A 117,438-nucleotide genomic window follows, 5' to 3' on the forward strand; every position below is an offset into this window, starting at 1 on the left:
GAGATAAATACTTTTTCAAAATAAATCAAAAATATTTTTTCTAGTTAAATTTAGAAATCAAATTCATTTCTTGATAACAATCAAATCTGATCAAATTAGTAGAACTGATATCAAATCATATGAATTACAGATAATTTCTTGAAACAAATCAAATGGATAAAACTACATAAATGCTCAAATATGTCAAGATAAACAAAATCATTTTTTTAAGTTCAAAAATGATTTTGATCACAACAAGCAAGGTTCAAATATTTATCAATGATCTCTATTCTAAGATTAATAATAATTTATCCCATTAAATTTTTAAGATGATTTTTTAAATAAAATTTTCATTCTCTATTTTTCATAATTAGTGCTCGAAAGCTTGATTTACTTAATTCCAACCCCCGAGTTTAATAGTTAATGCCATAAGATTCATTTATCTTAGTTCTCCCCCTTTTTCTTCCAAATCATATATTTTTATTTAATTTGATCAACTATTCATTTAAATTTAATATTATTTTATATATATTTTTCTTCCTTAATTTTATAAATAAAATAAATATTCAATTAAGCAAACAAGGATAATCATTAGACACATCAAACATATTACATTTAATAAAAAGTTATATTTTCATTGATTAGCTAAAACATGATTACAAAAGTGATCTAAATTTTTATTATTTTAAATATAAAAAACAAACAAGATATATGAGAGTTATATTCTAAGGATTCTAAAAATGGATTGCTGGGGCCACTAAAGTTCTAAGAAATAAATCCTATCATCCTAAGTGAGAATAGGTTGGTATACCTTTAAGAAGAAAGTTTAGGTTAACTAGATGGAGAGGTAGTCTAATATCTCCAAATAACTAGCCTCAGTCACACACATATTTTCTTACTAAAGTGATAGCCTGAATCAATCATATTAACTCTTTCTGATCAATAATTGCACCTCCATCAGATCTTATCTTACCTGTTGTGCCTATGAAGTATACCTTTGAATCTTTGCACGAACAAAAGAAATGATTCTAGTGGAAATCCTATTGATAAATGTATTTTCATCCAGTCTGTCAAATAGTTGATCTGTATCTTTTGGATAACTGGTCAGTAAAGATGGAGCTATCTCTATCTGCTCTATCTGTACTACTGGCTCCTCAGTCTAAATAACTACTATAGCATGGATGCTGGTATGTAAAGTGAAATCTTCTGAAGAATGTGATGTGCAACGAATATGAAAAAGATCCTGCTGGTCATAGTAGTCATATTTTTACACTCAGCTGACTGGCACTGATATCCTCAATACCCTTGACATCATCTTAAACAAATATGAATTTCAAATATATCACCGCTTGAGACAATCCAAGGTACTCTTAGCAAGCATCCAATATTATCAATATCCATCACAATCTGTATGCCTTTTACTTTGAAAACTAGACTTTCAACTTTCACTTTTATGCAATCATAAAATTCTCTCATTGATTTAGGGTAAGTGAGCAAATCCAAGGAGCAGATAAATTTTCAGCCCATCAGTAGATATCCTTAATATCTGATCTAATCTTATATCATCCAACACAATACGGATACTTCAAACTTCTGAGTTTAAATTTTCAACCCTAAGTTTTATATTTTCAAAGAATTCTTGAACTGAGTTTGGATAAGTCAAAAGAACATAGAATTTCTTAGCTCAGTCTCTTAATTTTCTATCCAATTAAAATTCTTTCTTGCTCTAGAAACTCAAAGATTATTTTTATGCTTGGTCTTTCTTACTTGCATGGGAGTTTCTCTTTCTTTGTGCCAATTACTTTCGAGGTACCATTGGAGAACAAGGATCACAAGAATAGGGTGGAAATGAAAAGAAAGGTCCAATTTTGATGGGAGAGGAGTTTAAAAAGGATTATGGCTCGAGAAAATAAAAATAGAATGATAGAACTTTGAAATATTTTCAATCAAGAAACTCATCTTAGACACAAAGGTCGACTCCTATTAAACTTAAGTCGACTCTGATGAGGGGTCGACTTTAGTAACACTGGGTCGACTCCTCACAAAACTTTTTATTTTTCTACAAGTCCATGAGTCGACTTCTCAGACTCAAGAGCCGACTCCTCGAAATAAAAAATAATTCAAAGAGTTTCAAAAAAATAGAGACTTAATTAAATTGAGTAATAAATCAATTGAAAATCAAAACAAAGGTTGAGACTGATATTCAAATCAAATTAGAATTGATCAATTGGGGGTCTAATAATCAAATCAAGTGAATTCAAGGAGAAAACTAGATAAAGGCTCTATAATTAAGTTTTAACTAGCAGAATATTCAATCTTTAAGAGTTAAACTAAAATACAGTGCAAATCATCAAGTATGTAATCTTTTATGATTTGATAATTTATCTTGATGTTCTTTGAATCATGATTAAATATTTTATGAGAATGTCAAAGATTTAGTTGAGAGTTTTACACCCAAATATTTTACATACAATCAAACTTATTTAAATTTAAGTTTCACAAGTAATAGTATGTTATGAGCAATTGACAACATGCAGAAAATAAAATCTATGCTTACAACGATCAATATGATGCTAGAATTAAGAGAATAAATTTATCAATATATTCAAACAAGCAATGAGAAATCATAATATCATGTATATGTACGAAGCATCAAAATCAATCATTCAAGCAAAATAATATCAGAAATTAGTGATGGCATGATGTAAGAAATATTTAGCTTTTATCAAGCAATATCATTGCCCATCCAATTTTATTTTCAAGGCATCCATCCAAAAGAATTTTTTCTTTTTACTCCATTGGATCCTTGGTATACCTGCAAAATCATTTTATAACTTTTGGTATCCAAACTTTCTTGAATCCATGGGAGTTAGTGCTCAAAGTTTCTTTTGGAACCCAAATTTATTTAACGAATATATGGCCAATTCTTTTCAAGTTACATTCAGAAATTTTAGGGCCAGTTTGATTGCATTTAAAGCACTTGGGCCAATTTGATTGCATTTAAAGCACATGATAGAATGATTTTTAAATGAAGCTTTTGTGATCATAATTTTAGCATGTTGTTATTTTCTTGAAGAATTAAAATCAATTTTTGCCTTATTGAAAGTAGCCTTACTATTATTTACCATTGATTGAAGATTTTGAAAACTAAGAGTAAACTTTTCTGCTATTGGTTTCAAAATCTCAATCTCCTTTCTTAACTTTTTATTTTCTTCCACAATATCTTTCTTTTCTTTTTGAAGATTTTCATTCTCTTTAAGGATAGATTTCAGATTTGCATATTTCTCCTTCATTTCAATATTTTCTTTAGCCAATGATTTTTTAGATTTTAAACGTTCTTCTTTTCATTAGCTAAAGTATTCTTTTCTTCCATTAAAAGAAGATTTGCCTTTTTGAGCTCTTTATTTTTCAACCTCAATTTATTAAATTCATCCGTTAATTCATTGAAGGCTTCAAATAGTTTATCAAAAGTAAATTCGAAAGAGTTTTCAAGTATTACCTCATCGTTGATAGCCATGAGGCAAGGATTTGAAATACACTCCTCCTCTTTCTCATCTTTCCTTTCTTTTTTTTGCTCCCCCTTAATTGATGTTTTCTTTCTTCTTTGCTTCTTCTTCTTTTTCTTTCCATCCTCATGAGCCATAAGGCAAATATTGGGGTGAGTTTTCTTCTCTTCTTGAGAGCTTGATGTTTCTCTTTATTTACTCCCTCGAAAGTTATTTCCAAGTTCTCCCAAATTTATTTAGCTTAAACACATGAAGAAATTGTATTAAACCCATTTATATCTAGTGAACAATAAAGTAAATCCATGGCCTTAGCATTTAGCTCAATTTTTTTCATATCATGCGCATCCCAATCCACTTCGGGTTTAGGAAAATGAATACCACCTACTTTAATTGTGGGAGTATATGAGCCATTGATTATAACTTTTTACAGTTGATAATCTAATGCTTAAATATAAATATGTATGCATGCTTTCCAATAGGTGTATTTTGTGCCATTAAATAGTGGTGGTCTATTTATAGAATGGTCTTCATTAAACAAAGAATCCATTTTGGGTTGCAAGATCTTTGCCTCTTGATAGCTAAGTCAACAACTAATATTAGAGCACCTGCTCTGATACTATTTGTTGCCTAGAGGTAGCAACCCAAAAACAGGGGTAAATTGGGTTCTTTAAAATTTTTAGCCAAATTGAATGTTAAGGCAAGTATGTGCTTCAAAATAAATTAACTTGAGTATTTATGGTGAATATGCAATATGAGCAGCAACAGAATCAAGATATATAAATGACTATGCAAGATTTAAACTATGCAAAGCTGAAATTCAAAGCACGCAAAATAAGTAATAGAATAAGAGAAAACATGACATAAATACAAAAAATTTTATAGTGGTTCGGTGCAATCTGCACCTACATCCACTCTCCAAGATTTTTTTGGGATTTCCACTATAATCCTTCCTTGATTACAGTATATTTATTTTTTGGGCTCACAAACAAACCCAATTGATTTTAACTTAGGTCAATCAATCAAAACCTTTACATCATTAATTTTTCGAGCGTACTAACAACTCAGTTAGTGTTTTGAGATCACCAATCAAAATCTTTACAACATCCAATTACGAGCTTGGACCAGCCTATCCCCAGGTTTCTTTCCTCCAAAAAAGCTTGTAAAGAAAATAAAAATACAAGAAGATAGAATTTCAGCATAAATAAAAATATAAAAATAAACTCTTTAAGCTCGAAGAAGTTGCTGATGGTTTGCTTGATTGAAGCTTGAACTTCCCTTGTTTGAAGTTTGAGAGGATGTAGAAGAAGTTGGAGTAGATTTTTCTTGAAAGTGCACTCACAATTCTGCACTTAATTTCTTTCTTTTCTTTCCCTCAAAAATATTCAATGGTCCTCATATAAACTGATGTGTTTCTCTTTTTAATCTATTTTTTTTAGCTCTTCATTAAGTTTGGAAGCTTTTAAATCTTTTGTAGAAGCCAAACTAACTGTTTCTAGCTGTTAAAAAGTAAAAACTAACTGTTAAAAATAATTCTATATATTTCTAAAATTTTATAGAACTAGTCATTGGAACTTGAGTCGACTTGAATTGAGCTTGAGTCGACTCGACTTGAGCCTCGATTCGACTCAACTATGCCTCGAGTCGACTCGACTAGCCTGCGAGTCTGCTTCGAATTTTTATCCCAAAAATTATACTCTCTATTATTTCCTAAGACCTCAACTCGACTAATTCGAGTCAACTCAAGTATCTGCTCGACCTGATATATTTTTTTATTTCAAAAATTTACTTTTTTATCATTCTACATTTGAGTAGACTCGAATAATCCATGAGTCGACTCAAAGGCATGCCAGCTAAAATTTTTGCATGCCAAAACTATTTTTTTCATTGTTTCAGCTCGAGTCGATTCAGATAAAATTTGACTAGACTTGGATGATAGTCTACTAAAAATTTCAGCACATTTTTCTGCATAAATGATTTTTTGACTTCAATTTTTGAGGGATTCTTCCGTCTTGATGTCTAAGGTCTTTCATAGCATTTAGGCTTCCAAAAACTTGTTATTTGAGTCTTATTTGACTATTAATTATCATTCTTTCAAGAAGATTTCTTCTATAAATAATATCTTCATTTTAAGCACCTAAAGAATTCGACATTCACTCATAAATACATGATTAGTACCATAATCACTCAATATTTTGTAATTATCAAAATCAATCATTAAGTCAATACTCTTTCTAATTTATTTTTCTACTTCATTACAGAATCATTTGAATATTTTAAATGATTCAAACTTATTCTTCATAAGATAGATGTACCCATACCTAGATAGATTATCAATAAAAATAATGAAGTAGCTATACCCTCCTTTGACACTCGTGTTCATGGGTCCACATATATCAATATGTACTGGACTCAGAACATCACTGGCTCGTTCATCCTTTCCAATAAAAGGAGGCTTAGTTATTTTTTCAAGAAGATAGGACTCATAAATTAGTAATGATTCAGACTTTGAAGATTCCCTCTTTACTTAACCTATTCATCTTATTCTTATTTATATGATTGAGTCTATAATGCCAAAGGTAGGCATCGATGATATTATCTATTTTAGGATGTTTGTTTAATATGTACATTACACTAACAGACTGTGATAGAATATAAATATCATTTCTCAATTATCTATGCATGATTGTGACACCATTCATAATGATATCACAAAGATCATTCTTTATTGAAAAAATAAATTCATCTTTGGTCAAAAAACCTATAAAAATTACATTCATCAAAAAGAAGGACAATAGTGACAATCAATTAAAATGACATTATTTGGATCGAAAACAAGCTCGATACTTCCTAAAGCTAGGACTGAACATGACTTCCATCTCCAACGTTCAAAAATCTCTTGCTGTTTCTAAACTTTCTACTTACCTAAGTCCTTGCAATGAATTGCAAATATGAATCAGACTTCTGATATCCAATATTCAAGTAGTAGTATCGTAAATAAAAAAATTACAGGTGTTATCATATAAGCACCTTGATCAGCAATCAATTACTTTTTTCTCTTTTTTGGCCTGTTTAGGTCAAAAAAACCAAGATATAGAGGATAATTCTCTTCAAATTATCCAGCTTCCTACAAAAGAAGCACTCTACTTAGCTCTAGTCTGTTTTAGGCTTTTTGGCCAGATCGAGCTCAAGAACAGTGTTCAACTTCTGATACTGACTATCAAAATTGGATCCCATAAGCTTGTCACTATCTAACAGTAAGTAGAGCGACACTTTACTAGCCATTTTTGAAATGAAAAAAAAATATAAGACCTATTAGTATATGAATTATTGAAGCCTAAAGATTTAGACTTTAATCTAAAGGTTCTTTCACTATTTTATACGAATTGATAGTCTCTACCTCCAATTTGAAAATTATCTTAATTCTTTAGTAGGTACTTGAATCCACACAGACTGCATACAGACCTGAGGAAGGCTCGATCAATCCATATGCATCTATGGATAATTCTTAACCAATTATTTTTTTAAATAATTTTTAGTAATAGTTTTGCCCCAGGTGCATATTCAGTAGACGAAAGCCTCTACTGAAAATTCTGATTAGGTCCAACCATTAACATGAACTAGTCAGTGAATCAACCAATGAATGATAGGCCTGAGAAAAGCTCGACCAATGCAACCATTCATCAAATAGTTTAACAAAGTCATCATATAATGAATGATAATTCCAATATCTAGATAAACACTAGGTGGAAGGCACCTCCAATGTTTACCTAGACTATTGGACTCATTACCACTTACCTTAATGGGAGGCTATAATCTAGTTATCCTCATAACTATTTCATTTTAAGGATCTAATAATTTAAAAAATTTATTTATAAGTTTTAGAATGAAGAGAAGAGATTAACCAATAATTAACAATCCTCCCACTGACTTCACTAAGTCATTAAGGAGGACTAAAACTAAGCTGGTTAAAAGGCACCTAAATTAGTCATACTAATTAACTTAAAATCCTCCCATTGACTTCACCAAGTCATGAGAGGACAAAGTTGGTTTAGGTCACACCTTAATTAGTCAGCACAATCATATGACTGACTAATCTAAGTGGCATGGGTTAGCTCGAATCAATGAGCAACCTATCAAAAGCTGATTGACCACATTGGTCAGGTCAGTGAGATCAGTGGAAGAATCTATCGAAGCTCGTCTTAGACACCATCGAAATGATCAGGTAAGTAGGCTGTCAATTAAAAACCATCGATCAAAATATCAAACTTACCTTAGACATCAATTGGTTTATCAGATTCAATTTGATCTGCCTAAAGACTCGAGCTCAACCACTGAGCCACAATCAGATCCATTTGGTATAATCAAAATCATGGACTTTGATCAACTATAATTATTGAGTTTGATCTAGAGAAATCTTCACCTAATCTAATTCAACTCTTGGTTAGATTTAGTCAATTTCTTAATTTAGTCCATATTTGATTCTAATCCTAGGTCTAATCCAGTTAAATGATCTGATTCTAAGCTAACCCATAGCCCCATATTTTATGCAATATCTTTAGATCTTAAATTTATAATTCTAGATCTAAAGTTTCAACTCTTAATTCTTAATTAAGTGTATAAAGATGAAATAATTTTAAATATAAACTCTTTTACATTAAAATTTATGCAAAATAATTTTATTTAAAAATTTGAGTCGACTCACCCTTGATTCAAGTTGGCTTAATATAGAAACTAATTTTTCGATCTGTAAAATTGAGTCGGCTCATCAATAAACTGAGCTGGCTTGAAAGGGTCTCAAGTCGACTCTAATCAAAATTGAATCGACTCAAAAGGCAAATCAACAACTCATTACTGAATTTTAGATCAGGATATTCTGCATAAATAGTTTCAATGGTTCAGATCAGATCCTAGGATTTTGAATTTAGGATTTTGTAGAAATTAAGTTTTAGATCTAAATTCTACAAAAACATATATATCACATATATAAATTCTAGATCTAAAACAAATCAAAACCACATATCTAATATATGTATCATAGGATCAAAATCTAAAACATAAAATACAAATAATTTCTATTCGTGATTCTTCTTTATGGGATATAATCATGAGCGGCACCTCTACACGTCATAAGAGAACCCATCAAAGGGACAAGAGAGGAATTTTGATCCCTACTTTCTCTTATGATCGGATGGCCATGATGATCAACCCAATTTGAGTACTAGACTACTAAGATAAATCTAATCTAACATATCGTATATATAACAGATTAAATTTCAGATTTGGTCACTACTTTAGATCATATCTAAATCAGATCAAAAATATCTCATGCTTCACTAAAATTAGATTATAAATCATAAATCTCTTTAGATCTCATCTAAACATATTCATCATTTTAATTTTTTAGATCAAAAATTAGATAATAAATCATAAATCTCTTTAGATCTCATCTAAACTTATTTATGATTGAAATTTTTAGATCAACACGTACTAGGATAACCTTTTTACTGTAACCCCTTACAGCAGGACAACCTTATAAATAGTACGTACGATCTTAAATAAATTATTTTTAGATCTTTTTGCATACATGATCATGTCAAAAAAATAATCTATGCTCTGATACCAATTCAAAGAAAGCTAAGACAGTTTATGCATGATTTTCAAAAAAAAAATTGCAACAGAAGGAAACTAGATTAAATTATTTAATCTAGCATGCACTAGATCTAATCTACAACTGCCTAAGTATGGATCTTATGATATAAAATATGCCTACATAATCTGAAAATAATATCTAAAATAATAGATCTAATCCAAAAGATGATAAAGATCTGATCTCTATACCTTTGCATGGGTCGTTATTCACCACAGCTGAAATCTGAGAGGTTGTATGTTACTCTTAGCCACACATGCATCCGGTCTCTATAAAAATCCACATGAAGCCTGATCCAATCAACCTCTCTAGAGTGCTAGCTCCTTGCAGAGACCCTTGAAGGCTAATGTATGGAAGAAAAAAGAGTTTGTATAAGAAAGCAAGGGAGAACTCTTTCCCTCTTATTTTTCCTCTCACCCAAACCCTAAAGTTAATAGGGAGGAACCCACGCCCAATAGGAGATGCCTCTCCTTAAAATCTCTCATGCCAAACAATAGGGAGAAAAACCTAGAACTCACACCCCTAGAGACCCCTCTCTAGTTTCTCACATGCCAAAGAGAATCGTCGCCCCCTCCTTTTGGTGCTTAATTGATTCCTAACCAATTTAGAAATTGCTGACACCCAAGGATAAAAAAAAATTTAATCTAATTAGAAATAATTGAATCCAAATCCTGATCAAATCAGGAACTAATCTTCCTTAGTGATTAGGTTATCTAATAACCTAATTGGATCGAACCTAATTGAATTCAATTCATTTAAATCTAATCCAAAACTCTTTACTCAATCAAATTGAGCCAATTAATGATCTAGTTATTAATTAATCCTTCTATAATTCACTAACCCTTAGTAAATTATAAATTACAATATCTACACAAAGTTAATCATCAATCATATTGATGATTATACCCTTCAATAATTCATAATCATCGATCAGTCATTAGATCAGATCGAAATTTCTATTGTGTGTAACCCCATAGGTTCAAATACTAAGTCGGTAGCACAGGAATAAATTTTTATACTAATCGAAGTGACCATCTAGCAATGATATCTAACATCCAAATAGTGTCAAATAATTATAAAGCAATATTTAAGAACCTGAGATATGATTAATGCATAATTTATCCTTTTGACCCCAATATTCAGATGACTTAGGATTAAACTATCAACTCTGAATCTGTTCATCCATATTATGTTTCAACCTCATAAATCTTGTGACTCCTCATAAGGATTATCCTGACCAAAGTTTTACTCAATTGAAATATAGTGATGCATTAACTCCTCTAATTCGAAGGAGGTCAATCCCATCTTGACTTACATACGACTTCACAAGTACTTGACTATATCCAGTAACCTTCCATCACTATATTAGAAATATGGATAGTCCGATATCAAAGTACAGTAAGTTGCTTACAAGTCACCATGGTGATCTCAAGTCTGAGGAATACCTATACACATATTTTTCGTGAGCTACTCTTGACAGTAGAGTACTCCATAGTTTGATCACTGTTCAGTGATAATGTACTTCTGCATCTCACCTGTATGTCATACTAATATCTCTACACTTTGATTACGAGAACAACCAATGCATATGGCACACAATGACCTATACTTGATAAACATTATCGTCCTAGTAATAACGTATCGTTTAGTCACGAACAAGTTTAAAAACTATACGATAAATCTTCTTTTATCGATTGTAAGTAGTTTTAAAAACTTCATCATAACAGAGGAGTTCAATTAAGAAGATGCATGATTTATGATGAAAATATCAAATAATTTTTATCAATTAATAATTTATATATAATTATAAGAAGCACAATCATCCAGACGATTGGCTTTAGGATATATTTTTAATAGTATGCATCTGATACTATCAACATCCATCTTAATCAGCATGCCTTTTATATTGAAAACTAGACTTCTAATCATTTCAATGCTTGATCCTTTCTTGCATGGGAGAACGACTTGGAGAAGTCCTAAATTCTTGAATTTCTACATGGAACTTCATCTTCCTTTGGATGTATTGCTTTCGAGGTGCCATTGGAGAACAAGAACCACAAGAATTAGATGGAAATGGAGAGGGGAGATTCAATTTTGATGGGAGAGGGGTTTGAAAAAAGTTTCAGCTTGAAAGAAATGAGAAGGATGAATGGACTCCTCATAGAACTATTTTTCTTCAAGAACCCATGAGTCGACTCCTCAATTTCAAGAGTTGACTCCTCGATATAGAAAATAGTTCAAGAAGTTTCAAATCAAGAAAAGTTTGTTCAAATGAAATAGAGACCAATGGGTAATCAAATCAAAGATCAAGGATGATATGTAAATTAATTAGGAGGATCCAAAATTAATCAATTGGGGGGTTTATAATCAATCAAATTAAATAAGATCAAATCAAGGAGAATCTAGATGAAAGCTCTAAGGATAAGATTCACTAGGGGATTATCAAATCCTTAAGGATCAAACTAAGATACAATCATGTAAGATAAGCATATCAAGCATAAGATCTTTTATGAATAATTGTCTTATCTTGATGTTCTTAGGTCATGCAATTTTTTCAAATGTTTCACTTATTGAATAACTTATGAGAATGTCAAAGTTTTCTTTGTAAGATGCACACATGATTTCATATTATTTGCATACAAGTATTTTCTTATGTAGCTAAGTTTATTTTAATTTAGGTTTCTTAAATGATAGCATGATATGAGGGTTTAAGGGACCATACTGAATTTAAAATGAAACTTATGCTTATAACAATTAAGATGGTACTTAGAATTGAGAGAGTTTATTTATCAAAATATTCAAGCATTCAAGTCATAGAGTGAGATTATTGCAAGCACTGAAAAATCATCAAAATCAATTAGTCAAGCAATATAAATTCAACAAACAATAATGGTATAATGTGAGAAAGATTTAGTTTTTACCAAATATCATCATTCATCTACTTTAAGTCCTAAGCATCCATTTTCAAGATTTTACTCTTTTCATGCCCTTGGATGCTTGGTACACTTGCAAAATTATTTTTTAATTTTTGGTACCCAAGCCATCTTGGGTCCATTGGAGCTAGTGCACAAGATTTCCTTTGGAATCCAAATTTGTTTGAACAAAGTATGACCAATTCTTTCAAACTGTAATCTAAAATTTTATAGCCTACTTTGTTACACTTAAAATATGTAATAGAATGATTTTCTAGTGAAGCTCTACTACACATATTTTTAACAAATTTTTATTTTTTATTGAGTTATAACCAATTTTTGCTTTATCGAAAATAGTCTTTTGATTATTCAAAATTAATTAAAGCTTTTGTGAACCATTTATAAATTTTTCAAGCATATGCTTCAATGTTTCAATTTTTTTCTAAGATTATTATTTTTTTGCATAAAAGATTCTTCAGATTTAAAAAAAAAAAATTCTTAACTAATACTTTTTTTTCCTTCAAAAGTTCTTTATTTTTCAACCTTAACTTTTTAAATTCATCCATTAAATCATTAAAAGCTTCAAATAATTCTTCAAAAGTAAATTCAGAAGAAGTTTAAATATTTATCTCATCATTATGAGCCATGAGGTAAGGATTTGCTATACTTTCTTCTTCTTTTTCTTTATGTTTTTCTTTAACTTACTCCTCCTTAATCATTGCTTTCTTTCTCCTTTGTTTCTTCTTCTTATCATCCTCATAAGCCATGAGGCATATGTTGGGGATAATATTCTTATCTTCTTGGAAGCTTGATTCTTTTTTCTGATTTGATCCCTCATAAATTAATTTTAATTTCTCCCAAATATATTTTGCTGAAATGCAAGAAGAAATTAGATGGAATTAATTTATATCCAATGAACAATAAAGTATATTCATGGCCTTAGCATTTAGCTGGACCATTTCTTTGTCATTCATCAATGCATTGAGTGTGTGTAGGCCATTGACTATAATCTTCTATAAATTATAATCATATGCTTGTATGAAGATTTTCATTCTAGATTTTTAATAAGTATAATTTGATTTATTAAATAGCGAGAGATGATTTATAGAATATCCTTTATTAAACAAAAATTTATTTGGATTGTCATAATATTTAAGTCAAGACCGCTAGGTCAACAAATACTATTAGAGCACTTGCTCTAATACCAATTATTGCCCAAAAGATAGCAATCCAAGAGGGGGGATGAATTGGATTTTTAAAACTTTTTAGCCAAATTAAACTTTAAACAAATATGTACATCAATTTAGGCTAAGTTGTGTATTTGAGATGTGTATAATGCAAGCAACAACAGAATCAAGATATAATTAAGGCTATGCAAGAATTAAACAAGCTAAGTAAAGATTGAAAGCATATAAGATAAGAGAGAAAAGGCATAATATAATACAAAATAATTTATAGTGGTTCGATCCAACCTCGCATCTATATCCATTCCTCAAGAATCTCTTGAAAATTTCACTATAATCAATCGGATAACAGTGTATTTATTTTATCTGAGCTCACAAACAAACTCAGTTGATTTTTTAGGATCATCAATCAAAACTTACACAATTATCTTTCAGGATCACAATTAAATTCAGTCGGTTATGTGGGCTCACCAACCAAAACCTACAATATCCAATTCCAGACTTGGATGAACCTTTACACTAAGTTTTTTTTCTAAAAAAGGTTGTAAAGAAAATAAATATAAGATATAATTTTCAATACAAATGAAAAATAGAAAAGATGAACTCTTTTAAGCCCGAAGAAGTTGCTGATGAATTATACAAAAGATGCTTCAACTTCTCTTGAATGATGCTTGAGAGGACATGGAAGATAATGGATGATGCATGTTGTAGCACATCAAAATTAATCCTACTCACTACTATGTAGATAGGGTGAGTCAGAGTTGTATCCATAGGAATCTTAGGCTGATTATTTTAAAAATATAAATGAAAAAAAAATAATAGATTGCAAGAAATTAGGAATGAAATATAGAGATTATAATAAAAATATTTTCATTGATCAAATAAAGAAGCATACATATTGAAAAAGAAATAAAAATTTGATTTAAGACAACTAAACCAAGTTGAACTTTTCGCTGCATCCGATGGTAGATGCATCCCCTTGAATCTTTTGTCATCCTCCGTACAGACAGCGGTAGGATGGCTGGAAGGCTTAGTCTAGAAACTCCAAAAAAAAAATAGATGGAAGAGGATATGGGAATATGAAAAGGATAGCTGTATTAGGATTAAGACCTCTCCTAGATTTGATGGAAGGTATGCTAGGGTTAGAACTCTCCTAGACTTCTTGAAATGTGGAGAATGGATCTATGGAAGAATATGATATCGTGCTAGGGTTAGTACCTCTCCTAAACTTATGAAAAAAAAAGAAAGAGAGATAGGGACACAGCTTAGAGAGAAACTTAGACATTGACTTGATGGATAGAGAGAAAGAGAAGAGCTTTGATAGAAGAGAGGAGGAAGAGAGGGGAGAAGATGAAGGCATGGAGATGATCCCCACAAAGGGGCTGATGTATTGAGAAAAGAGGATGGGGTGTATTTGTAGAGAGGAGGCTAGGGTTTCATGAAAAGAAAAAAGGGAGCATGAATAAGGATCTTGGATCTTCATATTGCTTCACTTCCATTGATCAATAAGTCGCATTCACACCTGAATCTTCATGAAGAGTGATCTTTTAATCTGAGCCTTTGAGATTTAAGTCGTGTTCATACTTGATTCTATTTATCTTCTAATTTGGATCCTTGATTAGAGAGGTTGCTTTTTGACCCTTGATTTTTAAGTTGCGTTCACACTGAAATAGGAGCTAGTTACCTGGTTCACTTAAATCTGATCTGATTTGAGTCCAATTTGAATTGTATGAATCCAAACTCTCAATTACCTGAAAAATAGACTAGAGAGTATCAAATTTTTAATAAATAAAATATAATTAAATAGAATTATGTATCTCTAGTAACTTAATTCAAGTGTTCATCAATAGAAAAGATTGATCTTGAAAACTTGCTGAAATCTGTGCACAAAAATTTTTTCTTTTCTCTCTTTTCAATGATATTCAATGTTCCTCGCTCAAACTGATGATTTTCACTTTTTAATCCTCTTGGCTTCCTTTTCAATTGATTTTCTAGCTTTTAATAGACTTAGAGGTTGCTGGAGAATGAGTTTTGGCTATTGGAGCCCCTGGAATAACCGTTAGGAATAAAAACTAATCGTTAAAGAAGTATAGAAAAACTAGCCATTATACCTGTTCCATATCACGAGTCGGCTCGTTTTTCTCGTGAGTATATGTATATAACATATTATACATTCATACATATATACATACATGCATAGATCTATACATACATACATACACACACACACACACACACACACACACACACATATGTATGTATGTATGTATTTATGTATGTGTGTGTGTGTGTAATTCTTGGAAAAACTTTTTATATGACAAAGCATAAGAAAATTTTTGCTCTTGTAATTCATTTTTCCACATCCTTTTAACCATCTAATAATCATTCAAGGATTTTTTTTCTCCTAAAATCATCTATGCATATTCTTCTTTTTTTAATCATTCTCCAATATATAATTCTTGGAAAAACTTTTTATATGACGAAGCATCTAATAATCATTCAAAGATTTTTTCTCTTAAAATCATCTATGCATATTCTTCTTTTTTTAATCATTCTCCAACATTCTTTTTGTTTTTTCTTAATCATCTACACACATTTTGTTTTTGCTTTTCAAATTGATTTTTCATGTTTTATTTTTTTCTTAATCACTTAATAAGAGACATGCATACACACGTATATATAATATTATATATACATAAATACATACATATAGTTTCTATTATCCTCTCCACTCTCTCCCATCAGGTACCAAAACCCTTCCACCACTATTTCCCATAAACTTCGCTCTCAACCTTTCTACACCCCTTGGCTCTCAACCTTTTAGAAACCCCTTCTCTTTGTTCCAATCTCCTTCTTCCCATCAAAACGATGGTGGGGCCTTGATCTAACCCTCTCTTCCCTTCCCCCCACCGTATATCCATTGACTTCACCCTTGGCCTCTTAGAACCCCCTCCCAATAAAAAGGGCAAAGCTCACTAATCTCCTCTTTGACCTCCAACACTGATGAAAAAATCCATCCAGCCTCCACACCTCCCTTACTGTTGCATAACTGAACCCCTCCGCAACCTCTACCATCCTTGCTGATCATGGTTTATCCTTTTTTCTTTTTGAACTAATATGGCACATGCAAGTACCAAAATATAGATATGTCACAGTGTTTGGTATCCTACAACATATTTTCTTTTAATGACCTTCTAATCCCAAATAGGCAAATAGGGATCCTATTCCTCTCCATCAATTACTGCACTCCCTTTACTCTCTTTCTCTTTTTTTTTCTTTTTTTTCTTTTTTTCCTTCTCAATAGTGTGTCGAAGCTCTGCTATTCAATTAGACAATCGAATCATATACATGCTGCAACCAATCATTGCATACATGCAGTAGAAACACTTATCGATCAATAGCTACACATATATAGATGACACGTGATGAACACTTGGTGGCCACATAATGCTAACCACAGTGCATGTCGCAACTAACTGATAAAAAAATTATTGGTTAGAACCATTCGACCATATGTGCCTTGCACCATCCAATAAAAAGTGACCACATCAATCTAAAAAAGTTAACTTTTTTCACCTAAACTAACAAAAGTTATCGGCCAGTGCTTAAAGTAAACTTTTTCTCTCCAAAACATTCATTTTTTAGAATAGTATGATCACTTTTTATTGGATAGTGTAAGGTACACATGGTAGAAAGATTCTAACCAATAATTTCTCCTAACCGGTGAGAGAACAGGAGGATAACACATGGCACAAAGGAAACCCGTGGACTACCCTTTAGTGTAGTGCACAGATTTTCAATCTTCACCCATGCTTCTCGTTTCAAAGAGCATTGCTAAAACCAAAAATAACCCCAGTACAAACACTTCAACATCTTGAGATTTCTAACAGCAGCAGTATGTGATGCGATCGCGGTGCTGTCGTTAGGACATCGTGATTATCAATCAAATTTCAACATCAATAAAAATTAAAAATATGTAGAAAGTAGTTAGTTGGGTCGAATCCACAGAAAAGGTAGGATTTTGATTTAAAATCTTTGATTTTATAAAAATAAAATAAAATTTTGAAGAAAGTAATTTAAGTCAAAAAATAAAAATTAAAAGTGTAAAAAATAAATCGGATACTAAGATCTACTAACTAGATCCTAGCATCTACTTGCAATAAAAATAAATAACAAAAATTTAAAAAGTATAAAAATAAATTGGTACTAAGATCTACTAATTAGATCCTAGCATCTATGTGCAAAAAATAAAAGATAAAAATTTAAAGTATAGAAAAATAAATTTTATATTAATTAAAATTAAATTCAAGTACAAAAAATTAAAAAAAATAATAAAATAAAATAAAAATAAAATTATAACAAAGATCTGAAGTTGATCAGTCAAGCCTTATCGAGAAGATGGTTGATGACCTCTCCGTCTTCCGTCATACTCTGTAGAGCGAACCAGCTTTTCTCCTTCTTTTTCTTGGGTTCTTAAAGCTATTTAATTTTTTTCTATTTTTTTTATACTTTCTACTCAATTTTTCTACTCTCAAAGCTTATTTTCGGACTCCCTATTTATAGATAATTTTTTATAATTTTTTGATAGAAAAAGAAGTCCTAAAACTCTTAGAAATCATATTAATCCTCTTAAGAATATTTCTGACCGTCGGATAGAGCTTGAACAGATCTGATCAAAAATCATAGTTTTAATCTTTATCAAAGTCGGATCGAATGTCAGCCATTGGATCTGGGTTCTGATGAAGTTCTGACTATCGGATCACGTAATTTAAATCCTTAACATAGTCGGAAGCATCCTCAGCCATTCGATCGCATGATGGATCACTTTTGGACCGTCGGATCATGCAAAAATCCTCTTTATAAACCGACAATGGATGCTGACCATCGGATCTAGGTCGAGATGAATTTCAGTCATTGGATCATACCCAGAATCCTTCTCTCACTGTGAGCCGCGCCTGTGGACCGCGTGAAGTTTTCTGTGGACCGCGCCCTAGCTCTGTGGACCGACCGACCGGTCCACCGTACATCGAAGGCTATTTTCTTTATTTTTTAAGATATTTTAGCTCTATTTTTGCTTCAATTTTCACCTGAAAATTGAAAAAAAAAATATGCATTAAATTCTTCAAAAATTTCTCTTCATTTTAATGCTTAAATTACTTAATTAAATTAACATCTATTTTTTTATAAATATATCTAATTTTATTTTTTTTTAAATCACTTATTTTTAAAAAAATTCAATAAATTCATGAAATTAGATTTTTAAGAAGATGTTAGCACCATAAATTATCAAAAATATCTTCAATAAATGTAAAAATATATCACTTATCATACTTCCAATTTGAACTTTGCTCGTTCTCGAGTAAAGAAAGAATTTAGAATTAAGTACGTTTAACCTAAAGTTTCAAATTTTACCAAATAATTTTCAAAAGGACCACTGATGTTCAGTAGAGTGTGAATGAGGTATGTCATTGGGTATTAATATAGTCAATATGAGAATTAAACTAAGAACACTAAACTTTTTTTAAACTTTTCTAAATTATCCCTACCTTTATCTCCAAATCATTCACCTTCATATGGACAAGTATATTGTTACTTCCATCCTTCATTTATTGATTAATTTTTTTTTTTTAACATTGTACTGCTATTGAGTGTCTTAACCCCTTAAGCTTTCTGTTTGACCCATGTAGCGAGTTTTCAGTCAATGACTCCCAAACTATATGCTTTAGGGCACTAGATATAAAATATCCCTCGAACCTACTTACTCGAATCAAACAAGCTACGAGTTAAAACTAGCTTTACAACAAAGCTTCTTTGCCCTTCATACCTTTTAACGCGAAACTCAATGCTTGCTTAGGCAAAAAGGCCCGGTTACTCAACATGAAGTACTTGGAAACTTTTTTTTTTAAGAATATATGAAGAAATGTATAGTTACTTTACATAAGCCCATAAGAAGTAAACTCTTCTTTGATGCTGGTAGAAAGATTTAGAAATGCTCAAAAAAAATAATTTAAGTTCTAAACTTAACTCTTTATTGAGTTTTCTTAATACTTGATCCCTCAATATCTCACAAACTCTCTGATCTGTACATCAATTTTTTTTAAAAATGCTTGATTTAACTTGATTCTTAAGTATAATTAGATGCTTAAATACTAAATACTAATTTACTTGAGGACTTAAAAAAAATTTATTCTCTCCCCTAACTTAATCGACATTGTCCTCAATGGAGTAGAAAAAATGAAGGGTGCATGTAAAGAGAAAGAAAAGGAGAGATATCACCTGATCCATAAGTTTTTTCAAAACTGATTCTCCCCCCAACTTAGCCAAGATTATTTTCAGATCCTACATAAGACACAAAACAAAACTGATTATCCTTAACAAAATGCAAAAGAAAGCAAAGGCAAAAGCAAAAATTGAAAACTTGAAAACTGGATTACCTCCAGGAAGCGCTAAGTTTACCGTCTTCAGCCAGACCATGCTGATTCTCTCACCTATCCCATGTTAAATATTGGATTGATAAAATTCAATGTTTTGGATTGCCAATCTCAGGAAGATGGCTATGATAAATTTCAGTATTTTATTGCCAATATTCAGAAAGTATTTTACATCCCATTCTTAATTTTAGAAAGATAGTTCACAAACCCATTCACAGACCCTTGTTTATCGAAATTTCTCCTATTTGTTCTTCTAAAATGCTCATGAATTGAGTTTTTAGGTTAGGAGTTGAGTTTGAAGTAATGGTGCTGAAAGGGTGTCAGTTGATTTTAAACATGTATACTCAGATGTGACCAAGGACAATTTCAATTCTGGAGGGGATGGTGATTCTAAAGAAGAAGAACCACTTCTAGGGCTAAAGAGAATGAAACTTTTGGTGAATATATCTTGGGTAACTTATCCTTCTCTTCTCTTTATCACTTAGATCAATATCAGTATTGGGCTCAGGTTCTTCTATTGGGCTAGTCTCAGTATTAATCTTCTTTCCAAATTTTTATTTGGGCTAGCATCGGTACTAGCTTCTCTCACCTGATCTTGGTATGGATCCTTAAAAATCCTACCACTTCTAAGTTCAGTAATTGCTTTGGTATTTTCAAATTGAGGATTCTTAGATGGGACATTGGATTGATGACTAGGTCCAGGTGGTTGATGAGTGGATGGGTTGTTCCTAGGATTTGGTACTGGTTGGCTTGGGAGTTGACCTGGTTCTCTCCTCATGGTAGACTCAGCTAATTATCCTATTTGTGCTTCTAGCCTAGCGATAGATTGTTGTTGGTCATAATCAATTGTTGTAGTTGGTTTAATCTATCATCAGCTAGATTGGTCTGTTGAGGAGGTGGGTATGACGGCTGATTGTAATAGGATGGCTGAGTAGGTTGACCACTATTATAGGCATAATTTTGGTATTGGGGCCTATTCTGAAAGTTCTGCACAGAAAAAATTTGGGTCTAAGCCTGAGTCTGTTGGGGTCTCCAAGAAAAATTAGGATGGTTCCTCCAATCTTGGTTATATGTGTTAGAGAATGGATCATTGACAGGTTTGGAGTAACCTTGGGCAGCTTGAACTTGTTCTTGAATCAAAGGTGAAAACTGTGCAGCCGTGGGATATTCCCTCACATGATGGGCCGGGCTAGCACAGATAGAACAAATCTCCTGATAATTAGGTGGTGGTGTGTATTGTGCAGGAGATTGTTGACCTAATGCTAGGAACTGATCAAATTTTTGGGCAAGAAGGTCGACTTTATCTAATCTTTGGGCTATTAGGTTCAGATCGGCCTTAGGACTAGAGTCTGTTCGCTTGATCTCAAAAATTTCTGCCGCTTTTGGTGAGGGATTGATCTTTCGTAGGAGGATAATGAAGCATGATTGATTGAATTTTCACTCAAAATTTTAAATAAAGTATACGCTTCATCCTCACTTTTACTCATGAATGCACTCCCACAAGATGCATCTACCATCTGTCTGTATTGGTCACCTAAACCCTCATAAAAAGCTTAAACAATTTGCCACTTAGATAGACCATGGTGTGGGTATTTTCTAAGAAATTCCTTAAGTCTCTCCCATGATTCATGAATTTGTTCTCCTGAAAGCTAAGCAAATCCAGTGATGGCTCACCTCATGATGTTGGTTCGACCTATGGGATAGAATTTCTTAAGAAACTCATGCTGCATTTCAGCCCAAGTTTGGATTGGTCTCCCTATTGTGCCAAGCCAGTACTTGGCTTTGTTTTTAAGTGAGAAAGGAATAAGGTCAATCTAAGTGCATCATCAGTAAAATTTTGAATTTTCACGGTGAAATAAATTTCTAAGAACTCATCCAGATGCTTGTAAAATCTTCATTAGTATTCCCATAGAAAGACGGAAGCATCTGGATTGTGGTCGACTTGATCTCATAGTGGCTTGCAGGGATATCAGGTAAGTGGATACAAGTCGATGGATTATAGGTGGAAGGAATAAAATATTCCTTCATCTGCCTAGGTGGTTCTCTAGGATCTCCAGCCATCTGATTTTCAGGTTTAATATGAATCAACCGTTCAATCTCATGATTGGATTTAACTAGGTCAGGATAGAAGATCTTCTACCTTACATATACCAGTGCAAACCCTAATGTATGATTCAAGTTTTGTTTTTGTTTCATCTTTTTTTTTTTTTTTTAAGAGAAAAAGGAGAGAGAAGAAAGAAAGAACCCTAGACCTAGATACGTAAGGTGGGAAGAATTAGTTGTGGTTTAGTGTTAATTACAATCAAGTTAGCAAACAATTAAACCTAGACACCTATGGGTTTCTTAGACCTAATAGTTCGATGTAGAGTGGCTTAGTCTAGATACAAATTGGGTTTGTTCTCACTTCCTTCAACTAGCCAGATAAGAGGTGGATCGTGGGGGTCCCCCCGTTGCTTACCTTAAACACCAATTGAATTGGTCAGGTAAGCTAACGGAATCAATTAAATAACCACAAATTCACTTAGGCTGAGCCTTTATAACCTCTTGCCTTAGACACCAGTTTCAGGAGTGAGTCCGGACTTACTTTGCACTTGACTTGACCACAATACTCAGAACTGAACTCGATTAATACTAGGGCCAATGTCTACTTGATTTTAGTTAGACTAGGGTTAATGTGGGATGCTGGTTGGTTGTTTTTGGGCCAAGGAAGGGTGATGAAATTTTTACCTTATCTTATTATGGGTGTTGCCCTTAAATTGATTTGAGATGAATATGCACAACCAATTTCAAACAAGGATTCTATGCAACTAAATTAGATACATGAAACTAATAAAACTTGAAAGCTTACCTTGTCTCCAGCGATCACCAAAAATAAATCTACAATGATGAATGCTCTTAAAAATTAAGTTTCTACTCTTGTCATGTAATTTTTATTAGGTTTATGTAGATGAATTTTAGGTTAATTAAAAAAATAATAATTAATACTAAAAAAAATAGTTAAGGCTAGGGTTAGGATTGATCTCATCAATTTGGAAGCTTTCTATCTCCCTTTTTTTTAATTTTTTGAATTTTTTTCTGTAAAAAGATTAAAAAAATTAGTAAGCAATAGTCACAAGAAAACCAAAGAAATCAAACATTAAAATTGGTGCCTTCTCCGGTAACGACGCCAAAAATTGATGCGATCGTGATGCTGTCGTTAGGACACCGTGAATATCAATCAAATTCTGACTTCAATAAAAATTAAAAATATGTAGAAAGTAGTGAGTCGGTCGAATCCACAGAGAAGGTAAGATTTTGATTTGAAATCTTTGATTTTATAAAAAAAAATAAATTTTGAAAAAAATAATTTAAGTCAAAAATAAAAATTAACTGTACGAAAAATAAATTGGGTACTAAGATCTACTAACTAGATCCTAGCATCTACTTGTAATAAAAATAAATAAAAAAATTTAAAAAGTATAAAAATAAATTAGTACTAGGATCTACTAATTAGATCCTAGCATCTATGTACAAAAAATAAAAGATAGAAATTTAAAGTGCAGAAAAATAAATTTTGCATTAATAAAATTAAAATTCAAGTACAAAAATTTAAAAGGAACAATAAAATAAAATAAAAATAAAACTATAATAAGAATCTGAAGTTGATCAGCCAAGCCTTGTCGGGAAGATGGTTGATGATCTCTCCATCTTCCGTTGTACTCCGTAGAGCGAACTGACTTTTCTCCTCTTTTTTCTTGGGTCCCTAAAGCTATTTAATTTTTTTCTCTATTTTTTTCTACACTTTCTACTCAATTTTTCTGCTCCCAAAGCTTATTTCCGGACCTCTTATTTATAGATAAATTTTTCATAATTTTTTGATAGAAAAAGGAGTCCTAAAACCTTTAGAAATCATATTAATCCCCTTAAGAATATTCCTGGCCGTCGGATGGAGCTTGAACAGCTCAGATCTGATCAAAAATCATAGTTTTAATCCTTATCAAAGTCGGATCGAATGTCAGCCGTTGGATCTGGGTTCTAATAAAGTTCTGGCCATCGGATCGTGCAATTTAAATCCTTAGCACAGTCGGAAGTGTCCTCAGCCGTCCGATCGCATGATAGATCACTTCTGGGCCGTCGGATCATGCAAAAATCCTTTTTTATAAATGGGCAATGGATGCTGACCGTCGGATCTGGGTTGGAATGAATTTCACATGTTGGATCACGCCCAGAATCCTTCTCTCGCTGTGAGCCTCGCTTGTAGACCACATGAAATTTTCTATGGACCACGTCCTGGCTCTGTGGACCGACCGACCGATCCACCGTACACCGAAAGCTATTTTTTTTATTTTTTAGGATATTTTAGCTCTATTTTCGCTTCGATTTTTATCTGAAAAATTAAAAAATATATATACATTAAATTTTTCAAAAATTTCTCTTCATTTTGGTACTTAAATTACTCAATTAAATTAACATCTATTTTTTTATAAATATATCTAATTTTATTTTTTTTTTAATTATTTATTTTTTTAAAAAAATTAATAAATTCATGAAATTAAAATTTTTAAACATCATAAATTATCAAAAATATTTTAATAAATATAAAAATATATCATTTATCAGTATGTCACGTAATTCATAAACGTGATCTTCATCCTGACCACAATTACACAAACCCTACCCTTGATTCTTTAGAATTATTTGTGAGTTGTGCAAACGAGCCCAGTTTCTGCAAGAACGGCCTACAGCTACCTAAAATTTCGTGGAAAAGTCTAGACAATGTCCAATCCAAGATACAGGGCTTTGGTGGCTTCTCTCCTGCTTTTGACACACAAAAGCCAAGCTGGCTACTATATATGGTCAAGATCATATCTAATAGCGGATTGGCTTGTTTAGTTAATTGAAGATCAGTCTGTGAAAGCAAGGAAGTCAGTCTAGGAGATAAAAGGCTGGAGAAAAAGATGAACGTTGCTGCATTGGTTAAGTGGGGGAAGAAATATTGAAAGCAGGCCAAACAAATTTGTAGAGATCAAGGCTGCATTTGGTCTGAATCGAAAATGAATTAGGATGGGAATCAAAATAGCTATATTCCTGATGCATTAGGTTCATGACTGAAAATAGAATGCGGATGTTTTTAAGTAACTTTTTAGAAAATCGATTAATCAGAGAGGTCATTTTGAAAAATTATTTTTTTAAATAAATTTCATAAAATAAGATTTGGATATTAAGAGGATGGAATTAAATTTTGAAGAATTAGGTTATTCTCATTCTCCTCCTGAAATAGAAATAGAAATGAAACTCCAACCAACTAAAAGACTAAAATTGGAGTAATTCATTCTCATTTCCATCCTAAAGTCCAACGCACCCCCCCCCCCAAAAAAAAAGGTTATTCTCATTCTCCTCCTGAAATGAGAATAGAAATGAAACTCCTCCCAACTAAAAGACTAAAGTTGGAGTTATTTATTCCCATTTTCATTCTAAAGCCCAACATGTCCCAAATATATTAGGTATACCATATGAAAATCAAAATGATGCCACATTGAAAGCCATGAAAAAGGATCTTCCCGTTATGGACAAACATCCTGTGTACCCCACCAGCTTATTGGAACAGAACATCCATTTTTGGGCATTCGTTGGGAGGAACTCCCCCAACTATACTCCTCCTAATCTCTATGATAACCGTAAGAAGAAAAAGGTTATGATGAAATCACTATGGAATCAACATAGCTCTAGATGGAATATCAATGTAATGCACCCCCTTCCTGAGCTTCTGGGCACTATAAAACTCTTCGGAGTTGCTACCAAGCATTGGACATGTTGAGATCTTCCCAAACAAGTCTTCGGATGCGACTGTTCTTATTGCTGATGTAAACTTATTCAAAGATTGGTCCATTCTGTACAACGAGAAGCAACTTCTTTGTTTCACTAGGCTTAATCATGTGTAACAACTTGTTTGATGACCCCTAGTCTTTCGCCACGGGTTTTATTTTCACTTTTCTTTTTACCTGTCTCCTTGCATCTCCGTTCTATTATATTAAGAATTAGGCGGCTTTGGCCTCCTTCTAGCTCAACACTAGAAGAAAATTATATCTAGTAGAAGATGAGATATCAACCATAGCAGAACATACAAAATGGAATCCATGTGGCTTTCCCAGAATGGAGATGCAAATCTAAATTAATATGAAATCAGTAGATACTTCAAGAAAGAAGGTAAATTAACTTATCATTTAGACCTATAAAATATGGCATCAGTTGTTTATATAAACAAAAGAAAAACGAGCAAGATGTAGTACCCGGCCCATGTAGGCCTTAAACCCAGCCACAAAGGAAAAAAAAAAATGAAGAAGACTCCCGCAAGGAGTCTTCTTCTCCCGACTGGCTTCTAATCGGAGTCGGAAACCTCATCGGAGAGGAGTCAAACTCCTCTCCTCCGACTCTATTTAAGGGGGAGGCCCTTCTCCCTTCCTCCCATCGTGAAAACTTGGAGCGAAACGACGAAGATCGCTAGAAATCGCTCGTGAAAAACCATCACCGTGCTTGCCGCGATTCCTCACCGAAGAGGTCGCCGGAGCTCAAGGTAAGCATATGGTTCTCGTCCTCTCTTCTCTCCCTTCCTTTTCATACCGGTGTGCACGTTCGTCGGCAACCAAAGTCGCCAGATTTTATCGTGGGAAAGGTTTCAGTTTTTTCTGGTTTTCAAGCACCGATGGTTGTCGCCAGCCACCGGTTTGGGTTCCTTCGGATGGCGGTGTTCTCTCCTCCGGCTGTCGGCTATTCCCGTGCCGGCCGACTGCCGGTCAGCCAACCTTATGAGGGGACCATTCGGTCTCCTGTTTCACCTATTTCATCCATGGGAGGCCATGGAAAGAAGAAGTAAAAGAAGAAAGAAAAACAAAAACAAAAAAAAGAAAAACAAAAGAAAAAAGAAAATAAAAAAAAACTAAATAAATAAATAAATATGAGAGAAAGTTTTTTCTCTCTCTCTCTTCAGCTTGAACCATTGCTTTCTCTCTCTAAAATTGAACTTTCTCTCTAGAATTTTCTCTCTCTAGATTGTTTCTCTCTAGTGATGGATTTCTCTCTCCAAAGTTATCCTTCTAAGATTAGCGTAGTGAAAGGCTTCATTTTGATGATTTTGATCAAGTTTAGTGAAGAGCCCGATCTCAAATGGGGTTTTGATTTAGAATTTATTTAGATTTAATTTTGAATTAAAATTAATGCAAGAATATAATTTTGAATAATAGGTACTGAAGAATCTCCTAGAGATTAATTGATCTATTCATTCAGTGCTTTGTGAAAGGTAAGTAATGAATCATTTTTTCGAGATATTTCATATTTATTCTGAAGATTAAATAATTATTCTTTGAAATTATGCATGATTTATAAAATTATGTTTTGAACGAAAAGTGATTCCGAAATACTATGATTTATTGATTATGCATATGTTCAGTAAAAATTATGATATGTTATGATACAAAAGTATTTTGACACAGATCGAATTTATGCTCTCAGCCTAACTATATTTCAGTGGGCCCCGCCAATGAGGATTATACATTGGTACTCAGTGGACTCTGTCCGTGGGGGTTGTGCACTGGTATTTAGTGGACCCTGCCAGTGGGGGTTGTGCGCTGGTATTCAGTAGATCCCGCCAATTGGGGTTAAACGTTGGTCATAGTCGAAGCTGTTGAGTTACGAGTATTTTAATTCGAATCGAATTTATGATTATATTATATGTGAATATTTGAAAAGATTGGATTTGCATTGAATCAGCATAAAATACATTTTTATGTTTATTCATAGCATTATTCTTGAAAATTATATAAATATCTGAAATATCTAGTTGAGATATTTGTTACTTACTGGGCTGTCTAGCTCATTTTCTTTCTTTTTATTTTCAAATTCAGATAATTAATTACGAGCATAGAAAATAATATTGGGACAGAGCTTTTAGAGGCGAGATTTAGTATTGTCAACTTCATTGAACTTAGATCTATTATTTTATTTTTAGTAAAATTTTATTGGATGTAAGATATTTGATTTAATTACTTGAATTAAAGTTGATTAATAATTATTTGAATTTATTCCGCTGTGATGCATTGATATCGTGATGAGATGCCTTGCATGCTTATGGAGAGAGTTCTTCATAAGTATGCGGCGGTTGTCGTGACCTCCTGCTCATGATCTCGGGCCGGAAGCGTGACAATTAATATGGTATCAGAGTATAAGTGGATAAACTATATGACATATAGAATCAGACATGAGCGTAGGTGGGTAGACACTAGGAACATTGGGATAATGACTTATACTGATCATGATATAATTTAGAAACTTAAATTAACATACGTGTATTAGTGGACTGAATCAGAGTGGGCAATGAAAGCATAGTGGTCTGAATTGTTCTCAAACTGATCAAAACAGTAATTTGATTTGATAGATATTATGATGAAAGATATTTTGAAATTAGAGGATGACATGATTTAACGTAAAAGTAATTTGAATTTTTGAGGACTTTAAAAAAAAACAGAGAGAAAATTTTGAGGATGAAATTTATTTTTAGGAGGAAAGAATATAGTACCCGGCCCATGTAGGCCTTAAACCGAGCCCACAAAGAAAAAAAATGAAGAAAACTCCCGCAGGGAGTCTTCTTCTCCCGACCGGCTTCGAATCGGAGTCGGAAACCTCATCGGAGAGGAGTCAAACTCCTCTCCTCCGGCTCTATTTAAGGGGGAGACCCTTCTCCCTTCCTCCCATTGTGAAAACTTGGAGCGAAACGGCGAAGATCGTCAGAAATCGCCCGTGAAAAACCATCACCGTGCTTGCCACGATTCCTCACCGAAGAGGTCGCCAGAGCTCAAGGTAAGCATATGGCTCTCGTCCTCTCTTCTCTCCCTTCTTTCCCGTGCCGATGTGCACGTTCGCCGGCGATCAGAGTCGCTAGATTTTATCATGGGAAAAGTTTCAGTTTTTTCTAATTTTCGGGCGCCGGTGGTCGTCGCCGGCCACCAGTTTGGGTTCCTTCGGATGGCGGTGTTCTCTCCTCCGACTGTCGGCCATTCCCGTGCCGGCCGACCGTCGGTCGGCCAACCTTATGAGGGGACCATTCGGTCCCCTATTTCACCTATTTCACCCATGGGAGGCCACGGGAAGAAGTAAAAGAAGGAAGAAAAAGAAAAAGAAAAAAAAAAGAAAAAAAAAAGAGAAAAAAAAAGAAAAATAAATAAATAAATAAATATGAGAGAAAGTTTTTTCTCTCTCTCCCTTCAGCTTGAACCATTACTTTCTCTCTCTAGAATTGAACTTTCTCTCTCTACTTTATCTCTAGATTGTCTCTCTAATGATGGATTTCTCTCTCCAAAGTTAACCTTCTAAGATTAGTGTTGGTGCAAAAATCCGCTTGCGCTGGAGAAGCTGGAGTCGGAGAAGCTGCGGTCGCCGCCGGGACCTGCAAGGGAAGTCTAAACTGGAGGTGGGGTTGCTCCGGCAAGACCCTCCGACGCTCAAGTCAGTTCTCTGCCTCAACAAGAATGGAGTGCTCGAACGGAGAATTTAGCAGAGTTTTGAGATAGGAAAAATGAGCTTAGAGAATAACGTATCTGGATCTCCCCTTTTTATAGGCGGAGGAGGCAACGGATTGATGGCGACGTTTGTAACCGTCCGGTAGTGGGCCGCCCAGGGTCAGAGGAATTGATTGCGAAAGGTAGTGGGGTAGACCCGTGGCTATTGTCATAGCCTGCCACGTAGGGCCCGTTGCAGGTGGTGGAGCGGCGTCCGTTGCCGCTAGCTGTCAGCGAGTAGTGGGATCGTGCAGCACCTGCCGCAGGGAGCGGAGCAGAATCGTGGCTGTTGATACAGCCTGTCAGAGAGTAATGGGTCCGCCGCAGGGGGTGATGGAGCCGCGCAGAATTCGCTACAGAAAGTGGAACAGGATCATAGTTGTTATTGTGATCTGCCAAGGGACACGGATCTGTTGATTGAGGCTCGGCAGTGGTCGGAGATTGGCCTTTGTAGGAGTCCGGGAGGAGTTCTCCTTTCGGTTGAGGTCATGGGTGGAGTCCGGCTCCGGCAGCTGATACTGAGGTCGGAGACTGAGGGCGGAGCCCGGCTCTCGCAGGAGTCCGGGCGGAGCCGTTCCACTGTCGAGGGTGGAGCCCGGCTCCCGTAGGAGTCCGGGCGGAGCCGTTCTGCTGTCGAGGGTGGAGCCCGGCTCCCGTAGGAGTCCAAGCGGAGCCGTTCTGCTGTCGAGGGAGGAGCCCGGCTCCCGTAGGAGTCCGGGCGGAGCCGTTCTGCTGTCGAGGGAGGAGCCCGGCTCCCATAGGAGTTCGGGCGGAGCCGTTCTGCTGTCGAGGGCGGAGCCCGGCTCCCATAGGAGTCCGGGCAGAGCCCGGCTCCCGTAGGAGTCCGGGCGGAGCCGTTCTGCTGAGGATTTCGGCTGTGGGTATTTTAGACCCAACACCAGTCCCCCTACTTCCGAGTTTGAATTTCAAGCGAAGGAAGTACACAGAGAGAGATGTGCGCAGCCGAAATTGCCCCCCTCGATCCCTGCGCACTGCCGCCCCCACTTAATGCGCGCGCGCCAGAATCCGTTCTTCGGTGAAGGCGACTTGAAAAGTCTTTTCGGAACCCCCGCTGAAACACGATCCCACGCGTCGCTCTGCGGGAATCTGTGAGCGGTCAACCCTCGATGGCGGTGAAGGGGATAAGCGCGCCATGTGGCACACACCAGTTGGCCCAGGAATACCCACCGCCATAACTGCACCAGGATCCATCGGCTATTTAAACCCCTCAGTCCCTTCGTGGTTTCATCCTGGCGCTGTTCTTTCATCTGAGGGTCCTGCTTTTCCAGTCCCTGTCTCTGTCTCCTTCCCTCACACCATGTCCTCTACTCGGGAGGTTGTTCTTGAGGGAATTTTTAGGGTTTGGAGGAAGGTGAGGAGGAGAATGGCGGCTGGTGAAAATCTCCGTCGTTCTAAGGGGAGCCCAAGGAAGAATTCCTTCAACAACAGGGGTTTAATAACGGGGGTTGTCGGTGAAGTTATTCTGCCCGCGAATCTCGGAGTAGCAAGGCGGGGTGATACCGGTCAAGAGGGCAGAATAGACGTCATAAGCCATGACGGGATCCTTGACGCCGTCGGGGCCGAGAGACCAGAGGCGGTTGGCGTTGACGGTGGGGCAGTAGAACTTGTTGCGGGGACGGTGGAAGTAACGCATACCGACCTTGCCGGAGCGTTTCGGGTGGCGGCCGTCGTGGTGCATTCGGAGATGAGGCATATCTCTGGTGTCCCAACCGCTCCTGAAGTGGCTACGGTTCTTCTTGAAACAGGTCTTCGCTATTGCCGCCGTTACCCCCACCACCTCCGGAGATCTATCCCACCCCTTTCCCGTTAAGGTTGGGACTTCGGGAACAGAATGAGGCGAGATGGGGCGAGAGCTGTTACACGCACTGGAGAATGCGACTGAGAAGGATAGAGACGGAGTTCATAGCTCGGAGCGGCCTCCGGTTCGTCCTGCTCGAACCGTGCTCGCAATACTTGCGATGACATGTATCTTCTTTTTTCCTGACCCACCGGGTCCTGTAACGCGTACTTCTGTTAAATGAAAAAGTGATTTCAGTACCTTGTTTGCATCTTGTGTTAAATAGTTGTCTGCCGAACTTCTTCATTTTCCTTTTCTTCTCTTTGTCTGTGTTACGTCGTTCCAAGGTCGTCGGCGACCTTTTCAGTTCATGTGGGGTCGTCATTCGTCGAGCTTCTTTTCAGCTTTTATGCCGTTAGGAGATACCCACTTGTCAGGTTTGCTGGGATTTTTCTCCGCTGAGGTCGGGGCTAAGTCCGGCTCCCTTGATAATCCGAACGGAGAAGCCCTCGGAAGTTGGAGTAGTTTGGTCTTCTTAAAAGTCAGGGCAAAGTCTTTCTGTAATCAAAGTCATAAGTAAAGTCCGGCTTCCGTAGAAGTCCGGGCGGAGTTGTCCTGTAGCTGATGTTGGCGGTGGAGCCCGGCTCCCGTAGGAGTCCGGGTGAAGTTTGGGTGAAGTCTCTTTTTCCTCTCTCTTTTTTTTTTTTTTTTTTTTGAAACCCGGCTCCCGTAGGAGTTCGGATGAAGTCTTCTTTGGCGTAGGGACCCGGCTCCCGTAGGAGTCCGGGTGAAGTCTTTTTGGCGGCGGGACCCAGCTCCCGTAGGAGTCCGGGCAGAGTTTTCTTGGCGGCGGAACCCGGCTCCCGTAGGAGTCCGGGCGAAGTCTTCTTTGCGGCGGAACCCGGCTTCCGTAGGAGTCCGGGCGAAGTTTTCTTGGCGGCGGAACCCGGCTCCCGTAGGAGTCCGGGCGAAGTCTTCTTTGCGGCGGAACCCGGCTCCCGTAGGAGTTCGGGCGAAGTCTTTTTTGCGGCGGAACCCGGCTCCCGTAGGAGTCCGGGCCTTCCACTTTTGCGAAGTCTTTTTTGCGGCGGAACCCGGCTCCCGTAGGAGTCCGGGCCTTCCACTTTGCTCATGTCAGGACGAGGTTCTCCTCCTGTTCCTGACAGGGCTGCGGGGGCACATTAGGGCGTTGCGAGGCCTCTCCCCCCATCCGGTCTAAAAGAACCGGGCCTTCGACTTTGCTCAAGTTAGGGCGAGGTTCTCCTCCTGTCCCTAACAGGGCTGTGGGGGCACATATGGGCGTTGCAAGGCCTCTCCCCCCATCCGGTCTAAAAGAACCGAGCCTTCGACTTTGCTCAAGTTAGGGCGAGGTTCTCCTCCTGTCCCTAACAGGGCTGTGGGGGCACATATGGGCGTTGCAAGGCCTCTCCCCCCATCCGGTCTAAAAGAACCGGGCCTTCGACTTTGCTCAAGTTAGGGCGAGGTTCTCCTCCTGTCCCTAACAGGGCTGTGGGGCACATATGGGTGTTGCAAGGCCTCTCCCCCCATCCGGTCTAAAAGAACCGGGCCTTCAACTTTTATAAGGTTGCCCTCTCGTTTTTGATACCGTCTGCTTAAATTGTCCCAAGACAAATGGGCACGCATTTTTTGATTAGGACGAAATCACTGGTAGTACATCCGTAAGTTTTCTGAGCTCCACGGTCGCGGGAGGTCGGCTCCTCCGAGTTCCTTAAGATAATAAGTTCCAGGTCGGACTACTTCTTTGACCTCATAAGGTCCCTCCCAGTTTGGGGCAAGCTTCCCCTGGCCCTGTGGTTGTGAGACAGCAGCTCGCCGGAGCACTAGATCCCCTGCTTTGAATGCCTTGTTCTTGACTCGGGCGTTGTAATATCGAGCAACTTTCTGTCTGTAGGCTGCCATTTGAACCTGAGCAATCTCCCGCCTTTCTTCCAGTAGGTCGAGGTTGGCTCTGAGACTTTGTGCATTTTGGGGTTCGTCGAATGCCACGACTCGTGCCGACGGGAGTTTAAGCTCGATCGGGATGACGGCTTCCGTACCAAAGGCTAAAGCAAAGGGAGTCTCTCCTGTAGGCAACCTCTGGGTGGTCCGATAAGCCCATAGCACATGATAAAGTTCGTCCGCCCAAGTTCCTTTTGCTTTTTCGAGCCTGGTCTTAATCCCCTGCAAAAGGGTTCTGTTTGTTACCTCGGCTTCGCCGTTCGCCTGGGGATGGGCCACTGATGTGAATTTGTGGGAGATGTTTAGGTCTTCACAGAATTCAGTAAATCTGGCTCCCGCGAATTGCCGTCCATTATCAGTGATTAGGGTTCTAGGCAAACCGAACCTGCATACGATTGATTTCCAGACGAAATCCTGCACTTTTGCCTCTGTGATTTTTGCTAGTGGCTCGGCCTCGACCCATTTGGTGAAGTAGTCGATTGCTACAAGGAGGAATTTCCTTTGACCAGACGTCATGGGAAAGGGGCCAAGAATATCCATCCCCCACTGCGCAAAAGGCCATGGGGCACTCAAGGGTGTAAGGTCGGTAGCAGGTTGTCTCTGGACGTTGGCGTATCTCTGGCATCGATCACACTTTTTGACATATTCGATTGAATCATGGTGCATTGTTGGCCAGTAGTACCCTTGGCGGAGTAGCTTGTGGGATAGAGACCTGGCACCCAAGTGGCTTCCGCAAGCTCCCTCATGTACTTCCCATAAAGCGTAGTCAACTTCTGAGGGTCGGAGGCATCTCAAGAGAGGCAAGGAGTACAATCTTTTGTACAATTTGCCCTCATAAAGGATGTACCGGGAGGCTTGATTTCGGAGTTTCCGGGCTTCTTTCGCGTCCTGGGGGAGAATCCCATCTCTAAGATAGGTTATTAGCGGGTCGACCCAGCTGGGCTCGTGGTCGATCTTCATTACGAGTCGCGGTTCTTCCGTACTCGGATATTTTAAAACTTCAAAGAGGATGCCTTTTGGCAATTCGGCTGGAGCCGATGTCGCCAGTTTGGAGAGAAGATCGGCTCTGGTGTTCTCCGACCTTGGAATTTGCCTGATGTCGAAATTGCCAAAGGCAGGGATGAACTCCTTCACCTTCTTAAGATATTTGGCCATACTGTCCTCCCGCGCTTCAAAGCTCCCGCTGACTTGCCCCACCACAAGTTGGGAATCGCTGTGCACCCGGAGTTGACCTATTCCGAGCTCCCTGGCGATCCTCAATCCCGCGATCAGAGCTTCATACTCCACTCCATTATTTGTTGCGGGGAATTCGAAACGCAGAGCGTACTCCGCAACGACTCCCTCTGGGCTGGTCAAGATCAGGCCTGCACCCACGCCTACCATGTTGGAAGATCCGTCCACATGGAGGGTCCAAAAGCTATCGGAGGAACTGGCTTCTTCGTCGGGGGAGTTCAGTTGAGTCCTCAGGTCGTCAATTTCGTTTTGCTCAGGTTCGGCCTCCTCGGGGATGGTGCATTCTACTATGAAATCCGCCAATACTTGGGCTTTTATTGCCGGTCTAGGTTTGTAGTTGATGTCGAATTCTGTGAGCTCGATTGCCCATTTCGCCATTCTCCCGGAGATATCAGCTCGGTGCAAAACCGCCTTGATCGGTTGGTCGGTGAGTAACGTCACCGTGTGCCCTTGAAAGTAAGGCCGGAGTCTCCGAGCTGCAATCAACAAGGCGTAGGTCAGTTTTTCTAATTTAGTATACCTGGTCTCGGCGTCCCTCAATACGCGGCTAATGTAGTAGACCGATCGCTGGACTTTCATTTCCTCTTTAACAAGGACAGCTGCAAGGGCTGTGGGAGAGACTGCCAGGTACAAAAATAATTCCTCCTTGGGCTCGGGCTTCGCCAGCAGTGGGGGCGAGCTAAGGTAGCTTTTTAATTCTTCGAATGCCTGTTGGCATTCAGAGGTCCAGTAGAAGTTCTTCGACTGCTTGAGGGTTTGAAAGAAGGGCAGACATCGTTCGGCCGACCTCGCGACAAAGCGATTAAGAGCCGCGACTCTTCCCGTGAGGCATTGAACCTCCTTGATCGATCTTGGGGCAGTCATATTTTGGATGGCGCGAATTTTCTCCGGATTGGCCTCGATCCCGCGCCCCGACACCATGAAGCCCAGGAACTTTCCTGAGGTTACCCCAAAGGCGCATTTGGTCGGGTTCAGCTTCATTCTATACTTTCGAAGAGCGCCAAAGGTTTCCTCGAGGTCGGCGACATGATTTCCGAAAGACCTGCTTTTCACGAGCATATCGTCCACATAAACCTCCATATTTCGGCCGATCTGCTCCTTGAAGATTTTGTTCACCAGTCGTTGATAGGTTGCGCCCGCGTTCTTGAGGCCGAACGGCATAACCCTGTAGCAGTAAAGGCCGCGATTAGTGATAAAAGCAGTCTTCTCTTCATCTTCCGATGCCATTCTAATCTGGTTATAGCCGGAGAATGCGTCCATAAAAGTGAGAAGCTCATGGCCCGAGGTAGCGTCCACCAGTTGGTCGATCCTGGGAAGGGGGTAGCTGTCCTTTGGGCAAGCCTTATTCAGCTTTTTAAAATCGATACACATCCTCCACTTGCCGTTTGCTTTCTTGACCAAGACAACATTGGAGATCCACTCTGGATAATTGACCTCCTTGATGAATCCGACCTTGAGAAGTTTATCCACTTCCTCGGCTATTGCCTTCTGCCTCTCCGGGGCATGACTCCGGATTTTTTCTTTTGTTGGCCGATGTTTAGGGTCGACCGCCAGATGATGTTCCATGACTTTTGTGTCAATCCCCGGCATATCCGCCGGGACCCATGCGAAAACGTCCGCATTCCTTCGGAGGAAATCCACGAGATGCGTCCGCACCTCCTCCTCCAGATTGGAGCCAATTAACACCACATGCTCCGCATTCCCATCATTCAAAGGAATTGGTATTAGGTCCTCGATCGGACCGCCCCTCTCTTCAGTGAGGTCATCGCGCGCATCCAACCCGTCGACCGGACAGAGGTCCGCTTGATCGCTTCTTTGCAGGGCAATATTGTAGCAGTGCCTGGCCAGCGCTTGGTCTCCCCGAACTTCTCCAATCCCCTTGCCAGTGGGGAACTTCAATTTCAAATGGTAGGTTGAAACAACGGCTCTGAGGGCATTGAGGCCGGGTCGGCCAAGAATTGCATTGTAGGCAGATGGCGCTTTTACCACCAGGAAATTCACCAGGGCTCGGGACTGCTTTGGATGTTGGCCCGCGGTCACAGTTAGAGTTATCATTCCTTCCGTCGGAACGGCGTCACCAGTAAACCCTATCAAGGGAGAGCAAATCGGCCTTAGATGACCGCCAAGAATGGCCATTCTCGAAAAGGCACTGTAGAATAAGATGTCGGCCGAACTTCCGTTGTCGACGAGAATGCGACGGACGTCATAATTTGCTATGTTCAAGGAAACTACGACCGCGTTGTTATGAGGGAATTGGACTCCCTGGGCATCTTCTTCAGTGAAGGCTATGGGTTCTTCAACTTTTTGCCGCTTGAGGGGTGCAGCTGATGTGCTGATTGCCTCCTGCCGGGATTCTCCCGAGATGACGTTGACGGAATCCGACGGAGACTGGTCATCCGACCACCCTTTATCGACAACCATAGCCGGAGGTAGTTGTGCAGAAACCTCGCGAGAGGGCATCGGATGGGGAAAAGAGGATTGGATGCCGGAAAAGATGGCCGGAAGCGGATCCGTTGAGCGCTCCTTCAAGAACAAGGGTGCTGCGAAGGCACAGATCCTTCCTCTAGCGCCAATCCTGTTGGTGCAAAAATCCGCTTGCGCCGGAGAAGCTGGAATCGGGGAAGCCGCGGTCGCCGCCGGGACCTGCAAGGGAAGTCTAAACCGGAGGTGGGGTTGCTCCAGCAAGACCCTCCGACGCTCAAGTCAGTTCTCTGCCTCAACAAGAATGGAGTGCTCGAACGGAGAATTTAGCAGAGTTTTGAGATAGGAAAAATGAGCTTAGAGAATAACGTATCTGGATCTCCCCTTTTTATAGGCGGAGGAGGCAACGGATTGATGGCGACGTTTGTAACCGTCCGGTAGTGGGCCGCCCAGGGTCAGAGGAATTGATTGCGAAAGGTAGTGGGGTAGACCCGTGGCTATTGTCATAGCCTGCCACGTAGGGCCCGTTGCAGGTGGTGGAGCGGCGTCCGTTGCCGCTAGCTGTCAGCGAGTAGTGGGATCGTGCAGCACCTGCCGCAGGGAGCGGAGCAGAATCGTGGCTGTTGATACATCCTGTCAGAGAGTAATGGGTCCGCCGCAGGGGGTGATGGAGCCGCGCGGAATCCGCTACAGGAAGTGGAACAGGATCATAGTTGTTATTGTGATCTGCCAAGGGACGCGGATCTGTTGATTGAGGCTCGGCAGTGGTCGGAGATTGGCCTTTGTAGGAGTCCGGGAGGAGTTCTCCTTTCGGTTGAGGTCGTGGGTGGAGTCCGGCTCCGGCAGTTGATACTGAGGTCGGAGACTGAGGGCGGAGCCCGGCTCTCGCAGGAGTCCGGGCGGAGCCGTTCCGCTGTTGATGGAGGAGCCCGGCTCCCGTAGGAGTCCGGGCGGAGCCGTTCTGCTGTCGAGGGTGGAGCCCGGCTCCCGTAGGAGTCCGGGCGGAGCCGTTCTGCTGTCGAGGGAGGAGCCCGGCTCCCGTAGGAGTCCGGGCGGAGCCGTTCTGCTGAGGATTTCGGCTGCGGGTATTTTATACCCAACAATTAGCGTAGTGAAAGGCTTTATTTTGATGATTTTGATCGAGTTTAGTGAAGAGTGCGATCCCAAATGAAATTTTGATTTAAAATTTGTTTAGATTTAATTTTGAATTAAAATTAATATAAGAATATAATTTTAAATAATAGATACCGAAGAATCTCTTAGAGGTTAATCGATCTATTCATTCAGTGCTCTGTGAAAGGTAAGTAATGAATCATTTTTTTGAGATATTTCATATTTATTCTGAAGATTAAATAATTATTCTTTGAAATTATGCATGATTTATGAAATTATGTTTTGAACGAAAAGTGATTCCGAAATACTATGATTTATTGATTATGCATATGTTCCGTGAAAATTATGATATGTTATGATACAAAAATATTTTAACACAGATCAGATTTATGCTCTCAGCCTAACTATATTTCAGTGGACCCCGTCAATGAAGATTATATGTTGGTACTCAGTGGACCCTACAAGTGGAAGTTGTGCGCTGGTATTTAATGGACCCTGCCAGTGGAGATTGTGCGCTGGTGTTTAGTAGAATCTACCCGTGAAGATTGTGCGCTGGTATTCAATGGACCCCGTCAATGAGAGTTAAACGTTGGTCATAGTCGAGGTTGTTGAGCTACGAATGTTTTAATTCGAATCGAATTTATGATTATATTATATATAAATATTTAAAAAAATTAAATTACATTGAATCACCATGAAATACATTTTTATGTTTATTCATAACATTGTTCTTAAAAATTATATAAATATCTAAAATATCTAATTAAAATATTTGTTACTTATTAGACTGTCTAACACATTTCCTTTCTTTTTATTTTCAAATTTAAATAATTAATTACGAACGTAAAAAATAATATTGAGACAATTTTTAAAAACGAGATTTAACATTGTCAACTTCATTGAACTTAAATCTATTATTTTATTTTTAATAAAATTTTTTTAAATATAAGATATTTAATTTAATTACTTAAATTAAAATTAATTAATAATTATTTAAATTTATTCTCCTGTGATGCATTGATATCGTGATGAGATGCCTTGCATACTTATGGAGAGAGTTCTTCATAAATATACGACGATTGCCGTGACCTCCTACTCATGATCTCGAACCGAAGGCGTGACACAAGATCTTTTATAAATTAGTTTCTCAAAGTTTATTATGGTTCAATAAGGTTTTTGAAATGTCTTAGGCGTGGATAACGGAGGTAGTGTACAATGAGGCGATCCTCTTGCAAGGCAAGCCTTTTTATGAGGTCGACAATTTTACAAGTGCAGTAAGCAACCACGAACCATGAATTGCTACATAATCAAGCATATTTGGAGTGCAGTACTTTCTCTGGCTGATCCAAAGATCGTTGATTGAAGTGTTAACGGTTGTTCGAGGTTACAGTTATAATGAATAAAGAAATTACTTTCAGACGGATAACCCTAGATAAATGAGTAATTCTCGTAGGCATTAACTGCAAGTCTAGCTCCTAGGTGTCATGCTTTTAGAAATTTTCCAAAATTTATCTTCCATTGTTAAATTGGTTGATCCAAGATCATGTAATTTCCAGCAGGACTTTAACTGTCTGCTGTCCAATTCATGGGACAGTTTCTTCAGAGGAGCTCCTCAAACCAAATATTTGTCAAGCCGGATCCTGGTTGTAGGCCTTAATCGCACAGCTCAGTGCAAGTTCCAAATGAAATACATGCCCTAATGTGCATCCAACTCTAGCCGGGAACAAGGTTTCATACCAAGACATGGTTAGGATGTACCATACCTAGACAAGGTTCAACATGGAACATCTGAGATCCATATGCCGTCACAAGATTTAGGATACAATCTTTTTGTTATGGGATCAACACTAGATTACCTCTTCATCTAGGTTCACTTAGGTTCCCTTTCTTGTGGCCCTGTAGAACATGTCCTTTATGTTTTGTGAATCAGTTGGAGCCTTCAGCTTCTTTGATTGTCTTCCATTGCTTAATTTGCTCGTTCTATTTCCAACTTTACCCTGGAAAGATAAATTTCAAACATAATAACTCAAAACCTGAAAAAAACAACAATAAAGAATTCCTCATTTTTCAGGAAAAAAAAGATGGGGATGGAAGTAAAAATTATAGAAGCAACATACCTGTACCGGACAAGAAGATGCTGGAGTGTTCTCTATAAAAGTTGAACCTGTTTCACTCTTTAGTATTTTGGTATGCATTTCTTGTACATCCAACCTGCCAAAACTAGCTAATTAAACCTGATCAAGCATCTATAAATTGCAAATTTATCCATGGTTGGAGGTCTTACTGTAAATGGCTACACAAGCGTGTCAACCAAGGCTCATCTTTTAAATATTCGCCCAATATTGAGACAATGTCCTTTACTGTGACGTACAAGTGAATCCATATAGAAAATTAGTTATAATAACAATATTCCACTAAATGTTAAATATTAGAAGTGAATACCTGATAAACAGGCACATTTCTTTGTCATGAATCAATTGACAAGCACATCAGAAGGAATTATCCAAAATTACAGTTATTGATGAGTTTTAACATTATCAAGATCCCTGTGTTATTTACAAGAGAGATGAATTAACAATGTGTGGTCTTGTATTGGACAGTCTCTGTATTTTGGCCTCAATGGCCTCATGCAGACTTGTGCATTCAGAGGCATCATGTTTTGATGAAACCTAACATTTTACATTCAATACAAATTATACATAACCTCTATAAGTATTCTACAATACACAGTGGATTTGAAGAGTTAACAATATACTTCAAAGTTAAACCCAAACTTTCCCAAACAGCGCATTTCTGTATGATTTGTTTTCTGACACATGTCAATTGGATGTCATTTTTGTAGTTTACAGTAATTTTCTCGTCAACTAGGTGTGCTTAATTTAATCCTAGTCTTTGGTTTCCAAAGAAGTTTGAAAGGTCAACATCACATATCTGAATTTATTAATGGGAGAAGATTTAGTTCCAAGGATCAAATTTGCATCTTACGGGATTAAAACCACCAGTGTGATACATAACACTTAAAATCCTTGTGGCTCCAATGTAGCCATCACTCTATACATACAGGCCATGTCCTAAATCTCGTAAATTGTTATCTACTTATGAGTGTCCATCAATAAGTACGGACTATGTTGAAATTCTTCACAAGTATGTTTTGTCATACCAGAATATACCACCTGATGCTACGTTCACTATAACATATTGGCAGCCAATTGATATTAGATAGGGGGCAAGGTTAGCCATCTCATCCTAAATTGCCTGGCTCGAAGTGCATCGAACCATACCGAATTGGAATCAGCCCAACCCGAATCGAGCAAAATTATTCGGGTTCTACCATAATGGAAGAGGTTTGGGCGGTTTAGTGCCCACCCTGCCCCATGCCTTCCTCTTCCTACCTATTCTTTAAATTTCAGCGAGAAGAGGAGAAAAACACCATATTTTCACTAGATTCAAGCAAAATTGAGGTATGATCCTCTCTCCTTCCCTCTTTTCTTTTTCATTTTGAAGGCTAAAATAGGCCAAAATGGGGAAATGAGGAGAGACCATGCCAAATTTGTCTTTTGGCATAATATGATCATATGCTATAGATCAAAGGATGATATATTCAGTGCCCAAAAGATCATGATTTTTCATTAATTGTATTTTTATAAGATTAAAAAAGTATATTTGGATTAAAAATAATAATAAATATAATATTTAAAAAACCTTTAAAATTCATAGCATGTTTAGGGGTATGCATGATACTTGCTAACTCAATTTGGTAGCAATTTGTTTAAATTTGGGCCACACAAACCCAAGAATTCAAATAAATCTTCAAATTAAGTGTTGATTAATGCATACGCTTAGACAAAAGATATATGTAGCACGCTTGGTAAGGTTATACACTACCGAATTGAAATTAATTTCAAGATAATTTATAATTAAATATTAATTTATTAATTAAAAAATACTTAAAATTATTTTAAAAACCATAAAAATTCTTTAAAATTAGTATTATGTAATAGATAATATACAAGTAATTTCTAAAATAATTCACTGATTTTTTGCATTGCAATATAAATTCATTATTTTTAAATAATTAAATAAATAATTATAAATATCTATAAAAATACATGACATGGATTCTTCAAATTTGTAGAAATGGATCTAAGAAGGAAAGTGACAAAGCATGACATAGATTAGGATCATAGTATAATGCTTTTAGGTGGCATCATTGGAGGTGCAAGTGGAGCAACGTCGAGTTTAGGAGGGGAGGAATAACCAAGTTGAAGTAGCATCTAGCAGTGGTTATCCAAACATATTAGCTCGTAGGAAATGCTCGAGCAGGTCCATTGGTTGATGAAAAAGTACTTTGTGATTTTAAGACAGTAAAGCGAGGAAGTGCTAAGAAAAGGCAGAGATCGAATATGCGAAGCTAAGCCACCCCCATAGCACTCGAAAGATCCGGAGGGCTATGAGATGTCGAATCCAAATGACATAAATGAGTCACAGATTCAAGCTGCCATCCTCAATGAGTAGTGGCAAAAGAAGGAGCCTCACATTAGGAGGCGAGTGCTAGTTCCAACTCTGAAAGGCAAATCTAGGTTACATTAAGATCTTGTCAGTCAAAGAGGTTGTCAATAAAGGTAGTGGTTAGACAAACTATGTTTGAGACCTTTCGCAGCAAGAAAGGGAAGAAGTTTAAAGACATACCAGCAGGGGCCACCAATCACAATGTAGATCCATATATTTTTCCCGACAAAGATTTCAAGTAGCAGAGAATTGATAATATGCTTGTAAAAGATAAGAAAAAGGACATATAGAGAGCTATTGCATCATGGTTTTACTTTAGCCACATCCCTACAAATGCAGCAAACAACATGTAATATCAATTTGTTATCAGTTCCATTCAAAGAGCCAGTCCGGTGTGTAGATACATATAGTGAGTTATTGGATGATAATAAGGAAGAGTTAGAGAAAATGATAGCCTCCTCCTAGAGCAAGTAGGATGCCTATGGTCTAACTCTATTATGTGATGGTTGGATGGGTCCTAGCAAGCGGAGCATCATTAAGTTGGTGGCGCTACTTTGATTTACAATCCATGGTCATGACCTTAAAACAGTCAGGTTAGAAAGTTTGGAAAGCAGCAAATTTGATGCTTTTTGAAATGAACTGGATAAGAATGATCCATGACTATACTAGATTTGTATCCATGTTTTGGCACTTGTTCATTTTGCTGGATCCAATATTTTTTTTCACCAATGTTTAGCAAATCAAAATAAAAATTTCTCAGAGAGTGTTTTCTTCTACAAAATCTGCTCTTCTGGCACGTCATTTCATTCATGCATTGAGCCTGTAAGGGTTGGGGTTGCATGCATTGTTTCAAGTATGATACATGGTTTCAAGACAACCCAGCAGAGTACAACCTACCATGGTCAACTAGATAGAGTTATAACATGGTTTCTCTCTATTGTGAGATATCTCCACATATGCATGTCTCATTTGGATGGACCATTATGGATTTGCAAGAGAGATTTAGGGTGTTGATCTATGCCCTTTATGAGTAAATATTCCACTAGGTGTGAATACAATTGTTGGCCAAGTAGGCCATGTATGCCCTTAAGAGAAGGTTTACTCATTCGATATCTATTAGAATACCAAAAATCCAATCTCAATGAGGACTTCTCTGACCGGGATTAGAATTGCTGTAGTCATCTCCAATGTGGTTATCAATCTCTGTACATGCAGGACTCAAGATATACGTATACAAACAACCATCCCTGCAGAACTCAAGATATGAGTATATAAACAACCATCCCCTTCCCCCCCAACTTAATCCTTACCAGCATCATCACCTATTCATCATCAGGTCAGGTTTGAGAGATAAATAAGTGCATCATGGTATTCATGTAGTGCGATGCTGGGACCAAAGATTACTCTTGCCTCTGTAACTACCTTGGAGTATGATCATGATCAAGCTACTGATGATCCGATCAGCTATGAATTTGTGATAATAGGTAAAATAAGATAGGTCGCCTTTCCACCACCAACTTGTGATAGGGCCTTCTCTTTCTTATGGCTGATTTGGCTGATAATATATCACCAACTTTAAGAGGATTTAAATCAGGTTGATAATCATATCAAAAAGAGAAAAGATAGATTGACAGTTTGATCATAAGTATTTTCTCAAAAGTCAGATTGATAATTATATAAAAAAGAGAAAAAAATAGGTTAATCATAATTGTTGGTGCAGAATTCCGCCGACGCCGGAGAAGCTGGAGTCGAGAGAATCGCGGCCGCCGCCGGAACCTGTAAAGAAAGTCTAAACCGGAGTTGGGGGTGCTCCGGCAAGATCCTCCGACGCTCAAGTCAGTACTCTGCTTCAATAGAAATGGAGCACTCGAATAGATTTTAGCAGAGTTTCGAGATAGAGTTTTTGAGCTTAGAGAAGAACGTATCTGGGGGTCTCTTTTATAGACGGGAGAGCGTAACTGATTGATAGCGACGCCCGTAACTGCCTGGTAGTGGGCCGTTCGGGGCCACGCGGAGTTTGTTACGGAGAGTAGAGGCGTCAGTGGGCCGTTCAGGGCCACGTGGATTTGTTATGGAGAGTGAAGTGGTGTCCAGTGTCGCGACTTGCCAGAGAGTGGTGGGGCCACGTGGAATCTATTACAGAGGGCGGAGTGGGATAGTATCCATTGTCGCGACTTGACAGAGAGTTCGGGCCTGACGGTTGAAGCTCGACTGGAACGTCTGATGGAGCGGAATGGCTCTCTGTCTTAGCACTCTAAGAAAAGCTCGAATATTTCCGAGGTTGTGACGAGTCCATTGTTATCGGGTGCCTTGGGTGTTGATACTGCAAGCGGAAGTCATCTGCTGTAGAAGCTCGGACGGAGACTTTCTGTTGGAGAAGTCCGATAGGAGTCTGATTGCTAGAGAAGCCATCTGAAATTTGTCCGATGTAGAAGCCCATCTGAAAACTATCCGTTGGAGAGATCCAATTTCACGAAAAATCCAGCAGAAGGTCGACCGATAGTGGAGTTCGGAAGGCGTCGTGGAAGTTCGTCCGTTAGAGGAGTCTTGAGGACACTGTGGAAGGTTGACCGCTGGGGGAGTCTGGAATTCAATTCTATTGTAGAAGTTCGGACGGAGTCCAACTCTTGTAAGAGTTCGAAAGGAGGCCGCTTACTGTAAAAGCTTGGACGAAGATCGGTTGCCGTGGAAGCTCGGATGGAGACTTTTATTGTAGAAGCTCGGACGAAGATCGATTGCCGTGGAAGCTCGGATGGAGACTTCTTATTGTAGAAGCTCGGATGAAGACCGCTTGCAATAGAAGTTCGGAGTAGAGATCCGACTGGTGGAGCCCGTCCATTGTAGAAATTCGTCTGGAATCCATCCACTGTAGAAGTACGGCTGGGATCCGGCTCTTGTACGAGCTCGGATGAAATTCGAAAGCGATCGACCGCCGTAGAAACTTGAATGGAGTATGGTTACTGTAGAAGTCCTGCTGTTGGAGAAGCTCGGACATTGACGAAGTCCGGAAGAAGTTCGGAGTAAAGTCGCTCGTGGCAGGAAGAAGTCTCAAAGAAATTCAGAGGGTAGCCGATCACTGTAGAAAGTCGGCTGATAATGAAGCCCGAAGAGCATTTGGAGCAGTCCGGTAGATGAATGGGGGAGCTCATTATTGGAGAAGTTCGGATGGTATTATGGAAGCTCGGACAGCCGGGGAGTTCAGAAAGACGCCGCACAAGGTCGGAAGCCGGAAGAGCCCTGGGAGGGTCGGCCTTTTACGAACTTCGGCTGGGGGTATTTTATACCCAACACCAGTCCCCCTACTTTCGAGTTCGGGTTCCGAATGAAGAAACTACAGAGAAACTTTCACGCTGAAGTTGCCTCCCTCGATTTTCGTATTCGATTGCTTCCAGATATTTTGGCGTTTGGAGCGCTGGTGCTGGAGTCTTTTCAAATCGAGGCGATCCGAAAAGATTTTTTCAAATTTCCGCTGAAGCGTTGCTCTAGGTACGGCGCAATAATGATTTTGTCAGTTGTCAGTCGCCATTAGCTGCCTGCCACAATGAGTGGGCCACGCGACGGTTATACATCGGCCAGAGGAGATCTGCAGTCATTATTGCGCCAGACCCCGTTGCCTATTTAAACCCGCCCCCTCCTTCTGGGGTTTCACCTTGCCTAAGAATTTTGTTGGAGCCCTTCTTCCCCGAGAACTTTGTCTTCCCCCAGCATGTCCCTCTCAGTGTTAGGCGCTCTTCAGGTCAATCCCCATCGCCCTTGCTGCCTTCCTGCATCTTTCGGACCAGCTTAGGTTAGTTCTGGAACCCCTCTCTTTCTTGTTCTTCTTCCGTTTTTTATCCTTCACGTTACGCCCGTTCGTTTCTCTGCGAGCGCTTTGTTTCTTATTTTTCCCAATTTTTTCGGGATTTTTTAGAATTTTCTCTTGATTCATAATATCCTCCAACACTTCCTCCTCTAGCAGTTCTAGGAGTTCGTCCGTTCCAACCCTCCAAAATCTTAGTTCCGTAGATGAACCTCGTCCGATCTTTGTACCAGACACCATTCCTAGCACTCTGACTTCGGATGAACTCTCGCTGATCAGAATTCAGTACGGGGTTCCTCCGGAGTACGAGTTTGAGCTTCCCAGACCAACTGACCGGACTAGCGTCCCACCTCCTGACCGCTTCGACTTCCGCTTCCACCCTTTGTCGTTGCTCTTTTTCATTTTTTGAATATTTCTCTAGTTTCTGTAGCGCCGAACTCCTTTAGGTTTCTAATAGGATTTCTTTCCCTCTGTCGCTTAGCCGAAGTCCAGCCAACCCTTTCTTTGTTTAGGAATTTCTATACCTTCAAGCGTCACCCTTCGGCCAAGGATTGGTGGTATTTCTCCCCCCAGTTCGGTAGAAAGGGGTTGCTGAAAGGTGCCCCTTCTTCTATCCACAACTGGAAGGAGATACTTCTATGTCCGATGTCCGACCATGGAGCTGGGGTTGCCCCTTGGGGCTCCTTGAGGAACTCCGTCCGTCGGGCTTCTAGCCTGGGAAGGGACGACCTTGAAGCCTCCAACAAACTCGAGGCTTATCCAGCTCCTCTCCTCTCCGACCTCTGAAGGAGCAACTCTTGTTTAACGTCGGCCTAAGCCCTCTCAACCTGACCGATATATATATATATATATATATATATATATATATATATATATATATTGTCATTCGCTGCTTCCCCCTTCTTCTTGTACTTTTCCTAAGCTGTGCCGATCTTCTTTCGTTGTAGATATGGACGCAGACGCAGCTCGAATGTTAGCCCAGGGTCTCAAGACCCACAAAAGGAAAGGCCCGCATCTTCGGGGGCGGCGAAGAGGGCTAGGGTATAAGAGATGAGCTCGGCCGCGCCTGCCCAAGCGGCCATTGCCGTCGACGCCCCCTCCGACGTCGAGGCCGCAGTCCCCCGAGCCTCTTCAAGAAGCCCCCTGGCTGAGGTTCCCGTTCCAGAGGCTCGCCCCGAGGAGGCGCCGGGGGCCGAAAGGAGGAGGAAGAAGACGTTGGCCCGCAAGAGCTGCAGCAGGGCTGCCATCGAGGAGGTCGACGGCTCCGAAGAGGACCCGGGGGAGAATCCCTTCAACAATAGAATTTAATAAAGAGATTGGTCGACGGGTGCATCCTGCCGAGGTCATCCACAGGATCGTCCACGCCGATCCTGAGCAGCGGGTCTGGGACTCTTTGGGGTCCTTTCTTGAGGTAGATCAATTTACTTCTTTCTTCTTTTTGCTTCTTTACTTAGCTTATTCCTTAGCTTTTATATTGACTCCCTGGCTGCTCTTGCAGATTGGACACCAACTCATCGCCAACATTGAGGCGATGAATAATGCCAAGGAGGCAGCCCAGGCGGAGGAAGATCGCCTGGCCGAGGCCGCCGCCTCAAGGAGAAGATCGTCGAGGTCGCGAGTCTCCAAGAGGCACTGCATAAAGAGGGACAAACCTCGGCAGATCTGAGAGCCGCCTTGGAGGAGGAAAGAAAGAAGGCCGAGGCCGAGGTCTCCGAGTTGAAGGCGCAGATCCCAACCCTGGTCTCGGAGGCAATGGTCCGGCAATGGAGTTCAAAACCTCCTCTAAGATGAGGAATCTGAAGGTCCAGTTTGGCCAGGCCACCTACATCAAGGGCTTCGAGCTCTGCCAGGAGAAGGTGGTCGGAAAGTTTCCCGAACTGGACCTCAGCTTCCTGGACGAGCGTCCGACGATGAAGCCGGACCTTCTGAAGCCACTGCCGGTCTTCCTCCAGCCGGGACTTCTTCGACTGCCGCGGCTGCCGCGACCGACCTTCCGGGGGCGCCGAGCTCCTCCACTTCTGCCCCAGAGATCCGAAACATCTAATTTTATTTTTTTTTTATTGCAATTTTTCCTCATTCTCTTGTACTTAAGAACTATTTAATCAATAAAATCGGATTCTTCTTTACAGAGAACTCCTTTTTCTTATTCTGCATCCTTTTTCTTCTCTTTTATTTTCTTGCACTGATTTGTGTTGTGATGCTCATCTCCTAACAACAGTGCCCTGTCGAAGCCCTTCCCCTACCACAGGGGATCCCTCTGAAGTCGATGATCCGGGGTCTGAAAAGGAAAGTTTGTCATCTAACGAAGAAATCAAAGAAGTTGGATGATGAACTTCACCGACTGAGGAAAAGCCATTCGGGCAGAGGCTACTCGCTTTCGGGACCTCCACAAAAAGGGCTTCATGGATTACACCCAGAAGAAGGCTGACTTCGTGAAGGAGCTTGAGGAACTCCGAAAACGCGCCAGCAACCGATCTTGGACTCAGGCTTCCAAGATCAGCTCCCTTGAGGTCGAGCTGGCAGCTGCACGGGAGAAGATCGACCAGTTGGAAGGAAGCTCGTCCTGACTCACGACTCATGCCGACCACGACGGGACTGGTCGAAGAAATTCTATACCTCCAGAAGCAGCTGCAGGACGTCGAGGCGAACTACAACGCCTACCGAGTTGGCTGGTGCGGGCAAGTAGATGACTACCGAAGGAAGCTCAAGACGGCGACCGACGAGGTTGTCCGCCTTCAGAGGCAGGTGTCTGAGAGAGTCCAGGCCGTTTCGGTACAAGGCTCCGACGAGCTCCGCTCCTTGAGGGGGACCATGGAAGAACTATCCATGGCCCTTGGCAGGAGAAGGCCGAACTACAGCGGCTGAAAATTCAGCTGGCCTATGAGCAGCAGGCGGTCAAAGATGCCGAGGCGGAGTCCGAAGTTCTGAGGAAGAGGCTTCGGGAGTCAAAGGACGAGAGTCAGCGGTTCCACCAAATGTATCGGGAGATGCTGTTAAGAAAGAAAGAACTGGAAGAAGAAGTTGAGAACTTAAGGCAATCCCTGATGATCGCTGGAACCGAGAGTTCGAAGTCGGAAGAAGCCGAGCTTCCTTAGAGCTTCTTTTACCTTTCGTTCTTCCGTGTATTCTTTTCTTTTCTTGTCGCTTTTTTTTTGACCTTCAAAGGCTTTATAACGTGCACTTTACTAATGAAATGAAAAAGAATTTTTTCATTACCTTATCCATTCTTGCATTAAGTTGTCGTTTACCGAGCTTCTTTTGTCTTCTGTCTTATTCGATGTCGACATTGTTTGAAGATTCTGGATCATCGCCGTGTTGATTCGCCCTTTTGTTCATGACCAAAGGTCTTTTCGAGGCCATTGGAGTTTGACGCTCTCTCTCGGTGTTCGAGCTTGGGGCCCGAACTTCTCGTTACTTTGAGGAAGTCTATTCTCTCCTACTAGTGTTGGGCTCCCCCTTAGAGACTGAAGATTTTTTACAAAGATTTTCTTCCTCCTTGAGACGAGGTCCCTTGAGTCTTGAATGTAGTTCGTTTTTTTTTCTTATTTCTGGTGTAGCTCGTCACTTTTTTTTTTTTCTTTCTTTATGTTTGGGCAAGGTTTTCCCTCTGCTCCTAGCGGGATTGTAGGGGTGTAGAGGAGCTGCTGAGGAGCTTTTTCCCACATCCGACCAGATTTCGTTTGTGTCAGGACGAGGTTCTCCTCCTGTTCCTAACACGATCAATTTCAACTCATGTTAGGACGAAGTTCTCCTCATATTCCTAACAGGGCTGTGGGGGCGCATAAGGGCCGTTGCAAGGACCTCTCCCTCCATCCGATCTCTAAATAATCGGGCCTTCGACTTTGCTCATGTTAGGACGAGGTTCTCCTCCTGTTCCTAACAGAGCTGTGGGAGCGCATAAGGACGTTGCAAGGGCCTCTCCCCCCATCGATCTCTAAATAACCGGGCCTTCGACTTTGCTCATGTTAGGACGAGGTTCTCCTCTTATTCCTAACAGGACTGTGAGGGCGCATAAGGGCCGTTGCAAGAGCCTCTCCCCCCATCCGGTCTCTAAATAATCGGGCCTTCAACTTTGCTCATGTTAGGACGAGGTTCTCCTCCTATTCCTAACATGGCTGTGGGGGCGCATAAGAGCCGTTACAAGGGCCTCTCCCCCCATCCGGTCTCTAAATAACCGGGCCTTCGTTTGTGTCGGGACGAGGTCCTCCTCTTGTTCCCGACATGCTTAATTTCGATTATCTGAAGGAGCTACTCCCTGTCGTTACAAGCTCATACCAAAAGAAAATGTATGCAAATATGAAACTTTTGTTTAAAGCAAAGTTATTGATAATACATTCGTAGATTTTTTGAATCCCATGGTCGCGGAAGGTCCGCTCCCCGTCGGGGTCCTCCAGAGATGGTGTTGATGATCCCAATTGGAGGCCGATCTCCAGGCTGTTCTTCCCTCCTAGACGGCTCTGGTTGTGGTAGGGCCCTCGACCGATCTTCCCTACCCTCAGGCCGCGTCGGATGAATCTGTCGAGCCGACCTCATCTGATGAGCTCCTCAATCTCATCTCGAAGCTGAATGCACTCCTCCGTGTCGTGACCGTGGTCACGATGATAGAGGCAGAACTTGTTAGGGTTGCGCTTCCCGAGGTGTGTGCGCATCCTTTCCGGCCTTGGCAGCTGCTCCCTGACCTCCATCAGTACTTGGGTTTTTGGAGCATTGAGAGGGCGTAGCTATAGAATCTTCCTGGGGGAGAGCCCCGCCGAACTCTGCGGTCCGGGCTTCTCTGCCTACGAGCCCGGAGAGAAGTCTGGACACGCTTGTGTCCGGGGGGAGTTCGAGAACGTGGCCGAGCTTCACTCGGCCTTTTTCAGCTGCAGGCTTTCTGGAGTCACCCGCCTACCGCTCCTTTGCGGCCTCCTCGTCCTTCATTTTGAAGGCTTCCTCTGCTCGGGCATACCCTTCGGCCCAAGCCAGCAAATCAGCGAAGTTCCTGGGATACTTCTTTTTCAGGAAAAACAGAAGATCGTTCTTTTGAAGATCGCTCTTCAGGACGGCCATTGCAACTGACTGGTCCAAGTTCCGAACCTCCAATGCGGCGGCGTTAAAACAGTTGACGTAAGTTCGGATGGATTCTCCCTCCTTTTGCTTGATGTTGATGAGGGACTCTGAACCTCTCCGGGGATGCCGGCTGCTGACAAAATGAGCCGCAAACTGATGGCTCATTTGATCAAAGGAGAAGATAGTACCCGGCTTCAATGTCGAGTACCAATTTCTTGCTACTCCCTTCAAGGTAGATGGGAAGGCTCGGCACAGGATGGCGTCTGGCGCGCCATGGAGCAGCATCATTGTCCGGAAGGCCTCTATGTGGCCAACCAGATCCGAGATCCCATCGTAACTCTCAAATTGGGGAAGCTTGAAGTTCGACGGGATCGGTTCCTGCATAATCATTTGAGAGAAAGGAGGGTCAGTACAGATATCCTCACCATAAGTAGGGGGAGCATGGTGAAGCTCTTCGATTCGCCAGTTCATCTCCTGGAACTTTTGATCTAGGAGATCCTCTCGACTGCGAGTCTCGAGGGTCTTCCAATAGAACGGAGGTAAGGACCCTCCGGGGTGGAATCGTGATCAGACGAAGGGCTCTCTGCCCTCTGCTTCCTTTTTTCGGGGAAGACAGGGCGACTGGCCCAAGTGGCCCGCCCGATCGCCGGATTCTGGAACTCCGGCGATGCTCTTTCCAGCCGCACAGATGCCTGCGGCTGCTGCGGCTGCTGCTGCATGGCCTGCACTGCTTTGGTGAGACCCCTGGCCTGCTGAACCAGCAAGTCGAACTACTCCATGCCGACTGCCGTTGCCGGAAGAAGAGCCTGAAAAACTGAAGACGAGGCCGGAGCTCGCGGATCTCACTGAGATCTGGCCACGGAGGCCGTAGATAGCCTGGTGGATGCCTTTCGGAGAGGCATCAGGTGGAGATCTAGCAGGAGAAGATGTCGAAGAAGATGACCGAGACAGTCTCGTTGAATACTTCTTTAAGAACAAGAGTCCTGCGAAGACACAAAGACCCTTCCTTTAGCGCCAATTCTGTTGGTGCAGAATTCTGCCGATACCGAAGAAGCTGGAGTCGAGAGAATCGCGGCCACCGTCGGGACCTGCAAAGAAAGTCTAAACCGGAGTTGGGGGTGCTCCGGCAAAACCCTCCGACGCTCAAGTCAGTACTCTGCTTCAACAGAAATGAAGCATTCGAATGGGATTTTAGCAAAGTTTTGAGATAGAGTTTTTGAGCTTAGAAAAGAACGTATCTGGGGTCTCTTTTATAGACGGGAGAGCGCAACTGATTGATAGCAACCCCGTAACTGCCTAGTAGTGGGCCGTTCGGGGCCATGCGGAGTTTGTTACGGAGAGTAGAGGCGTCAGTGGGCCGTTCAGGCCACGTGGAGTTTATTATAAAGAGTGGAGTGGTATCCATTGTCGCAACTTGCCAGAGAGTGGTGGAGCCACATGGAATCTGTTACAGAGGGCGAGTGGGGTAGTGTCCATTATCGCGACTTGCCAGAGAGTTTGGACCTGACGGCTGAAGCTCGGTTGGGACGTCTGATGGAACAAAATGGCTCTCTGTCTCAGCACTCTAAGAGAAGCTCGGATGTTTCCGACTTTGCTGACAATCCACTATTGTCGGGTGCCTTGGACGTTGATGCTGCAGGCGAAAATCATCTGCTGTAGAAGCTCGAACGGGACTTTCTGTTGGAGAAGTCCGGTAGGAGTCCGATTGCTAGAGAAGCCCATCTGAATTTGTCCGATGTAGAAGCCCGTCTGAAAACTGTCCGCTGGAGAGGTCCAGTTTCACGAAAAATCCAGCAGAAGGTCGACCGATAGTGGAGTTCAGAAGGCGTCGTGGAAGTTCGTCCGTTGGAGTCTTGAGGACACTGTGGAAGGTTGACCGTTGGGGAGTCTGAAATTCAATTCTATTATAGAAGTTCGGACGGAGTCCGACTCTTGTAAGAGTCCAAAAGGAGGCCGCTTACTATAAAAGCTCGGACGAAGACCGGTTGCCGTGAAAGCTCGGATGGAGACTTCTTATTGTAGAAGCTCGGACGAAGATCGGTTGCGTGGAAGCTCGGATGGAGACTTCTTATTGTAGAAGCTCGGATGAAGATCGCTTGCAATAGAAGTTCAGAGTAGAGATCCGACTGATGGAGCCCGTCCGTTGTAGAAATTCATCTGGGATCCATCCGCTGTAGAAGTTCGGCTGGAATCCGGCTCTTGTAGGAGCTCGGATGAAATCTGGAAGACGATCGACCACCGTAGAAACTTGGATGGAATCTGATTACTGTAGAAGTCCTGCTGTTGAAGAAGCTCGGACATTGACGAAGTCCGAAAGAAGTTCGGAGTAAAGTCGCTCGTGGCAGGAAGAAGTCTGGAAGAGATTCAGAGGGTAGCCGATCACTGTAGAAAGTCGGTTGATAATGAAGCCCGGAGAGTATTTGGAGCAGTCCGGTAGATGAATGGGGGAGCTCATTATTGGAGAAGTCCGGATGGTATTGTAGAAGCTCGGACAGCCGGAGGAGTTCCGAAAGATGCCGCACAAGGTCGGAAGCCGGAAGAGCCCTAGGAGGATCGGCCTTTTACGAACTTCGGCTGGGGGTATTTGATACCCAACAATAATGATTTTCTCAATCCTTCTATGGAGCCTTCTAATGCTATTTTTATAGAAAAGTCTTCGATGATGACAATGATCTATTTGCACAAAAGGAACCTTGGAATGGAGCTAAGGTAGGAATAATGGGAGAAAACCAACATGACTAGTAAGAAAACCAAAATTAAACACTAGAATTAAGACAAAAAAGCATGACGAAAAAGTATCTTGACTAGTAAATTCGAACAATCAGGTATAGGTGGTAGGCATACAGAGGAAAGTGTAGGTTGTAGGCATTCAAAGGAAAGTTTAAGTTGTACATGTATATTAGCTTCCCAAACAAGGTCTGCTGTACTAATTGGTATTATACCATATTATATGGTACAAAAAAGGTATGCAGTTTCATACTATACTGACACTCAGTACACCTGACATCTTATACCGTACCGCTACCAACACTATAATAGGATGATACCAGTATGGGATCTAATATCGAGACAGCAAACTTTTTCCCAATTTTTATTTTTACTCTTTTATGAAGAAGGGGAAATAACATTCAACCTAATGGCTTAAATAGGAGCTTACAAGTGTTTCCCCTAATGTCTAGTATTTTTCTTCCTTTTTTGAGAGAAGTGTTTTCTTCCTTTACATTTTGGAATAAAGAGAAATTCTCTCTGCTCCGTAACTAGGTATCTCAAGAAAACTAAGTACACATAACCAGATTTTGCAATATAACTTCAAAATGGATTTCATTCACATCATTCTACTTGTTATCTTTTGCTTGTTAGGATGCAACACTTCTTTCAATATTGTGCAAGTACATTCTTTTCACTGATGTTAAATTCTAATATTATATGCCTTACTATTTAATTTTAAGGCAATAGAACAATCATGGATAAACACCGTTTTATACAACAAGAACCAAATAAGTTAAAAAATAGTTTATGATAATATATCTACCTAGTAATGATAATAAAAAATATTTGAATTTGCACAAAAGGAAGTAGTTCCATACATGTATCCTTTTCTTCTTGAACAGCATAATTTTTGTCTAGTTTTGGTAATGTTGCTTTTAGGTGTTGAACCTGTATAAACATAAAACATAAAAACCCATTGCATAAGTTTCCCATATACATGTTCCGACATATTTGCACTTTAAAATGACAAACTAATGAGCTACACTAATTGAAAACATATATCAGAACACAATACTTTTTAAGCAGGGGACTCGTATCATGGCATAAATCTATTTGAAAGACAAAATTCCTAACAAACATCTTACCTAAGTTAAACCCAAACAAGGTCTGATTAGAGATGTCTTTCATATACTTATGCATCTATTATAGTATATTAAAGAATATGTTAATGTCATTGCTTATTCTGGAAATAAGTGTATGGATATTAGTGATGACACTGTAGTTGACATGCTGATTATTTTATATTAAGATGGAAACCAACAAACAACTGCAATTTCCCAAATTGAATTTTCCATTCATACACCCAGAAGTGCATCTAAATACGTGCATGGACAACCAATATTTTATTAAACTTCAAGTGCTTCATGTTTTCTATATGTATTCATAGCCAGTATGTATTCAACCTCTCTTTCCCTCACACTCCTCCCCATCCTTTTGAGAGCTAATCCCTTTACTGCCAATAAGTTATCCTATAAATGTTGGCACAACCAATAGAGGGAATGGTGCCAAGTTGACTGTGAGCAAGGTTTAAGATAGTGGTTGATACTGATGCATAGCAACCATACCATATCATACCATACCAGTACCGAATCGTACACAGTATGCAAGGCATACCAAGTATTGATATGCAAACTGGTTCCCATATCGGGCATACTAATATGGTAATAGGATGGTACCAGGATGGGTCTGGTACTAAAATGGTGCATCTTGATTGTGAGTAATAGCCTTACTTAAACCTTTTTTTATAAAGCACCCAAGTAATACTCTATGGTTGAGCATATATTGATGGGACAACCTCTTTGTTGTTTTATCATCAAATAATTACATCCAACCAATAAAACCAATGTCCTCATCAAACAACCTAGAAACACCCAGGAAGCATGGATACTTCACATTGCATGTTGTGTCTATAAATGATACATAACAGACACCAATACTTATTTAATGCTTCTAAGACAGCTATCAAATACCCAGTAACTTATTTATAAACTTTAAAAAAGGCTTTAGATACTTCTCAAATATGTTTAACATGCTTACCTGCTACCATAAACAATAAGCAAGAGCACTTTATGCTCTTTTGCCTTCTCTTTTTTCATGAATGCCAATATTGTAGAGGAATCATATGTTGTTAAAGGCACTGTATAGGATACCTTAATTGGTTGGAATGCCTAGGCCCAGGCCGGTTTAGTATCCCCATCTTTTCAACCAACCAATGTTGAATGTTCTCCATTACATGGGATCTAAAGTGACCTAACTAACCAAGGTTTGCCATACCAATGCATACCATCCATACCGGGCATACCATACCATATAGATACCAAATCGATGCTCAGTATGAGGGGCATATCAAGTCTTGGTATGCTAAACCAACCACCGTACTGGCGTATCAACACTTATCAATATGGTACCAATATGGGATCTAGTACTGAGATGGTGAACCTTATAAGCAACTATTAGAGAGGGGATCATCAACCACAAGTGGTGCCACAGATAGTGATGAATGTAAGAGGGGACTTGGTAGCAACCACCAGTTGTGCTGCATATATTCTCTTCGTCTTCCGTTTCTTCTTTCTCTTCCTTGCTCTCCTATCCCTTCTTCTGATTCTTCTTCTTCATTCTAACTCTCAAATGCCCTATTTCTCCATCTCCTAATTTTGTCCTTGTCCCTTTCTACTATTTTTCAAAACTAGAAGCCAACCCATCTTCTTGCACTTCGTACCCTTATTGTTGCCGATCCCATCCCTATTGCCCTATTTCTACATTCCCCCTTTTTGTCTTGTCTTTTTTCTTTGCTTTTCTACTTGCCGCTCTTCCTCCTCCAATGTAAATCATGTTATCAATATTTTTCATCAATAATTTGTTATAGTTTTCTGGAACAATATTTGGGCTTTTTTGAATGTCAAAAGCAGTTTAGTGTGCCATAGATGACAACAAAGGGATATAGACTAAGGATGGTAGAATTGGTACTAACACACATGCTGGCTAGTGATCGATACAATATAGTACTAGTCCATATTATATCATATCAAACCGCAGCATATTAGAACCACAAGAGGGGGAGAGAGACGGAGAGGGAGAGGGCAAGAGAGAGGGTCGAAGAGGAAAAAGGAGAGGGAGAGGGAGAGAGGGGACTCACTTGTAAAATCAACATGTAGGGAGAAGATCAGGGCCATCATCTAATCCATAGGGTTTTGAAGGTAAATTGCAGAGGTGGGGGGAAGATGGGTTCGAGGTGGCAAGAAAGAAGCAAGGGTTTCTACACAAGCGGAGAGAGAGGATGGGAGAGACAGAAGCTAGCGTAGGAGATGGAAGAGAGGTAAGGGTTTCTACATAAGGGGGGGGGGAAGAGGGGCCAAAGGAGTTTAAGGGGTTGAAGGATTTTGACGACACATGGAGAAGATTTCAAGGGGGCAATGAGTCCCAAGGGTGTGACTAGAGAGAATTCAAAGGACAGCAAGGGTCGCTTTTAATATTTCAAAGAGATGCACTAAACCATGTCGCCAACCAACAAACATTATTGTTTGGTACATCCTACACTGCCTGGTTTGGTATAGTTCAGCGATCCATGATTGTAGAGGATTTTCACTATATAAGCACACCATACATCTTTTGCTACCTTTTATAACCTTCATCCCCGGGTTGCTGCCTAATCTTCTTGCCACCTACCAAGGCCATAAAATAGATCCATGAACCAAGTCTGCCTATGGCTTTTCACAACCTTGACAAATGTTTGTAGTGAACTTAAGTTGCCCTTTGGTACATTGCAAATGATACTATACTAATTATGTTCCAGATTATCAATCTTCCAAGGTTCGCCCCACCAATACTGAAGGTCGTATCAGCCAATTACCGGCTCAATATGGTAATGGATCAATAATGTACTAGTATAAGACGTATAGAAAACAAGGAGGGAGGGGGAGAGGGAGAAAACGAGAGGGAGAGAGGAGAGAGAGGGAGAGGGAGCGAGGAAGGAGGAAGAACAAAGGGGGAGGGAAGTCCTAACACTAACCCTCAAAGCAAGAGAATAGAGAGGGGGACAGAGGGAGAGCATGAGGGAGGGATAAAGGGAGGACTTACTAGAAAGCATCCTCTTGGACCATCACAAGCAGCTCCTAGGGGGTCGCAAGTTAGAAGGGAGGCACTCGAACATCATGAGCCGAGGTTCAAGAAACAACTGGATCATCTCAAACCATGCAAGCAGGAAAGAGACTCAAACCATGCAAGCAGGTGGGGCATGGGAGGGAGGGGGTTCAAGAAATGCCTAATTCATCTCGAATTGATAAGCTGAACTGTGTCAGCCTAATCAATTTTGTGTTACCCTGAACTACCCGGTTTGGCATAGTTCAGCCATCCATGATTACTCCCTTTTTAAACTTTTGCAACAATTGTGCACATAATTATACATAACAAACACAAGAAGATGGTATTCACATTAGCAATTAAGACAAATCAATAAAATGTATGAATCAATAAAACCTATTAAGAAAGAATTCTTTTTTGTTAGACGAGGAATGTAAGTCTCTTTATTTTTAAGTTTTGTAGAAATGCTCTGGTCTTTTTCTCTAGAAAAGTATTTCTATAGCCACATTAAGGGCTCTATTAGATGATAGTAATGCCCACCAGGTTGCATTCCTTTATTTCTAATAAATTGCTACGCAATTACCTAAACCTAACTTGGATAGAGGCTGATTTGAATCAACTAAGGAAAAGGAAAAAAGGAGATAAATAAATAAAAAGGCACACCTTATGATACAACCAAGCTATCAACTTAGAATCATTAAGCCTGAAAAACTTTGAAGATCCAATCTCTGCAATAAATACCAAAAAAAACAAAATGGTCATCACCTTATTATATAGTGATAAATAAACTTTTCTTCAATGATTCCATCAATATTTAGTAATTGTCAAATAACCTCCATGTACCTACACCTCAATGTATTAGGACAGACAATAAGGAAATCAACAAAATAAGATAGCTTCTTTGTTTCATCACATGTCAAACCACTAGGGAGCATTAAACAACAATACAATCTATTCAGCCAAAACAATTGGCTCATTTCAGTGGCAAAAGAGAATATATTTTCACAAGCAGTTATTTGAAAGAATGGAAGTTATAGCATGTATACCAGCCAGTGTAAATTGGATACTATCATATATGAACTCACCCTATGGATTTTGTACCCCAAATCTACAAATCATGCATCTCCTTCTAAAAAGATGCATATTTGGAGTTACCACTGTTATGAAATATGGGAATATCTCATCCTGATTTCATCTATCATTTTTCATCTCGAAACTATCCTCCCATTTTTCATATAATACATAAAAAACCCATTTACAAATATTTCAAATTTATTTGAAATCTCACCAACTCTTAAAATTCCCAAAATCAGTTTTATTTGCAATTATTGGAAATCAAATGATTTTAGAAAACGGATATCTGGAAGGACTTTGGAGATCAGATTTACGTAACCAAAGCTTTCAGATTTCTAATTATGACAGAGTTGGAAAACGTCTGATTCTGAATAGGTGAAGAATTTTAGGAAAATATATATCGACTGTTAAAATCCTATAAACCTTCCACATTTTTGATACGAGAATAATTTTAACAAATGTTAGGTTTCCTGTTAAAATTCTGTAAACCAGCAAAATTTGGGAGGATATAACAGTTTTATTAACAGTCAATTGTTAAAATTTGTTCAAGAAAATTCTTTAGGAAACTTATTCAAAATTGAATAATTTTAGGCCGCACTGTACAAATTCTAAAAAAGAATCCACTTGGAAGGATGTCAAAAAAGAAAAAGCTTAAGGATAACCTTCCCGAGATCAAGTAAAACTTCTACTATATTAAATATGAGACTTTTGCGATCTAGGAACCTCCATTCAGATTATGTCTATCATTTTTATCCCCATAATAAACTCCTGATCTTTGTGTAATATATAAAAAACTCCATTTGTTGATAATTTGAATATATACAACATCCCATAAATCAATCAATTTGGAATTTATTAGAAATCAAATAATTTTCAAAAACCAATATTGGGAAGGATTTGGGAAATCAAACTTAGGCGACAAAGACTCCCAAATTTCTAATTACGAAAGTTGCAAAACTTCTATATTTTTAATTAGGTGAATAATTTCAGGGACTTTGTGCTGACTGTTAATATTCCATAACCTTCCAGATTTCTGACAAGGATAATAATTTTCGAAAACTTTAGGCCAGCTATCAAAGTTACTTAAACTAGTGATATGTAGAATGAAAAATTTTTTAGGTTGTTTATTTAAAATTCATTATTTTTGGCCGCTTGTTAAACTTGATAGTTGGAAGGATGTTAGAAAAGGAGATATTTTTCAGAAAAAAATTCCAAAACCATTTTTTCCTCCAATCCATTTATTTGTGAGTATAATATCTATTCATAGGCAAGATTTTTACTTAAAATCAAAAAAAAAAATTGGTGTGTTCAAGGAAGTTTTTTCCTCCAAATTTTAATTCAGCTACTGAAATAAATGGAATGGATTTTTCCTCACCAATTTTCTGTTTCCCTTCAATCCCTTTATTGAGGAAAGAATTTTAATAATATAATTACTTAAAATATTTGTAAGTGGAAAAATTTACTAAATGTATTTTTCTAAATTTTATTTTGGATACTAAATAAATAGAAATTCTTTCCTATCTTTTTACAAATTGTTCTCTCAGTTCATCCTAGGTACTTGGTATATAAGCTATCTCTTCTATAGATATTTAATCAGCTTAGTCGTATTGTATCATTGTATTCCAGTAACTTAAAGTTATGTTTTTAAACTTTATTTATTGTCCACTTATTATACAAAATTACTGAACTTGCTATTCATGTCATAAATTTTTCTTAGCACAATGCAGATCAATTAATTGCAAGGCCACAAAAGTGAAATTTCCATTGCATTGCAAGGTTGCTCGTCGTAAACTATTTTTTTACATAGGACATTTCGATACTAAAAGACTTCATTTTCAACTATTTTGACTATTTCATTTTTCGGAATATATTTGTTGCTTGCAATCTTGCTCTAACATCAAGATTTCTAAAAAAAATACCCATAAGTATGTAGACAATTACATAAGTTCCTAAATAATTGTTGATTTTACTCATCTGTACACTGTCTCATGAGGTGAATGCGAAAATCTATTGATGATTTCTTTCTTCTTTTTTTTTGTTGGGGGGGGGGGGAGGGGAGATGCCACCACATAATGTTATTCTTTCATATCCAATTTGACCTCTATCCACCGTTTAGTTCAAAAAGTTACAGAAAAGATTGATGAAAAAGGAGAGATTGCCCATCCACCTTGAACCACCAATTTGTATCCTTCCAAATTGGGATGAAGAATGGATGGGGAGCATGGAAGCATGAATTTTTGCATTGACAAAATTATCCCTCATTAATTTTTTTGATAAAACTATAGTACTTCACTTTTTTGTTCATACTATTTATATAGGTTTTTATATATACTATTAATCATATACTATTAAATTTTAATAGTCATTATTTCAATTTTCGTATATAATTTTCATAATTATAATTAAATAATTAGATTATCTTCTATTTCTCTATTTATGCTTACTATTTATTAATTAATTATTTGTATAATATTAATTAACTATTTAAACTAAGTTATAAATTAATTAATTATTTTTATAATTAATTCATTAATAATTAATTTATAAAATCATGTATTAAATTAAATATTTATTATAGATTATAAAGGTTATAAGTTTGTACATTGTTTATTTATTTAATGTAAATAAATATTATAAATTGATAATAATAATATTTTTATCAAAAGATAGTTTAGTAAAAATATTATATAAATATCATCCATCCTTCCTCTCATTTCTCTTATACCTAACAGAGGGAATCATTTTCATCCATCCTTCCATATTTCACCAAACACCTTCTATATTTCACCAAACATACAAGAGGATGGATGGATTTTTTATTTATCTATTACTCCATCCATCTTTCATACCAAATAGAGGGTTATAGACTCTCCAACTACATTTAAGTTCAAATACAATGAGAAATAATTTTCTTATAACAAATGTTATGATGTGCTTTTTGTGATCCAAATCTTGATTTTCTATTTACTAAAACTAGCATTGTCACACACATTACAACTACTGAAATATTTTTTATTGATTTTAATTATGGACCTTGTTTTTAAATAGCTGAAGTAAAATTTGGGAAAACTAGAATCTTTAAAATTCTTCCGTGGACACACCAAAATTGTTTTATTTCGACTCAAAACCCTCATTAAGAAATATTTTAGAATCCTCCTTCCAAATATCAATGGTTCATAGAATGTTGACAAGCGGCGTAAGTCATCCAATTTTCAACAAAATTACTAAAAGAATTTCTTTATAAACTCTAGCAGTCTATCTAAAGCATCCTGAAATAATTCGCCTGATTGGAAATCTGGAAGGTTTACAATTTTATCAACGGAAATAAGGTTTCCTTAAATTATTCATCTAATCAGAAATCTAGAAGTTTTCCAACTCTATGATAATCAAAAATCTGGAATTTTCCTCGCCTATATTTGATTTCCAAAATCCTTCCAAATATCAGCTTTCAATATTATTTGATTTCGAACAGATTCCAAGTATGACTGGTTTTTGGAACTTTTAAAGCGGAGGGATTTTATACAAATACAAAATATCAGGGGATGTAATATGTTATGTATTATACGAAGAGTAGAAGGGCAGTTTTCAGAATTAAAAAATGACGTACAGAATCTCGACTGAATATTCCAAGATTTCAAAATTCTTTTTTAACAATAATAGAGATTTAACTTGCCAATAAAAGAGAATTGAAGAAATAGGGTTTTGGAAAGATTTCCCTAAAAAATTTTCTTCTTTCGCATCCTTCCAAATATCACTGATTTATAGAATTTCAACAGACACCCTAAAATTATTTGATTTTCAATGAATTTTCTAAAAAGATCTCTTTAACATTTTTTAGTAGCTGACTGTTAAAGAAACTTTTTTGTTTCTGCCATAATATCTTTTTTGAGAAGATCTGCCATAATATCCTTCCTAATATCATTTGGCCTCAAATTTCCTAAAACTACTTGCCTAACCCAAAATATGGAAGATTTATAGAACTTTTTTAACAACTGACATAAAATTATTCACTTCAACATAGTTTGGAGTTTTCCAACTCTATTATATACGATCTGAATCCATCTGGATATGGATAGAAATTCGAGCATCCGAGTAATATCCATATCCGTCAAAAAAAAATGAATATGGATAAGGATAAACAACTAGATGATTCATATCCGAAAATCTAATTCTATTTGTATTCCTATTTAATTTTATATAGCACTCAAAAACTTTTAATAACAAGATGACCATATTAATATGATATTAACTTGATTTATTATCCATTTAGTAATATATTTGATTATATGGTCATAAAGTTTAATTATCCGAATTATATCCATATTTATATTCATTCTTTCAGTATTCGATTTGTGACCGTATCCATTTAAAACAATAATGGATATAAATTTTTGCATCCAATTAACATTCATATCTGTATTCATCAAACAAAACAAATTATAATTTCAACCATCTACATCCAATCCAATTTCAACCCTACTATTATAACAAAAAATCTGGAAGTTTTTCTTGCCTAAATTTGATTTCCAAAATCTTCCAAATATCAATTTTCAAAAATTATTTGATTTCGAATAAATTCCAATATGACTGATTTCTACAATGTAAGATCGGAGGGGACTTGCAACAAGTTCAAAATATAAGCAAATGGGGTATTTTATGCATTATACAGACATACATGGGTATTTTCAAGATAAAACATGACAGATTATATAGAATATTAGTGGATTTCAAAATTTTCATTTTAAATGTAGTAGAGATTTCTTGACGGCATTGAACATGCCTAAGAATGATAGTACAAGGAAAATAGTAACATATGGCCGTTAATGAGAAGAATATACACATATTCACATGCATATGTTATATGTATGAGCAGGGTTTTTCAAACTGGATAGTTTGGGCCATTTCGAACCGGATGGTTCGGGCCATATAAATCGTACCGACGAAAAACTGGTTCGGTTTCGATATAGAAAACAGCATGGCAATCGTCTTGGAGGGAGGGAGAAGAAAGAGAGGAAGAGAGAGAGGGTGGGAGGAGAGAGAGAGGAAGAGAGGGCTCCCGACAGCCATCAAAGACCATCGGAGGCCATCCAAGCTCTTGCCGAGCTCGACAAGGGCGGAGGGAGGGAAGGACCGAGGGAGAAGGGGAGATCCTTCTTACTGCGTATCCACAGGCCGTCTGAGGTCATTGGACAAACGGTGACGCCGCCACAATGTCTCCAATGGCGAGCGAGTGAGCAGCGAGCGAGGCCAAGGCCGGAGGAGCCGAGGGCCTCCGCCCTCCTCCAACGCAAAACAGGGTTTCATGTTTTTTTTCGATTTTATCGCACGAAGTCGGTAACTGCATCTCTCTATTTGTATAGAGAGAGAAAGAGCGACTACAAACCATGAGTAGATTTCAGGCCTCTTTATGTTCCTGATGCAAAATCAGTTGACATTCTTAATAAAAGATCCACACTTTAAATATGATGTGCATCATCATAAATGCATAGAAACCAAAAATATTTTGAGGTCCTTTGCTTGTGCATCAAGTGCTCTAAAAAGAGGCTTTCTACAAGGTCAGGGACTATAATTAGCATTTTTATCCTTTTTGGGTTTGGGAGTACTCAATACAACTTTTGATAAAAAATTTTAAAAAATTTGATGGCACTGGAAGAAAATTATTCCTAAAAATCACAAACTAAGTTGCTTAAGTGAAGCCGACAAACCCATTGCCGGCTTCATTATTCATCATCATTTTTAAAAAAACACGATGAACATGAGCGATCACCCCGTTCTGCAGCCGCGGCTCCGCCCATGCCTTTTCCACTATCCAGTAGCCAAGGCAACCACCCAGCACCCTCCAGTGGCCTCTCCACCAACTGTGCCTTCTTTTGGTACCGTCGCTCTCCCTCTCTCTCTCTCTTTCTATCTCTTTCAATAAAATATCCTATCGAGTGACATCGAGCCGCAGAGGCCCTTCGACGACATTGTTTCCTCTTTTCCTCCCCCCTCTTTTCCTCTCTTTCCCTCTCCTTCATCCGGTGTTCTAATTTGGCTAGTCGAACCATCCTGATTTGTGGCTAGTACAGATAGGAATGCTTGAACCGTCCGATTCGGATGGTTCAACGAACACTGATCCCAACATCCAATATTGCCCTTTCCGATTTACAGAAGACCAAGGTTCAGTGAGTAAATGAGCCACATAAATAACTAATGCATCAATATACCATATTAAAATTCACTAATGAACTAACATCTAGCGTAAAATGGAAAGTAGTAAAAACTATAAGATAGATGTTCTGAGAATAGACAATCACCTTTCACTTCACAAATTAGGACACAACCATCTCAACATTCATTGTTCTTGTTGGTGCAAAAATCTGCTTGCACCGGAGAAGCTGGAGTCGCGGTCGCCGCCGGGACCTGCAAGAGAAGTCTAAACCGGAGGTGGGGTTGCTCCGGCAAGACCCTCCGACGCTCAAGTCAGTTCTCTGCCTCAACAAGAATGGAGTGCTTGAACGAAATTTTAGCAGAGTTTCTAAGTAAAAATGAGAGCTTAGAGAATAACGTATCTGGGTCCCCTTTTATAGGCGGAGGGGGCAACAAACTGATAGCGATGCCTGTAACCGTCTGGCAGTGGGCCGCCCAGAGTCAGAGGAAGTTTGTTGCGGAGAGTAGTGGAGTGGACCCGTGGCTATCACCGGGGCGTGCCACGTGGAGTCCGCCACGGAGAGCGGAGCGGCGTCCGCTGTCGCGACTTGTCAGAGAATGGAAGAATCGCGCGGTATCCGTCGCAGGAAGTGGAGCAGGATCGTGGCCATTATTATGGCCTGCCAGGGAGTGATGGGGCCACGTGGAATCCGTTGCAGGAGGTGGAGCAGAGTCGTGGCCGTTGCTGCGGCCTGCCCGGGGGTGATGGAGCCACGCGGAATCCATCGCAGAAGGTGGAGCAGAGTCGTGGCCGTTGCTGCGGCCTGCCAGGGGGTCCAGGCCTATCGACCGGAGTTCGGCTGGGGTGTCTGACGAAGAGAGGTGGCTAGCTACCCGTCTGAGAGGAGCTTGGAGTCCGGCTCTCGCAGGAGTTCGGGCGAAGTCTACCTGCAATTGAAATCAGGGACGAAGTCCGGGTCCCGCAGGAGTTTGGACGAAGTTTACCTGCAGTAGGAGTCGTCGGCGGAGTCCGGCTCCCGTAGGAGTCCGGACGGAGCCTGCAGTGAAGTCGTGGGCGAGGTCCGGCTCCCGTAGGAGTCCGGACGAAGTCCGCAGGTGAAGTCGTGGGCGGAGCCCGGCTTCCGTAGAAGTCCGGGCGGAGTTTGCCTGCAATTAGAATCAGGGACGAAGTCCGGCTCCCGTAGGAGTCTGACGAATTTACCTGCAGCAGGAGTCGTCGGCGAAGTCCGGCTCCCGTAGAAGTCTGAACGAAGTTTACCTGCAGCAGGAGTCGTCGGCGAAGTCCGGCTCCCAAGGAGTCTGGGCGAGGTCCGACTCCCGTAGGAGTCCGGACGAAGTCCGTAGGTGAAGTCGTGGGCGGTGCCCAGCTCCCGTAGAAGTCCGGGCGGAGTTTGTCAGCAATTAGAATCAAGGACGGAGTCCGCTCCCGTAGGAGTCTGGACGAAGTTTACCTGTAGTAGGAGTCGTCGGCGGAGTCCGGCTCCCGTAGGAGTCCAGACGGAGCCTGCAGGTGAAGTCGTGGGCGAGGTCCGGCTCCCGTAGGAGTCCGGACGAAGTCCGCAGGTGAAGTCGTGGGCGGTGCCGGCTCCCGTAGAATCCGGGCGAGTTTGTCTGCAATTAGAATCAGGGAGGAGTCCGGCTCCCGTAGGAGTCTGAACGAAATTTACCTGCAGTAGGAGTCGTCGGCGGAGTCCGGCTCCCGTAGGAGTCCGGACGAAGTCCGTAGGTGAAGTCGTGGGCAGAGCCCGGCTCCCGTAGAAGTCCGGGCGGAGTCTGCAGGTGAAGTCGTGGGCGAGGTCCGACTCCCGTAGGAGTCCGAACGAAGTCCGTAGGTGAAGTCGTGGGCGGTGCCCTGCTCCCGTAGAAGTCCGGACGGAGTTTGTCTGCAATTAGAATCAGGGAAGGAGTCTGGCTCCCGTAGGAGTCTGGACGAAGTTTACCTGCAGTAGGAGTCGTCGGCGGAGTCCGACTCCCGTAGGAGTCCGGGCGGAGCCTGCAGGTGAAGTCGTGGGCGAGGTCCGACTCCTGTAGAATCCGGACGAAGTCCGCAGGTGAAGTCGTGGGCAGAGCCCGGCTCCTGTAGAAGTCCGGGCGGAGTCTGCAGGTGAAGTCGTGGGTGAGGTCTGGCTTCCATAGGAGTCCGGACGAAGTCCGCAGGTGAAGTCGTGAGCGGAGCCCGGCTCCCGTAGAAGTCCGGGCGGAGTCTGCAGGTGAAGTCGTGGGCGAGGTCCGGCTCCCGTAGGAGTCCGGACGAAGTCCGCAGGTGAAGTCGTGGGCGGAGCCCGGCTCCCGTAGAAGTCCGGGCGGAGTTTGCCTGCAATTAGAATCAGGGACGAAGTCCGACTTCCGTAGGAGTCTGGACGAAGTTTACCTGCAGCAGGAGTCGTCGGCGGAGTCCGGCTCCCGTAGAAGTCCGGCTCCCGTAGGAGTCTGAACGAAGTTTACCTGCAACAGGAGTCGTCGGCGGAGTCCGGCTCCCGTAGGAGTCTGAACGAAGTTTACCTGCAGCAAGAGTCGTCGGCGGAGTCCGACTCCCGTAGGAGTCCGGACGGAGCCTGCAGGTGAAGTCGTGGGCGAGGTCCGGCTCCGTAGAAGTCCAGATGGAGCCTGCAGGTGAAGTGTGGGCGAAGCCCGGCTCCCATAGGAGTCTGGACGTCGCGGAGAATCCGGTCGACGCTGGCGGGGTCCTGTCCGTCGTCAAAACTTGGGAGTGTGGCGGAGGCTCGGCCGCCCGGAGGTTTGAAGAGATGTTGCCGGAGGTCGAAAGTCAGTTGGATCCCCGGAGGGTCACTCGCATCATGAACTTCGGCTGGGGGGTATTTTATACCCAACACCAGTCCCCCTACTTCCGAGTTCGAATTTCGAATGAAGTACAAGAAATTTTCGCAGCCGAAGTTATCCTCTTGAATCCTGTGCACGATCGCCCCCAGATATTTTGTCATTAAATGCGCACGTGCTGGAGTCTTTTCGAATCGGGACGATTCGAAGGGACCCTTCGAAATTCCCGCCGGTACGCTGGCCCAGGTACGGCGCAGTAATGGCTCCGTCAGCTGTCAGCCGCTTTTAGCCGTCCGCCGTGGCGAGTGGGACACGTGTCGAGCGCGGGTCGGCCCGGGGGATTCGCGATCATCATGCGCCGGATCCCAGGGTCTATTTAAACCCGTCTTTCCGCCTGAAAGCTCTGTCGACATCCGCCTTTTCTCCGAGAGTCTTGACCCTCCTTGGCGTCTTCTTTGCCCTAGGCATCCTTCGAGTCATCCCTGTCCTCGCCCCTCTGCATCCTTCAGAGTGATCTAGGTCAGTCCCAGAATCTTCGCTTTTCTTCTTGCCATTTAGGGGCCTTTTCTCTCCATTTTCCTCTGTTGCATTCCTCTGAGTTGGTCTCCCGCAACCTCTCGTCCTTTGTCCCGTCTGTTTTCTTCGAAATCTTTAGGGTCTTCGTTTGAAGTCATTCGAAATGTCCTCCGGCACCTCCGCCTCTAGCGGTTCCAGGAGTTCTTCCGCCTCAACCCCCCAGAAGCCCCACCCTGTAGACGAACCCACTCCTGAGGCCGGGCTTCGCCCGTCTTTGCGCCGGGTGCCATTCCCTGCTCCCTGACCCCGGATGAACTCCTACTGATAAGGGTTCAGTATGGAGTTCCTCCGCAGTACGACCTGGAGCTTCCTGGCCCCTCCGACCAGGCTAGCGCTTCTCCACCCGATCGTTTTTGCCTGTATCAGGAGGCGTTCCGTGCCGGACTCCGGCTTCCGCTCCCGTCCTTCGTCGTCGTCCTTTTTCGTTTCTTAGATATCTCTTTAGCTTCAGTTGCTCCGAATTCTTTTAGGTTTTTGATAGGGTTCCTCTCCCTTTGCCACGTAGTCGAGGTTCAGCCATCCCTCTCTCTGTTTAGGCACTTCTATACCTTCAAGCGTCACCCTTCGGCGAAGGACTGGTGGTATTTCTCCCCTCAGTTCGACAAGAAGGGGTTGCTGAAAGGGGCTCCCTCTTCAATCCACAACTGGAAGGGGAAATACCTCTTCGTCCACTGCCCAACTTTGAGGCTGGGCCTGCCCCCTTGGGGCTCTCTGAGGGACTCTGTCCGCCGGGCTCCCAGTCTGGGGGAGGACGACCTTCAGGCCGTCCGGAAGCTTCTTGACTATTCCGCTCCTTCCCTTCCCAACCTTCTGAGGGAGCAATTTTTGTTCAACATCGGCCTGAGCCCCCAGGACCCTGCGAGTACTCCATCTATTCTTTTCTCTTCTTTTCTTCCGTCCTTCTTCTTTTCCTTTCTTTCTCTTCTCTCTTCTTTTCTTTTCTTTCTTTTTTTTTTGGCGCGTCACTTCTTCCCTTTTCACCCCATTACTGATTTTCGTTTTTTTTTTCTTTTTTCTTCTTTTTTTTTTTAGGAATGGACGTCGAAGCAGCACGGATGCTCGCCTGGGGCCTCAAGGCCCATAAAAGAAAAGGTGCCGCGGCCTCCGGATCAGCAAAGAAGGCCAGGGTGGAGGAGACTAGCTCGGTCGCGCCTGTCCAGGCGGCTCTCGCGATCGACGTTCCTTCGGACGCCGAACCAACGGCCCCCTGGGCTTCTTCAAGGAGTCCACCGACTGAGGCTCCCATTTCGGGGATCCGTTCCACGGAGGCGCCCGGAGCCGAGAGAGGGATGAGGAGGAAGTCAGTGGCCCGCAGGGGAGTAGCCGCCGAGCCGTCGTTGAAGAGTCCCTTGGTTCCAAAGAAGAGCCGGAGAATCCCTTCAATGACAGGGACTTGATCAAGCGGTTGATCGACGGCTGCATTCTGCCTGAAGTCGTCGAGAGGATTGACCGCACCGATCCTGAGCAGCGGGTTTGGGACTCCCTGAGGTCCTTTCTCGAGGTAAACAAGTCTCCATTCAATCGGCTTTCCGACCTTTGTTCTGATTCCCTAGTCGCCCTTGCAGATTGGGCACCAGCTCCTTGCCAACGTCGAGGCGACGAACCGGGCGAGGGATGCCATCCAGGCGGAGGAGCGTCGTCGGACCGAAGTCGCTCACCTCAAAGAAAAGGCCGCTGAAGTAGTTGCCCTCCAAGAGGCCCTGGAGAGAGAAAAGTAGGCCCGGGGGGAAGAGAAAAAGGCCTCGGAGGAGACGGTGAAAAAGGCGGAGGCCGAGGTCACCAGTTTGACGGAGCAGATTCCGATCCTGGTCTCAGAGGCCAGAGATCTTGCGGTGGAGTTCAAGGCCTCCGCGAAGATGAGGGACCTGATCGTCCGATTCGGTCAAGAAGCATTCATCAAGGGGTTCGAGCTCTGCCAGGAGAAGGTGGCTAGAAAATTTTCAGAGCTCGACCTCAGCTTCTTGGGCGAGGAGTCTGAAAATGAGGCCGGTCCCTCTCCTGCCGCTACTGCTGCCGCAGCCTCCCTTCCAGGGACACCGAGCTCCCCAACTCCTACCGTAGAGGTCTGAGACCTCCGATCCTGTATTTTTTATTTTTTGCAATTTTTCCTTTTCCTTTATCTTTAAGAAACACTTTATCAACAAAGTTGAATTTCTCGCCATGGATGGCTTCTTCCTTCTTCCTTTTTGTTTTTCTTTCTGCAATGAGACACATCTTGACGCCTTGATCTCCCGATGGCAGCATCCTATCGAAGCACTTCCCCTGCCCTAGGGAATTCTGCTGAAGTTCACGATCCAACGGCTGAAGAAGGAAGTTCTTCATTTGACAAAAGGGGCGAAGAAGATGGAAGGCGAGCTTCGCAGGTTAAGGGAGGGTTACTCTGAAGCCACCTCGGAGGCCACCCGCTTTCGGAATCTCCACGTGAAGGAGATCATGGAGTACAGCCGAAGGAAGGCGGACTTCGCGAAGGAGCTTGAGGAACACAAGAAGAGCACCAGCGATCAAATTTGGGCTCAGGCTATCAAGATCAGTTCTCTCAGGGTGGAACTGTCAGCTGCGCAGGAGAGGATTGGTCAGCTGGAGGAAGTTCGTCCCGGCTCTTGGCCCGGGCCGACGGCGATCGGGAGTGGTCAAAGAAGGTCTCCAACCTTCAGCAGCAGCTTCAGGATGCCGAGGTGAGCTATGACGTGCATAGGGCCGGCTGGCGCAGGCAGGTGGATGAATATAAAGGGAGGCTCAGGGTGGCGACCGACGAAGTCGCCCGTCTTCAAGGGCAGCTGGCTAACAGGGCTCAGCTTTCTTCTTCTCGGGATTCCAATGAGCTCCAGTCCCTAAGAAAAACTGCCGAAGGGCTTTCTGTCGCCCTTGGGGAGAGGACAGCTGAGCTGCAGCAATTGAAGATCCAGCTGGCATGCGATCAGCAGGCTGTCAAAGACGCGGAGACGGAATCCGAGGTCCTGAGAAAGAGGCGTCGAGAGGTGGAGAACGAAAGCCAGCGACTCCGTCGGGCGCTCCAAGATGCGCTGCTGAAAAAGAGAGAGCTAGAAGAGGAAGTTGAGAATCTGAGGCAGTCCTGGATAAGGGGTGAAACAGATAACTCGAGGTCGGAAGGAGCAGGGCTTCCCTAAGGCTCTTTTTGGCCTCCCATCTTTCCATGCATACATTTTCTCTTTTGTTATTTTGTCTTGCTTTTATTGTTTTGCTCTTCTTTCTTTAGCCTGCCGGGCTTTGTAGTGTATATTTCGTGAATGAAATGAAAAGGGGATTTTGTGTTACCTCGTCCACGTGTTGTATTAAGTTGTTGTCCGCCGAATCCCTTTTGTCTTTAAGACTAATCCGACGTCGATGTCGTTTGGAGGTGCCCAATCGTCGCCACGCCAATTTGCTCTCCTTGTAGTCCGTGGCCGTAGGCTCGAGTTTGGCGGTCCGGACTCCGCATTACCTCGGAGGTGTCGTTATTTTCTTGGCCCGTGTTAAGAGCCTTCTTAGAGACCGGAGATGTTTGGTAGGAACTTCCCATCTTTACCAGGACGAGGTTCCTTAGGTCTTTGGTGTGGTTTGTTTCCCGTCTGCTGCCGGCGTAATTCGTCGCTTTCCTTTTCAATTCTCCTCCTCTTTTCGAGTGAGGGTCCTCCCCTTGCTTTTTAAGGGGTCGCGTAGAAGTGTAGAGGTGCCATTGAGGAGACTTTTCCCCTTATCCAATTTCGTTGGGCGGCCGGATCCTTATCGTTATTAGGACGAGATTCTCCCTCTGTTCCCAACGGGGCTGTGGGGGCACATAAGGGTCGTCGCAAGGGCCTCTCCCCCCACCCAGTTTAAAAGAACCGGGCCTTCGACTTTGCTCATGTTAGGGCGAGGTTCTCATCCTGTCCCTAACATGGCTGTGGGGGAACATGTGGGCGCTGTTCGACCTCTCCCCCCATCCAGTCTAAGAAGAACCGGGTCTTCGACTTTGCTCACGTTAGGGCGAGGTTCTCCTCCTGTCCCCAACGTGGCTGCAGGGCCGCGTAAGGGCGTTGAAGGGCCTCTCCCCCCATCCGGTCTAAGAGGAACCGGGCCTTCGACTTTGCTCACGTTAGGGGGAGGTTCTCCTCCTGTCCCTAACGTGGCTGCGGGGGCGCGTAAGGACGTTGAAGGGCCTCTCCCCCCGTCCGATCTAAGAGGAACCGGGCCTTCGACTTTGCTCACGTTAAGGCGAGGTTCTCCTCCTGTCCCTAACGTGGCTGCGAGGGCGCGTAAGGGCGTTGAAAGGCCTCTCCCCCCATCCGGTCTAAAAGAACCGGGCCTTTGACTTTGCTCATGTTAGGGCGAGGTTCTCCTCCTGTCCCTAACATGACTGTGGGGGCACTCAAGGGCCGTTATATGGGCCTCTCCCCCGGTCCGACCTTAAAATAATCGGACTTCTGTTTTGCTCATGTTAGAACGAGGTTCTCCTCCTGTTCCTAACATGACCTTGTTTCAATTGTTTGAAGGGGTCGCCCCCAATCTTAACAGGTCCATGCTGAAAAGGAAAGACATGTGAAGTCGAAAGGAATTTTGATTCAAAGCAAAGTCGTGAGTAGTACATTTACAGGTTTCCTGAGTTCCATGGTCGTGGAAGGTCTGCTCCTCCTTGAGTAGGGATGGCAATGGGTAGGGTTTGGGTCGGGTAGTATACTACCCATCCCCAAACCCGAACTTAATGCCCTATACCCAAACCCTACCCGATACCCAATCGGGTAAGAAAAGAGATACCCATCCCCATACCCAACGGGTTCGGAAATACCCATGGGTAACCCATTTCCCCATACCCAATCCATATCCGCCCCATACCCAACCCATACCCATCCATTCTATGGCCAAAAAAAAAGTAAAATAATTTTATGCATATTATCAATCAAAAATAGAATTACCAATTATATATATATACATACATACATACGCACATACACACTTCTAACACACACACATACATACATGCATACATATATGCATGCATACATATACATACATACATATATATAATTATATATATATATAGAGAGAGAGAGAGAGAAAGAGAGAGAGATCATATATATGTGTGTGTGTGTGTGTATATGTATATGTATATATATATTCGGATATGTATATATGTATATGTATATATATATATATTCGGATATGAGTTCGGGTATTACCCATATCCATAGGTTCGGGTCGGGTTCGGATAGAAAATAGCACTACCCATACCCGTACTATAGTTTTCGGGTTTTACCCAAACTCAGTCAAACCCTATTTTTCGGATTTGACCGGGTTCGGGTAGGGTGTATACCCATCGGGTCGGATTAATTTTGCCATCCCTATCCTTGAGGGCCTCTGGTGATGGAGTCGATGGTCCCGATGGGAGGCCGATCCCCGAGCCGCTTCTCCCTCTTTGGCAGCTCAGGTTGCGGCAGGGCCCTTGGCCGATCTTCTCTACCCTCAGGCCGGCGCCGAAGGAACCTGTCGAGTCGACCTCGCCGGATTAGCTCCTCGATCTCGTCTCGGAGCTGGATGCATTCCTCCGTGTCGTGGCCGTGGTCACGGTGGTAGAGGCAGAACTTGTTGGGGTTGCACTTTCCGAGGTGTGTGCGCATCCTCTCTGGCCTAGGGAGCTGCTCCCTGACCTCCATCAGTACCTGGGTCTTCGAGGCATTGAGGGGGGCGTAGTTGCGAAATCTTTCCGGTGGAGAACCCCGCCGAACCCCGCGATCCGGACTTCTCTGCCTACGTACCCGGGGAGGAGTATGGACACGCTTGTGCCCAGGAGGGGATCGAGAATGCGGCCGAGCTTCTTTCGGCCTCTTTTCGACTGCGGGCTTAATCGAGTCTCCCGCCTGCCGCTCTCTCGCAGTCTCCTCATCCTTCATTTTGAAGGCTTCCTCCGCTCGGACGTACCCTTCAGCCCGAGCCAACAAATCAGCAAAATCCCTAGGGTACTTCTTCTCCAGGGAGAACAAAAGATCATTCTTCTGAAGGCCGCCCTTCAGAGCGGCCATTGCTACCGATTGGTCCAAATTCCGGACCTCCAACGCTGCGACATTGAAACGGTTGATGTAGGCCCGGATGGACTCCCCCTCCCTCTGCTTGATATTAATGAGGGACTCCGAACCCTTCCGGGGGCGCCGGCTGCTGACAAAATGGGCCACAAATTGGTGGCTCATCTGATCGAAAGAAAAGATGATATCCGACTTCAGCATCGAGTACCAGTTTTTCGCCGCTCCCTTCAAGGTGGACGGGAAGGCTCGGCACAGAATGACGTCGGGTGCGCCATGAAGCAGCATCATCGTCCGGAAGGCATCCAAATGATCAACTGGGTCCGAAGTCCCGTCGTAGCTTTCGAACTGGGGGAGTTTGAAGTTTGGCGGGATCGGTTCCTGCATGATCATCTGAGAAAAGGGAGGGTCAGTGCAAATATCCTCACCATAAGCGAGGAGAGCGTGGCGGAGTTCTTCGATCCGCCGGTTCATCTCCTGGAGTCTCCGGTCCAAGAAATCCTCTCGACTTCGGGTCTCGAGGGTCCTCTGGCAGAATGGAGGCAAGGATCTTCCAGGGATGGAGTCGTGATCCGATTGAGGGCTCTCCACCCTCGGGTTCGTCTTCCCAGGGAAGACGGGGCTGCTGGCCCACGTGGCCCGCCCCACCGCCGGATTCTGGTGTTCCGGTGACACTCTTTCCGAGCACACTGATGCCTGCGCTGCTGCTGCTGCATGGCCTGCACAGCCTCAGTGAGACCTCTGACCTGCTGTGCCAGCAGATCGAATTGCTCCGTGCCGACCGCTGTCGCCGGAGGAGGAGGAGGCTGGGAAACTGGAGGTGAGGCCGGAGCCTGAGATCTGGCCGCGGAGGCCGTGGATCATCGCATGGACGCCTTACGGGGAGGCATCGAGCAAAGACCAAGTGGAGGGAGGAGGGGGCACCGGAAAAGATGCCTGGAGACAATCCGTTGAGCGCTCCTTTAAGAACAAGGGTACTGCGAAGGTTCAGACCCCCTCCTAGCGCCAATCCTGTTGGTGCAAAAATCTGCTTGCGCCGGAGAAGCTGGAGTCGCGGTCGCCGCCGGGACCTGCAAGAGAAGTCTAAATCGGAGGTGGAATTGCTCCGGCAAGACCCTCCGACGCTCAAGTCAGTTCTCTGCCTCAACAAGAATGGAGTGCTCGAACGAAAATTTTAGCAGAATTTCTAGGTAAAAATGAGAGCTTAGAGAATAACGTATCTGGGATCCCCCTTTTTATAGGCAGAGGGGGCAACAAACTGATAGCGATGCCTGTAACCGTCTAGCAGTGGGCCGCCCAGAGTCAGAAAAAGTTTGTTGCGGAGAGTAGTGGAGTGGACTCGTGGCTATCACCGGGGCGTGCCACGTGGAGTTCGCCACGGGGAGCGGAGCGGCGTCCGCTGTCGCGACTTGTCAGAGAATGGAAGAATCGCGCGGTATCCGTCGCAGGAAGTGGAGCAGGATCGTGGCCATTATTACGGCCTGCCAGGGAGTGATGGGGCCACATGGAATCCGTCGCAGGAGATGGAGCAGAATCGTGGCCGTTGCTGCGGCCTGCCAGGGGGTGATGGAGCCGCGCGGAATCCGTCGCAGGAGGTGGAGCAGAGTCGTGGCCGTTGCTGTGGCCTGCCAGGGGGTCCAGGCCTATCGGCCGGAGTTCGGCTGGGGTGTCTGACGGAGAGAGGTGGCTAGCTACCCGTTTGAGAGGAGTTTGGAGTCCGGCTCTCGCAGGAGTTCGGGCGAAGTCTACCTGCAATTGGAATCAGGGACGAAGTCCGGATCCCGCAGGAGTCTAGATGAAGTTTACCTGCAGTAGGAGTCGTCGGCGGAGTCCGGCTCCCGTAGGAGTCCGGGCGGAGCCTGCAGGTGAAGTCGTGGGCGAGGTCCGGCTCCCATAGGAGTCCGGACGAAGTCCGCAGGTGAAGTCGTGGGCAGAGCCCGACTCCCGTAGAAGTCCGGGCGAAGTTTGCCTGCAATTAGAATCAGGGACGAAGTCCGGCTCCCGTAGGAGTCTGAATGAAGTTTACCTGCAGCAGGAGTCGTCGGCGGAGTCCGGCTCCCGTAGGAGTCCGGGCGGAGCCTGCAGGTGAAGTCGTGGGCGAGGTCCGGCTCCCGTAGGAGTCCGGACGAAGTCCGCAGGTGAAGTCGTGGGCGGTGCCTGGCTCCCGTAGAAATCCGGGCGGAGTTTGTCTGCAATTAAAATCAGGGACGGAGTCCGGCTCCCGTAGGAGTCTGGACGAAGTTTACCTGCAGTAAGAGTCGTCGGCGGAGTCCGGCTCCCGTAGGAGTCCGGACGGAGCCTGCAGGTGAAGTCGTGGGCGAGGTCCGGCTCCCGTAGGAGTCCGGACGAAGTCCGCAGGTGAAGTCGTGGGCGGTGCCCGACTCCCTAGAAGTCCAGGCAAAGTTTGTCTGCAATTAGAATCAGGGACGGAATCCGGCTCTCGTAGGAGTCTGGACGAAGTTACCTACAGTAGGAGTTGTCGGTGGAGTCCGGCTCCCGTAGGAGTCCGGGCAGAGCCTGCAGGTGAAGTCGTGGGCGAGGTCCGGCTCCCGTAGGAGTCCGGACGAAGTCCGCAGGTGAAGTCGTGGGCGGAGCCCGGCTCCCGTAGAAGTCCGGGCGGAGTCTGCAGGTGAAGTCGTGGGCGAGGTCCAGCTCCCGTAAGAGTCCGGACGAAGTCCGCAGGTGAAGTCGTGGGCGGTGCCGGGCTCCCGTAAAAGTCCGGGCGGAGTTTGTCTGCAATTAGAATCAAGGACGGAGTCCGGCTCCCGTAGGAGTCTGGACGAAGTTTACCTGCAGTAGGAGTCATCGGCGGAGTCCGGCTCCCGTAGGAATCCGGGCGGAGCCTGCAGATGAAGTCGTGGGCGAGGTCCGACTCCCGTAGGAGTCCGGACGAAATCCGCAGGTGAAGTCGTGGGCAGAGCCTGGCTCCCGTAGAAGTCCGGGCGGAGTCTGCAGGTGAAGTCGTGGGCGAGGTCCGGCTCCCGTAGGAGTCCGGACAAAGTCCGCAGGGCGGAGCCCGGCTCCCGTAGAAGTCCGAGCGGAGTCTGCAGGTGAAGTCGTGGGCGAGGTCCGGCTCCCGTAAGAGTCCGGACGAAGTCCGCAGGTGAAGTCGTGGGCGGAGCTCGACTCCCGTAGAAGTCCGAGCGGAGTTTGCCTGCAATTAAAATCAGGGACGAAGTCCGGCTCCTGTAGGAGTCTGGACGAAGTTTACCTGCAGCAGGAGTCGTCGGCGGAGTCCGACTCCCGTAGGAGTCTGAACGAAGTTTACCTGCAGCGGGAGTCGTCGATGGAGTCCGACTCTCGTAGGAGTCCGGGCGGAGCCTGCAGGTGAAGTCGTGGGCGAGGTCCGGCTCCCGTAGGAGTCCGGACGGAGTCTGCAGGTGAAGTCGTGGGCGAAGCCCGGCTCCCGTAGGAGTCTGGACGTCGCGGAGAATCCGGTCGATGCTGGCGGGGTCCTGTCCGTCGGCAAAACTTGGGAGTGTGGCGGAGGCTCGGCCGCCCGGGAGGTTTGAAGAGATGTTGCCGGAGGTCAAAATCAGTTGGATCCCCGGAGGGTCACTCCCATCATGAACTTCGGCTGGGAGGTATTTTATATCCAACAGTTCTTTTCCAATCATAAATGTTTTCCAGATATATCACATTACAGATGACCTAGATTCAGGAAGTAAATAAGCTACTCAAATAAATTAACGCATCAAAAGACCAAATTAAAATTCATTAGTGAACTAACATGCAGTATAAAAATGGAAATCAGGACAAAATATAAAATAAATATTCTGAGAACAGATACAAGACAATCACCTTTCACTTCACAAACTAGCTGCATAGAATCTTCTGCTACAGACATCAGGTGCTGATAGCCTGGATAACCATCAACATATAAGATTTCATCTAACTGCCTAAACATTCCTTGATCATTCCTCTTCTGTATCTGAAAAATGAGAATTAGAAAATAAAATATATTTTGTCATAAATACATGTATGAAGAACAATTAGAAAGTACAGTACGTTGTAAATTATTGCCTAGAGCAATGAACTACATCCAAGTGGCAAAGATAAACCCAATACTATGAAATTAATCTGCATGAATATTACATTGAAAGAGGCAAAGCATTTCAATCATTATATCACAAAATCTGTAAGTACATTAGTTCCAACCTCCACAGCTATGTATGACTTTATATGCTTGAAGCAAATAAAATACATTTCCACTACAGAGCAAACAGATAACCACAGATACTACATGACACTGGATGGCCACAGGTCTGTCCTAGTTCTCCAGAATAATGTCTTTTGGGCCCATACAAAGGTGCAATCATGCAAAGGGAAAAAGGAAGAGAAAACAGAAAACAGAAGAACGTAGAGAAAATTTTGTTGATAATGGGAGGCATGGCAAGATACCAAAAGACAAATTAAGAACATACAATCACTATACTCTTAGACAACCTTCATCATTCTCCAAACTCCAGAACCAATGGTTAAGCCTACTTCCTCTTACCATCCAGGTCAAAATGAGGAACTAACAAGCTAACCACCACATAAGCACATTAGTCATTTTCTATCAATTTATCACTCTTTTAGAAGTTCAACACCCTTTTGCATTTCTTGACAATATTTCATTTCATAAAAACTATTTTATCTTCTCCTTTCCAATCATTAGAACAAATATCCTGCTACCATTTATTAGTATGAGCAATCATGGTAACAATCACGGCTGTACAATATGTGCATCACTACGTATGTATCAAAATTTACCCTTGTCATGCAACAGATGTTTATATCAACCCTCTCAGTTCAGGGGTGCTGCAATGTTCAGGATGACAAGTTCCTTGTCATCATACTATTTTAACAAAAAAGAGGATAACCTACTTAGGTAGGTGTAATTTTGTATCCCTCATCTTCCCTCCTCATCATCATTTTCCCTTGTTCCATTTCTTCTATTCTAACTTTATTATTCAATCCATTATTATTTTCTTCTGTATTTATTTCTTTTCTTTTTGTTTTCTTACTTCAATAGACAGTTTATGTATCGGTTCTTCACAAGTGCTACTGATATAAGCAAGGTCAGATTTTCACTTAGGACATGAATTTCAGAGCTAATACTTTTGACCATTTAAGGCAACCATGAGTCCTAACAAGGTATTAAAGTAGGGATACATGTAATATACCAGTCAGATATTCTGCATTTACATAAAATTAGCATTTGGTTATCCAATATGAATACAAATTTTAAATATTATTTGAACAAAAATTTAGATTAACATATGGTGAAAATGTATATTATTATTAGTAAGATAGGATGAACAACCGTACCAGCATAAATGGGCATCAATAACAATCTGATATGAGAAATAAACCATCTATATGTGTAAAGGTTTAGATTACTGAGGTGTCCTGGGGACAGGTTATTGAGATGCCTAATGCACCTTTCTTGTAGGCAGAAACCTCCCATGTTGATGAAATAAAAAGTTGCTTGACGAAAAAAGGGATGGGTAGCTCTAAAAGGATAAGAGGCAAGTTAGAAATCTAGTGATGGTTTGGTCTTCAGGAATACTAAATTTATTCTGCGTACATACAGATTACCCATGTCCATAACAATTATATAAAAGAATAAACACATTCAAATTCAAATGTCACTGAGATATACTTACATAATCCTATTTATAAGCAAAGGCCAGTCAGTATCAGTATCAGAAATCTAAAAGCACAACAGTATCTGTGTGACTGTGTCTCCATTAAGATGAATTATCCGTTTCTGTACCATATCCAAAATTGGATATCTGATGACTGATACACATTTGTTGTATATCAACCGTCTTGTACTTAGATCCAGGGCAAAATCATTGAGGAATCCCAGAATGTCTATCCTTTTGCCAAAAAAATGACCTTTTCTTGTAAAATCAAAATGAACTTTTATGCAAAATCCACCAGCAACAAGTTACTTTTAGTCAGAGAAAGGAATGCAAGGTACAGAAAATAAGGAAAAAAGAATATTGATACTAGCTTTGAATGACATTTGATCATATGCGGTCTGCCTTCTCCTTGTACTTACAGGTAGCACAATAAACAATACAGCTTGTGCATAATGAATGTAATAATGTATTACAAATATTCAAATATGAATTTGTCAACATAAATCCATTTCACTACTTCGATTTAAATTTTAACTCAGAAGAAAAACACATATGGTTGCTTTATTATGTTTTTACATTAATAACCATTAACCAAACATATTATGCATCCTAAAGCAAATAGAAGCACAATGAATCATAAGCAAAAGATATGCAAGTCAAGAATAAAATCTCAAAAACAAGATAAAGCCTAGTTTAGTTTCTCATTAATGATCAGTTAGTGGGCATAACTCCAACATAGCATAAGAAATACTGGAATATTTCACTTTGGCTAAAGAACTCAAAGTTTGTATTGCATTTACCGTCATACGGGCAGCCTCAAAAACTGGCAAGAGGATGAAAATAGGGTCAATAGGCGTGGCAATATACAAGCTGCCATCTGTTATACCAGAAAAACAAGGGAAAAAAACAAAGCAATCATTTCAGATAACTATTTATGTTTTAAAACATCTAAGAACCATATTTTTAACTCTACAATATTGCGTAAGTTGTTGGATTTGCAGATCACCTTGAATATGTAGTTCAGCAAAAAGATTAAATTATACATGGCCACAATCTTACATTAAATCATAATTACATTTTAGTAGGCTAAAAACTTATCTTCTAGTTTCAAAGCTTATAGTCAGTTTTGAAATTTGCATTTACTATGTCATTAAGTGCTCGAAACACATTAAAGAGAAATCGAATACATTAAAGAGAAATCGAAATGATCCTCTGTATCTTTTTCCCACACATCAAAGCATAGGGTCTCAATGAGCTTTGGTTTCAGTAGCCAATCTGGAACTTAGACCAGGCTCAGCTAGATGAAAGAACCTTGACTTAGTCACTTGGATCAGAATCACTCAGATCAAAGAAGAATCATCAGATAACTAATACATGTAATACTCCATTATTAAGGACTTGATTGTACTTTCTAACATGGTCTGCATATTAGCTACCAAACAACTGAAAAATGTTTTATGTTGTAAGTTTCTATGGAGCAGAATTAGACAAATGAAAAATGTACAAAGTTCTGACAGATCTTGAGTGATAGATTTCAACACTGAGTAAAACATTACTAGGATAATTTCAATATGTCAACCATATTTTTTTGCAAAAGCATGGCATAAAGATTGAAAATATATATGTGTGTGTGTCTGTAATAAAACAGCAAAAACTAGATTTTGGAGGCCAAAAGTAGCTGCATCAAGGGCAAAAAGATTGTGTTGGTCAATACCCTTTGTCGGTAGGATCCTTCTTATGGCACATATCCTATCCAGCCTTAAGCAATATACCTTAATACCTTGACAATTCCAGCCTTAAATTAGTCTAAGAATTTTCATTAGGATGAGCCCTCCGCCCATAATGTTGATGAGGACCATGAGATATTGCGTTTTAATGATTTAAAATTTTAAATAATTCTATTAGCTAGTGCTAGCCAAGGATTGGCATGTCATTGTGTAACATCTCATATTCTTGCAAATACTAAACAAAAGATCAAGGGACATTAACCTCTAGAAGTTTTTCAAATTCTAGTCCACTTTTGATTGCTTTGTTTGGCAACTACCAACCACTCTAAACATCATCTAGTATTATGAGTTAAATAGAAATATGTGATTCCATTGCTAATGATATGGTCCTAAGACACATAGGCTGCATTTGATTTGGAGTTTTGATGGAACTAAACCCAACATGCTTGTCATCTATTTTTAAGTTTTTCAAATATATAAATAGTGCATTAGTAATGGCAATGGTGTTATCAATTTGGCCATCCTGGCTGGAATTTATTTGACCATGAGTTCCATGTTTTCACCTACATAGACCTAAGCCATGTTGAATCCATGCCAGGAAGCGTATAGAGAAAGTGCCAAAACCAAGCTTAGAAAATTAAAGAGTTAAGTTTAAGCAAAGCTAATAAAGACTACAGGTCCAGTTGGAGCTAAGTGAATATTTGCCCCCATCAATTTGTTAATTCCTTATTACATGCATAGAGGGAGTTAAAGACAGACTGAGCTACAAACCTATTATGATCACTAATCAGTATGGAATATACCAATGTACAAGGTCAACATGGTCTGAATGCACAGAGAATGGGAAAAAGAAAATTTCAAGTGCTACAGTAAGCAAACTTGAGCATTTATCAAATCAGGTCAGATTCGGCCCAAGCCTATGTCCAATAACAAGAGATAAAGTAAGGCCCAAGCTGAGCTTAGCCCAGCATTAGGCTTGAAAATCACTGGCTGATTGTAGCCCTGTAGGGAAAAAATAGGGCCAGGTTTGACCCAATTAACATGACCAAGGCCGAACCCAAGCTATTCCAAGCCTGAACATAATTGTTTGAGTGCATGGCTCAATGAGGCTTGACCATAATATTTGAGTGCACATGAGCACAAATACACATATTCTAAAATGTATCGCATTTATTTGTAATCAGCTACTAAAATAAATATGACAGCAAAAATTAATATGATGGTTTTTCATATTGTTATAATTTAAGATGTGGTCAGCTACATAGGTATAGACTTTCACAATTTGTTGTTTTAAAGGATCAGGGGTATTCATTGTTAAAACAAGGTCTTGAGTTTCCAGCTCCCAGTGAACTAGAGTCAAGCTTGATTTGAGTCCAGCTACATTTTAAGGCCATCAAACTGTTTAAAACAGGCTAATATTTGGCTCAAGGTTTTAAGTCCCAACAGGAGGGGGGTGTCCTAGCTGTCCCTTCCTGTTCCTATGAGAAAACAGGACGAGAATGGTGTTGGTACTCCGAAAACCATCTAGATGGGGAGAGAAGAAGAAAGAGGAAAGAAAGGAAGGAAGCATGGATGAAGAAAAGAAAAAAGTGAAAAGAAAGAAGAAGAAGAAAAGAAAAGAAAGAAAGGAAGGGAGACAGAAAAAAAAGAAAAAAAGGAATGAAGGAAGAAAGCGAAAGAAGAAGAAAAATGAACAAAGAAATAAAGGAAGTGATATGAGATAGAAAAATAAAAATAAAGAAAGAAAGGTAGAAGAAAAAGAAAGAAAAGAAGGAATGAAGGAACAAAAAAGAAAGAAAGAAAGAAAGGAAAGAAGAAGTGGAGAGAAACAGAGGACGTCTATCGGGACACATGACTAGGACTATCTTCAGGATGGGGCGGGATAGTGGGGCATCCTGTTCTATAGAGAAACCGGACAACCTCATACCATAGAATTCAAAACCTTGATTTGGCTTGGCTCAAAACTACAATGGACAAAGTTTCATTGATTGAAATAAGCAAGCTTGATTGTGTACTTTAGGGCCTCACTGCCAAAGTGCATACTGGCTAGCTAGTTAAGCAGGTCAACTTTGGACAATATTTTGTGGCAGGTTAAGCATCAGAGAAGGTAGGTCAAGCCATTAGGCAAGATGGACGAACAAATATCGACCTCGTGGTTCTCATCTTTTCTTTGTTGATGCCCAGCCTTTCTTAGTTACAAATTACATGTTTCAGTCATTCTACATCATCTGTTTTATAAATTTGCATTAGTTATTCATCATATAATATAATTTTCTTGTCTCAATAATTTTATGCAAATAGATGGGCATATTCTTTTGGAATGATCAACTAACAAACAGCACAACTTGCACAAAAAATCGTAATTTTAGATAACTACAAAGGCATTTCCTTATAATCTGTCTATTTTTTATACACACTTAAAGAATTATCACTAATTGTAATATTTCATACAACATACCTAGGCTTCTGCCTAAACACTCGTCTTCTAGTTAAATGTAGCCCTGTGAACAACCATCATGCTGCAACTGGCTTCTAAAATACTGATAAGGTTGTAATTTCCCAAGCCACAAGCAACTAAAGAAATGCAGACACATCCCTCTAAACCAATTTGATCCACTTCAAGGTGAATCAAAGATAATGCCCACTTTCTTGGATCCATCTCATAATATGCTGTGGAGCAAATAAAAAACTAAACAAGAGACATTTTAGCCAACCTACCCAATTTTGGTTGGGCATCACTGTGGTTCCTTGAATTCATCATGTGTGGACTAAAAAAATAAATCTTTAATGTGATCTCAACATGAGCATCAACAAGTTCGGATTTATAAAGCAACATTATATGACACTAAAGTTAAAAATTCCTTAGTTTACTGGAAATAATGAAAAGCCTATGTTCATGCAGCCCATGAAACCATACCATATGCTAAGAAGCAGCACCAAGCTAACCAACAGGCACCTTTATCTTACTCGTCCTACCTTGACTGGCGGGGAAGTGATTTTCTCAATGGACTCAGCATTCACAGCCAAACAGAGATCTAAATAATATCATCCTCTGCATCAACTAGTTCATTTTCTTTTTTTACTGTGATAGCAAACATCAACTAGCTCAAAAGCATAAATCTTTATACAAAACTGATATTTAAAACCCCTCAGATTGCTAGAATTCAAGTGTAATGCAGTGAAAATATCACTAAGACAGTAAATACTTGATTAAATTTTGAAAACCAATGGCAAGAAATCATCATTTCACCATTACAAGTTGATGCAGCACTACATGCTACTAACCAGAAAATATAGTTAGATATGTACATATACCTTCACATACATAGTCCCCTAGGAACCAAGATCCACAAGACTGCTTAAACCAATGAAGTTCCTGCAATTTTCCAGCTGAGAAGACATAATTTGTTGGTTTTCCTGTTAAATAAATAAAAACTATTACATGACTGAAATGTTTTTAAACAAAAAGCTATTGAGGCACATCAAAGAATGACTTCACTGCAATAAATAAAAGCACATTCTTCTGAAACAAATGATTATCTGGTAAAAAAATGACACAACAAAACCAAGGAATGCCGTACCGGGCCAAACCGCCCGGTACGGGGCGTGCCGAACCGTCCCGGTGGGGAACCGAGACGGTTCCGGCATGGAAAACGGCACATGCCAGTGCCGTAGAAGAAAAGAGAGAAAAAGAGGAAAAGAGAGGAAGAAAAAGAGGAAAAAAGAGGGAGGGGGGGTCCGCCGGAGAGCCTCCAACAAGCCGTCATGGCCGTCGGGCGGCGTAAACGCCTCCCGCGGCTCCGCAGCGTGAAACAGGGGCGATCCGTCCCTGTTTCCCATATTTTTTTCACAAATATTTTTTTAAATGAAGTCGGCATGGGTTTGCTGGCTTCACTTAAGTGATGCCGGCAAACCTAATGCCGGCTTCATTTAAAAAAATATTTTTTTAAAAAAAAATACGAAAACAGGGGCGGATTGCCCCTGTTTCGCGCCGCAGAGCTGCAGGGGGTGTAAACGCCACCTGCGGGCCACGGCGGCCCACCGGAGGCCCTCCGACGGACCCCTCTCCCTCTTTTTCTTTCTTCCTCCCTCTCTCTATATTTCTTTCTCTTTCTCTCTTTTTCTTCTCCGGTTCGGCTCCGTTTTCCTTCGTCGGTTCGCCTCGGTTTGGCACGGGACGGAGGCGTGCCGAACCGTACCACTGGCCGGCCGATCCGGCCGCCGGTACCGATTCCGCAGACCTTGAACAAAACTGTCAATCTAGGAAAGTTAGGGTGTAGGCACAAGTATACATGTATCAAGTATCAAATATAATAAAAGCAAAATCGGTATGAAGTTTGCTGGCATTACCTTTATATCATATGCTAGCCATTTCTTTCTATTAGTGCTGGCCAAATGCTGCTGTGAAGTTTCTTAAATCCTTTTTTCCACTTCCATACATATTATGTTTGGTATTTCAATCATTTTTCTCAACCAATTGACATGACTAAGAGCATCTTTTCTTGCTGGAATCTCCTCTTTCCTAACATGTCCATCCATTTTACATCATTTTCCTTTTTAAGTGCTGCAACTGTTATGCCTCTGCTATGTAGTCAATCTTTGGTCTATCCTTCCTACTTTTACCAGATCCATCAAAAAATTTTCAATTTATGCCACAAAATGTTTATTTCTTTAAGCTTATTTGCTACCCAGCACTCATTATATAATACTGTGGACCTTAAAACCATTCATAAAGTTTTTTTATGTAAATTACCATGGCATATGCCCATCATATGGCAGCTCAAAATTTCACCACTTCATCCACCCAACTTTAATTTATCATATAACAACTTTAATTTATCATACAAGCGCCATGCCCTCCATGTGGCAAAAGAATTCGATAGTATCACTATCACAAGAATATGCCTTTCACATTTATCATTTTCCATTTATTTAAGCAAATTGACATTCTTGCTGCTACATGTTTGATAGTTCAATATTACTCGCCAGCAAACTTTGATTGGTGAACAGATGCAAAGAACAAAAGGAAGTGGAGGAGAAAAAATAGTAACATTTCCATATTTACATTTAACATCAAAAATAATGAGCTTAACCACTTAAATTATTGGAGAGAATGCAGAAAAATGAGTCACAAAATAAAAATCAATTGCGCTATGACTAAGTTGATGACTCCATGTCACAGAATAGATAAGTCAGTCTACTGTGGCACTGTCAAGTATCAACCAAGGTTTTATTTTATATTTTGATTCTTTCCTAGTTGTCCTCCAACTAATAGACTTGAAGTAAACTGGAGGCATCCTTGACATGTCAGGTCCCATGAACTCAGTTCCATAACTTAGAAACTATGCTGGATTACATACAAGAAGAAGCTATTTCAGTTAAAGTCTCTGAACATGGACAAATGTTCAAAACTTTTTCATGATGCAATGCAAAACAGATACTCTAAAGACATAAAACTCAGCAAACATGAATCAAAGATGCCAGGCCTCCAACAAGTGGACCCAACTTCAGACAACACCCACCACACACATGCTGCTTGAAAATAGGTGGAAATACCAAAATGTGCAGAGAAAGATCGAGTGATCAATCCCACTATTTAGTTCATCATGACCAAAGTCCTAACTATTGGAGCAAGCTTTGTGACTAGTCAATAACCTCACTACAGGCAACCTTAGACATTACAACAAGTCATCCATAGCATCTTACTAATAATAACCATCTATGTCATCTCAGGTTCTCCCATCCTTTTAGCACTCTTAGTAAATATCTGATCAACTGTCCGAACCAAAGCTTCCCAAATCTTTGTTGCACACGTCAAACTATCTCCACCAATTTCCTTTAGCCGCCTACCACTCTACATCATTCATTAGCAACCACTATGGTATATATACTCTGGTATGAATGCCATGTGCAAGTTCCAATGTTTGATCCTTCTATCTATAACCTATTCACTAAAGTAGCACTCCAATTGTAGCGATCATTAGTATGCTATTTCTAATGGGCTTATTTGCCTCTATGTTACAACACATCTAACAAGGTCAGTTGTACCACCCAAACTACCTAGTTCAAGGCATACCAAACCATATCAAGGACAAACTAAGATGTGATGCCTTCTCGACTTGGAATGGGGCCCAAACTAGGCGATTCCGGCCAATACCAAGCGATTCCACCCTGAACCATATGGAACCACCCAATTCCATTCAGCTTAGGGTGTTTTGGGCCCCAAAAGGGCCTTTAATGATTGAGCAGGAGGCAAAGAAAGCCTCCTATGCCTTCTCTGCCTCATTCTCTAATCTTTTTGCACCATAAAAGAATTGAGAGAAGCGGGATTTTGCAGATTTTAGCTTCCAACCCCAAAATAGGTAAAGGGCCCTCTCCCCCTCCCTCTTCTCTTTTTGTTTCTCTTTCATGCCGAAACAAAAAATGGAGAAAATGAGAAGAGATCATGCGAAAACATTTTTGGTGTGATTTCAAATATGTTGTAGATCTATGGATGATCCACATGATGCGGCCAAAATTATAATTGTTGTTAAGTCTATAAATTTTTAGATTACAAATAGTATTAAATAAAATAATGATCATTTTTTTTCTAAAAATGGTAGCATATTTGGCTGGCATGTATGTTACTTTCTATCTCAATTTGATAGCAATTTATTTAAATTTAATCATGATCATGCACATAAAGATCTAGACCCAAATTCAAATAAAATTGAAAATTTAGTCATTGGTGCATACCCATGGGCAAAGAATAACAAATGTAGCACTCCTGATCCTGTGCTACACTAATTCGAAGAAAAATTATTTTTTAGATTTTTATAATTGAATATTATTTTATAATTAAAAATAATTTAAAATAATTAATAATACAAAAAAATTATATAAAATTAGTATTATGTGTGGATAATTTAGAAGTATTTTCTGAAATAATAATTTGATTTTTTTGCATTACAACAAAAATTCATAATTTATGAATAATTAGTTAAATAACGATCAATTGACATAAAAATATATGTAGCATCTATGCATAGCATCCCTTGCAGGTTATATGTTAATCTGAATTAAAATTAATGTTCCAGATATTTTTTGTAATTACATACCAACATATCATACAGAACTTAATTAAAATATATAATTAGTTATAAAAATTGTTAAAGATTGGTATCATAAAAGTGTTTTTGGACTAATTCGATGATTTTCTTATTACAATATAATTTCACTAATTTTCAAATAATTAAGTAATTATATGTTGATGTAAAAATGTATGGCATATGTTTGTTAAACTTGTAAACATGGTTTGCTGTACCATCCCATATCGGACAGTACAGAGCGTACTATACCGTACGTATACATTATATCACCTTATACCGACACTATCATACAGTACCAAACAACATACCAATACTATAACAGGATTTTCTTGATATGGGGTCCGGTACCGAGATGACAAATCTTGCTTATAGAAATGGATTCTAGAAGGAAGGAACTGAAGTTGAGATAGATTGGGATCATGGAGTCATGCTTTTAAGCCAGCACCACTAGAGGTACAAGTGGTGCAACATCGAGTTCAAAGGAAGACAGGTGACTAGATTGAAGCAACATCTAACCGATGGTTATCCCAATATGTCTGTTTGTCGAAAATAGTTGCAAGAGTTCCATTAACTGATGAAGAAGATTTTATCGATTTCAAAGTGACCAAGCAAAGAGTGTTGAGAAAAGGGCAAAGGTCGAGCACCAAGTAGGAATCCACCTCTATACCATTTGAGGGATCCAGACTATAAGACATCAATTTCGGATGACATAAAAAAGATGTAGATTAAGGCTACCATCCAAGAGAGCCTAAATGACCAATGGTGGAGGAGCTTGCAAGGCATGAGGCTCGATTTGGGCTCTCACGATACGTGTCAGGCTCTAATATCAGATCCACCAACGCAAATCCAACCCCACAAGGGGACCTCGTCAATTAGAGATTGTCAATAGAAGCAACGGCCTAATAGCCTCTATTGTTGGGCCTTTGGTAGTAAGAAGAGAAAAAAGTCAAGAGATCAGCAAGGGTTTCACCATGCAGATCCACATGCATTTCCTAGTAGGGCCATATTTTTTTTTTTCATATTGGCTGTTACAATGGTCATAAACTATGTTGTTTGCTCAAAACTATCTGTATTGATATTATTTTGGAAATAAAATGATGATTTGTGTATGATTATTATTGGCTATCATGGTGGTGGGAAATAGCCATCAGTATCTAACTTCCAGTAAATAACATTATTATTTACCAAAATATCTGTTGGCCAAAAAACTATTTTCCAACTAGTATGAATATTTGAATTAGAAATATTTTATTCATGCACACAGTGAAAAAAAAAAATGCCAAACAACAGTCACTTTTCTTATTATACATTGATCAATATAACGAAATAAGAACTAGAGAATGGCATTCTTTAGATTCATGTTAATAATTAGTATAATGTAACCAACATTGCTGACCCCCTTAAAAATCATTACAAATTTACAACAGCCATTATGACATTACAGCATTGCCATAATAGTTTTAATCAAAGTTCGCTATACCGGTATCGGACGGCGTGCCGGTCTCGGACCGGTACGGTACGGTATCGATACCATACCATACCGACATACGGTACGCCTAGGCGTACCGGTCCGGTACTGGTACACAATATTTTTTTTGATTTTTAATTTTTTTTTTGGATTTTTGAAGTTAATAATTGATAAATACAACTTCAATATGGCATTATATTGCATATTATTGACATATTTGGATTCAATTTGGAGTTAGGTTACGGTACAAAGACTCTTGATCCAAAATTTCAAACATATATTTATTTACATTATATTTCAACTATGTCATCTTAAAACTAAAGAAAAAATATATAAAATACGCATTAAAATGTATCTAAATATTTAAGTACAAAGCGCAATAACTGATATACGAACCTTAAGATGTACTCTACATTTAATTTCTTGTCGAGTGTCTATGACGCTCGTAGATGTCTGGATCATCAACATAGTCTGAAGGGATATCAATCCAACCCTCTAGCCAAGCTGCACCGTACTCTCGAATATTTATCATCTCATAAGGCATCCTCTCTGGATTGTAAGACATCTCAGACCTCTCGCTAAAATTCTGACTCTGAGAAGTATCCTCGAGATGATGGTACGGTTATGGAGGAGCCCATCCAAATATGTCAGTAGCAAAATCTGATCCGTAAGATGCTCCAGACTGCATAGGATAGTAACCACTAGAAGATGATGCCTCGGATGCACCATATGCATATGGATCATAAGGTGGCTATGGATAATAAGATCCATAATGCGAGGATGATCCAGATACATCCATGGACCCTACTCCACGTGCAAGATCGTCCGCAGTATATATATATAATTAAAATATATGCAAGTATAACAAAACACGATAGTTTTATGATAATTAAAATAATTATATATAATTTTAAAATAATTTTAATAATTATTTTAAAACTTATAAATTCAAAATAAATATGTTATATGCTTCAAATAATATTTTTAAATTAACTAAAATATAACACTATTTTTATATATTTTTTATTTTATAATTAAATATTTTAATTTAAATAATTAAAAAATAATTTTTTAATTTCAAATATTTGAAAAAAATTTGAAATTAGATTTAAGTAGCTTGAATCATTCTAAACATGATTCCCAAACTCTAATTTTTTTCCTAAAATTAATTTTTTTAATTTTTAAATAAATAAATATTTAAAAATATTTAAAAAATATATAATTAACGAAAATTAACAATTTTGGTGTCATTATGTAGATCTTTCAAAGATCTATCACATATAATTAAATCATACCAAAATCATAAGATTTTGACATGATTTTCTCTTATTTTTATTTTACCTCATTTTTATCCTATTTCTAACAACAAAAATAAAAAAAAATATTTACTAACAAAATAACAGATTATCTTACCTCCGGCCAAAAATCAGCCTCTTCTCAAATCACTCCTCCAATTTCACGAAATTTTGCCTTCTTTTCTAATTTTTTGGAGGTCTCAACGATTAAGTTGCCCACGGCCATGGGTGTTCTCTGAGAACTCTCAAAGAACACCGAAGGCCTGGTGCTTATTAAAATACCAGGCCCTCCCTCCATGTGAAGTGGGCCACGCCCATTTCTCTCCCCCCTCCCTCCCCCCAACCACTGAAAAGGCCCCCACCTTCCCCCCTCTCCCCTCCCTTGGGCGGTACGGTTCGGTTCACCCCGAACCGGTCCAGAACCGAGCCGTACCACCCGATTCCGGGCGGTATGGGCCCAAACCGCACCGAACCGGGCGGTTCGGTGCGGTTCGGGGTCTTTTTCCGAAAAACAGGCCCGAACCGCACCGAACCGGGCTGGTAAGGGATCGATCCGGCTCGGTACGCCCCGTACCGGGCGGTTCGGCCCGGTACGGCGAACCATGGTTTTAATACAAGTATATCTATCATTTCATGTTCCTTCCACAGAACCAAACAGATGCAAAACTGGATTCTCCAAAGAGCAGCAGTTTCCAAGTTTCTTGTGTTGTTTTCTCGCAATAAACAGACTCTAACCTAAAAACAAATTTAACTCATAAGCCTATAGACAAACCCATCTTTTTTCCATGGTGTCTTCTGGAATGTTATCTCAAGCACCTAACCCAATATATCTAGTATCTTTATACTTCAGATGAATTTGAGGCAGGGTCCTACTACATTAACTTGTTAGCATTTCTGCCATAAAATATATTTTAGAATGTTCTGCACAGCCATCTATGATTATACCATATATCTTAGTTCGTGAAACCGATACCAAAGGGCGTACCGATTGGTGATCAGTTCAGCGTAGACATGATACAAGTCCGTACCATGCCATTCCAAAGTGTACTGAAACAAAAGAGAGCCAGAAAGGGAGGAAGGGGCAGAGAGAGAAGGAGGAGGGGGGAGGGGAGAGAGAGAGAGAGAGAGGGCTTAAAAACCCTCATCATCATCAAGGGGCAAAGGGGACGAGAAGGAGGGAAAGGGAAAGTAAGGAAGGGAGGGAGAAAGAAGGAGAGGGAGCGATGGAAACCCTAACTCTAACCCAAGTGAAAGAGAAAGAGAGGGAGGGAGAGGGAGATGGAGACTCAACAAAAATCGATGAACAAGAATGGCAGGGGTTGCGGGGCACTCTCGGAAATCATCAAAGGTGGCGGTGTTCATGAGCATGGGCGGGGGAGGGCAGGGGAGCACTCTCACTCTCTCAAACGGTCTCCCAAATGGGCAAACCAGGGTGGGTGCTTGTTTTAATAGGCGAACCACAAACGCAAGGGAGTGGGCCGAGGGGTGGTTCTAGTTTACTAGGTGACCAGCGAACATGAGTGGTCGGACCGGCCCCATCTCAATTCGAGAGGCTACATCATGCCGGTCCCTAACTAGCCTGATTTGGTCTGCCCAAACTGGCTGGATCAGCACAGTTAGGCAAAGCATGCAACGTACTATCCAAATATACTACTTCTATATAGTTTAATATGCTTATACATTGGTAGTCACAACATCTATATATAGAATGTGCTCAGACAAGTTACTTGCAAGTTGAAACAACTTTCGACCAGCACAATCAGTACATTTTTTGCTTGTCATTTCTTCTTAGTTTTCCTCCAGTGAAATTAAGGCCAATTTATGAAAAAATTCAAAATTAGCATCACACAAGCATTCGCAAATACCAATAGATCACTACAAGGCGAAGCAACTACATAGGGTATTGTAATTAACACTATCAGACATCATCACATCAAATTTATCATTATTTAGCCTCCATGGTTTCAACTATGCTAAACAAAGCCACAAATAATCAGTAGACCTGATTTTGGATGGCGTAAAGATAGGATACATCCTTCTGCATTTACATTTGTAGTTGTATCCTTCTCTGCATTCAAGATACAAGGCACCACAAGTAAGTGAAATGAAAAATCACTGAATTTAACTCATGGACATTTACATTACAAAATCCTATCATGATTAGAAGATGCTTTGTGGACTGCATAATTATGAAACAAACAATAATAATCAAACTAGACAAAACTGTAATAAATAAAGTGCTATCATTGTTAAGTACATATCAAAGTTGAGGTGAAATGGCAATACAAAGTACATTTTGATAAAATGACCATATAATGCTAAACTTAAAATGTGGTGAAACTGTCACGTTCACATACCTCTAACTTAGTTTAGAAGTGTCATATTGCATCTTATCGTGTCAAGCTTTTGCACTCATTGGTGTAGATATAAACAGAATTTCATCAAATATGCACGTGTAGTATGCAAGATGATCCACTGATCCTTCCTTTATCTGATTTACAATTTTTTTAATGCCTTTATTATCACAATTAGCTTTTCTCAATGTAATTGCATGTCTGAACCATCTAAAACAACCATGGTCTTCCAATTGTTGAAAAAACATGGACCAGGGTCACTTCATCAAACTTGTCCACATGGAGGACATTAGACATACTTGATACCCTGGAGAATCGATATCAGTAGGCTCTCTATGAAGGAGCACCATAATGAAATGCATCATTTAGACAAGCATCAAGTGTCAATTTCTGCATCTCATGTTCCATCAGAATCATTCGTTAAGCACCAAGATCATCCAAATAATAAACTCTAACATTTTATGAAACTTAAAGACTGTTATAGTAAGAAAAATAGGATAACTAACAACTAATGAAGTGGATGTTGGTCAAGCCTTAATTATCCCAGTCTGAAGGAGGATGCTAAATGTGTGTGCTTCTTGAACAGAGTCAATCTGTTATCCTGTTGTCCTATGTGAAGGCATTGTATACCATGTGATTTGATTTTTCTTGCCACAAAATCATGGCAGGACAGGTCTATGCGTCATACATGATTCATGAATATATTTTAGCCCATGTCACATACTAACAAATAACAGAGACATGCTACACTACAAGTCAATAATGGTCAGCATATGATTAGACTGCAGAAGTAGAATATAACCAACCAAAATTAATATATCATCATTTGGCATGCTTAAATTTCTGTCTCCCTCCGCAATTTAGCCACTTTTAAGCATCAAGCCTTTGTTTACTTATTTAAGCTATGATAATTTTCCTTCGTCTTAGTTATGTAGATTACATTTCTTCACATTTAGTTATGTGGATTAGGTTTCTTCATATACTGTACTCCATGGCCTAGTTTGCTTGCAGCATATATTAGCACAAACTAAAGAACTGCTAATATATCAAAGCCAACCCAAACCAATAAAGAATAAAATTCAAGAACTGCTGGCAAAATTCTAAACAACGAAACTAGCTTCAGAGGAGAGCAAATGGTGCCGAAAGAGAAAGAGAGAGAGGGGGAAAGAGATTAACAACGAGACTCAACTATTCAAGTGATACCACGCATAGGAACTTACGAGGACTGATAAGGAGACGCGGTTCCTCCAATCCATCACACCACGCCATGCTCAATGGCTCCATGCTGCTGGCACATCACACAGAGAGAGGATAGGGGTTTATGCTGCCGCTGGCAAGAAGAGGGGGGGGGAGAGAGAGAGAGAGAGGAGGAGGAGGATATACCTCGTGAGACGCTGCCGGTGCCCCCGGCCGCCTTCCGCCGTCCGTCCTCTGTAAATGCCTTCTACGGCAGCTTGCGAATAAGAGAGGAGAGGAATCGAATCGAGTTGAAAGGCAGGAAGGAAACTAACCCTAATCCCAAATTCCCATGACGCGGGAAACGGAAAGGCGCGCCAGAGATTTCCCGGGCCGTCGCTTGGCCGAGTACGCGAGAAATTCTTTGTGCGCCGCAGGCGGTGCAGAAAATCCCACGTGGAGTGCGAGTGGTCATAGTTAATATTTTTTAATATATATTTAAAAATTTTATAAAAAAATATTTAAAAATTTTATATGATAAAAATATTTTTATTTTTTAAAAAAATTATGATATCTTATAATATAATATAATCTAAGATGTCATAATATAGTCTAAAATATTATAATATGAGAGGGATATTTTTATTTAACTATTTTTCAACGTGTATTTAATGTCTGCATATCGATTTTTTTGTTTGAAAATTTTGAATAACGAAAATACTTCTATTCTTTAGAAAAAAATTATGACATCCTGTGAATATCATAGACGTAAAATATCATAATATGGACATAAAATGTCATAATTTTTTCAAAAGATGGATATTTTCATCACAAAAAATTTTTAAACGAAAAAATCGATCTGCAAGCATTAAATGCACGTTGAAAAGTGGTGACTATGTGAACCAATCGAATGAAGTAATGCACTCCACATCAGATTTTCTATACCACTGCGGTGCACAAAAAATTTCACCTCAGCACATAAAAATATTTTACCTGGCTTTAAAAGGATTCTTTTACTTCATCCTACCAAATAATATCAACCCCTTGTCTTAGTTTCCAAGGATTTTTCTTACCCCTTCTTTAGATAAAATAATTATTTGAGATGGTGACTGTTCTTTGAAAAAGGATTCACCATCCTTCTAATTATTTTATATATATAACAGTTTATTTGTTCATTCGGATTCGATTTGCTTCTCTCTATCGAGCAACTCAATTAATTTTTATTGTGGACCATCATCTCAGCCTTGATCACACTGGTCCTCGAAGGAAGTCAAAGAGATTAAAGTTTGGCTACAGCCGATTTGGAGAAGTTGAACGTAATGGCCCGAACAAACCCAATCCAGCAAGGAGCATGTCCTTCCCGCGATCCTGGAAAGATTGGACTTCAACCTCAAGTTCAACAAGGTGGCTGAAGGTTAGCTACGGCTAACCTAGGGGAGTTCATCCAAGTGAGGTAACAATCCTATATTCAACAGGTCATCTCGATCCAGCAAGAGAACTATTTTGAGAAAGCAATCTGTCTGCACCGTGGAAATAGCAGATAACGAAGTTGTAATCGCTAAAATCTGATTATGCCCACAAATGGCAACTAACATTGACTGCGCATCGCAAATGTGGAAACACAAACCCCATCGAGATGATTTGCACACACTTTTTGGGAATAGCAAGTCTCTCCGATGTATGCGACTCTGACCCCCCTCTATAAATAGGATGAATGGAGACCCCAAGATAACCTGTCGAAGGGTCTCAAAATGCTTTCTCTCTTATTGTTCTCCAATTTTCAGCTAATTTAAGCATCGAAGAGTCTCTACCGAAAAATCTTTCGATCAAGGACTTGTTTTGCAGATCTAGCTCTGGCATCTAGAAAGCATCTCTATCAGCATCTCATCTTCTACCAAAGACCCTTCCACCTCATCTCCAGTCAAGGACTCCTTTACCTCATCTCCAATCAAAGACTCTGCCTCATCTTCTACTGAGGAACCTTCCACCTTATATTCTGTCAAGGATGACTCTATCTCATCTCCAACTGAGAACTCATCCACCTCATCTTCTACCTAGGACTCCATCTTATCTTCTGACGAAGATCCTGCACCAGTTAGCCTCCATTTGAGAAGATCAACTCCGATCTCTTTGACTTAGGATTTGGCAACAACAGATTTGTGCTAGAGGAAAGACTTGCATGAGTCGAGCTGAGGCCATAACCACGAAGGCTTAATAGCGCTCCTCATCCTCGTACAAGTCGAATGGAGGCCACGACTACAATGGCTAAATGACGCTCCTCGTCTTTGTATGAGTTAAGTGAAGGCCACGACAACAATGGCCAACTGACGCTCCTCGTCCTCGTATAAGTCGAATGAAGGCTATGACGATGACAACCAACTGACACTCCTCATCCTCGTATGAGTCGAACAGAGATCACGATGACAACGGCCGATGACACTCCTCATCCTCATACGAGTCAAGTAGAGGCCACGACCACAATGGCCAAATGGCACTCGTCATCCTCGTACGGTGCTTATCATCCTCATGCGAGTAGAGCGAAGGCCACGATCATAATGGCCAAATAACGCTCTTCGTCCTCGTACGAGTCAAGCAAAGATCCTGACGACATCAGCCAAATGACTCTCCTCATCCTCATATGAGTCGATCAGGGACTCCGATAATAATGGCCAAATGGTGCTCCTCATCCTCGTATGAGTCGAGTAGAGGTCACGACGACATCAGCCAACTAGTGCTCATCATTCTTGTACAAGTTGAGTGAAGACTACGACGATGACTGTCAAATGGCACTCCTCATCCTTGTATGAGTCGAGCAGAGGCCACGACCACAACAACCAAATGCCACTCCTTGCCCTTGTATGAGTCAAGCGAAGGGCAAGACCATGACGACCAAATATCACTCCTCATTCTTGTACGAGTTGAGTGGAGGCCAAGCATCAGGACAAACAAATGTTCTCCATCCCCAGCTAATTTCATCTCATCCTCAAATGAGATTCTCAAAAGCCAAGGACAAGATCGATCGATCCATGGGAGTCCGATCGGTGTGACTTAGAAGACTTCATGGCTAACAGATAAAAACAAAAAGCAATGGAGACAATGTTGAGAAAAGTAAAGCTTGTATTAAGAAGTGAAAAGATTTACAAAAGATAGGTCGGCCTCTTATAGAATCAATTTGGCCAAAGCCGAAGAACAAAAAAATCGTCGGACCTCAAAATCAGCTCAGTCATAGCCGAGCTCAAGTATAAAAACAAAACAAAAAAAGAGACATGTTCTCGACATCGATGGGGGGATCTCGCTTCTTGGCTGAGGTTTCAGGCTCCGACATCATGATCACGGGTAGATGCTGGGGGGCAGACACATCCTCGGCTGACACGTTCGTGGCATGCCCTCACTTGGCTTGTTCTTTGGCTCTTGCACCCTCTTCCTTGGTGTCCAACAAACTAAGGTCGATGTCAGGAAAGAGGCCATGGACCTTGGCCATGTAGTCTGTAAAGCTCGCTAGACAGGAATCGATGATGAATTTAATCTTGGCTGCCAAAAATTCTTCCAAGAAGCAAAAGGCCTTGACTTTGGAATCTCCTAAGGAAGACCCACCATTGGATCAAGGACCCTTTTTGGACAGGTCTCGGTCAAAGGACCAAGTGCTAGGAACAAGCTCATCACACTCATGCTCGATAAAATTCAAGAAAATAGAGAAAGAAGAAAATAGAGAAAGAAGAAAAGAGAACCAACCTAAGAAGGATGATCGAGCAACCCAAGGATTAGACTTCAATTCCTAGCTAACTTGAACGTTAGAGGGTCTTCACTGAAAAACCTTCCAGTCAGGGATTTGTTTTGCAAGTCTAGCTCTGGAATTCTACCAATCAGGAATGAATGGGAAATAGGATTAAGCAGGTGCAAAGGAAGGGAAAAGGATAGGCTTTTCAGACATGCTTTAGATAGATAGCTAAACTAATATGATACCTTTCTGTGGGCAAAGCTGACTCTGAAAGTTCTTATTTATTTTTATTTCTAACTAGTCGGGTGCTATTTTACCTTGAAAAAATCATAATGTAATTCATTCTTATACTCATCTGGTTCCGTGTCTACATCTTGATAATCCAATGGCTTCCATGTAGTATTCTTTGTCCTCAAAGATTCCAACTTTTATCTTCAGATTTCCATCTAGACTAGATTATGCTTTGCACTCCACTTGATCTATTCGTTTTGTCTTCCTCGAGCCTGGGAGGCATCTCTATCGGCACCTCATCTCTATCAAAGATCCTTCCACTTCATCTTCATTTGAGGATTCCTTCACCTCATCTCCAGTTGTAGACTCCTCCACCTCATCTTCTATCGAGATGTCATGCCTCCGATCTGAGATCATGGCAACCCCTACATACTCATGGAGAACTCTCTCCACAAGCATGCAAGGTATTCTAAATATGATATCAACGTATTACAGTAGAATTAATAATAAATTAAGTCCAAATTTAACTAACTAAAATCAACTTTAATTTCTCACAAAATTTCAATAATATTCAAAAGATGTTACATCAATTACACCTCAAATAATAATCCTATGAAAATATAAATCTATATCGTTGGCTCTTGCCTCCAACTTACTCCCAAAGTAGTATCCATATCTATAATTAAGAATCTGAATATAAAAAAAAAGAGAATAATAAGCTCGATAGCTCAGTAAGTAATGAATATCTCAACTAGACATTCCAGATATATTCATAAAATATGATGTTCGAAAATAAATACCAAAAATAAATATAAGAACATATTCTATACTGATTTAATGCAAATCAAATCCTTTCAAATATTTATATATATATAATCATAAATCTGATTTAAAATAAATCATAGATAGCTCAACAGTCTTAACTACGGCAACACTTATCCCTATAGTAGGGTCAGAACGAATCAGTGAACTTAATTAGAGTACTAATGCATAACTCCCATTAGTAGGATCTAGAATCTAACGCATATACTAATGTATTAATGCATAACTCCATTAGTAGGATCTAGAATCCAACGCACAATCCCTATTGATACGGTCCAGAATCCAATGCACAATCTCATTGATAGGGTCCAAAGTACTAACATATAACCCCCATTGACAAGGTCTAGAACATAATTAAACTAAAAGCATAAAATCTAGTCCATCCCAAAATACTTTTGTAAGATAACATATGTATCATAATTTCATGTATATTCTATAATAAATCTATAGCCATAATGCTCCAAAATCTCAATTTAAAAATTATCATTTTTTAAAATATAATTTTTAAATCATGTAAAATTTAAAAATTGATTATTTATTTTTAAAATAAATTATAAAATATCTCAAAAAGATAGTTCATTATTTACCTCTATAGAACACTAAATAAATGGATTCAATTCATCCTGAGAGCATCCTTCAGAATTTATTATCAAAATATATTATTGTATCAATTTTAAATCATAACTAATAGAAATTTAAATTTTGACATCCTTACATGACTGACAAAAGTAATAGCATCCAACATCCTAGTCGATCAAATCAAGATAATTTTATCGGATCATGCTTAGACTAGGATATAAATAGTTCAACAGAGATCAATGATGATCAAATCTATAGTATCAAACATGAGTCAAAGTGGAGGTTGATACACCAATTGCATTCAGGGATCAATTTGAGCAAGTAGCTTCATTAAATCAAAAATTTAAAATATAATGATTTGATAGAGATTAACGAGGATAAGATCTTGTGATGCTCAACAAAGACTTGGATGATGTGGGTATATTAATTTATTGATAGAGTGGTTTAAAAGTCTCTATTGGAATCAACTTAGATTCAAAACAATAGATCAGATTCATTGCATTCATAAATCACATAAGAGAGAATATCAGAGGAAAGAAAAATTAACAAGATGGAACTAGCCTAATCAGATGATGTTGCTCGACAATCCGATCAGTCTAATCAAGATGATTTAATCAAATCATGATAGAATTAGTATATAGATGATTCAATAAAAATCATAAATAATCGAATCTAATGGTATCCAAATCTGATCAAGATGAATGCCTATAATGCGATTCGACGACCGCAGATCAAGCTATGTTTGCTAAGATCAAACCAGAATTATTAAAATAAAGCTCTTTACTCGATCAGTATTTGAGAGATAATTTCATAGCGAGAGAAACAATTTCAGAGAGAAAATCTATAGAGAGAGAAAGTAAAGAGAGAAGTCAGACTTTCTAGAGAGAAGTGGGGATTCAAGCTCAAAGAAGGGAGAGAGGAAAGAGAGAGAAACTCTCTCTTCTTTTTTTTTTCTTTTTTTCTTTTTCTTTTCTTTTCTCTTTTTCATCTTTTTCTTTCTTTCTTCTTCTTTATTTTCTTATTGGCAAAACAGAGGACTTACATTTCCCAAATCAGAGGAGGTTCTCCTCCTAGCTGGCAACCCTTGTGGCCAGAGAAGCAAACCCCAACGATGACAATAGCTTAGTCTGATGACCGACAATTGCCAACGATGATAGAAAATCAAGATGAAACCCAAAAAGTAGTGAAAATCAATAATCAACAATTTCAAGAGATTTTCGACGGAAAATTTGGCAAAAATTCATGCTCAGAACCCATAGAACATTGAGGGGAAGATGATTGAAGACATATTCCTAGTCTTGGATGGGATTTGATCCGATTTTCAAAAGCCAAATCAAGATTAAACCATCGACAGTCAAGAGGAAAATAGAGAAAAAAGATGGCAAATGGTAACCAATCTCTAGTGAGGAATAATCAAGAGGGTTGAGGCCTTTAAATAGATCTCTAAGGAAGAATTAGAGATTGATTTCAACTTAATTTTCAAGTGGTTTTGAGTCTCTTGATTGGAAGAGAACTCCTTCAAGAGTTTCTCAATATCTCCCCCTTCCCCATCGTAACTTCTGTTTTCTAGCTCTCCCACATATTCTAGCACATGCAATGCATGTGCTGGCTATTTCATTTCTTTTTTTTTATACTTGGGCTGGTTTGAAATTTTTGGATATTGCATGAGGACTCCTCTACCTCATCTCTAGTCGAGGACTCCATCTCATCTCCAACTGAGGACTCCATCTCATGTTTTGCTGAGGACACTGCCACCTCATATTCTACCAAGGACTCATCTACCTTATCTCTAGCTGGATCCTCTAATCTTTGTCAGGACTCCTCTACCTCATCGTCTGTTAAGGACCCTTCTATCAGTTAGCCTCATTCCGAGAAGATCAACTCCGATATCTTTGACTCGAGATTTGGTAGCAACAATTTTACTCTTCGACTATCCTAGCTTGTGGCCTCTTCCAAATCGTTAATCCTTCTATTTTTCTTGGCTTGCATTCTCATCTCTTCCACTCCACCCATCTACTACTTTGATCATCCTCAAACTTTCAGGCCTTATCCACTCTCTTCACCATAGAAGTTTAAATCTACCACTCTCCCTCTCTTCCCTCCTCGAAAGCTCCAAACCATCGCTCAAGTGAGATCTTTTTTACTTCTTCCTATTTGTAGACATAATTTTTGTCTTTCTGCTTGTAAAACTATGGATCAATTTTCCCATACTACTCCACTAATCTCTTTCGCGCCATCATCTCCACCCCTGACCCACCTTGGCTACTATTAGAGCCACTATATAAAGGCTTTTCCCCTCTCATCATCTCCTCGCTTTCTCCTCATCATAAAAAGGAGTATTTGTGGGGATTTTTTTTCTACTCTTCAAACATTGCTCTTTCTTTGTTCTTATCATTTTTCATCTTAGCCTTCTCCTTTTCTCCTCTTCTTTGCCTGGTATGCATAAATTGAGGTGATTAGGTAATGATGATGGGAACCTGTTAAGGGTTTGTCTTCTCCTCTTCATTATTGTGAATATATTTTTTTTATAATAATAGGCTATGCAACTCTAGAAAATTTGTTGCTCTGCAAACAATTGATCTACAACCATTAGCTAGGTGGGTTATCGAAGGAGCAAAAGAACAAAAGAGATGATCTTTCCATCTCATCGGATCAAGAATTCCCTCTCAGCCTTTGAATCTTAGGTCTCTGGCTTGTTCTCACAGTTTGCTAGTGATATTCTTCTTCTTCTTCTTCTTAATAAGTAATGGCCATGAAGTTGTGCTTCTTTCTCTTTCTTCTTTCAATCTTCACTCTAGATTTTATTCTTGTTGGTATTTGGTCTTATACGAAGAGGTGGTGATGATTCTTGCTTGTGATGATTCTTCAATAGTGATTCTTGGTATTTGGTCTTTCCTTGTTCTTATGAAGGCAATCATTTGTAGTTATTTTAATTTAGTTAGGATATTGGTAAATTTGAACCACTTGTTCCTCTTCCTCTTCTTTGCTTTCTAATTCGTTATTTTTTCAAGATTTTGTTTTTATATGGGCCTTGTAAGATGGAAGCTAGATAAGGCCTTCCTTCTCCCCTATTCAGGAGATCTCATACAGCCCATTTTTAGGGAAAAAGTATACAATAAGGCTCCCAATTAGCCCATCCTATCTAACTTAAGCCCATTCACTCCACCCCAACATGATAAACTGAACTAAACCGAATTTTTTGATCGGTTTGAACCATTTTTTTAAAGATAGTCCGATCGATTTTGGTTTCAATTTTATAAAACTAATTTAAATCAATTCAATTTCAAAAATAATCTCAAATCGATCTGATCCAAACTGTGCACACCCCTGCTTGGGAATATATATCAATTTTGAGTACTAACATCCAATCAAACAATTTAATAATACATTGATCAAACTATCCAATATCTCTATAAATGAGTTTGTAAATTACCTCTCAGGAAAGAGCCATAGTAATAGCACAAGATGAGTTTGGAGTTGCCATAGCTCTTTAAGTTAAGAACAAGATAGAAAATCAAAAGAAAAGGATGGATAAGGATAGCCAATGGAATCAAAATATGAAACATGAGGGTTCTATGGGAAAAGGCTTAAGGTAAGGCACCCATTTTAGTTCATGGCATGAAAGCCTAGGCTAATACTTCCTTATATTGAATAGGTCTAGGACTTGAGCACTATATATATATATATATATATATATAACACTAAGTAGGTGTATGGTCCGGCTAATGTCGGAAAATTATTTTGCTTTCTCCAAAGTACTTTATCAATATAGTTACTAAAAAGTAAATAGCTTTTTGTAAAGCTCTACTTCCAAAAGTTCTACTTCTTAAAAGTTCTACTTCTAAAATTTTCAAAAGCTCTACTACCAACAGCAATCCCAAACAGGATCTAAATCAAAAAATCTTAAACATCATCCACTCATTATATATGATAAAATAAAATAAAACAAAAATATATAAGCTACTTAACTAAGATGCAAGAGCCAAGATAAGATAGACAAGAAAAGAAAGATGAGTAATTCTATCATTGAGTAAGAAATTTCATTTAAATCAAGAAAATTACATGTTATTACTTGATATCACAAGATCAAAAATAAATGAAACACAAGAAGAAAGGGAAATGGAGCATCTCCAATATGATCTTGTTTGTTTCCTCTTCTTTAAAGGTAGCTCTTTAATGGATCTCCCCTAACTTAGAAACCTCTTTCCTCAAGCCTTCATGGACCTCATATGGGGGTTGCTCATTAGGCTTTAGAGATCTATATATAAGATAACGAGGATATAAAAAGAAAGGAAGGATCTCACACTAGAATGGTGTGACCACCCATTTGTACCCCAAAAAAAAAGAAAGAAAGGAAGGAGAGGGATAGAGCTAAAGTGAAGAGAAACCAAGATTAAAGCTAAGAGAAACTAAGCTAAAGAGATCCAATAAAGCCTTACGAGCTAAGAGATGATCAATCTTCTGCTATAAGAGGATATTAATAGTTGGAGTGGGAAAGTATGTGTTAGATGTATGTCCTAGAAGTCGATATGGCTGACACATTATAATAACTCTAGGATATAATTTTATACTTAATACATTGATTTGATCAATAAAAGAATAAATTTATTTTTCATTCAAGTATGATGTGTCCTTGAATCATCCATAGAATTAACCTTCGATACATATTCTCAAGATGTTGAGAATTAAAGACATGTATTTAACTCCTAAATGCTCTCGATCATAAGATCATCATGAAGATGATGATCGATCTGAATAGACTGGCACACAGATAACTTCTTTTGGGATAGATGAGTCTCTGATCTACAGTGTAGAGAACTGGACGATGAGTCGGATAGTTATTAGAGAAAATCAGTACTGAGCGTGATCATACGAGAGATCACTTAGATTTCTACTCGATTATCAGTGATCATCTCAATGCTGTAGTGGTGTGACTGATCCTTTGATCTGAGATGACACTGCTGCTCACAGTGAGGCTGCTGAAGTTTGATTGACATATAAACATGAGTCTCAATGAGTCCTTATAGTGGATATTGACGACAGTTGGTCTACTGTAGGAGTAAGATGTGCATCAAGATGGGATCTATCGATCTTGATAGAAAGAGTAGTCCTATGAGATTTGAGAAGCTAAATCTGAAATCTGTAGTCACAGCAATGTGATTCATAAAAAAAAATTCATAAAAATCATAACTGGACTTGAGCTAATCGAATCTATCATATAACTGATGTTGAAGTTTGACGATTTATTTATGACCTACCATCTAGTCGAGACTCACGATAGAGGGACTAAATCACACATTAACTATACCTAGAGATTTATTTCAGTTCTACTAGATTGCCACTACATACCACTTGTATCACTGATGGATTGTGAAAGTTCACTAAGATTGTTCTGGATCGACAATCCTTGATGAGTTATAATAAATTTTTGATCCATTAAAAAGACTTTCAATGATACTTTGATAGAGATCATTATATATCTCACTATCAGATAGAATTGAATCTATGAGATTACACAACAAAGAGATTAGACCTGAAATTAGCAATTGAGTTTATGAAATATTAATTGGGTTTAAAAAAATCCGATTGGTTCAAGATAACCTTAGTAGCACATGGTTGGACCCAATTCTTCTTTCTGTTTAGATTTTTTATTTGATAAGATAATTCAAACTTAATTATCTACTAATAACTTACATGAATAAGATTCATAAGACTCCAATTGTTGGATGTCTAAAATTTTAGATCAATTGAATTTAGGATGCAAGTCCCTAATTAATTTTCTTGATAGTTTATCTTGGGCGCCACCTTGATTTGATCAAATTAGGCATATCCTATGATTAGAGGGTCTCTTAATCATATATGGAGCATCCCTTGGGTATATTTTGGGGTATAAAATAATGATTATAAGGGCTCTAATTGTTGGCACTTAAAGGGTCTCCTAAAGTAAGTTGGATAACTTAAGTTATTAGGAAATCCAATGCAAGTAGGACTTGTATTATGAGATTGAATATGATTCAATTCTCATGCCTATTTGAAATGATCTCTCTTAAGATCTCTAAAGCATCCAAACCAATAGCCCCATGCCACCTTTGGAGATCCCCACGCCCTCTCTTCCTCTCCCTTTCTCTTCTCTCCTTGGCGTCCTACACACCCCATATTTTGGGAAGTCCCAAGTTCCTCCATGCCAAGGCACTTGGGCATTCCCTCCTTGCTAGTTTTCACCTGCTAGTAGTAGCATAAATCAAAGAAAGAAAGGTTAGAGAAGAGAGAAAAAGAAGATCAAGGAAAGAGATCAAGTGTTGATCGCGATCCAGGCTTCGTTCAGATTCAGCAGACTGAATTTTTTAGAAAAAAAAATTAATTTCTAGAAACTGTTCCAGGCTGATCCTGAGTGGATAACCATAGAGGTCGGATACTTGTGTGGCTAGAAGAAAATTTTTTCTCTTTCAGATCCAGATTCGAAGAAAGAGATTGCGAAACAGGTATGTGAATTGATCACAATCTGAATTTCATATATGTCAATTTCAGCACATGAACTAGATCCTTGTGGTTTTGTATTTTTATGTATGCATGATTCAGATTAAAAGTATTTTAGTCTTGTATTTTGCTGTAGTTTTTGAAAATAAAATTTTGAAACACACATGCATGCCCCAAATCTCGAATTCCAGCAGTGGTATCAGAGCCATGGGTTTCATATTACTGAAATTGTCATACATGTTTTGAAAAAGATTTTAAAATCTGATTTTTTCTTGATACATGAAATGTATAGATAAATTTTTGAATCTAAAATTTAATTTTAGATTTGATTTTAGAATATATATTTGATATGTGAAAGCATGCATAGATCTGAATTTTGATCTAGAAAAAGTTCTAGTTCATGTTTACATGATAAATAGATACATGCATAAAATCTAAAATTTTATATGATCTGAATTTTGATTCATATATATGATATATGATTGTATATTTAGATCATAAATTTATTTTTGATATAATCCATGATTAGTATATGAGATATATGATATCACATAGTAGATCTGAATTTTATTTAGATCTGAATATTACATGCATATATGTGATATATGTTTGTATGTTGAATCTGAAAATTATTTTCATGATTTAAAATTTACTTTCATGCAGAGAATTTAGATCTAAATTTGATTTTAGAATATGAAATTTATGTTTGTGCATGAGGGTTTTGGTTATGAAAAAACATAAATTAGGTATGTAATAGGATTGCATCTAAGGCTTTTGATTTGAGTCATATGGGTCTAATTTGATTAAGTAATTGATCGAACCGAGTCAAATATTGATGAGGATCAGATCAATGATCATACAATTATTGTTGATCAAATTGATTGAGTCCCATATATAGAATCAATTAATCTAAGAACCTAATTTAGCTCGATAGTTTGAGCCCGATATGCTTGAGTTAACCTGTTTGGACCAATTGACTTATTGGTGTCTAAAGTAAGTAATTGAGATGTAATTATTTAATTAGTTTCGTTCACTTATCTGATCAATTTATTGGTGTCTAAAGAAAGCAACGGGGGGATCCCCATCGATCTCTACTACCTGACTAATTTGGAAGATTGGATCTTAAATTGGGTTGCTTAGCGGTTTGGTTTAGCCCATGCCAATTAGATCGATCATATGATGACTAATTAGAAGAGACATAAATCTAAACTTCTCCATAAATATTTAGTCCATAGGTCTTCCATTGTTGTAGATCTGCGGGCGTGCTGCCGGTGTTGATTGTTTTCGGCTGGTCATAGTGATTCAGTTGCATCGAAAACATGCAACCACTCTATTAGCAAAGAGTTGCTCTAGGATAAGAATGGAGTTGGGCTTAATAACTGTTAGGTGACGGACCCAATGACGGCTTTGCACCTCTTATGAATGGTGGGTCAGACTTAAGTAAGAAGTGTGGGTAATAACTGTTAGGTGAGCCCACATGATTTAGAGACCAAGTCGCTGCAACATGCTTAGAGAAGCATCTGGACAAAGAGTTGTCTATGCATCGGTGTGTATGTTACCAATAATTGTTAGGTGAGGTGCATGTCATCGGTGGGACCGCAGCACCCACTAGAAATTCTTTATCATGTTAGGATTTTCATTTCCTTCCTGAAAAGTGGAGGGATTCGATAAATTAGTGGGAGTCATTATTTGCATCTTAAAGTTCCTAGAAGCAAATATAACCATTAAGTACAAAAATCCAACTTGAATCTCTACTCTCACAGTTAAACAATGTCAGCCTCAAACCTTTTAGCCCACATCCTTGAAACCAATCGTTTGACCAGTACCAATTATAAAGACTGGCTCAGAAATCTCAGAATTGTCTTGACTTCTAAAAAATTAGGTCATGTACTCAATCAGGAATCTATAGTGCTACCAAACCATCTTATTGCTGAGCAAAAGGTTACTTTTGAGAAGTGGATGGATGAAGATAGTCGGATTAAGTGTTATATACTGGCGTCTATGTCAAACGAGTTGCAAAGCCAGTATGAACATATGCCTACTGCTAGGACTATGATCACTCACCTACAAGAGTTGTATGGTGAGCAGAATCATACAGCGTGCTTCGAGGTGTCCAAAAGTTGCTTCAATCTGAAGATGCGCGTAGGACAGTCAGTCCATAAGTACTGTATGACAGTGATTAAAGATATTGAGGAGCTTGAGAAGCTCGGGTTAGAAATACAAAAAGAATTGCAGATGGATTTGATCCTTCAATCCCTTACAAGTTCACATAGTTAATTTATTGTAATTTTTTTTATGAACAAGCTTGATTGCATTATACTCGAACTGGTCAACATATTGGTCACTACGAAGGAATCATGAAGAGTTCAAGAGGCACTGTTCTTGCTATAAAATGGATTTTTTCCGGAGAAAGTCTACCGGAAAGAAGAAGGCAAATCTACTAAGAAGCAAAAAAAGGAGAATAGGCCAAAGAAGAAAGTTCCTAGCAAGGCCAAAGCAAAGAAAAAATATTTCCACTGTCATGCTGAAAGCCACTAGAGAAGAACTATCCAAAATATTTGGAGAGCCTAAAGATCAAAAAAGATGATAAACCTTCTGAAGGTATACTCATAATTGAATCTAATCTTACGGTTTCTTCTACTTCTAGTTGGATATTAGACTCTGGTTGAGTGCTCATATATGTACCTCAATGTAGAATCTGATAAAAATAGGAGGTTGAGGAAAGGTGACATGATCTTTTGGGTCAGCAATAGAGCAAAAGTTGCTGCAGAGGTCATTGGTACTTACTTTCATTGATTACAGTTTGGTGTTAGATTAGATTTAAAGGACTGTTATTATATTTCTATAGCTTGTCGGAATTTGATTTTCATATCTGTTGGAATTTGGGATTTGGTGCATGCATATGTATTTTAAAAATTTTATTTTCTAAATACCGCAGTGAAGAATAAGATTAAAATATTTTTAATCTGAATTATGCATGCATGAAAATATAAAACCACATGGATCTATCTTATATGCTGAAATTGATATATACTGAAATCAGATTGTAATCAAATCACATACCTATTTCGCAATCTTTTTCTTCGAATCTGGATCTGGAAGAGAAGAGGTTCTCTCTTAGCCGCACAATTATCCAGTCTCTATGAGTATTTACTCAGGATCAGTCTGAAACAACCATCTTTAATCTAATTTTGGTTCTCCAAAATTCAGCTTGCTGAATCTGAACGAAGCCGGGATCGTGATCAACGCTTAATTTTTCTCCTTGATCTTCTTCTTCTCCTCTTCTCTAGAGTTTCTTCTTGCTTTGTACTGCTACAAAACACCAGCAATCAGTAAATTATGAGATGCCCAACACCTTGGGTATGGAACTCCTTGGGACTCACGTCCCAAGAGATGGGCATGTAAAACACCCAAGAGAAGAGAAAGGGAGAGGAAGAGGGTGTGGGGAGAGCCTTTGGGTGTGAGGGGCTGCTAGTTTAGATACTCTAGAGACTTTAGGAGAGGTCACTTTAAATAGGCATGAGGATTGAATCCTATTCAATCTCATAATACAAGTCCTACTTGCATTAGGATTCCTATTAACTTAAATTATCCAACTTACTTTAGGAGACCCTTTAGGCACCAACAATTGGAGCCCTTGCACTCATAATTAGATATCCCAAAATACACCCAAGAGACGTCTTATAAAAGAACTAAAAGCCCTCTAATCAATGGTGTTGCCCAGCTATGCAACCCAAGAGGGGGGGTGAATTGGGTTTCTAAAAATTTTAAGCCCAACAAGTAACTTATGAAGAATAAAACAATGGCTTTAAATCAATATTAATTACCTAAAGTAGTATTGCAAGGATATAATAAAGAAATAAGATAAAGCGATAAAGCACACCACAAACACAAGGATTTATAGTGGTTCGGTGCTAACCTTGCACCTACATCCACTCCCCAAGATCCCACTTGGAAATTTCAATCCACTATCCTTTGTATTCAACCCGAATACAAAACGTCGGAAACTCCGACACTAGCTATCCCAAGCTAGAATACAAGACGTCGGAAACTCCGACTCTAGCTATCCCAAGCTAGAACACTTGTTTTCCGGGTACAAGCAAACCCAAAACACTCCGATTTCAGGTTCGGATCAACCTTTCCTTGTTTTGGAAATCCTCCAAAAACAAGAGCAAAAACTCACAAAGAGTAAGAATATTTAGAGCACAGATGAATACAATAACAGCTCCTTAAATGAGCAAATATAACAATAAAAGCTTTACTCAAATGAAGAACCCCTTTTTCAGATTTTCTCAAAGTGGATGAACGCTTGAATGCTTGAGAAGAGGTTGATTGTTGATTGAAGATCTCTTGAAAGCTTTGAACAATCTCTAGATCAAGGTTGAAACAATCGACTTGAAAGATTCTCTCTTTGAATGCTCTTGCTTTTCTTTTTCACAAACTCTCTTGAATATTGTGGATCCTCTCTCTTCTTCTTGAATATTTCGTTGATCTCAGATTTAGGATCCTCTCTTCTCTTTTGATCTCACGTTTGATCTCCCGATTTCCACACCTTTTCTTTGCAATTTGATCTGCTATTTAATCTGCAATTTCCTTTCACCATTTTAAGCATTTTATGGCATTAGTAGCAAGAGAAAACAATTTAGGCAGATAAAGAGCCGTTAGAGAATTTTTAGGAAGCATAAAAGGCAATTAAAACGGGCAAAAAAATAGCCGTTGCTGACATTTCTCGTCGCAGGGGTCGACTCATGAGTCGACTCATGCATCAGGAGTCGACTCATGAGTCGACTTCTGTTGCACAGACCAGAAGGTCTGATTTCTGGATTTTTCGGCTCAAATCAGCAGAGGTCGACTCATGAGTCGACTCATGCCTTGTGGGTCGACTCATGAGTCGACTCACAGATCGTGCCAAGTCAAAAATCCAGCATGCCATGGGAATTTTTTGCGTGCCAATCAGCTCACAGTGCCATGAGTTGACTCATGAGTCGACTCATGCACTTCAAACCTTCATAACTTCAAAAATATAAGTCCAAATACAATGAAATTTTCACCAATAGTTTACAAATCATTTGTTCTATCAAATGATACTATCAAATCAGGATTTTAGTAAAATTATGATTTTGCCCTTGAAGAGCATAAGGACTTTTTCAATTGTTTGTATCCCTTCAATCTGCTTTGTAATCATCAAAATCAATCAAGGAGCAACAATCTCCCCCTTTTTGATGATGACAAAATATTTGAACAAAAATATTTGTGTTAATGCATTAATTTCAAAAGAATCCATTATAAGTGTATATGCTTGAAAAGAGTATGATTCTTTTGGCATGTAATATAAATGCAAAAATAGTTTGTCCATTTTCTTAAAGATTTGAAAAGAGTATTAGATCATTTTGAGTTCAAGATATATCAGAGCAAGAGAAGATAAATAACTTTTTCTATGTATCAGAGCAAAAATAATTTTTACAATGATATCAGAAAAGATTTTATAATGTTTCAGAGCAAGAAAATTTTAATGTATCAGAGAAAATTTCATACAGTATCAGAGCAAATGTCAGAGAAAATTTTACACTGTATCAGAGCAAATGTTATAATATATTAGAGAAACCTTCACACTGTATCGGATCAAATGTTATCATGTATCAGATCAAGTTGAAAGAAATTGTAGGATGTATCAGAGTAAAACAAATTTCTTATTGATGTATCAAGGTGAGTAAAATTTCAAAAGCAAGTTTGAATATCAGAGCTTATATATAAAAAATACTTATTTGCATTGTACTCATGATTTTGCTTTTGATGGATAACTTTTTGTTAAAGTTCTGTCTGATACCAAATTTTGATACCAAAATTTCTCAAAGTTTTGTTTAATCTTTCAATCCTTGTTTTTGTCTAATTTCTCCAATATTTGTTTAATTTCTTCAATATTTATTTTAATTTAATTTCTCCCCCTTTTTCTCATAATTTAGGGTTTTGCTTTTTGTCTAATTTCAATTTTTGTTTAATTTTAATTTTTCCCCCTTTTTGACATCATCAAACATAGTTAACTCTTCCTTTTCTTTTTCTGAAATATTCTTTAATTTCTTCCTCTTTAGAGTTTTTCACAGATGTTTGCTCCCCCTTAATATAGTAATTATCAATAGCAAACAACAACAAGGAGAAGATAATATTTCAATAGATGTATCAGAGATTGAAATATAATCAAAATATAATCATTACAAAGATATAGGTAAAAGATGATTTCATTAATATCATAATTGTTTCAATACATAAAATTCAACTAGCTAAATGTCAATACATGGCCCCAAGGTATAGATCCTAGAACAAGATATTAACTCCTAGAACCTAGTAAAGATCAAGATAAGTCAATGATCAAGACAAATCATGGATCGGAGTCATCAGATATGGTATGAGAAGATGATGGATCAGAAGTGCGTCCTCTACCCCGTCTGCCTCTGCCACGAGATAAACTGGGAGGCTGAGAACGCTGAGATACTAGGGCTGATACCATGAGTCTGATAGAATCAAGTACGTTCAGTGCTCTGGAAACAGATTGAAGTAGAGCAGTGAACTGGGTGGTAGCATGCTCACTCGATCCTCTGATCTCTTTCCTCAGTAGCTCATATCCACCTTCTAATGCTCCTCTGAGCCTTCCAGCCTCTGCAGTGAGGTCTGTGACCTCAATAGTAGACTCCTGTGGCTGGGGATGGGCTAATGCAAGAACTTGCCCCTGCAAGTCAAGAACTCTGCCAGTAAGTCTCCAGACTGTATCCTCAAGCTGCTGTATCCTGACGGACTGATCTGAAATCATCTGAAATACAGTGGAGATGTGGGAGTAATGGTCTGATCAGAAGAGGTAGTTCCAGGTGCAAAAGAAGTACTACTCCACTGGCTAAACAGCAAAGAAGCCACACGCTGAGATATATGCTCGATCTGATCGTCAGCCAGTCTGAACTCTGATGGAGGTGCTCTGCTCTCTGGCTGATACACTGGTGTGGGCATCCTAGTAAACTCAGAAGGGCCAGCCTCAGTATCAGGAATGAACTGGGTATCTGGTGAAGCTGCCCTGAAATCATGTACAGGAGAAGATGGACCTTCTTCTTCTACTCTGCCTTCAGTTCTGTCTTCAGCTCTTTCCTCAGCTCTTTCTTCAGAGCCCTTGTTCCAACCACCAACAGTCTTTGTAATTCCCATTCGGTGCAGGCTGTGTTGGTTGAAAGTGTCCACATGTGAGAGCTTGGTAGGTGTCTCTCCCTCACAACTAACTCCAAACCTCCTAAATACTCTAGTAAGGACCATACCATAAGGCAAGTGTGCCTTGGATCTGTTCAAAGTTTCTCTCATGGCCTCTATCATAAGTGCAAGGAGGTTTAGGGGGTCTGAGTGATGATATGAAACATGACACATACATCTCTGCCAGATAGTAAGTCATGTCTACCACTCCTAGGAAAGAATAGTTTTGTCACAATCTGATGCAGGACCCTCATCTCAATGGACAGTAGCTTTGCTTCCAATCTGTTTAAACTTCCTGAAAAATCTTCTCCTAAGATAATTCTGATCCCTTCTTCTTTAATTGGGAGTTCCATATATGAGTATCCTTCACTAGGCAACTGAAGTATCTCTCCCAATATCCTAGAATCCAAACAGATGTCAATCCCCTTTACAGTTGAAGTCACAGACCCGTTTCCATAATTTAGGTTCTGGTAGAACTCTCTGACTAGATCAACAAAGGTAACTTCCTTAAGAGAGCAATAAAGTTCCCATCCTTGATTTTTGATCTTGGTAGCAAAAGTAAAGCCTTCTTTCTCAAAGAACCGAAGATCTATATTTTTTCGGTTTCTACTTTTCTATCAGAAAGAAGATTTATACTGGGGCTTATGGAGGATTGAGAGGGACCTTGAGCAGGTACTGAAACTGGATTGGGAACAGTGGAAGACTGAGCATGCCTTTTCTTTCGGACAATTTCCTCAGGCTCTCGGATTGATTTTCTCCTTTGGGGAAGTTTCATCTTTGGAGCCATATCCAATAAAGTAGCAGACAAGAAGACTTGAATTCAGTGGAGGAGGGATCACAAAAGAGTAAAGAAGAATTTTGGTGGAGAAAAGAAGTGGATTTTGAATGAACGGTGAAGTTCTAGGGCACGTTCCACCCGCGCCTATCACTACGAGAAAGCACAGAAAAATCCTTTTCAAGGAGACGATTTTTGGTGGAGAGGAGGAGGGAGAATTGCCTCAGAATTGATCCTTGGATTTGGAGCAAAAAGAGTTGGAGAGGACGGCTTTCGGAAGGAAGACGACGAGAAGATGAGTCGTCTCATAACAGGGTTTCCCGTTTTAAAAAAAATGAACCCGATGGAAGTTGGTGGGATTTACAAGTTTGCCATTGAGTCGACTCATGGGGGTCGACTCATGAAGTTCAGAAAATCAGGAAAAATACAAATAAATTCCAGAAAAATTCAAAATTTTGGGAGAAGGAATTTTGCTCAATGATAAGTTTTTAGAGAGATAAACTAAGCTTTTGGAACCAGGATAGTTGTTGAAAATTGAGCTCTAAGAATATTTGATAATAATTAAGAGAAGTTTAGGCAAATGGATCTAGAATTCCTAGATTTCTCCTAATTTCACAGAATCTATCCTCACTAAGGGCCTTTGTAAAGATATCGGCTAATTGATTTTCAGTGCAACATATTCAAGAATTATATTTTTGTTTTGAACATGTTCTCTTATAAATGATGTCTTATTTCAATATGTTTAGATCTTGAGTGTTGTATTGGATTTTTAGATAGATTTATGGTACTTGTATTGTCACATTTTATTAGAGTTTCATTAAGTTTTGATTCCAAAATCTTCGAGTTGTTGCTTAATCCACAAGATTTGAGCACAACAACTTCCGGCTGCAATGTATTCGGCCTCAGCCGTAGACAGTGCCACCGAATTTTGTTTCTTGCTAAACCATGAGATTAGGTTAACTCCAAGAAATTGGCAAGTTCCACTTGTGCTTTTTCTATCTAATTTACATCCAGCAAAATCAGCATCAGAATATCCTAACAAATTAATTTGTGAGTCCTTAGAGTACCATAACCCTATAGTTTGTGTACCATTTAAGTATCTAAGGATTTTTTTAACAGCATTCAAATGAGATTCTTTAGGATTAGATTGATATCTAGCACATAAACAAACACTAAACATGATATCAGGCCTACTTGCAGTTAGATATAATAATGAGCCAATCATACCTCTGTAGTATTTTAAGTCTACGCTTTTACCTTCATCATCCTTGTCAAGCTTACTTGAGGGACTCATTGGTGTGCCAATAGGTTTACAGTTCTCCATTCCAAATCTTTTGAGTAGTTCCTTGGTGTACTTGCTTTGGATGATGGAGATTCCCTCTTTTGATTGTTTGATTTGGAGTCCGAGAAAGAACGTGAGTTCTTCCATCATGCTCATCTCGAACTCTCCCTGCATAAGCTTAGCAAAGTCTTGACAAAGGGATTCATTAGTAGACCCAAAATTATGTCATCAACATAAATTTGTATAATTAGCATATCATTTTGGTTTCTTTTAATAAATAGGGTTGTGTCTACATTGCCTCTTGAGAAACCATTATTTAGTAGAAATTTGCTTAGCCTTTCATACCATGCTCTAGGTGCTTGTTTTAGACCATATAAAGCTTTATTTAATCTAAAGACATGATTGGGAAAAGCATGATTTTCAAATCCTGGGAGTTGTTCTACATATACTTCTTCAGAAATATATCCATTTAAAAATGCACTTTTAACATCCATTTGAAATAGTTTGAATTTCATAAAGCAAGCATAAGCAAGTAGAAGTCTAATGGCTTCTAATCTAGCAACAGGTGCAAAGGTTTCATCAAAATCAATTCCTTCTTCTTGATTATATCCCTTAGCAACCAGTCTTGCTTTATTTCTAATTACATTTCCATGCTCATCTAACTTGTTTCTAAAGACCCATTTTGTGCCAATTATTGAATAATCTTTAGGTCTTTTCACTAAGGTCCAAACATTATTTCTTTCAAATTGACTGAGTTCTTCTTGCATAGTATTAATCCAGTTATGATCATTTTCAGCTTCTTCAAAAGTTTTAGGTTCAAGTTGAGATACAAAGCACAATGATTAAGTACATCTCTAAGTGAAGAACGTGTTTTTACCCCATGCATAGGATCACCGATAATTAATTCCTTAGGGTGGTTGTGAACATACCTCCATTCTTTGGGTAAGTCATTTGTACCTTGAGGTTGTTCTTGAATTTCTTCACTTTCTCATTTTGTTCATCTTCTTGATCCTTGTCTTCTGGAGTTGCTGAATCTTTCAGAGTGATCTCCTTCATACTTCTATTAGTGGATCTGCATCATCAACACCCTCATTCT

General features: G+C 40.0%; 1 protein-coding gene and 1 non-coding gene across 2 annotated transcripts; one reads left to right on the top strand and one right to left on the bottom strand.

The window, feature by feature from the left end:
* Positions 1-21,234: 21,234 nt before the first annotated feature.
* LOC140851849 (small nucleolar RNA R71) lies at positions 21,235-21,341 on the top strand. The gene has a single exon (XR_012134606.1). It is a non-coding gene; the product is annotated as a small nucleolar RNA R71 (small nucleolar RNA).
* A 17,869-nt stretch (positions 21,342-39,210) lies between these two features.
* LOC105051229 (uncharacterized) lies at positions 39,211-95,676 on the bottom strand. Its single transcript, XM_073243751.1, has 11 exons — positions 95,439-95,676; positions 95,276-95,343; positions 93,704-93,769; positions 85,166-85,267; positions 80,924-81,000; positions 78,292-78,421; positions 58,583-58,647; positions 54,658-54,727; positions 39,998-40,073; positions 39,831-39,924; positions 39,211-39,710 (listed from the first exon to the last, which is right to left on the bottom strand). Exons 2-11 carry the CDS (start codon positions 95,337-95,339, stop codon positions 39,588-39,590), a joined length of 867 nt encoding a protein of 288 aa, XP_073099852.1. The 5' UTR covers positions 95,340-95,343; positions 95,439-95,676; the 3' UTR covers positions 39,211-39,587.
* Between the last annotated feature and the right edge of the window lie 21,762 nt (positions 95,677-117,438).

Source organism: Elaeis guineensis, chromosome 9 (assembly GCF_000442705.2).
Source record: "Elaeis guineensis isolate ETL-2024a chromosome 9, EG11, whole genome shotgun sequence".
Lineage (NCBI taxonomy): Eukaryota > Viridiplantae > Streptophyta > Magnoliopsida > Arecales > Arecaceae > Elaeis > Elaeis guineensis.

Coding starts and splice junctions, on each gene's coding strand:
- LOC105051229 (XM_073243751.1), bottom strand. CDS start 95,339: ATGGAGCCATTGAGCATGGCGTGGTGTGATGGATTGGAGGAACCGCGT. Junction 40,074..54,657: donor TCAAGAAGAAAAGGATACAT/GTATGGAACTAC, acceptor TGTACGTCACAG/TAAAGGACATTGTCTCAATA. Junction 39,711..39,830: donor CATCTTCTTGTCCGGTACAG/GTATGTTGCTTC, acceptor TTATCTTTCCAG/GGTAAAGTTGGAAATAGAAC.